The sequence below is a fragment of the Mesoplodon mirus genome (genome assembly GCF_964341445.2).
Source record: "Mesoplodon mirus genome assembly, chromosome: 5".
Lineage (NCBI taxonomy): Eukaryota > Metazoa > Chordata > Mammalia > Artiodactyla > Ziphiidae > Mesoplodon > Mesoplodon mirus.
Genome location: NC_138980.1, coordinates 57,724,849 through 57,855,043, shown reverse-complemented (window position 1 = coordinate 57,855,043; position 130,195 = coordinate 57,724,849). Strand labels below are relative to the sequence as shown.

At 44.8% G+C, this 130,195-nt stretch overlaps 3 protein-coding genes and 1 pseudogene across 11 annotated transcripts; 1 reads left to right on the top strand and 3 right to left on the bottom strand.

Moving 5' to 3' along the window:
- Positions 1-8,569: 8,569 nt before the first annotated feature.
- Positions 8,570-13,355, bottom strand: TIGD6 (tigger transposable element derived 6). Its single transcript, XM_082621604.1, has 2 exons — positions 13,276-13,355; positions 8,570-10,683 (listed from the first exon to the last, which is right to left on the bottom strand). The coding sequence occupies exon 2, from the start codon at positions 10,598-10,600 to the stop codon at positions 9,035-9,037; it is 1,566 nt and encodes a 521-aa protein (XP_082477730.1). The 5' UTR covers positions 10,601-10,683; positions 13,276-13,355; the 3' UTR covers positions 8,570-9,034.
- A 111-nt stretch (positions 13,356-13,466) lies between these two features.
- On the top strand, positions 13,467-75,422 carry HMGXB3 (HMG-box containing 3). 8 transcript variants are annotated; one of them, XM_082621589.1, is made up of 23 exons: positions 13,467-13,970; positions 16,653-16,791; positions 17,660-17,834; positions 21,415-21,912; positions 22,975-23,073; positions 29,247-29,378; positions 33,496-33,642; positions 33,739-33,914; positions 36,429-36,604; positions 36,740-36,837; positions 39,052-39,150; positions 40,700-40,849; positions 41,579-41,731; positions 45,069-45,370; positions 45,873-46,000; positions 61,282-61,413; positions 62,334-62,518; positions 66,120-66,339; positions 67,582-67,715; positions 68,508-68,624; positions 70,113-70,322; positions 71,299-71,762; positions 75,128-75,422. In XM_082621589.1, exons 2-23 carry the CDS (start codon positions 16,655-16,657, stop codon positions 75,324-75,326), a joined length of 4,131 nt encoding a protein of 1,376 aa, XP_082477715.1. In that variant the 5' UTR covers positions 13,467-13,970; positions 16,653-16,654; the 3' UTR covers positions 75,327-75,422. The 8 variants fall into 8 exon arrangements, with proteins under 8 accessions (XP_082477715.1, XP_082477713.1, XP_082477712.1 ...); XM_082621587.1 differs by having other exon boundaries at positions 33,496-33,914; positions 40,700-40,843; XM_082621586.1 differs by having other exon boundaries at positions 33,496-33,914.
- CSF1R (colony stimulating factor 1 receptor) lies at positions 72,694-101,997 on the bottom strand. The gene is made up of 21 exons (XM_082621599.1): positions 101,785-101,997; positions 97,581-97,838; positions 96,862-97,146; positions 95,049-95,185; positions 94,216-94,375; positions 89,795-89,981; positions 87,272-87,387; positions 87,000-87,120; positions 86,717-86,904; positions 84,920-85,026; positions 80,398-80,524; positions 80,178-80,282; positions 79,582-79,692; positions 78,732-78,894; positions 76,596-76,687; positions 76,409-76,506; positions 75,640-75,762; positions 75,449-75,560; positions 74,727-74,826; positions 73,749-73,857; positions 72,694-73,661 (listed from the first exon to the last, which is right to left on the bottom strand). The coding sequence occupies exons 1-21, from the start codon at positions 101,831-101,833 to the stop codon at positions 73,533-73,535; spliced, it is 2,877 nt and encodes a 958-aa protein (XP_082477725.1). The 5' UTR covers positions 101,834-101,997; the 3' UTR covers positions 72,694-73,532.
- An 8,659-nt stretch (positions 101,998-110,656) lies between these two features.
- On the bottom strand, positions 110,657-118,613 carry LOC309805354 (large ribosomal subunit protein uL11-like; annotated as a pseudogene). The gene is made up of 2 exons: positions 118,609-118,613; positions 110,657-111,242 (listed from the first exon to the last, which is right to left on the bottom strand). The product of its transcript is annotated as a large ribosomal subunit protein uL11-like (transcript).
- Between the last annotated feature and the right edge of the window lie 11,582 nt (positions 118,614-130,195).

Below are 130,195 nucleotides of genomic sequence, written 5' to 3'. Positions count from 1 at the left end.
AATCTTACCTTCTCTGCTTGGTTTGAAGTCTGCCTATACTTACATGTTCAGATTTTTTGATTGCTGGTATTTAAAGGAATCAAACCTGAAACCAAAATCTAATTCACCAATAAAACTAATATTTTTTGTTTGCTTTCTTACTCAAGGGTTTGGACTTTAATTCATTAGGTGATATTTTACACACTTTACTGATACGAAGATATCATGCTTACTCTAAACTTTAGAGTCTAAATGAAGCATATTTTCATTGCTTATTGATAAATGTACAAAATTCTGAATATCTTAAAATTGTCGTTTAATTGAAATATGTGTACACTCTTGATGGTTAAAACAACCAGAGGGGTGGAGTGGGCCAGTGCACCGAGAGACTAAGGGTTACATTCAAGAGAGAGATGAAGGGAATAGACCATTGTAAAGACTGTCTCTGACCAAACAAGGGATAAAAGAGAGGGACTCAGTTGAATAGGATCCAATCCCTAGTTAGCCACGCACAACAGTAGGAAGACCAGGATTAAGAGCCACACCTTAGTTTGAAAGCAAGCTCAGAACTGGATTCTGCTTCCAGAAGAGGAGGGCCAGATTCACCAAAGCTGAAAGAGCTGGTAGCCAAGGTTGGGGCCAAAGCCCGGGTTGACTTACTCCAGAGCACTAGACTGAGTGACTGTAGCCTCTGATGGTAGTAAAATTGACAGATGCCTAGTTGACTTATTTTTTTTTTTTTTTTAAGAAGGATCAAAGGAAAACACAATTTGGCTAGTCTGACTTAGCTTTTAAACGTTAGTAGACTGAAGCCAAAATTTGTTGGTAAATTTACAGCATGGTAAATGGTGATCTTTGAACTGTGTCAGGGTGTCAGATGAGTTCATTAGGCTATTCTAATGCTAATGACCACATTTTAACAAGAACAGTAATTCTCTGCATGGGTATTCTCAGTAATTTGTCATTTAAGATCACACAGTCTAGGTGTTAGCCTGGATCTTAATATAAAAGTAAGAAAAGTGTTACAGTGAATTTCTTGGGAACTTAAATTGAGCCTAGAAGTTATAATGATAAATTCAAGCTTTGTGATCCTTATTAATGTTCTTAATGAATTGTTTTCCTCTATATGTTGCTATAGATGAGCCATAACTTCAATGTAGACAATACCTCAAATACTTCCTGAGGACCTATGCAGGAGTCTAGGGCCCTGGGCCAGGTGCTGGGACTACAGTACTAAATCCAGTAGGTGGGCTATATGCTAACTCTTTTAGTAACACACGGCGACACTTGGAGGTGCTTTATGGAGGGACTAAGCTGAGCCTGGACTGAGGTCTGAGCAGGAGGCAGGCAGCTGAGGCAAACAAGGATGCCCCTGGTCTATTCAAGGAATGATTGCACAGTGACAAGGTAAGAATCCAATCAATAGGATTTAGACTTTGCTTAATTTTTCTGTTCTTTAATGCTTCTCTTCTTTTTCTTCTACGGTTTTATCTGTTCTAGTGATGCCTTATTTGAAACTGGGCTTTAAGAACTGCAAAAAGGAAGAAATTGGATCTAGAAGGCTTTTAGGCTCTGAACTAATTTGCCTTTTTTTTTTTTTTTTTTTTTTTGGTGGAAGGATTTTTGATAATCATGAGTGGAATCATTCATTTGAGTGCTAATAGCAAGAATGAAAATTATAATGCAATAGGCCAAAATAATATACCAGCTAGTTTGTTATCATAGCCTATTATTAAAGTAAAATACTATTGAAATACTGTAAGTATACAATTTTAGGTTTTTTTTTTTAATGTTAGTAACTTTAGAAATGGAGAATTTAGATGTAGGAGTGGGGGAAATTTATTTTTATAAGGTTATTTTTATCCTGACAAGGACTATTTTTTAAAAAAGGGTTTTGCACCTGAAATTTTAAAGTAAACATGTTAAATACAGTTATACCAAATAGTGGATTTTTTGGCATGTATTTTATTTTTCTCCTAGTGATATAAAATAGGAAGGAGATATTGAATTATGAAAACTGGAATAATGAAGGCCACTAAATGCCTTTATTGGAGCTACCATGTTTGTAAATCTACGCTGGAACATTGTATAACCTTTCTTGGATTTGAATTATGGATCCAAAATTGGCCAAATAATTATAATCTTATTAAAAATACCAATGACAGAATTTCTAACTGAAGGTTTTTACTTGGCAAACAGACAAGCAGCCTTAGCCAGAAAGGATTTTTAACTGCAGTTTTAAGAAACTTATTTTAGGGAGGTTCTTTTCCCACAGCCCATTCCCCATCCCTAAAATAATAAGTTACTTGGAATGAAACTGCTCTTGCCTTTTCAATTCAAATCAGTTGGGAAGTTACTGTTTGAGTTCTGATGCTGCCATGATTTCTCAAAAATTAGTGTGAACAAACTAGTCTATAAAACGCTACCATTTTTGGTCTCCTCTGCAATTTTGTATACAAATCAAGACAATATCAGGGTGAGAGGTGAATGAACTTAAAATCTCAGTCTTGTTTATTCACTAAAAAAGTATACTGCCTTTTTTTTTTCCAATTTATTCAAGGCTAATGACTTTTGGGAATATGTTTCATACCATGTATATCTTTTTAAATTAAAGCAAGTGCCTTGATGCTATTCCACATAAATCTTGCTTAACCCTCTATGGGATGAGGATGAGTTATTGATGGATTACAGCCTATTTATTGCAGGAGAGAGGGAATTGGTTAATAGATCCTTTTCATCTGGGATCTATTTGTGATGTTTATTATATAAGATCCTATATGTGTTTTGATCTAGAGGCGTCATTTCATTTGTCTGCTAATAAATTGTTATGCTAATAAAATACTACTGTGTATAAATTATTCAAGTGCAAGGGGGGAGGGTTTCTAACTAAGAAACACATTCAGGTCACCAGTGAGCTTTACAATACCATCTCTTTACATTTGGAGGGTGATTCAGTCATTGATTTTCCCCATCAGACAGAAGTATCTGTCCTTACAGAAAGTCTTAAAGCATAAAGAAACCCAGTTCTTTCCTTTTTGCTTTGGGGTCCTGAGTGAGTCAGTTAACCCTTTGGGGACTTAATTTTTCCATTGGTGAAAGCGGGAAGAGAACTAGATTGCTCGAAGACCCTTCAAGTTCTTATGTTGCATGACTCCTATTCCATACTGTGTTGAAATCAGAAAACCCAAATCTGGCTTAGGTTTTACTACTGTCCTAACACTGAATTTTGAGCCACAATTTTCCCCATCAGTACATTGAGGCTAACACCTTATACCAGCTAAGTGAGAGAAGTGGGCGTGCAGCTCCTAACTGGAGCACGCGGTTTTGTAAGGACTAATAAGCACCACCCCCGCCCGCCCCCCGGCACCCCCTCCCCACCCCACACCTGCCGAGAGCCTCTCTCGAATGTCCTTCCTCCCTCTTCTGCTTCTCAACTCTGTAGAAGTGGGAGTGTGAGTATAGGCTTAAGGATAGTTTTCAGTCTTCCTTTTGCAGTACTTCTGTAACCCTGATCATTCTGCCTCTAACCTCATCCTTACCCACAGAGTGAAGGAGGATGCACCCATTCTGTCTGCATGCAGCATCTGGGATCCAGAGCCCCTGAAGCGCCTCACACACTCATTCTCTAGCATCTCCTCCAACCAACTTGGAGGATTGTGCTATCCCATCTGTCCTTTCAATGCTTATGTCCTTGGCCTTGTCTCTAATATAGCACTACTGCTTAAGGTTTTAATTTTCAGATCCAGTTGCGACTGATGAAAGTATGGCTTTTCTTGGAGAAATATTCACATGTGCATGTATATACATACACGTGATTATTAAAAAGTCTGGTTCATGGACCCCATATCATAAACACCTTGCATTGTAAGCTCTCCCCAGATGACTACATCCACATTTATGGCTTCAACTACCTTATTGTATGCATACTAACGGCAGCCAAACATGATTTCCAGCCTGACCTTTCTAGAACACCAACCAGCATTGTCTGTCTATATATAAATCTCCACAGCTGTTACTGGACAGTTCAACCTGGATGCCCAGGGGCATTTCATAAGCAACATACCCCCAAACTCCTCCTGTTTTATCTATCTTGATTATGGCATGAGCTAGCTACTCAAGCCAGAATCCTGGGAAATTCTAGAATATTCCTCTTCAACTCACACACCAAATCCATCTACCTGGCAAGAGTCTTTCAAATCCAACATCTCTTTCGTGCCCTCAATGTGTATCATTTCTGTTCAGGATGATGCCATAGCCTAACTAGTTTACCTGTATCTCTACAGCTCAGCCTCCACACTAGTTATCAATTAATTTCTAAAAAATAATTTGACGTTTGCTACTTGTAAGTCGTTCTCCAATGTTTTCAGGGTAAGTTCAAAATGAATGCTTTAGCCAACAAGACCTTAAAAACTATGATCTTGTTTACATCTCCAGTCACTTGTCCTACCACACATCCTTTGCTTGACATGCCTACCTCTGACCTTAACTGTTCCCAAATGGGCCATTTTTTAATACCCCAGACCTTTATATATGCTGTTCCTTCTGCCAGGAATTGCTTCCCCACCCCATATACCTAACTCCCTACTCCTCCTTCCAGATACTTCATATTAAGTGTCCCTTGCTCTTGGCAACATTTCCTATTGAATTCCTCTTCTCTCATGCAGGGGCTCCTTTGGGCTCTATCTCTACTCCTGTAAATTCTCTGATGATTCTCTAAAATGGCATTTACCACTCTGTATTATTATTTTTTCCCTCTCATCTATCTCCTCTGCTTACTGGACTGCTTGCTTGAGGGTAGGGTCATGAACTTAATTCATCCTTAGAGCCTCTCTGGCCAGCAGTGGGTATTTTATAAGGTCCAATATTTCAGTGATTACTGAAGGCATGGATATGTTTGATGGGTGGCTATTTCTCTAACACTGGCTCATTTGTAGGGCACATCAATTATCTGCCCAGGGTCAATTACATGGCCTGTGGTTATCAGTAGGTGAAGGGATAGGTGTGTATAATGGGGTGAGTTGGGTAGTTTGAGGTACAGTTATTTCTAAGTCAGTTGTTTGAACAAGTCCCACATCCCATGTCTCTTCTCTCTTTCCTCGACTACTTTCTCAGTCTCTACTAAGAGAAATTACAAGTTGCTGCTCCTAGTTTCTTCAGTTGGCTGAATCGTCTCCCTTATGTAGCTCACCTCTGCCCTCTGGTGGCAGGAATATGCTCTACCACATCCCACTTCAAAGACAACTATGGCCCCAGTAGCAGAACAGTTAATAGGTCTGCAAATTTGGAGACCTATCTATCCTTTGGTATTATGATTTGCTGGAAAGATTAAATGATAAGTGAAATAGTGCTTGACATAAATAGGCAATCAATAAGGCTTAGCTTCCTTCCTTTTTAATGAAAGAGCCCTTAGGAACAGGCTGTGTGGTTCTGCAACAATGAACCCCAAGATATTCTAGTGGTAAGGCAGGTCCCTGCCTCTAGATGGTAAGGTTCCAAATAGGATGGATAGTAATGACAACAGACAGCATTTGTAGAACACTTAGTCTGTGCCAGGTATACCTTTTTATCCTCATGACAGCACAGTTGATGTAGGTCCTTAGTCCCAGAAGGTTGGCTTACAGAGTGGACTGGTCAAATGGGACAAAACTATATCCTCAAGTGGGGCTGGAGGGAATAGAGAGTCAGGGAGAAGCCACAGAGGGCCTGATAAAGACAGCAGACCAAGAAAGGATAATATCAACCTTTTTTAGTTTAAAAAACAAAGTGTCAAAAAACCCCTTATGTCCAAGAGAAGCAAACTTTCAGCTGATATAAACCAGACTGCAAAAGCTCTCTTTTGGATGTGATTTCCATCTACTTGGATATAATTCATAAGATATGTTAAATGAGTCAAGAACGTGAGATTTCTTTTTTTTAAAAAAAAAAAGTTTAAGTACATACTTACTGAATATTACTATATGCAAAGCACTTAGACAAAGCCTTTCACACTAAAGTCTTGTCTTGTAGAAATGGAGAATCCTGCAGTGACTTTCTGTGGAAGGAAACAGGTTTAACTCCATATATCAGAATTCTTCATTATCAAAGAATAGATTATAACCTGGACTGGAATAATATTTGAGCAATGATATTCATGGAAAAATTCTGCAAATCCTTTTAAATAGAGGACAGCCCTACCTTATCTCCAAGTCATTTTCTAGTAGAATTAATGCTTCATGCAACTTTAAAAATAAGGTGGCTTTGACATTACGTGTGTGTCAATTTATACACAAATGTTTATTGACGTGCCTATGATGTTCCCAGCACAGTGCTAGGCACCTTTAAGGTTACAAAGGCTGAGTGGTCCCTGCTCTCGTGGAGCTTACAGTCTAAAGAGCCACAGAACATTGGCAAAACATTTAAGTGCTTAACTGAATGGTTTAGAGACAAAAGTGCTGAGGAGTTGAGGGAGAAAAGGGTGGAGCAGGTGCTGGAGTCTTCAAGAAAGGCTGGAAGAAAGAGGACTCCAATTAGTTCTTGAAGAATGTGTAAGGCCCAGCTTGGTAGAGAACAGGGTGAGGCATTCAGGCAAAGGCACACTAGCAGACATGGGTATGGAGTGAAGACAATGGCCAATGGTGGGGCCACACACACACTAAATTGTACTGAGCAACCAAGCAGTCAACTCCAGAGGGTGCTAAAACTCTGATGAATAGTCTTTTATTTCTGTAGGCATTTGGGAGCCACCACAGACACTTGGGCAGGGGAAAGAGATCTAACATTATGCGCAAAATGGACTTCAGGAGAAAGATGAGGGAAGAAATTAGAAATATCGTCAGTAATCCTGACACAGATGATGAGAGCAGTTAAGGTGCTGATAATGAGACAGAACCACGGTACTTAGCCAGAAGACACTGTTTTCCTTTCCTATGTGTTAATAATTTAAAATACGTATAGTACTTTTAATTCAAGTTATACTAGTTCGTTAAAAGGAAAAATATCCCAAATAAGCTTTAAATACACATCTATTCAAACGTCTGTTTTTGTTTTTTGTTTTGTTCAACGTGGAAGCAGTACTTTCTATGATTAATCTGCTTTATACATGTTTCAATTAAGTAACTACAGAAAGAAGAAAAACTGAATTGCTATGGGTTTCTGAAATAGCCACAAAATTAACCTGGAGCAGGGAACTACACTACAACGCTAACAGGTTTTGTGTGTACATTCTAAAAATGAAACTGACACTTATCTGACTCATTAGAAAATAGATACTAGGGTTTTAAAGGATATTAAGAATGCCTTTTAAAAATAAATAATTAATTAATTATATTTATTTTTATTTTTGGCTGCGTTGGGTCTTCATTGCTGCCCATGGGGGCATTCTCTAGTTATGGTGAGCTGGGGCTACTCTTTTTTTTTTTTTTTTTTTTTGCGGTACGCGGGCCTCTCACTGCCGTGGCCTCTCCCGCTGCGGAGCACAGGCTCCGGACGCGCAGGCTCAGCGGCCATGACTCACGGACCCAGCCGCTCCGCGGCATGTGGGATCCTCCCGGACCAGGGCACGAACCCGTGTCCCCTGCATCGGTAGGCGGACTCTCAACCACTGCGTGGGGCTACTCTTTGTTGTGGTGCGCAGGCTTCTCATTACAGTGGCTTCTCTTGTTGCGGAGCACAGGCTCTAGGCGCACAGGCTTCAGTAGTTGTGGCACATGGGCTCAGTAGTTGTGGCTCATGGGCTTAGTTGCTCCATGGCATGTGGGATCTTCCTGGACCAGGGCTCGAACCTGTGTCCTCTGCATTGGCAGGCAGATTCTTAACCACTGCGCCACTAGGGAAGTCCAAGAATGCCTTTTTTATAGGAGAAAAACTTTAAGATAAATTTGATGATAAATTTATACAGCTTTAAATAACTTAAATCAACTCTGCTCTAGCAGACTTCTCTGAAGAACAAACACAAAGGAATAAGGGTGATTTATGAAGTGATTTTAGTGAAGGGAAACATAGTGTGCCCTAACATTAATGACATGAGGCTGGATTATCCACAGGTGTGGAGAGGACCACTGTGGATTATCCAAATAATCCAAACACTCTCACACATGTCATCTCTCTCACAAATGTTCCTCTCACCTTGTCTGGATTTGAGAGGTACACTGGGATGTACGTTCTGTCCCATGATTGTGATTAACAGCATTCTCTGATATTTTGCCACATCTTCCAGATTGTATCATGTCTCCTCTTTCAGGCACTTTATTTCCCTGTACCCCAGCATCATACTAATAATAATCCTGAAGTATTAAAAGATGCTTTGAGGGGCTTCCCTGGTGGCGCAGTGGTTGAGAATCTGCCTGCCAATGGGGGGACACGGGTTCGAGCCCTGGTCTGGGAAGATCCCACATGCCGCAGAGCAGCTAGGCCCGTGAGCCACAATTACTGAGCTTGCGCGTCTGGAGCCTGTGCTCCGCAACAAGAGAGGCCCGCGCACTGCGATGAAGAGTGGCCCCCACTTGCCACAACTAGAGAAAGCCCTCGCACAGAAATGAAGACCCACCATAGCCAAAAATAAATAAATAAATAAATAAATAAATTTTTTTAAAAAGATGCTTTGATAGGCTAGATGGCTTTTGTTAAGTCTTTTGGCTCAGACAGATGCACCTCTACTGAATACTTGGTGGGGCGTTCAAGAGAATAGCTAAGAAGGTTCTGGAGTTACCAAATCAGCAGGAAGGAGTTAACAGTTCTGGAGTAAGAACAGCTGATACTTTTTTTTTTTGACAGTTAGTGATTGGGAGTATTCAGATGGACAGCTAAAGAGAGAAGTGCTAGAATCCAGATGGACCAGTGGTTCTTAAGCATGGACCTTGGACCACATCAGCATTGGCATCACCTGGGAACTTGTTAGAAATGAAAAGTCTTGGGCCTCAAATTCCATTCAAGAAAGTTTCCTGATTATTTCAGAAAACTGGAATGTTGTCACAAAAATATTGCTTAAAATTTAAGTTCAATATCCTAGCTAAATAAATATTCTTGTAAACTACATCTTCTAAATTAAAAGAGGCAGTTAATTTCTACATTATTTTGTTTAGAGGAACTGTGTAATTTTGGAATCAACAAGAGTTTGTGTCACTCTTCTCATTAAATATTCATCTATGCCATTTAGCTGTCCAAAAATGGCATCAGGAACACCTACACAAGTGGAAAGGAACTGTCTAAGTTTCTGTGCACTTGAGATGGCCTCTGTGATGGTGACTTTTGGCTGCTGTGGTAGAGATGCCTCCCCCTCATCTTCATTTCCAGCTTCATCAGTACTTTCACCAGCCACCGTGTCCTGGATGACCTCTGTGTCCAGCAGCTCCTGAGAGATGATGAGGTCATCATCTGCAGTGACAAAGTCCTGGAAATTTATTTCATTTGGGACACAGGTGGCAATAGCCACTGAGTGCCACAACTTTTCAATGGCAATATCTGGTTCACTGGCTGCTGCTTCTACGTCAGAATCTATCAATTCCACAGGGATGATGCCTGCCTTCTGCCAGCATTTCACCACTGTGGACTCCTTGACTGACCACCATGCCACAGCAATCATGTCAATGGCCTGCTTGATGTCCACTTTTTCTTGATCTTCACTGCTGTTCAGCTTGAGGAGGATCTGTTTTAGCAGGTGGCTCCTGTACAGCACTTTTGTGGTATGAATTATGCCAAGATTCAGTGGCTGCAAGACGGCAGTACACTTTGAGGGCAGATACCCCACCTGAATCCTTTCCAAGCGTGGAAGCATGTTGTGAGCGGAGCAGTTGTCAATCAGCAGGAGGATCCGGCGTTCTGCCTGCTTCATTCTGGCGTCCACTTGCATCAGCCACTCACTAAACAGATCCTGTGTCATCCATGCCTGCTGGTTGGCTCGGTAGTCACAAGGGAGGGAATGGACATTCTTGAGGCAGCGTGGGTTGGCTGATCTACCAACAATCAATGGTCTCATTTTTTCAGTCCCTGAAGCATTGCAACAAAAGAGTGCTGTCAACCGCTGCCTTGCTTTCTTGCCCCCTCTACAATGGTCCCCTTTAGCAGCAAGTGTGTGCTGGGGAAGCAACTGGAAAAACACTCCTGTCTCATCAGCATTAAAGATATCATCTGGGCTGTAGTCAGCAATTAGTTTTATAATTTCCCCTGCATGCCACTCATTAACCTTATCTATTCCTAGACCATTCATTAATCTGTCACTATCCTCTCTACAGACTGCTTTCAAAGCAATTCCATGGCGATCCCGAAATCTGTTCAGCCAGCCCACACTTGCTTGAAAATTGTCATAGCCAAGCATGTTGGCCAAGTTTAGTGCTTTTTTCCGAATGACAGAACCAGTCACGAGAATGTTTTTGGCATGGATTTCTTGAAACCAAGCAAAAACAGCCTTATCAATGTCGTCATAAAGAGCATTCCTCATCCTTTTCCTCTGGGGTCCCACAGATGCCTCCCGCACCTTTTCTTCAAATTTGGCACGATCCTTTAAGAATGTAGACAAAGTAGAAGGAGTGATACCGAATTCTTTTGCCACATCGCCTTTCCTCTTGCCTGAGTCCACAGCTTCCACAACTTTCATTTTCTCCCCTAGGGAGAACTGCCGATGTTTCTTGTTCCCCTTGTTTGCCATATCTGTAGAATGAGGGCTGGACCACAACTACCAGGGCTGTGTCTGTTCCTCCTCTTGGCTTGTTTTGCCACAAGTAAGGAAAACTGAGAAGACAAAATGGAGTGCCTATCAGGAACCAAAGATAATGGATTCCCCTAAAAGATGGGTTCAGATTTTAAAAAATCGTATTAGAAAAATGATAATATAAGGCCAAAGTCAAGAGAAGATAGGATCATGCTACTGACTTTTTGTAGAGGTTATTTATACAGACTAAGAATGTTTGAAATAAAAGAGATATAGTCTAGATTTATTTAAACTTTCTGAGCCTTTGTAAAAATAATAACAATGTCTGGTCTGTCTATTGTGAGACTATATTGAACAGATGGTAAAAGAGCTTTGCAAATTAACAGATGGTAAAAGAGCTTTTCAAATAGCAATGCATTGTATAAATTCAAGGAATTATTATCTGGCTCATTTTAAAGATACAGAAACTGAGGCCCAGGGAAGGGGCCTACCCAGGTTCATACAGCTCAGATTTCTTGACTCAGATCAGTGCTTTTTCTGCAACTCCATAGTCCTGCTTGAAATTCCACCACAGTGAGATCTTCATAGCTCTATCGCTGCTTGGCTTGGAAGGATTTTTCACTGCCGGAAGATGTTTCTCATAGCCACACATTCATTTAATAAATATTTACAGGTGCCAAGTGGTAAGGACACAGTGAAGGACAACATAGTCAAGGTCCCTGCCCTTATGAAATAATACAATGTGATGTAGGGAGATAATAAGTGAACAGATAAATTAGTTAATTACAGAGTGTGATAATGTGCTAGGAAGGAAATAAACGTGATCCAACAGTAGCAGTTTTGGTAACTGCCTGCTTAAACCTTTTCTCATGAGAGTCCTCAAAGAACAAGAGAAGCTGCTGTGCTTCAGGCTGTGACTGCCCCTTTTTAAGGACTGACTTTTGTCACTACCCCCACCCACCTGTCTATCCATTCATGGCATCCTCTGTGTGCTAAGCACTGTGCTTGATGCCAGCCATACAGAGATGAATGCAGCATAGTGCCTACCATTGAGGAGCTTACCAGGGAAGACAAAACTAGAGTATGGAGTGCTATAACAGAGGTTACAGAGTACTGTGGACGAGAAGACAGAAGTGGGATGATCAACTGGGTGGGACACAGATGGGCAGTGTACTTCAAAGAGGAAAAAATATTGATGTTGGGACTTAAAGTATAAACAAATAGGAATTCATGAGATAGAAGGAAATATGTGTAAAGGCAATGAAGTACTATAGAAAATAAAAAGACATGATCAGGAAAAAAAAAGTCTTTGGAGAAGACAACAAGGATCTTGGGACAATAAGATGCCTTTGGAGTTTTGTTTTTTGTTTTTGGAACGACATGATCAGATTTGCCCTTTAGAAAGAGTCTTTTGGTTGCAAGGTGGAGAACCTCATAGGTAAAGTCCATTTTCCTAAGAGGTGGCCCTAAATCTAAAGGTAAATGCAGGCTAGCCTAGTAGGCCATATATAGTTGGGATACGTTAATTTGAGTGCAACAAGAAGCTCCTGAAGGATTTTAAGCAAGGAGAAAGATGATTGCTGTGTGAAGAATGGAATGGAAGGGTGTCAGAGAAAAAGAGAGACTAGTTAGGAGGCTGTTGCCGGAGTCCAGATGTGAGATAATGGTGGCTTGGATAGAGTAATAGTGAAGATGGTAAGAAGTACTCAGTTTGGGACTATGTTTTTGCGGATCTTGCTGATGGACTGGATGTGAGGTGCAAGAGGAGTCAAGGATAATTCCCAGATTTCTGGCTTGAGCACTGAGCAATTGAGTGGATGGTGATGCCATTTACTGAAATGAGAACCAATTATTGGTCCTTTGTAATCATAATTTGTTACTTTCCATGCTTAATATCGCTTACATGTGGTAGGACCGGGATTCAATCCCAAGGAGGCTCAGCACAAAGCTAGCATTCTACACACTACAGAGTGCTATATAGCTTGTTCTGGGAACAACCAGTACTGAGAAGAGATGTGGAAAGAGAATGAATCAAGAGCCAAACCAAAGTCTTGTAGGTCGAGATGAGTTTGAATTTTATTCTAAGTAAACAAGAGGACACTGGAGGGTCTTAAGCAGAGAGTGACCTAATCAGGCTTACAGTGCAAAAAGATCAATTTGCGTGTTGTGGAGAATAGATTGTAGAGGGAAAAGAGAGGAGATGGGAAGAAATTGCCCCAGTCCAGGCAGGAGATGACGGTGACTAGGAGAAGACTGGTGACGGTGGTACATGGAGAAAAGTAGGCAGATTGGAAATGCACTTGCAAGGTAGTGAGGGTGAGGGGACTTGTACGAATGTGGCACCATGTGTGACATCGGCGGGAAGGGACAATACAATCCTTATCTGATTCCAGAGCCTCTCCACATGGTCATTCAGCTCCGTTTGAATCACTAACTACCATTACTGTGTGTGGGACGGTGGGAGAGACGGATTGAGGGCAGATCACTGGGGTGAGCAGGACGGCTTCATGCGGCACTAAGAACCCTGTCCTGAACAAGCCGGGACAGAGTGATGAGGACTGGGGTCAGGCCTTGAACGCCGTGCTGGGAGGGTGGTGCTCGGGCTCCCCTGGCCAGACGTGGCTTTGACAGGCGAGGCGGGGCCTCGACCCCTCACGCCCCGCCCCATTTACCTGAACGCCCTACGGCAATGCCCTGGGGCTGAGGGCGTCCACCTTGGGCGGCCGCAGCTTCCTCCTCCTCCCGGAACCTCTAGCAGGAAGTAGTCCGTCCGCCTTAGCGGCCCCTTTCTAAGCCTCTAAGCAGTTTCTAGGGGCCCGCCCCTCCGCCCGGGCTGGACTGTTGCGCCTGCGCAGGGGGTCGCAAGCAGTCACGCGCCGCCGGCCGCTTCCGGCGCGCCGCGAGGGCAGCCGGGACGGGTTTTCCCAGCTATCCGAGGTGTGCTGCTGGTGCTGGTGCTGCTGAACCGGTGCCGCGGCGACGCCCGTGTCCCTGCTGTCTTCCTCGGGCTCCCCGGGGCTTGACCCCCGGGGCTCTCGGCAGGCGTCGGTGAAGAGCCTGCGGAGAGAACCTGTGCTCCCACACCCGCCTTCTACAACCCCGTAGCACGACTCCGAGGAAGGGGAGAGAGAGGGGCTGTCGCGACTCCGTGCCGTGTGTCGCCGGGCGGGGCCGCGGGGCCGGGGCTCCTCTAGCCCCCGGGATGCGCGCGCGAGCCCTCGTCTCCACTTCCTTGTTGCCACTGCCACGACTGGAGCCGCCTCTCTCCGACAGCGGGGAGCGCGAGTGCCCTGGCCAGCCCCCCCGTCGAGCCCCCTGGCCGGGCGCCTCTGGGAATGTGAGCCGCGCGGCTTGCACGCTTCTCCGGGTAAGTCCCGCCTTCGAGCGCCGCGCCGCACCGCACCGGCTGGGCGCCCACGAGCTGGGAGCTGCGGCTCTCTGAGCCCTCTTGCCTCTTCTACGAAGTAGGAGTAGTGAGCCTTAGTTTCCACCTCCCGCATTCGGTACCTTTGGGACATCTAAGGCCCGTAGGCCGACCATGGCCCACTGCTGAGCTGTCAGAAGCCATTTGATGAGGTTCCGAGGAGGATCTGATAGGACAGTGAAAGCGTGTCACAAATTTCAAGTACTGCCTTACTTCTCTTTTACAGATGAGAAAACTGAGGCTTAGAGTAAGTAGATTGCTCAAGGTCATAGAGCTCTGTGCGCGTGCTGTTAAAATGCGTAACTTAAATTTAGTACCCTGATCTTCTGCCCTCCAGAGCCCTTGGTTTTAACCTTTATATTATCGTGCTTTTTTTTTTTTTTTTTTTTTTTTTTTTTTGCATTGCTGTACTGAGGCCTAGGATCTGAAAATATTCTTGGACCCAGGCTTAAACCGGGTTACTCAAACAAGCCAAAACTCAGGGTAGTCTCTTCTTGCCCCTACCCCAATATGATTGTAATGACTGTGTTTTCTAACTTGTTTTGCTCTGGGTGCTAAAACCCTGTATGTCATTCTTTACAGAAGCTCTCCTGCAGTTATTGCTTTTCTCTGCAAGACTCAAGGGCTGAGAAGTCAATTATGAAAGGCAAAAAAAGCACATCCCCACATAGCCTTGATTTGAACCCTAGCATCCCTTACCCAATGAAGGCACTCGCCTATTTCTTACCAAGCCAAGTTGTGGGTTATGTTCTCCAGAGTTGCACTATAACAGAATGCAGTGGGGTTCTTTTGTTGTTGTTTTTGTTTTGTTTTTCAGTGGGAAGGGAAATCATTTAGAGATGGTACAGAACTAGAAAGAACCTTAGGAATAATGTGTTCTTAGCCTCAGGTGTATCTTTGAAATTATAGGTGAAACACCTGTCTGCATTTTCTGGGAGAGGGTTTTTCCCGCTTTACAACATTCTCAAGGGGATTCTTGCCTCTCAGAAAGTTAGGAGCCACTGATTTCAGCCTCTTCAGTCTCACTTGAGGAACAACTGAAATTTAGGGAGGGGAATAGACTTATCTGAGATCGCATGGTTAGAATTTAGACTTGGATCCTGGTCTCCTGACTCAACACACAGTGCTCTTTTTCTCATTATACCTTATCAGATAGCTCATCATTTGTGGAGTGAGTTCTAAATGAGATGTGAGTGGGCCTTGTAATACACTTATCAGTTCTGTATTTACTTACACAGCTCCTTCTTCCCAGAATCCTAAATTATCTTCTGACAGATTTCCCAGAGCAACTATATTACTTCTCTCTCATAAAATTCAAGTGGTTTTTGGGAGCCTTTCTCCATCCAAGGATTGAGTCTGTGGGTAAAACTCCAGCTTAGCGTGTGGCCACAAATAAACTAACTCTTCTTGAACCCAAGGATTGAGTCTGTGGGTAAAACTCCAACTTAGAATGTGGCTACAAATAAACTAACTCTTCTTGAACTAGTCTTTGAATTTTTTTAATGCCTTCCTTTCCCTAGGAAAAGCTATTAGTGGATTTTCTGTTTCTTAGGCCAGTGCTAGAGAGTTAATGTCGGTCTGTCAGATTACTGTTTAGACGTGAGCTGTTCAATACCATAGTTGCTAACCATGTGTGGTTATTTAAACTAATTACAATTAAATAAAATGAAATCAATTGAGTTCTTCAATCACACAAGCCATATTTCAGGTGCTCAATAGCCATAAGTAGCTACCATATTGGAGGAGCGCAGATGAAGAACATTTCTGTCATCACAAAAAGTTTTTTGAACAGTGCTGGTTTAGAGGGTTGTGGGTGGAGATGGGAGCAGTGTAGTATAATGGAAGAAGGCTCACAGTTGGATTTTTGAACTAAAAAATCTGCCTTTCAAGTCCCTGGGTGTGGTGGCCTTGGGCAGGTCGTTAAGCATCTCAGGCAGAGATGATTCATCTTTAATAATGAACCCTTTTTGTATAGCACTATTCTCAAATGGAGTTACGTCCTTAAGCCTTATCACTATAAGTCTGTGGTAAGGTGGGTGAGACATCTCTTTTTAATGTGTGAGAGAATTGAACCTAAAGCAGCTAAAGGACCTGCCCAAAGTCATACAAACTGGCAGAATGTAAAGAAAGTTGCTGCATATTGGCACTTAACACGTTTGAATGAATGAGTGAATCAGTGAAGCATTTTGCTTTAAGGTGATGCCATGAGGGAGTGTCCAGAACTGACTCCTGGCCAAGTATTACCCTGTTACCATATGGAATTCTTGTAATGTGGGGCTAATCTTTGAGTTGAAGGATTACTGAGTATCCCCTGAGTGAATATAAGTGAAAGGGCTCTCTAAGCTAGTGATCCCAGGTTTGCCTAGTTAGAGGACTCACCTGGCGCACGTGTTAAACACACGGATCGCCACACCCTTTAGTGATTCTGATTCAGAAGGGCTGAGGTGGAACCCTGGAATCTGAATGTTTAGTAGGTTCCCCAGGTGCTTCTTAGGATCCATCTGATGAGTTTGGCAAATGACTGAGTCTTAAGGCCCTGGCAGAGATAAGGATCATTGGATCAGGAGGCTGCTGTCCCCTTTAGGGTAGGTTCTTGAACCCTGTTTGTGTTTGACTTTCCTCTAGCCATGGATGCATCATATGATGGTACTGAGGTAACTGTCGTGATGGAGGAAATTGAGGAAGCCTACTGTTACACCTCCCCTGGGCCACCCAAGAAGAAGAAAAAGTATAAAATACATGGAGAAAAGGCCAAGAAACCCAGGTTAGCCAACACATTTTGATAGCTGGCATTTATAAACAGAAGCTGCTTGGAGAGCTGTGTTGAAGAAGACTTTAGCCTGTGTCCAGTTTCACTGAGAGTGCCATGTCATTTGATGGGCAGTGGGGTTGGGGGGAGAGGGTGATTGAGAGTGGGAAGTGGCCGATTGATGCCAGCAGTTGCCATTCCTGTCCAAATCTTGGTCGTGTTTCTAGGCTTTAGCAGGAAATATACATACAAATGGTGGAAGCTCGCTACAAGAGAACCACTGTATTTATTATTAATGCCATTGTTATTTAAATATTTAATTAAGACATCAATAAAAATTTGGAATTACGAATAGCGCCAGTGATATCTATAAAGAATATCCAAATTGCAGCTGTAATCTCCCTCTTAACTGTGAACACTCCAAACTTCTTGCTGAGGCTTCCAGCACTGGCTCACTTTGATAGTTCTACTTGCTTCCCTCTCTCAGCCTTGGCGAGGTGCTGTTGACCAGTGAGATGACCAAAGGCTGTGTAGAAGAGTAGGGTGTGAGTGGTAATTAGTCCTCTAATTAACCTTTTCCTGAAAGTGGAATGACGGGACACCTTTATCTATCTTTGCCCATGTTGGGATTTAAGCCCTGCAGAAAAAGTCGTCATGGAAAAGTAGACCAGACAAGCCTTTGCTTCCATGTTTCTGGAGGGAGAAACCTCCCCCTGTTCACCCTCTGGGGGTGTTATTTAAATGTTTCTTTGCTTCCGTCTCTATTTAGAGAAATGCTTTTGAAATGAAAAGCTGCGTTTTGTATTTAGCTTTTCACTACTCAAACATGGTAGTATTTACTGGTTGAGTGAGGGAAAACCTTAAGAAGTCCTTGCTTCCTCAGGTCTGCTTACCTTCTGTACTATTACGACATCTACCTGAAAGTGCAGCAGGAGCTCCCCCACCTCCCTCAATCTGAGATCAATAAGAAGATTAGTGAGAGTTGGAGGCTTCTCAGTGTGGCCGAGAGGAGTTACTACTTGGAGAAAGCCAAACTAGAGAAAGAAGGTTTGGATCCTGTAAGTAATTTTTTTTTTTTCTCTTCTTCAGCTAATACCTCCATTGCCTTAGTGGTGAGGCTTTGGGGAGGCCAATCCCCTGTTCTCCTGTTTCCTTCTCTCTTCTTAGGAAAACTTTGAGTTGAGTCATTTTCACCTTTCTTGAGTCTGATATTGGCTGCTGCTTTTTTTTTTTTTTTTTTTTTTTTTTTTGGGCTGCGCTGCGTGGGTTGGGGGATCTCAGTTCCCTGACCAGGTACCAGCTATTGAACCTGGGCCATGGCAGTGTGCCGAGTCATAAACACTGGACCACCAGGGAATTCCCTGTCTGTTTCCATTTCGGTCTCGCCCTGCACTCTCTTTACTCTTTGCTTGCAGCAGTACATGATCTCCAGTGAGCCTTAGGTTCCTTTTCTGAATTTTAGCAAAACTTGGAGCTACTTGTCCTTGTGGGTATTTAGTGTTATTTTTCTTTTATAGAGTAGCTTCTACAGGCATTTTTCCTACACCATGAATTTTCATGTTATCAACTGAATGTAAGTATAATTTGTGTTGTGCTGTCAGTTATAACGTAATCAGCAATTAGGCTTGCAAGTTTAGAGGTAGACACAGCTGCTTTATTTAAGGCCACATTCTTTTGTTACCACTGGTGACTGGTGGTATTGAACTGTGTTAGAAGGAAAAGTGGAAGGCTAAAGGTGAAGTTGATGGAGGACATTGAGCCTTTGAGTGCTTGGATTAAAGAATAAGCAAGGAAGCACTTAGGTTTGTGTCTGTCAGCCATTTTGTTATTTCTAGTTCACAGGAATAAAATGGACTGACAACTGTTAACACTGCTGTTTTTTTTTAAATTTCTTTATTTAATTTATTTATTTATGGCTGCATTGGGTCTTCGTTGCTGCGTGCAGGCTTTCTCTATTTGCGGCGAGCGGGGGCTACTCTTCCTTGCGGAGCACGGGCTCTAGTCACGTGGGCTTCGGTAGTTGTGGCACGTGGGCTCTAGAGCGCAGGCTCAGTAGTTGTGGCGCCCAGGCTTAGTTGCTCTGCGGCATGTGGGATCTTCCCGGACTAGGGCTCGAACCCGTGTCCCCTGCATTGGCAGGTGGATTCTTAACCACTGTACCACCAGTGAAGCCCTGCTGTTTTTTTTTTAAACTGAAATTCCTGCAGGGAAAAGTTACCTTGTTAAAGTTACCTTGTTATTGCAAGCTGAAACCTTTTAACCTTAACTCCTTTTTTTTTTTTTCAATTGAAACAATTGTCTCTAACTTCTTTTTTTATAACGTAGAGCAAAGGTTCTTCAGGAATGCATCAACTATGTTATAGCAGAACGGGTTGTATTTCCCTTAGTGGAGCCCATCTGCCACTGATTGTCATTTAGATTATTTTGTCCTTGTTGGCTTGGCATTTCCCTTCTTGGAAGAGCTTTGTGTTACCTACAGTCTTGGAGATGCCACTCTGTACTTCTCCTCTAGATGATTTGTTTGTAAACTGTGAGTCTGGGAAACAATCCCTGAGGAGAGGGGGAGGCGGAGTCTAGGAAAGGTACACATATTCTCTTTGGTTTCTCCATTATAAGGTCACAAACTTTTTGCCCATGATATAAGAAAATTTTACCTAATCCTGGAGTGATATGGTTTTTAAAACCAGACGCTAATATAGGTCCTTATTAAGGCTTTTTTAAAAAAAATTTTAAGCAGATCATCTACAATGATTTTTCCTTATCCATATGTAAATTTATATCTACCATCATCTCTACCACTACCCCCAAGATCATTAATAGACTAGCTCTAATATTAACTAGCTGTAACCTTGGAAGAATCACTTAACCTTTGAGTCCTGCTTTCCTCATTTGTAAAATGGGGATAATAGTATCTATTCACAGTGTTTTAAATGGACAACGTAAAACACCTAGCTGAGTTCTTGGAACATACTGACTTGGTGAGTAAATAACACTCTTGAGTAGATTAAATGTCCAGTGACCGTATAATAAGAAAAGGTGGCATTTAATGAGCATCTGGAATGTACCAAGACAGGCTTTATATGCTGTTTCACCTCTCCCTGATTACCTGGTGTACAGGTGGGACCCTCCTGCCTGCATACTTTGGGAGCCCATCAGAGACCTTGGGGCAGGCTGTCTCCTTGGCAGCCCTTCAGGTCCCCTGCCAAGTGGCTGGGCCCGTGGTTCCAGTGTCATTCCTTACAGTCTGTAAGATGACTGTCATTCATGCTGCCCTGGTTTCTTGTGCTTGGATTTGTTGATTAAGTCCAGACCAACCTATGTATTTGCCATCATGTCTTGTTCTCTTGACCTGTCTGCTTCAAAGCGTGACTTGAGAATATCATTTCTTCATTATCTCTCCAGTGAAGGCTCCATAAAGGATTTGGACAGTCTGCTTTCATGTTTCATCTCAGTGCTTCTTTTAACTTTCATCTCTGAGTGCTTTCTTTGTACCCTAAGTAGTCTCATTGACTTCTTGCTTTTGATTTATTTAAGGATCCTTTTGTAATTGACTTAGTTCCTTTTAAATGATGCTTCTGAAATTATTTTTTGGTCTGTTTAATTTCAGTTCTCACTTATCTGTTCATTTTGAACTTTTCTGTCTTCCTCATTGGGTAACTTTCAGTTTAAATTGAAAAAAATAAAAGCACCTTTTTCTTGGTGCCAGTTAGCCATGCAGGGCTGTGCTTCTAGTATCTGGTCTCCTTGCTCCTTAGAAGACCTGGCCTGGAGTCCCAGCTTTACTACTTACTAATTATGTGTTTTGGGAAAGTTTACCCTCCTTGAGCTTCAGTTCCCTCATTTGTGAAATGGGAATAATAATAGTACCTAACTTAGTAGTATTGCTTTAAAAGTCAGGAAATTATTTTCTGAACCTTAAGATCCTAGGTCATTGTTAATATTTTTATTCTTCTCCCTCCCCATCACCTCCCAATATATTCAGGTCCTTATCAGATAACCACTTCCCTATACACATTCTCTCATGAAGCCTTCTTATTGATCGATAGCTTTGTGATCTGTTCATTCTCTTCTTTGCAAGTCTGGGAGAAGCCAGTGATGTCAGAATCCTTGCTTGCTGCCCTGAGATCCAACATGGCCTGTTGGTTTGTATTTGATGCTTTTAAAGGTTTCACTGAGCATTATACATTCTGGTATCTAAATCTTCAGCTACTTTGGAATCCTAAAGTATCAGAGCTGGAAAGGAACTCATAGCTAGCCAGATTCAGCTCCCTTATTTTACAGATGGGGCAGCAAGGCCAAAAAAAAGGGAAAGGATTTGTTTAAGACTATGCCAGACCTGGGATTTCAGTTCACAGTTTAAGATGCCAAGATCAGTGCCCTTTCTGGAATCTAATCCACGTTATCTGTCTCCTATGTGATTGAGTGAATAAGTTACATTGGCTAAAGTGTGATTCAGATGAAGATGACATTGCTATTGGCAGAGGCTGACCCTGTCTAAGTCTTAGGTCAAGAGAATGGAGTCTTTCTGGTTCCTTTGCAGAAAAAAACGAAGAAAAAAAAGACTTATAAGTATATATCTATGTGGTCTTACTCCATTTATCTCTGCTTGTCTCCCCGACCTGGCTTCTTCATCCTCAGAACTCTAAACTCTCTGCATTGACCGCTGTGGTTCCGGACATCCCAGGTTTCCGCAAGATCCTCCCTCGCTCAGATTATATCATCATCCCCAAGAGCAGCCTGCAGGAGGAGCGGAGCTGCTCTCAGCTAGAGCTGTGTGTGGCCCAGAACCAAATGTCCCCTAGAGGACCATCCCTTGTGTCCAACACTGCCCTGGAGACAGTGCCCAGCCATGCAGGCATGGCAGAACAATGTCTGGCTGTGGAGGCCTTAGCTGAGGATGTGGGAGCCCTTGCCCAGCCAGGTGCTGTACAGGAGATCACCACCTCAGAGATCCTCGGCCCGGATGTGCTCCTAAATGAGGCTTCCCTGGAGGTAGGGGAGAGCCACCAACCTTACCAGACAAGCCTGGTAATTGAAGAGACCTTAGTGAACGGCTCACCAGACCTCCCCACTGGAAGCCTGGCTGTGCCCCACCCCCAGCTTGGGGAGAGCATGTCAGTGGTAACAGTCATGAGGGTAAGTGACTTTGGTTCTGATGATTTGCTTTACCTGGGATTGTTAAAAAGGCAGCTAGCACCATGCAGTGTGATTCTGAAATAGTGGTAAGTAAGAATACTGGTGTGGCACTTCTAGTTGGACTGCAGTCCTCTTGAACCTTTTTGTCCCCAGGCTTGTTCCAAGTCCCCAGGCTTCAGTTTCTTAGGCACTCTCACCAACTCCTCTTGCCCAGTATAGCCAACGTTTTCTTCACATGAGATAAGGTACGTTAACAGGAGGGATGGGGATGATATTTGGGCTGTCCGTGAGTCAGAGCCAGGATCTGTTTGGCTATTAGTATTAGTTAGAATTTTATGTTCCCTTAAGATTGTTTCAGCAAACACAATGGCACCTTGAACTGTTCAGGAGAATTTTTTTAAATAGTCTTGCTGGGCACAGAGTAAGTAGGAAGAAGGAAGTTCTCTTCAGGGCCAGGTTGATGGGACTAGTAGCTGAGAAAGAAGAGGGAGGTATCTCCTCAGTGGCTTTTCTGTCATTCCCAGTTGAGGAGAAAGAACAGTGATTTCAGTGATTCCACAGCCTGGTCCCCTGGAAGTGGAGACTGGGGGAGCTGCCAACATGCTATTACCCCGGGTGTGATGGCATCCTCAAAGAGGTAGTTGTTCTGTTTAGGCTAAGAGGACCAGCATGCGGCGGCCCCTGTGGCCTAGACGGATGAGAGCAGATAGCCCTGCAGAGGATTCTGTGCCAGGCGTAAATCCGTTTTATTACTTGTTGCCGCAGTGCTGTTTATGATGATGAAGCATGCCACTGGTTAAGGCAGATTAATAGGTCGCTAAGAACATTTGACAGGGTCAGAAGAATTGGGTTCTTTGTGGTACTGGTTTTCTCTGTCTCCGTTTGTTCTTAATTAAACTTTTATTTTGAGATAATTGTAGATTCATTCATTTTTTTGATGTGCCCATTGGATAAGCACATTATCTATGGTTATTGGACTTGATTGGTCTTCAGTGTTGTGGATGGTCCTGGGTGTTCTTCACTCCATCTCAATAAAACTTTCTTCTCTCCATGTACCTACAGGATGCCAGTGAGATTAGCTCCTCTGCGCCAGCTGCACAGTTCATCATGTTGCCTCTTCCCACCTACTCGGTTGTGGAGAACCCCACCTCCATCAAACTGGTCAGTGTGTGGGGGAGTTCAAGGAGATTAAGGCTCCATAAGAATTCTCTTCCCGGTAGTTTTCTAAAAGTCTTAACAAACTTAGGACATCGGGACTGGCAAAGATCTCAGAGGCTTTTCTGGTTCAGGTATTCTTAACTGGGGGTGAGGGAGTTGGGGAAGGTCTGTGAATGGACCTCTACAGGATCCATGAACTCCTCAAGTTACGTACAAACTTTTCTCCTTGAGAGAGTATTTTCCTGGGATAGGTTCCATGGCTTTTATCCAAATTTCTGAAGTAGGGCTTCCCTGGTGGCGCAGTGGTTGAGAGTCCGCCTGCCGATGCAGGGGACACGGGTTCGTGCCCTGGTCCGGGAAGATCCCACATGCCGTGGAGCGGCTGGGCCCGTGAGCCATGGCCGCTGAGCCTGCGCGTCTGGAGCCTGTGCTCTGCAACGGGAGAGGCCACAGCGGTGAGGGGCCCGCGTACCGCAAAAAGAAAAAAAAAATTTCTGAAGCATACGTGTTTTAGAAAAAATGAGGGATCACGGATCTAATTCAATCCTGTTATTGTGCAGGTTAGGAAAAAGGTCCAGAGAAGAGAAAGGACTTGTTCTCTCTATGATTCAAGGCCACTGGGCTGCAAAACAAGGCAGAACGAGGACCCTGCGTCTTTTGATTCTCAAATGTTTTTTCCATCACACACTGCAGCATGTGGGCTGAGATTTATTCCTAAATATCTCATGTTTCTTTATGATATTGTAAATGTTATTTTATTTTTTTAAAAATATTTATCTATTTGGCTGCATTGGGTCTTAGTTGCGGCATGCAGGATCTTTCATTGCAGCACGCGGGCTTCTCTCTAGTACGCGGGGTCTCTAGTTGTGGCCACTGGGCTCTAGAGCACCTGGGCTTAGTTGCCCCACAGCGTGTGGGATCTTAGTTCCCCGACCAGGGATCGAACCCACGTTCCCTGCGTTGTAAGGGGGATTCTTAACCACTGGACCACCAGGGACGTCCCTGTAAATGGTATTTTAAAACTATTTTCAATTTCTAGTAGTTCACTGCTAGTATATAGTAATACAATTGCTTATTAAACTTGTGTGCTGCAACTTTGCTAAACTCATGTATTCTGCTAGCCTTTTCGTAGATTCTATTGCATTTTTTACATAGATGGCAGTGTTGTCTGCTAATAGAGTTTCATTTCTTCTTTTCTGATATGGATTCCTTATTTCTTTTTCTTATGGTTTTGTCGAGGACCTCTCCAGTACAGTGTTGAATAGAAGTGGTGAGAGCTGATATCTGTGTTTTGTGCGTCGTCTTAGGGGGAAAGTATTCAGTCTTTCATCATTAGGTTTAATATTGGCTTTTTCAAAGATACCCTTATGTTTAGGAAGTTATTTTTGCTGGGAGCTTTTATCAGGAATGGATGTTGGATTTTTCAAAATTTTTTGTGTGTCTTTTGAGATGCTGGATTTTGTCAAAATTTTTCATCTGTTTTTTTTGTGTGTGTGTGTGGTACGCGGGCCTCTCACTGTTGTGGCCTCTCCCGTTGCGGAGCACAGGCTCTGGATGCGCAGGCTCAGCAGCCATGGCTCACGGGCCCAGCTGCTCCGCAGCATGTGGGATCTTCCCGGACCGGGGCACGAACCCGTGTCCCCTGCATCGGCAGGCAGACTCTCAACCACTGTGCCACCAGGGAAGCCCTATCCTTTTAATATATTATTGGATTTGATTTGATAACATTTTGTTCAGAATTTCTGTATCTATATTCACGAGGGATATTATTGGTCTCCAATTTTCTTGTACAGTGTTTGTCTTGTTTTAGTATCAAGGTAATGCTTACCTCATGGAATGAGTTGTGAAATATTTTCTGCTTTTCCAATTTTTTTTGGAAGAGTTTTGTGTAGTACTGGCATTATTTCTTCCTTAAATGTTTGGTTAGAATTACCAGTGAACTCATCGGGCCTGGAGATTTCTTTGTGGGATAGTTTATAATGGCAAGTCCGATTTTTAAAATATATATAGGACTATTCAGATTATCTATTTTTGAGTGAGCTTTGATAGTTTGTCTTTCAGGGAATTTGTCCATTTCATCTGAATTGTCAAATTTATTGACATAAAATTGTTCAAAAGATTCCCTTATTCTTTTTTTACAAAGCTGTGGTAAAATATACATAGCATGAAGTTTACCATTTTAATCAATTTTAAGTGTACAATTCAAGCACTGTTAGATATATTTACAATGTTGTGCAGTCATTACCATTATCCATTTTCAGAACTTTTTCATCTTCCCAAACAGAAACTCTGTATCTATTAAACAGTTACTCCCCATTCCCCACCCCACCTGTTTCCACCCCAAGCCCTGGTAATCGCTGTTTTACTTTCTGTCTTAGTATTTGTGTGTTCTAGGTACCTCAAATAAGTGGAATCATGCAAATATTTCCTTTTTGGTCTGACTTTTTCACTTAGCATAATGTTTTCAAGTTCATCTATCTTGTAGCATGTATCAGAATTTCATTCCTTTCTATGGCTGAATAATATTCCGTTGCGTGTGTATACTGTATATTTTTTAATCTATTCATAAACATTGATGGACATTTGGTTTGTTTCTACCTTTTGACTACTGTGAACAGCGCTACTGTGAGCTTTGGTGTACAAATGTCTGAGTCCCTGCTTTCAGTTCTTTTGGGTATATACCTCGAGTAGAATTGCTGGATCATGTGGTAATTCTATGTTTAAAGTTTTGTGGAATTTTTATCCTTTTAATAGCTATAGAATTTGTAGTGATTTTACTTCTCCATTACTGATACTGGTAATTTGGGTCTTCTTTCTTTTTTTCCTGATAAGCTTGGCTAGAGGTTACTGATTTTATTGCTCTCAGAGAACAAGGTTTTGGTTTCATTGATTTTCTCTTGTTTTTCGGCTCTCTGTTTCACTCATTTCTATCATTCTTCTGCTTACTTTGGGTTTAATTTGGTCTTTTCTAGTTTCTTAAGGTAGAAGCTGAAGTCATTGATTTGAGAGCTTCTCTTGTAATATAGCTGCTTAGTGCTTAATTTCCCTCTAAGCACTGCTTTAGTGGCATCCCACAAAATTTTTTTTTAATAGATTTATTTTATTTATTTATTTTTGGTTGTATTGGGTCTTCGCTGCTGCGTGGGGCTTTCTCTAGTTGCAGGGAGCAGGGGCTACTCTTTGCTGTGGTGTGCAGACTTCTCATTGCAGTGGCTTCCCTTGTTGTGGAGCACAGGCTCTAGGTGTGCGGATTTCAGTAGTTGTGGCACCCAGGCTCAGTAGTGGCGGCTCATGACTCTAGAGCACAGGCTGAGCAGTTGTGGCTCGTGGGATAAGTTGCTCGGCAGCATGTGGGATCTTCCCGGACCAGGGCTTGAACCCGTGTCCCCTGCGTTGGCAGGCGGATTCTTTTTTTGTTGTTGTTGTTGTTTTTTGCGGTATGTGGGCCTCTCACTGTTGTGGCCTCTCCCATTGCGGAGCACAGGCTCCGGACGCACAGGCCCAACGGCCACGGCTCACGGGCCCAGCCGCTCCACAGCACGTGGGATCCTCCTGGACCGGGGCACGAACCCGCGTCCCCTGCATCGGCAGGCGGACTCCCAACCACTGCACCACCAGGGAAGCCCAGGCGGGTTCTTAACCACTGTGCCACTAGGGAAGCCCATCCCAGAAATTTGGATATGGTGCATTTTCATTTTCATTCAGTTCAAAGTACTTTCTAACTTACTTCTTTGACCCATGAGTTACTTAATTATTTTCCAGATATTTGGGATTTTCCAGGTGTCTGTCTTTATCAATTTCTGATTTGATTCCATTGTGGTTAGAACTTCGTAGTTTATAAGGCCTGAATCCTTTTAAATTGATTGCAGTTTATTTTATGGCTCAGAATATGGATTGTCTTGATAAATGTTCTGTGTGCACTTGAAAAGAATATGTATTCCTGCTGTTGGGTAGAGTGTTCTATGCATTTCAGATTAGGTTGAGTTGATTGATAGTGTTCCTTATTGATTTTGTATCCTTACTGATTTTCTGTCTACTGTTTCTGTCAATTATTGAGAAAAAGCATCCATCTGTCATTGTAGATTTATCTGTTTCTTTTTGCAGTTCTATTAGTTTTTGTGTCATGTATTTTGACTGTTACTAAGTACACAAACGTTTAGGATTGTTACGTCTTCTGGATAAACTGAATGCTTCTTCATTATGAAATGACCTTTATCTCTGGCAGTATTCTTGCCTATGAAATCTACTTAGTTCTGATATCAGCCTTTCTTTTGATTATTGTTATTAACAAGGTATATCTTTTTTCCATCCTTTTACCTGTTTGTACATTTGTATTTCTATTGTACCTTTTTTGGTAGGCAGCATATAGTTTGGCTCTAAGAGCAAGACCTATCTGATGATCTCTGCCTTTTAATGATAGTATTTAGGCCGTAGGTATTTAATGTGATTATTAATATGGTTTGGTTTAAATCAGTCCTCTTACCATTTGTTGTTATTGTTGTTGTTTTGGTCCTATCTGTTTTGTTGTACTTTCTTTTGAAATAATTAAGTATATTTTATGAATCCATTCTATCTCCTTTGTTGGCCTATGAGCTATTAACTTTGTCTTGGTTATTGTATTGGTTTCTTTTAGGATTAATAGTACATACCTTTAACTTGTCACAATCTGTCTATCCTCTAAAACCCCTGCTGTGGATAAACAATACTTTCTTCAATAAGAAAGTTGTAGTAAACTAATTATTTTTCCTGAGCCTTTCCTGTTCCAGAAATTTATATTCTTTATGGTTTAATAAGTGTCAGCCAAGCTCTTCTAGAAGTACTTAAGAAGGCAGCATCAGCCTTGAACACTAGCATTATTTCCTAAAGTCATTTCTATAAGTTGCTGTTCAGGAGTATTTCCAATTTCATGGTAATTTATTTATAGCACTAACTTTGCTCTGAGGGTGTATTCAGAATGAATATTCCATGTGGGGCCACGGTCTGAGCAAAGATAAGATATAATGTTTTACCCATTAATAATAGTCTCACAAACTTTTTGCTTCTCAAGATATATCCATTAAGCAGAAAGGGCAGGTGATTTTACAGAAGAGGAAACCAAGGGCCCAAGAGCTAAGATGACTTACCCCCAGCTCATTCAGTATGTCAGTAACAAAATTGGAACCCAAACCCTGGTCTCTTTTCCTTGGTGCTACACAACTTCACACTCATCTTTGACCTGCTATCACTGTCATAATCACCTTTTCCTTAGGTGTTCTGGCCAGAGGCAGCCTAGAGGCAGCTTGCTGTTTCCCAAGGGAAGTTTTTGCTTTCTGGCCAGGCTAGGGAGGCTGGGATTAGTAGCTGAGTAAACCATAAGTGACAGAACAAATCTGACAGGGAAGTGTTTTCTTTCCAGCATTAATCAAGAAATGGAGTGTGGCTAATTTCTATTTGTAGCTGAAATGTAATACATTCTGTTCAAAGGGAAATCATCGGAGATGGTGCAAGCCAGTGGCTGAGTATATTTGTATGCAGATGATCAAATTCTGTGGAGTGTCAGAGGACCTGGTTTCAACTGAAGTTCCCTCTCATTTTTTTAGCGACTGGACTGTTTTTATATCTTTGAATCCTAGATCGTAGGTTCTCTGATTTTTAACTAACAAGAATGAAGAAGCAAATTCTTTGAAGTATTGAGAGCAAGAGGGTGCAGCAGGATGCATGGAAGGAATCTTGACCAGGAATCAATAAGATCTGTCTTCTAGGTCTAGCTCTGTCCTTGAGTCACTACATGATTTGAGGCAAAGCATTTAACTACTATGAACCTCAGTAGTAATAATACTTCATAGCATTGCTGAGAACATTAAATGAGATATTGGTAGAGTGTTTAGCACTGTGTGGTACTTTGCCTAATTAATGGCAACTCTTCTTACCTTTATACTTCCGGTACCTAACTCTGTAACCTTGGGCAGCTGTCTTTCTTCATTTGAATTCACCTTCTCCATTTCTAAAAACTGAAGTAGTTAGTTGTATCTTAGGACCTTTCCAACTCTGACCTTTTAAGATACCATGAATTGGCTAACCTTCTGCAAGCTGGTATCCTCCTGGCATTGTGGTTATAATGGTCATCAGGATCTGACAGAGATTAGACTGTGGTGTTGATTCTGACTTGCTCTTTTTTATTTTGTTTTTAAATACAGACTACTACGTACACCCGACGGGGCCATGGGACATGCACCAGCCCAGGCTGCTCTTTCACATATGTCACCAGGCACAAACCACCTAAGTGCCCTACCTGTGGTAACTTCCTAGGAGGGAAGTGGATCCCAAAGGTAAAGTTCATTGGCCATCACTGCTTTGGAAACCCCACAAAGTAGGCCTATTATTCCCTTTAAGAACAGATGACTTAAATTAATATTCATTTAATTTTCTGACGACACAAATAAGTCAGTTTCTTTCTTTTTAAAAAGAAAGAATAACGTTATCTGTAATCTCATACCATCCAAAGAAAAGCTATTGTTAAGATTTCAGTATATTTTCTTCCAGTCTTTTTCTATGGATATACAAGTTCTGTATCTTGCCTTTTTTCCTTTAACATATCATGCCATTAAATATTCTTCAAAAACAATATCTTTAATTGCTTCATAGTTTTCCATGAATGACTACACCATGTTAAATCATTCATTTCTTGTTAGGGTTACATTTTTAATAATCCGCCCTCCACGCTGACTGCTTAACTATTCACACGCACAGCACACATCTCATTCCCTAGCTCAGAGTCCTTTTAGTTTCATATAGCTCCTATTAAAAAGTGGAGGTCTTTAACCCGATACTCAGGTCTGCCATAGCTTAACGTTCCAGATGTATACCTCTGTCTCCAAATAAATGATGCTCAGTAAATAAATGAGCGTTAGAGCTGAGCCCTTGTGACTTTCAGTTCAGCACATGTTTGTTACCTGTTGTATGCTTGGCACTGACTACATGAATCATACATACTTGCCACGTTTTTGATATAAATTATTTAGGGACAAAAGGACCAGAATAGTCAGAGGTGGTTTTATAGAGGAGATGGTTTGGAAAGATCAGTAGAATTTGGGTAGATAGAAGAGGAAAGAAGGCGTTGTTCTTGTGAAAATAGCTTAGGTTAGGATTGTGTTCGTCATGTGTTTGACTCATGGTCCAAACTCATTTCTGTAGAGAAAACTTAAATAGCAGCATACTTAAGTTCCTTTGGGCAGTTTCCACAGAACAACTCTCAGAAAATTACTGGGATGGTGACTTTTGCCCTCTGGCTGAGTGTTGGAGTTAAGGATAGCACCAATTTCGGAGGCAGAATAGGTTAATAATTAAGAATACAATTCTGGAGTCAGCTTCCTCAGATCAAACCCCTCCTTCCCAAGTATTTAGCTTTGTATCCCTGGGCAAGTCATTTTATGTCTCTGTTCTTGATTTAGGCTTCCTTTCCTTTGTAAATGGAAGTAAACAATAGTGCCTACCTCATTAGGGTTATTGGAGGGGTCAGATGAAATGATCCATGCGAAGTGGATGGCACATTCCTAGTGTATTGAATATTCAATCCTCAGTAGGGCTTCACTGCTCCCATTGTTGGCAGCAATATAATTAATATTAACAGCAACAATAGAGACAATTAACATTTCAAGGGGCAGGAAGTACCTAGGGCCTTGTGGAGTTTTTAGTGTGCACTGTGAAGCCATTTCATTTATTCCCACCCTAATTATTCTCCCAAAATGTACTTTCCCAGCTGCAGTAGGAAGATTGAATTGGATAGTTGTTGGACTCCTCCTTGGTCCTTCTTCACTTTTGCACAGCAGGTCTGTCAAATGACCCTATTTCCTGTGCTTTTGTATGAAAGAGTGTAACCGATCCTGTGCCTAGTCTGCTTCAGATTCTGTTTTTACTTTGGTTTTCTTTCCTTTTTCATTTTGTCTTTTTTTCCACCTTTGATTGAATAACTTTTGAGCCATTCTCTTTTTGAGATCAAACTCATGACATGAAAACAATTTTTTTCTTAGCTACTTGTCCCGTCTTTACTTGCTAAGTCAGAATACTTTTCCCAAAGGTTTTTGCAAGAATTACCATGTAAAGAGCAGATACTGTGATTTCTAAATCTCATAGGAACAGAATACCTGAGTGTGAGAAGAAAAAGGGTAACAATGTAGCATCAGTGCACTTAAAATTTTAGAGATAAAGGAGACGTTGGTTATCAGCTAGCTCAACTCCCAAATTTCCAGCTAAGGAAAAAGAGATTCGGGAGAAGTGACTTGTTACATTCACATTGCTAATTATGCTGTCTCCTTTTCCAGTAAACCACACTTCTCAGGCATTGCTGTGCTGTTTACCTGCAGAATCTTAAGATTTCCTGAGTTCTGATTTTTGAAAGAGCAATTATAAATAGTTTCTAAAAGTTCCAAATGTATCCATGCCAGTCAGGAAATGACTCACCTTTTCTTATATTGTTCTGGAGTTCATACTGGCTAAAATTAGCCCAAGAAACATGTGGCACAGTTCCCAGTGAGTTGGATGGAACAAAAGATGGTATATAAGGCTCAAGGTATGGTATATCGCTCAAGGCCTCATTACTCTGGGCTCTCTGATAGCAGTAATTGAGGTCTCTGATCGAGGAACTGGTAGTATTTGCCTTCCATCTTGAAAGAAAGTGACATCTAAAAAGGGTAGGCTGAGTTAAGGAAATGTGAGATCACCAGCTAGAGTTTTTTGCTCTGATTGCTTAAATTATCCAGTCTTCCTGCAAAGAATTTTTGTCTATAGCCTATTTAGTGGGCAGTGTTCTGCTTAAAGATCTCATCTCAGGGGTTTAGTTTATCTTGTCTCCTGGTTTTCTGCTGACTCTTCCTTCTTTAGCAGTCGGTAAGCTCAGTACAGTTTACTTGGAATTTTTCTTGTCCTCATGGTTTGTAATTGTGTGTTAGAATCTGAGAATGCTTTACTGGAGATTTCTTAAGGTCGTCTATATTGATTCTTAACCAGAGGCACCGTGTTGCCCAGAGGGACTTTTGAATTGTAAGTGGTTTTTGGTAGTCAGTGACTGGGAGATAATACTGAAATTTAATGGCATTGGGCACAGATGCTAAATTTCCTGTAAAGTGCAGGGGGGTCCTGCCCCTCCACCATGAAGAGCTGGGCCACCCAAAAGGCTATCTTGCTGCTCTTGACAAACACAGAGCTCTCTTACTCCATAATGGGAAATGAGGAATCAGATGAAGCTTGCCTTAGGTGACATAAGCAATTAGGTTGAAGCAGAGCCTAGACAGAGTGCAGCTTTTGTGTTTTGTCTCCTAGTTTATAGCGCCTTTCACTATTCACGTGGAAGGAAAAAAACCTTTGAGACCTACCACAGAGATGACCACTGTTAAATTTTTGTTTTTTGGCCGTGTTGGGTCTTCGTTGCTGCGTGCGGTCTTTCTCTAGTTGCGGCGAGCGGGGGCTACTCTTCGTTGCAGTGCGCAGGCTTCTTACTGCGGTGGCCTCTTTTGTTGTGGAGTACGGGCTCTAGGCACGCGGGCTTCAGTAGTTGCAGCATGTGGGCTCAGTAGTTGTGGCATGGGGGCCCTAGAGCCCGTGGGCTCTAACGTGCAAGCTTAGTAGTTGTGGCCCTCGGGCTTAGTTGCTCCGTGGCATGTGGGATCTTCCCAGACCAGGGATTGAACCCGTGTCCCCTGCATTGGCAGGCAGATTCCTAACCACTGCACCACCAGGGAAGTCCACTGTTAATTTTTTTTAAGTGTTCGTGTGTACATATATGTATGTAAACCTCGGGTCTGTATGAGATAGCAGCAGCTGGTATTTTTAGTGAGTGAGCCTTTTCTAGCATGTAATTAATGTGTGTGATCTGATTTGACCCAGTGAGAAGTTTGTGGTGTATGTGTAAATCAGCCTTATGCTGACTTTTAGGACTCAACCTGAAAGAATCTGGGAAAAAGATAAGAGTTTTCCCCAGTGGAGTTGGAAGCATTCAGTCTGTGCGAGATTGTGACCACATTGTGATTAAGTGAGTCTCATAAAGGGACCAGCAAGATAAACAACTTAATACTTCTAGGCCCAATATGGCAGTATGTCAGCCTCTTTGTAGACATAAAGAAGGCCTTCAACAATCAAAGGTCGAGGTAAAAAAAATGTCAGCATTTGTTTGCTGAAACCTGAAGAAACGTCGTTAAGAAATTTATTAGAATAGGCTTATCCTAACTCGGACATTGAATACAGTGGTGAAAGGGAACTGGAATCAGAAGACTTAGATTCAGGCCAGTTTTATACTTGGGACCTGAAGTCAGCCTCTTCCTTTCTCAGCCTCAGCTTCTTATATGTTGCTCATACATTATTGTTACAAGGATCAAATGAGAGAATATTTGTAAATGTGTCGTCAACTGTAAAATGCTATATGCATGAAAGGTTTTCTTTTTTTTTTCCTAGGAAAAGCCAGCCAAAGTCAAAGTGGAATTGACTTCTGGAGTCTCCTCCAAAGGCTCTGTGGTTAAAAGAAATCAGCAGCCTCTCACCTCCGAGCAAAATTCTGCTAAGGAAAACTCTTCCAAACTGACTCTGGAGAACTCTGAAGCTGTAAGCCAGCTCCTAAGTATAGCTCCTCAAAGAGACGTGGGTGAGGAGAATGAGTGGGAGGAAGTGATCATCTCAGATGCCCATGTTTTGGTCAAGGAAACTCCTGGGAATCGTGGTACAGCAGTCATTAAGAAGCCAGTGGTCAAGAGTGGTGTGCAGCGTGAGGTCTCTCTGGGGACAACTGAGAATGACAGTCCTGGACTAGACGTGCCACCACCAGCTGAGGGGACCAGCACCTCCAATTCACTCCCTGCTCCTAAAAAGCCTACAGGGTAACCCAATGTGTTTATTTTTTCCCCTATTTAAAAAAAATATTTATTTATTTATTTATTTATTTATTTATTTTTGGCTGCGTCAGATCTTAGTTGCGGCACATTGGGATCTTTTGTTGCGGCGTGTGGGCTCTTCGTTGCTGTGCGCTGGCTTCTTTCTAGTTGTGGCGTGTGAGCTCCAGAGCGTGCAGGCTCAGTAGTTGCAGCATGCGAGCTCTCTAGTTGCGCTGCACAGGCTCCAGAGCACGTGGGCTCTCTAGTTGTGGTGCGTGAGCTTAGTTGCCCCGCGGCATGTGGGAATCTTAGTTCCCTGACCAGGGATCGAACTGGTGTCCCCTGCATCGCAAGACGGATTCTTAACCGCTGGACCACCAGGGAAGTTCCCCAATGTGTTTATATATTACAGCATTGTGTTTAGAACAGCAGCTTGCGAAGTGCCCCGTGTTTATTTTGTCCCATGTCCTTATAGCATTCCTGAGAGAGATAGCAGAGCCCAATTCATGGTTTATATTTTAGAGATACAGAAGCTGAGGCCTAGAGACATTGATCCGCCTTTCCTCCTACACTCTGCTGTCTATTTACTGCTGTCCCGTTCCTTATACATTTCTTCTTGTCAGTCTCCCTAAAGCAGTTATTACAGAGTCTTGTTGGTACAGGCTGTGGGCAATGTTACAAACCTAGTATCCAATTCTGGATACTGCATTTGAAAAGAGAAGCCTTATTAGGGCATCTTTATATAATAAAGATTCCTGTCCTGGTGGTCAGAGAACTAAATTCTGGTTGTGACTCTGTCCAGGGCTTCTGTTTGACCGTGGGCATAGTCACTTCGTACCCATTTTCCCCTCTGAAAAATCGTGAGTTGGGTGTTATCAAAAAGAATCGTATCCTCAATGGCTGACCATACAGCCTGAAAAAGATTGTGTGTAAAGCTTGCAGCCCAGTGCCTTGCAGATAGGAGAGGTCCATAAGTGTGGGCCGTTTTTCCTCCCTTCCTTAAAGGCTTTCTCACCTTAGAGGCTTGACTGAATTCTCCATGTATGTAGCTCCTTTGCAGAGGCAGCTGTGGTCTTAAAATGGAAGGCTCTTTTTTGTTTGTATCATTGGTTCTCAAAGGGGAGCAGTGCCCCAGGGGACACTGTGGCAATGTGTGGAGACATGTTTGGTTGATACCATTGGGGAGGGAGTGCTACTGTCATCAAGTGGGTAGAGGCCAAGGGTGCTGCTAAACATCCTACAAGGCACAGGACAGCCTCTTGCAACAGAGAATCATTTGGCCCAAAATGTTAGTAGTGCCAAGGTTTAGAAATTCTGGTTTATATTATTACGATTAAAAAACTTTTATTGTTGAGTAGAAAATATATTCACATAGTTCAGACTGAAAAGGTGTAAGGAATATATACTGAAAAAAATCTCCTTTCTGTCCCATCCTTGAGTGCTCCATTCCCATTTCCCAGAGACAATATTCCCAACTTTCTGTGTTTTTGGAGATAATTTTGAGTATATGCAAACAAATAGGAGTGTATGTGTGTTTATAATGAATATCGTTAAATTTTAAAAGTCAAGATGTCGAAGTATGTATGTCACGCTACCATTTGTGTAAAGAAAGGTAGGGAAAAAATACATGTGTGTACACACACACACACACACATATATATATACGTACATAGTTGACTCTTGAATAGACATGGACTTGAACTGCGTGGGTTCACTTACACGTGGATCGTTTTCAGTATGTATGTACTACAGTACTACGTGGCGTGCAGTTGGTTGAATCTGCCAGATATGGAACCCTGGATACGGAGGGCTGTGAAGTTATCAGTGGACTTTTGACTCCGTGGGGGTCAGTGCCCCTAATACGTGCTGTTCAGGGTCAGCTGTGTGTGTGTGTGTGTGTGTGTGTGTGTGTGTGTTAATATATATTCTTCCCCCCACCTTTCTTTACACAAATGGTAGCATAACATACATACTTTGACATCTTTTAAAATTTAACAATATACTGTGAGATGGTTCCGTGTCCTTAGAGAATGAAGCTGTGCGCTTTTGGGCAGGTGAAGCACTTTAGCAAACGTGTATTGAGGCCTTCAGTGGGCAGGCTTTATGCTCAACACTGGAGCTACAAAAATGAAGAAAACATGAACCTTGTTCTCCAGGGTCTCTAAGCTGCCCTCTTGTGGGAGACTGATACACTTTAAATACTTGGGCTGATTAGAGGCAGATTAGATGTTATAACTACAATAGCTATTGATATCCCTCACTGTAGGCACTGTTTTGCACTTTTTTATTTTCATAATGACCCCATGAAGTACATGTAATTGCATATTACAAACGAGGTAAACAGAAGAGTGAGATTTCTTGCCCAGGGTTACACAGCTATTTAATGGTTTAATTAATGTCTAAAGCCTGACAGTTTAACCAGGACACTATTCTAATAAAGTGCTATCTGAAGATTGCACTTTGGTTTTCTTCCCCCTGGTCTGGAATTTCTAGGAGAGCTCCCTTCTTGTTTTTTTTCAGAGTTGACCTGCTTATTCCTGTGTCCAGAGCCTCAGAGCTTAAAGGCAGAGCACGGGGCAAGCCCTCGTTACTGGCTGCAGCAAGACCCATGAGAGCAATTCTTCCAGCCCCAGCTAACGTGGGTCGAGGCAGCAGCATGGGACTGCCCAGGGCCAGGCAGGCCTTTGCCCTGAGCGGTAAGGTCTGGGGCAGACTTGGGAGGAGGGACTGTCTAAAGGGAAGGGGACAGGAGTGGGGGTTGAGCGTGGAGATGAGAGACTTAGGGAGACTGAATGCACTTAAGTCACCAGTCTGGCTCCTGGTTGTCTCAGATAAGACTCCCTCTGTGAGGACTTGTGGCCTGAAGCCAAGCACGCTGAAGCAGCTGGGCCAGCCCATCCAACAGCCATCTAGCACTGGTGAGGTGAAGGTAAGACCCTTTCCCCAGAGGGGGAGCCATCTGTGGGGGGCCGCTGGCTGCTCCGAGAACAGGGCTTCCATTGAGTGTCTCAAAGCCATAGGCAAAAAGCCTATTCTTAACACTGGTAGAACTGTGGGAGGAGGGTTAGCATGAATGAGTTATCTGGTTTTTAATTAGTTTCTTTTTCTGGTTATAAAAATGAATGCATGTTTTAAAATTTTTATTTAGAAATAATTTAAAACAAGAAAAGTTGCAAGAGTAAAAGTAGTACAAAGAGCACCCATGTAGTCTTTACCTAGTTACCTATTGTTCACATATTAGCCCATTTTGCATTATCATTTGTGCTCATTTGTCTTCCCCATTGTGTGTGTGTGTGTGCGTGTGTGTGTGTATGTATGTTTAAAATACACATAATTTAAAGGTAAGTAACATGGCCTTTTACTCTTTAATGCTTCAGTGTGTATTTCCTAAGACTAGAGATACTCTGTTACTGAAACATTGATAGTTTATCATTTGTATTCCAGTTTCGTTGGTTTTACCCAGTTGTGTCCTTTATAGCATTTTCTACGTTAGTACAGGGTACGATCTAGGATTAGATGCTGCATTTAGTTGTCATGTCTTTTTAGAAAAAATGAATGCATGGTTGTTATAGAAAATAAAGAAAATTCAGGTAAGGCAGAAAGAAAATAAGTCTCTTCTGATCCTGCCACCCAGAAATAACTGTTATTGGTCCGGTGTGCGCTCATTGAGCCAGGTTCTTTCCTGCATTTGTCTGTGTTTATCTTTTAAATGTAATTTTTTAAACCTAAAAGCATGGCTCTTTCTCCATGTACTGGTTTGTAACCAGTACAATTCATTCCATTTAATGATAGAGCTATTAAAGATTTCTCAGGTGTCAAAACTGCATGTGTTCAAGTATATTTATTATTAGATTTTTTTTTTAGTTGTTTTGCCGTATGTGACTTGAATGTGATCAAAGATCCCTAAATCAGCACTTTTGTGAGCATGACCGTCAGTAACAAACACATTTCTACATCACAGCCCAGTAAATATATACATATATATACACATTAAAAGTTTAATTAAGCTATGCCCTTATTTTATGCAGTCATTTTTCCATTTCTTTTTCCAAAATGCTGGTTTCAGCCCATTAAGTTAATTTCACAATCCCTCAGTTTGAAATTGAAAACCCTGACATGGACCAAATTGGAATAGGAATATCAGTCTGCCATCTCCCTTGCCGTGTGCTCTCTGTCAGGTAACTGCTTTGGTTTGATAGTTCTAAATTTGCCCCAACAAGGCTATCAGCCAGCTTCTACTTTGAAGGTTGATCTGTTTTCACCCAAATGTGGTGTCACCCCTGGGTGCATGTGTGATCTTGGGGAATAGAAGGATGGTAATCGAGTCTGCTTCAGCTGCTTCCTAGATTTCCAGCCCTTAGATTCCCTTCATGTGTGTAAATTCCCAGTCTTCTGTGTAGTTTCCTTTTAATTGGCAAATTGGGTATTTGTTAAAAAGCCATAAAGCCTTTTACTAGTCTTAAACCAGTTAAGTTACATGAAATCTTATGTTCTGAAAATTAACTTAAATTCATTATTACAGAATAATTATTTTTAATTTAGAATGCTTTTTTCATCTTTTCTTTTTACATTCCATATAGAACATTTGAAAATTTTTATAGATAGTGGTAAAATGGAAAACAACCATGATCTTCCCCTCAACCTGTGACATTTTAGTGAATAATCTTTCAAACTTCTTGTGTTTTTTTTTTTTTTTTTTTTGGCCGTGCCATGCAGGTTGTGGGATCTTAGTTCCCTGGCCAGGGATTGAACCCAGACCCCCAGCAGTGGAAGCATGGCGTCCTAACCACTGGACCACCAGGGAATTCCCCAGACTTCTTTATGTCAGCATAATTCAACCACATATTTGTGTATAGGGCTATTACATGCTTTTCTCACTTGATAGTAGTTGTAAATCTGACTCATAGTGTTTCTGATAAGCAGTGTTAGAAGCTGTGCAAAAGAGTGTGGGAACCCCTGGAGTTGAAAGTGACACTCAACCTTTGGTGGGCTGGTGACTGCTGACTAGCATTCCAGAGGGCTTGTTTGGAGCATAGCTCTACAAATGCCTGGGCAACTGTTTCCTCAAGCTGTTTCAGGACACAGGACCTCAGGAGTTTGACTGAGGTTCAGAGGCACTAAAATAATTTGTTTTGATCTACAGCTACCAAATGGCCCAGCCAACAGGACATCTCAGGTGAAAGTTGTAGAGGTCAAGCCTGATATGTTTCCTCCATATAAGTATAGCTGCACCGTCACACTGGTAAGTGCAGACAGGTGATGGGTTGACATAGAGGTGGTTTGATTGTGTGGTTGAGGGGGAGTAGGAGTCTGAGGTGGGTGGGGAGTGGTACTTGGGAGTGAGAGTAGGGTGAGGGCGAGATCATAGATTCTGAAGATCCTGTCAGTGGTACAGATGATAGCTACTGGGTGAATCATCTAGGTTTGCTGTTTTTCCCAGGTGAGATCCATGAAGTATAGGCCAGCTGAGACCAGGATATTTCTTTTGAGAGTAGCTGGAGATGAGAATCCAGTCTAACTTCAACATTCAGCAGTCTTTGGACCTTTTAGCCTCAAAAGTGTGGTCTACATATAAGTTTGAGAAATGTATTTTTTTCCTCCCTAAAACAGAGTCACATTCAGTACTAGTATCTGAAAGGGTTTGAGAAGTGCTTTAGTGAAGCAACTTTTGTCTAGCCTGGTGTTTCTCACCAAGGTTTTCCCTCCCCCACTTTTATTTTTAACATAACACATGTTAACATCCCAATAAATGAATGTGTGACTCTGGGGTCGTCCTTTTGCAGGGTAAGCAGCCTAGAGCAGTGGAATAAACACTGGGTGTCGGAAGACCTGGTCCAAAAGTGGTTCTGGCTCTGCTGCTAGCATGGCATCTAACCTTGAGCAAGGCTCTTTGCTTCTCTGGTCCTCAGTTTTCACTATCTGTAAAATACTCTGTTGGTTTAGAAAGCATGTTAGGGCTTCTCTTGCTCAACATTCTCTAATTTTGTTGATCCTTAAGGTACCAATCAGCCAGGTATCATTTGGCAGTTTCCCTGGATGAGTAAGATACACAGATCTTGAGAAAGCAGCTAGATTTTTAAAAATTCAGAAACTTTATTGAGCGCCTGTTCTGTGCCATGCCCTGTGCTAGGATTCAGTAGGAACAAGACAGCGCATGGTATGGTGGGTCAGGGCCTCATCTGGCCTGATCCTTGGGGAGAGTGTCTCTCTTATCCTAGACAGCTGCTCAGGCTTCTTTTTCTAAAGACCTAATTACTACCTTCTCCATGCCATCCATCCCTTCACTACCTCTTCCATTTGGCTATGAGAGGCCACTAGGGATACCATCTGGTGGGAACTGCCTGGGACCTTCTCTTCGGCTGATTAGACTGCAGCTTGTTGTAGGAGTCTAGATGCCAGAGGTTTGAGCTTAAATAGTCAAGAAGTCACAATTTATCTTTATTGGAGCTTGAAATCTTCGGTTCACCACAGTCTCTGGCACTCTGTTAGAACAGGCCTGTTTCACTCCGCTGATTGCCTGGACCCTGAAGGCATTTGAATTTATGACCTTTGAGATTCAACTCACTTGTTTCACAGATAAGGAAGGACTTGCCAAAATTATTTAGGCTGTATTAAGACTGAAAGGGGATAGCTGCCGAAAAAGTATCTTGCTTCAAGGCTCTTGGAGAGTTAGTCTAAATCTGGTTTTGTGATTGCCCTCTCTGTTTTACCCATAGCAGGTCATCCTGATTCTTGGCTCTGCCCAGGTGTAAGTTGACTTGTAGAATTGAACTTCAGTCTTACTTTTTTAGGATTTGGGCCTGGCTACATCAAGAGGTCGGGGAAAGTGCAAGAATCCCTCTTGTAGCTATGTCTACACCAATCGGCATAAACCGCGGATTTGTCCCAGCTGTGGTTTTAACCTTGCCAAAGACCGGACTGAGAAAACCACCAAGGTTCTCGTGAGTTCCTTCCCCAAACACACCCCGCAGCCTTGGATTGGGCTCTGTTAGCAGACCTGCTTTAGGAGAAATAAAAGGACTTCTTAGTACACAATAGTAGTTAGCACCTGAACTGGAACCAAGTTACAGGTTCTGAACCTGGGCAAGTGCCTTCTTTCTGGGCTTCCTTGTCCTCTTTGCCAAGCTGAGGGGGCTGACCAGATACCTTGATCTCTGAGAACCTTCTAGCTCAGCGGACCAAGAGTTCATTCACGGGGGTGCCGCGGGGAAGCCAACACAGGCCTTAAAGAGGATTCTGAAGAAGAGAGGGGTGGAAGGGTTACATCCTTTTAGCTCTGAGGCTGGTGAAGGGCCTGTAAATAGAATTTTGGTAACTACAGAGTGCCAACCCCAGGACTTTGTAGGTGAGATTCCTGCTTCTCAGGTTTCTTGCAGAGTATTTGGCCAACCACAAAGCTTTACTTCTAGCAGTGTTGGCAGGCCTCCTCCCTGAAGTTGGACCAAACTATTTGGATAGTAAAACACATTCCACTTGGCTTCTCAGGGCTTGTTTTTTTTTTGGTTGTTTGTTGGTTTATTAGAACCAGGGAAAATAGGCAGTTTCAGAGGGCCTCTGAATTTCCACATGTGAATTTTTTTTAAGTGAACAGAAAGATGTAGTACCTAAGGCAGGGAATAGAATGACTAGGGTGAGGGTAAGAAGAGAGATCTCATTCATCCGCTTTGCAGGGAAAGAAGATGGCACGCGGAACAACAGGTCAGGATCCAAGATGGAGCCCGGTTACTCCAGATCTAAGCTGCACCTCACAGGATGTGCAGGATGTGGGTGGAAGGGGAAGGCACGCCATATACTCAAGGACTAGTATGAGCAGAAGTGAAGAGGTAGGGAGTCTGGTGTTTGTTCCATTGGGTTAGAGGAGAGAGTGTGTGGGGAGGATTATGGAAAACAAGTCTTGAAAGGCATATTGGGGCCATATCATGGACGATCTTTAATGCTAAGACCTGGCAGTTTGTTTTTTAGGCAGTGGGGTCACACTGAATGTCCTTGAGTCAGGGAGAGACCCAGAAGGTTATGTCAGGAGGTCAGGGGGTTTGGGAGTGGACAGGACTAAGTGGGGGTGGGGACTGCCTCAAGCTAACTTTTCTATGCATACAGAGGGGAGGGGCTTTCTGGCAGAAGAATATCACCCCCCTGATCTTCAGGTCTGTGCTTGAGGTGGTGTTCTGAGGTTATTATCTTTGTGAGAAAGGGAAGTGGAACTAAAGGAAAAAAACACCGAGACTAGGAATTGAGATACCTGCCTGGGAGTGACCCTAAGCTGCTCGCTTTCCCTCTCCTGAATTTTTGTTTCCCCATCAGTAAAACAAGGCAGGCAAGGTGGATTAGATCTGGGCATTTTATTCTCAGGGCCATGAGCCCTAGAGAAGACTCAGAATTGAGCTTAAAGGAGTCTGTAAACCCTTGAAATTGCATGTAAAATGGTTCCATACCTTCCATCATATTCTGTTGTTCCACACGGTGCCCTCTGCTGGCAGTGAGCTTTCCTTTTGGTTTCTCCATGTGTTTAATGTGCACCGCTTCACGTTAAAAGCATCGACCACACCCTGTCTTTTTTTTTTCTTCAAGAAAGTGAATGTTATTTGATAAATAGAGATGATTGTAGTGCAATATAAAGAAAACTGATTTAGATCCACAACTTATACCCCAAATGAACTCCACGTCAATTATTTGGTTATAGAAATGCAAAAAGAAAAAAAAAGTAAAGCATTAGTTACAAAAAATAAAGTTATGCTACCATTCCCAGAATTTAAATAAAGTATGAAGAAACATTATAACATTGTATTACTCAGACATCTTTTGTTTGTTTGAACTATTTCCTTAAGTCAATTTCCCAGAGTAAAACTGTTGGTGCACACACACAACACACATTTTCATGGTTCTTGATAGGTGTTGAGAATCAAATTCAGAACACGTTTTTGACAAATATGAGAATACATATTTCTAGACAGAATTAAACAAAATATCTGAACTAAAGCCCATCTAGAACATCATACATTCTGTAATTACAAGAGATAAAATTAGAAATAACCTGTGTCTACCATTGAAATAAAATAAATTATAACATCTTTATAACTAAATATTAAGATGCTGCATAAAAAGATAAATATAAAGATTAGTCTGCAAAATGGAAATGGTTTATGATCTAATAAGTGAAAAAATTTAGATGGTATGGGTACTCTAATTAGAACTCTGTAGAAATGTGGATATAAAGATTCTAAGGAAGCATAGAGAAATAGAAAATATTGACCACACCCTGTCTTGACTCCCTGTTAGCTCCCTGTGAGACCATGATTACTTGTAGGACAGGTGTGTCTATTGCCCCCATACTACTTCTTTTTATTTCCCCCACTGGCCGCGTGGTTTGTGGGATCTTAGTTCCCAAACCAGGGATTGAACCCGAGCCCTCAGCTGTGAGAGTGAGGAGCTCTAACCACTGGACCGCCCAGGGAGTTCCCAGCCCCCATACTTCTAATGCTGGAGCTTGCATATGTAATGTGTCAGTCCATGATTATGGAATGGAATGGAATTCCATAGGTAGATGGCTCTGAACATTCCTTTTTCCTGTTTCATTGTAGCTATTGATGTGACTTGCAGTGTGAAAATGGATGTTGGTCTCTAGATCTGGAATGATGAGGTGACAACTTTCCAGGTTAGACAGGAGTTATCTAGGCACCTTTTGCCAATTGGTTTCAAATCCCACTCTTATTATATTCTTCTATCTTGGGCTAACGTAGCCGCTTACCACCATGACCCTCATCTTCAGACATTCCCTCACCTTCTAATTCTCTAAATTTTGGAGAAGCAAAATATAATTATTGTTTTCCACAAAATAAAACACTGGTCAGAAACCCAAGGTCCTTTGTGTACCTTCTCTTTGGAGTCCCCTGGTGACCGTACATTTCCTGTGCAGTTTGTTGCCAGTGGCTGTAATTAAGACCATAACATCTCTGGGCTGGAATGATCTTCATTGCTTTCCATCTTTCATCTGTGGCTCAGAGCCAAAGGATAGTATGCTTTCCAACCTATCTTCCAGCCCATGATTCAACATCGTCATGACTGGGAACACACAGCCTCCTGGGGCAACTCATTCTAGTGTCACTCAGCTCTTCTACAGCCATTCACTCATTCTTTCTTTCAGCAAGCATGTATTGAATGTCTATTATTGGTCAGGCTTTTGGGGCTACAAAGATGAATAAGACATGGCCACTTCCCTCTAGGAGCTTACAGTCTAGCTGGGGGGAAAGATAGGTAACCAGACTTACAGATAGTGAGACGAGTTGTCATAGTTATACTGAGTAATAAGTTGTTACTAAGCAGTTAACTTCTATAAAACAAAATAATGTGTCCAGCAAATACGAATTAGCATCTTTTGTGTGCCCTCATGGTGGTATTGGGAATCAGTAAATAAGCAGGGCAAGGGACTAGTTTACCAACTGTGAGAAAATGAAATCTGCAGTAAAGGAGTGGACTCTTGGAGCAAGAAGGAGGGCTTGGTTTCACACTGCATTTGCACAAGGGATCAGGGAGGGACCTCCATTGAAAAGGGACCTGCCTCAGAAGGACCTGTTTCAGTGAGTGTTTCAGAACCTTGTTTCCTGGAAGCCTCTGACTGGTGTTATAAAGTTCCCTTGTACCAAGAAGCCACACACTATTAAAGATAAATGCTTTAAGCTGGACAGGTACTTGTTTATAAATCAGAATTACCATTCATAGAACTTTTGTTGCAATACTCATTTACTGTACAACAACTCTAGGAGATTATTAGTATTTTGATCCTTCATTTCGTAGGTGAGGAAATTGAGGCTCAGAAAGATTAAGTAAGTTGCTGTGGGTCACCCATGTATACAGCTGTTCAGTGGCTTAACCAGAATTGAACCCCTGGACTGTTATCCTCCAAACCCAATACCCGGTGAATGGGAGCTGACTCTTAAAACCATTACCAAGAGGTGTGTATAATCCTCTCATTCTACTGGTAGAGAAACAGCGCTAGAGAGAGAAAACACCTGCCGTGAGTCACACAGTGAGTTATTAGCTGAGCTGGTTAGGAACCTAGGCTTCCCACCTCTCAGTCGTGGGCCCATCCCTCTGCCACTCATGGTTTTGGCCTCACGCTGGCTCTTTGTGCCCTGGGCGCATACTGATCAATCCACTCTTCAGGAGGCGAGCTCACCACTCTCGGATGTGCTGAGCGCCACAGATCCCCTGAGCGCAGCCCAGAGGGAGATCCAGCGCCAGTCAACGCTGCAGCTGCTGCGCAAAATCCTGCAGATTCCTGAGAATGAGTCAGAGCTGGCTGAGGTCTTCGCCTTGATTCATGAACTCAATAGCTCTCGACTCGTCCTGTCCAACGTGAGTGAGGAGACAGTCACCATCGAGCAAACTTCTTGGTCGAATTATTATGAGTCTCCATCCACGCAGTGCCTTCTCTGTAGCAGCCCATTGTTCAAAGGGGGACAAAAGTAAGCACCTCTTTCAGATTTACCCTTCCCTAGCTGCCCCATCTTACATGGCCTGTATTGCCTCTTTCTTCAAATACCTTTAAGGCTATAACCTTTGAAGATGTTCTTCTCAGCTTTTCTTAGGTTTCCTTTACTTTTCCAATTGTCAGAAATAAAATAATAATAGTGATTATCCATCATTTCTATTGAAATGTTACTATCACCAACTTAGGATTTAGTTTACTTCTGGACTGCCTGGCATAATGCTTGGATTTGGGAATTCATTGGGATTGGTTAAATTGGGTAATAAGTTCAGAATTATATTAACTTTAGGGGTGATTCTATAGGCCAGATTCCAGGGAAGTGGGAACACCCACCTAGAAAATCCTTGGAACGCAAGGTCCAACACCTTCATTTGCCTACTATGTTTAAAGTCTTGAGGATTTTTGCCATTGATCATTGAGCCCAGGAACTGCATTAAGTTGATTTCCCTACTGTTTTTTGTTGATGTTCTTGGTACTAGCTCCCTGGCCGGGCCCCAGGAGTGCTGGCTGCTGACAGCCAGCTGGCTGCAGGTGGTGACTGCCCAGGTGAAGATGTGTCTGAATCCCCATTGTTTGGCCCTGCACAGCTTCATGGACATCTATACAGGTGGGTGCCAGCCTTTTTTCCCTCAGAGGGCATGTTTGAGAACAGCCTCTGTGAGTCAGACCTCTAGTCCTTTGAGACTGGATCTTCTCTTAGATAGGGCTTCTGAGGAAGAGGGCATTTTTCCTCCTGGATATCTCAGCCCCAGAAGATTCCATTTATCTCAGAACTGTTAGGACTCTCTTATCAGTGCTCTTTAAACAAAGTTAATTTTAAAATAACAGATCTTCGTTGTGGAAAAAACAGAAAATGCTGACAAGGAAAAAGAAACTAAAAATCACTAGTAATCCTACTGCCATGAGATGAACACTTAATATTGTGCTCTGTAGTCTTTCAGATGTGTTATTCATCCCTGCAGAATAAAAGAAGATACAGGATTTATAGATCTATAGTTTTTCTTTGAACAAAAGTGGGGCTGTGCTGGATGTTGTTTTGGTGTGTTCTTTTTAAATACAGCGATGTATCATGGACATCTTCCTATGCCAGCAAGTGGAGAAATACATGACCATTTTTAAGGAGTGTGTGATGTTGCGTTTTATAGTCCTCTTAATAATTAAGTCTTTTGTACAGCCTTAATTATTTCCTTTGGGCAAATGCCCAAAAGTGGAATTGCTGCATATTCACCCTTTCCTTCCATTGATTCATCAGCATCATTCATTGAACACTGACCATGTACCAACCACTCTGAAAATTTGAATCTTGGGTTTTAGATGTAGAATGGAGTGCTGAAGATTAAAGAGTATTTATTATTCTCCTTGTTTTCAGAACCTTATGGTGCCTTATTTTGAATTCATGCTTTTAATGTCTTGTTTTGCCAGATTGAGTTTGTACTACTTTATGCTCTTGTCAGCAGTTAATGAGAATGCCATTTCCCTGCAGTCTGTCTCAGCCTGTAATACCTAGGGTTTATATATTTTTTAAAAACTTTAACTTTAAATTTACATGCAGTAAAATTTGCTTTGCTGTTGTGCAGTTCTGTGAGTTCTGACAAATGCACTGAGTTGTGTAACTGCCACCACAATCAGTATATAGAACAGTTCCATCACCTCAAAACATTCTTTTTCTGTCCCTTTGTAATCAAAACCACCCCTCACCGCTAACCTCTAGCAACCATTTGATATTTTCTTCATTCCGTATAGTTCTATCTTTCCAGAACATCATATAAATCCATAGTACCATTTTGAGTTTGGCTTCTTTCACTAAGTGTAATGCCTTTGAAATTCATCCATATTGTTTTTTGTATCAGTAGATTGTTCCTTTTTATTGTTGAGTAGCTTTCCATTGTGTGGAGCACCACACTTGATTTATCTGTTCACTCCTTGAAGGATGTTTGGGATTTTACCAGTTTTTGGCAGTTATGAATAGAGTTGGTGTAAACATTCACGTATAGGCTTTTTTTTTTTTTAATTGGAGTACAGTTGCTTTACAATGTTGTGTTAGTTTCTGCTATACAGCAAAGTGAATCAGCTATACGTATACATATATCCCCTGTTTTTTGGATTTCCTTCCCATTTAGGTCACCACGGAGCACTGAGTAGAGTTCCCTGTGCTATACAGTAGGTTCTCATTAGTTATCTCTTTTATACATAGTATCAATAGTGTATATATGGCAATACCAATCTCCCAATTCATTCCACACCCCGCCCCCCCTTTCCCCCTTGGTATCCATATGTTTGTTCTCTACATCTGTTCATGTATAGGCTTTTGTGTAAACAAAACTTTTCATTTCTTTTGGGTAAGTACCCTAGGAGTTAGATTGCTGTGCCATGTGGTAAGTGTGTATTTAATTTTATAAGAAATCGCCAAACCGTTTACCTAAATGTTGCTGCCATTTTGCATTCCCTCTAACAATGGGTGAGAGTTCTAGTTTGCTTCATTTGTCAGCACTTGGTAGTGTCTAGTTTTTTGTGTGTGTTTTAGCCATTCTAATAGGTGTGTGTAGTAGTAACTCATTGTGGTTTCAATTTCTGTTTCCTCAATGACTGATGATGTTGAGCATCTTTTCATGGGTTTATTTGCCATCTGTATTTCTTTGGTGAAGTACCTGTTCCATCTTTGGCCCATTGAACTGGGTTGTTTTCTTGCTGTTGAGTTTTAAATGTTCTTTATATAGTCTGGATACACGTCCTTTGTCAGATAAGTGATTTGCTGATACTTTATACTTTATTATGGTCTGTGGCTTGTATTCTCATTCTCTTAACACAGTCTTCCACAGAGCAAAAGTTCTTAATTAAAGACCAATTCATCAATTTTTTCTTTTAGAGATTGTTTTTGATGTTGTTGCAAAGATGTCTTTACCTAGGTGGAGATCCTAAGTATTTTTCCTATGTTTTCTGCTAAAAGTTTTATAATTTATGGTTTATACTTAAGTCTATAATCCATTTTTAATTGATTTTTATATAAAGTATGAGGCCCAGGGCTTCCCTGGTGGCGCAGTGGTTGAGAGTCCGCCTACAGATGCAGGGGACACGGGTTCGTGCCCTGGTCCGGGAAGATCCCACATGCCGCGGAGCGGCTGGGCCCGTGAGCCATGGCCGCTGAGCCTGCGCGTCCGGAGCCTGTGCTCCCCGACGGGAGAGGCTACAACAGTGAGAGGCCCGCATATTGCTAAATAAATAAATAAATAAATAAATAAAGTATGAGGCCCAGATTGAAGGGTTTTTTTTTCCATTTGGACATCCATTTCTTCCACCATTTGTTGAAAAGTAGTCCTTTCTCCTTTGAATTGCCTTTGCTCCTTTATTGGAAATCGATTGATCATGTATGTGTGGGTCTATTTCTGCATCCTGTTCTACTGGTTTATGCTATCTATCCTTTAGCAAATACTGCACGTTGTCTTGATTACTGCAGCTTTGTAGTAAGTCTTATAGTGAGGTAGTGTGAATCCTCCAACCTTGTTTTTCCTGAATTGTTTTAACTGTTTAGTTTCTTGCATTCCCCTATAAATTTTAGAATCAGCTTGTTAGTGTCTACAGAATCCTGCTAGAATTTTAATTGAGATTGTGTTAAATCTGTAGATCGGTTTGGGGAAGTTTGACGTGCTTAAAGATACTGCGTCTTCCAATCCACGAACATGGTCTATCTCTCCATTTTATTACGTTTTCTTTTGTTTTTCTCATCAGTGTTATGTTGTTTTCAGCATATAGTTCCTGTACATATTTTGTTAGATTATACTAAATGACATGGTTCAATTTCTAACTGTTCAGTGCTAGTATAGAAATACAATTGGGTTTTGTCTATTGATTTTATTCAGTGACCTTGCAAAACTCACTTATTAATTTAGGAACTTTTTGTAGATTAGTATTATAATTTTTAAAATTTTGTCAATTTGATAGGTAAAAACAAATATCATTTCTTTTTTTTAAATTTATTTTTTATTGAAGTATAGTTGATTTACAATGTTGTGTTAATTTTTTCTGTACAGCAGAGTGACTCAGTTATACACATATATACATCCTTTTTAAATATTCTTTTCCATTATGGTTTATCCCAGGATATTGAATATAGTTCCCTGTGCTATACAGTAGTACCTTGTTGCTAATCCAGTCTATATGTAATATGTACTAACCCCAAACTCCCAGTCCATCCCTCCCCCACCTCTCTTCCGCCTTGGCAACACAAATCTGTTCTCTATGTCTGAGTCTGTTTCTGTTTCATAGATAGGTTCATTTGTGCCCTATTTTAGATTCCACATATAAGTGATATCGTACAGTATTTGTCTTTCTCTTTTGGACTTACTTCACTTGGTATGGTAATCTTTAGTTGTATTCATGTTGCTGCATGTGCCATTATTTTTTTTTATGGCTGAGTAGTATTCCATTGTATATATGCACCACATCTTCTTTATCCATTCATCTGTCGACGGATATTTAGGTTGTTCCCATGTCTTGGCTATTGTGAGTAGTGCTACAGTGAACATGGGGGTACATGTATCCTTTTTTTTTTTCTTTTTTTGCGGTATGCGGGCCTCTCACTGTTGTGGCCTCTCCCGTTGCGGAGCACAGGCTCCGGACGCGCAGGCTCAGTGGCCATGGCTCACGGGCCTAGCCGCTCCGCAGAATGTGGGATCTTCCCGGACTGGGGCACAAACCTGTGTCCCCTGCATCGGCAGGTGGACTCTGAACCACTGCGCCACCAGGGAAGCCCACATGTATCCTTTCGAACTACGTCTTTTTCTGGATATATGCCCAGGAGTGGGATCACATGGTAATATCTTTTTAGTTTTCCATACTGTTTTCCATACTGTTTTCCATAGTGGCTGCACTAACTTGCATTCCCACCAACAGTGAAGGAGGGTTCCCTTTTCTCCACACCCTCTCCAGCATTTATTGTGTATAGACTTTTTAATGATGGCCATTCTGACTGGTGTGAGTTGGTGGTACCTCATTGTAGTTTTGATTTGCATTTCTCTAATAATTAGTGATGTTGAACATCGTTTCCTGTGCCTATTGACCATCTATATGTCTTCTTTGGATAAATGTCTTTTTAGGTCTTCTAGCCACTTTTTGATTTGGCTGTTTGGTTTTTTTGTTGTTGTTGTTGAGTTGTATGAACTGTTTGTATATTTTGGAAATTAAGCCCTTGTTGGTCACATTGTTCGCAAATATTTTTTACCATTCCATAAGTTGTCTTTTCATTTTGTTTATGGTTTCCTTTGCTGTGCAAAAGCTTGTAAGTTTGATTAGGTCCCATTTGTTTGTTTATTTATTTATTTATTTTTTGCGGTACGCGGGCCTCTCACTGTTGTGGCCTCTGGACGCGCAGGCTCAGTGGCCATGGCTCACGGGCCCAGCCGCTCCACGGCATGTGGGATCCTCCCGGACTGGGGCACGAACCCATGTCCCCTGCATCGGCAGGCGGACTCCCATTTGTTTGTTTTTGTTTTTATTTTGTTTATTTTCTGTTGCCTTGGGAGACCTAAGAAAACATTGGTACTTTTTTTTTTTTTTTTTGCTACAGTTTCTATCAGAATGTTTTGTCTACAATCTCTTCTAGGAATTTTATGGGGTCTTGTCTTATATTTAAGTCTTTAAGCCATTTTGAGTTTATTTTTGTGCATGGTGTGAGGGTGTGTTCTAACTTCATTGATTTACAGGCAGCTGTCCAACTTTCCCAGCACCACTTGATGAAGAGACTTTCTTTTTCCCATTGTAATTCTTGCTTCCTTTGTTGAAGATTAATTGGCCATAGGGTTGTGGGTTTATTTCTGGGCTCTCTATTCTGTTCTGTTGATCTGTTTGTTTTTGTGCCAGTACCACACTGTTTTGATTACTGTAGCTTTGAAGTGTTGTCTGAAGTCTGGAAGGGTTATGCCTCCTGATTTGTTCCTTTTCCTCAGGATTGTTTTAGCAATTCTGGGTCTTTTGTGATTCCATATAAATTTTAGGATTATTTGTTATAGTTCTGTGAAAAATGTCCTGGGTAATTTGATAGAGATTGCATTAAATCTGTAGATTGCTTTGGGTAGTTGCCATTTTAATAATATTAATTCTTCCAGTCCAAGAGCATGGGATATCTTTCCATTTCTTTGACATCTTCAGTTTCCTTTATTAATGTTTTTTTAATTCTCAGCATATAAGTCATTCACTTCCTTGGTCAGGTTTATTCCTAAGTTTTGTTTTTTGTTTTTTGGGTTTTTTGGGGGTGTGATTTTAAAAGGTATTGTTTTTTTCACATCCCCTTTCTGCTATTTCATTGTTGTAAAGAAATGCAGTCTCTTTCTGTACGTTAATCTTGTATCCTGCTGCCTTGCTAGATTCATTTATCAGTTCTATTAGTTTCTGTGTGGAGTCTTCAGCGTTTTCTATGTATAGCATCATGTTATGTGCATATAGTGACAGTTTTACCTCTTCCCTTCCAATTTGTTTACCTTTTATTTCTTTTTCTTGTCTGATTGCTGTAGCTAGGACTTCCAGTACTATGTTGCATAGAAGTGGTGAGAGTGGACATCCTTGTCTTATTCCAGATTTTAGGGGGAAGGCTTGTCATAAATAGCTTTTATTATGTTGAGATATGTTCCCTCTGTACCCATCTTGGTAAGAGTTTTTGTCATGAATGGATGTTGAATTTAGTCAAATGCTTTTTCTGTGTCTATTGAGATGATCATGTGGTTTTTGTCTTTTCTTTTGCTAACGTGGTATATAGCACATTGATTTTGTACATGTTGGTTCATACTTGTAACTTGGGATGAATTCCACTTGGTTGTGGTGTATGATCTTTTTTATGCGTTGTATTTGGTTTGCTAGTGTTTTGTTAAGAATTTTCGCATCTATGTTCATCAAAGATATTGGCCTGTAGTTTTCTTTTTTGGTGGTATCTTTGTCTGGTTTTGGTATCAGGGTGATGGTGGCTTCATAGAATATCTTTGGGAGTGTTCCCTCCTCTTCAGTCTTTTGGAAGAGTTTGATCAGTAAAAGTTTTTCTTTGTATGTATGGTAGAATTTGCCTGTGAAGCCATCTGGCCCTGGACTTTTGTTTGTAGATAGTTTTTTAAATTACATATTCTGTTTCAGTTCTAGTGATTGATCTGTTCAAATTATCTGTTCTTGATTCAATTTTGGTGGACTCTATGTTTCTAGAAAGTTGTCCATTTCTTCTTGGTTGTTGAATTTGTTGGCATATGATTGTTCATAGTATTCTTTTGTGGTTTTTTTGTATTTCTGCGGTATCAGTTGAGATTTCTCCTTTTCCGTTTCTTATTTTGTTTATTTGGGTTCTCTTTTCATCTTGGTGAGAATGGCCAGAGGTTTGTCCATTTTGTTTATTACCCTTTCAAAGAACCAGCTCTTGGTTTTATTTGTTTTTTTTAATCTCTATTTTATTTCTTCTCTCATCTCTATTATTTCCTTCCTTCTGCTGACTAGGTTTTGTTTGTTCTTATTTTTCTAAGTCTTTTAGGTGGTAGATTAGGTTGTTTGAGATTTTTCTTGTTTTTTAAGGAAGGCTTGTATAGCTGTGAGCTTCCCTCTAAGAACTGCTTTTGCTGCATCCCATAGATTTTGTATGGTTGTGTTTTCATTGTCATTTGCCTTAAGGCATTTTTAAAGTTCCTTTTTTTTTTGCGGTACGCGGGCCTCTCACTGTTGTGGCCTCTCCCGTTGCGGGGCACAGGCTCCGGACGTGCAGGCTCAGTGGCCATGGCTCACGGGCCCAGCCGCTCCGCAGCATGTGGGATCTTCCTGGATCAGGGTACGAACCCGTGTCCTCTGCATTGGCAGGCAGACTCTCAACCGCTGCGCCACCAGGGAAGCCCTAAAGTTCCTTTTTGATTTCCTCATTGACCCATTGGTTTTTTAGTAACATGTAGTTTAGTCTTCATTTAATCGTTTTTTTATCATTTCTTTTCCTGTGGCTAATTTCTACTTTCATGCCATTGTGGTCAGAGAAGATGCTTGCAATAATTTCTATACTCTTAAATTTGTTCATTAGTTTTGTGCCCTAGTATGTGGTCAATCCTAGAGAATGTTCCATGTACACTTGAAAAGAATGTGTATTCTGGGTTTTTTGGATGTAATGTCCTGAAATAATCGAGTCTAACTGTTCTGTTGTATCATTTTGAATCTGTTGCCTTATTGATTTTCTGTCTAGAAGATCTGTCCATTAATATGAGTGGGGTGTTAAAGGCTCCTACTATTATCGTAGTCCTATCAATTTCTCCCTTTATGTCTATTAATATTCTATGTATTTAGGTGCTCCTATATAGGGTGCATATATGTTAATGAGTGTAATATCCTCTTGTATTGATCCCTTTATCGTTATATAATGTCCTTCTTTATCTTCTGTATGGCCTTTGTTTTAAAGTCTATTTTGTGTGATAATGAGTATTGCAACCACTGCTTTCTTGTCATTTCCATTTGCATGAAATATCTTTTTCCATCTCCTCACTTTCAATCTATGTGTGTCCTTTGCCCTAAAGTGGGTCTCATAGGTAGCATATTGTAGGCTCTTGTTTTTCAGTCCAGTCTGCCACTCTGTCTTTTGATTGGAACAGTTAATTCATTGACATTTAAGGTAATTATTGATAAATATGTATTTATTGCCATTTTAAACCTTGTTTTCCTCCTGGCTCTATTTTTCTTTTTTGTTCCTTTTTGTTTTACTTTTTTGTCATTTGATGATTTCCTTTCAAAGGAAAGGAAATCCTTTTTTATGCTTGTGTTCTTTTTGTTTTTTATGCTTGTGTTCTTTTTGTTTTTTTTGTGAATCTATTGTATGTTTTTGATTCGTGGTTACCCTCTTTTTCAAGTACGTTAACCCCTTATATCCACTTGCTGTAGACATACAGGGTCAAACACATTCTTAAAAAAAAGAATCTAAATTTTTTTACTCTTGTCCCCCAGATTTTATGATTTTGATGTCCCTTTTACATCTTTATGCTTATCCTTTCACTGTTCCTTGTGTTTATCGTCACTTTCACAAATAGATATTATTTCTTTTTTATCTGTATATTGGCTTATTTAAGTGATTTACTTTCCAACTGTGATTTCCTTTTTCCTATATCTTCTTGCTTTTTTATTTAGAGAAGACCTTTCAATATTTCTTTTAGGGTAGGTTTAGTATCGCTGTATTCTTTTAGTTTTTGCTTGTCTGAGAAATTCTTTATTTCTCCTCCTATTCTAAATGATAATCTTGCTGGGTAGAGTATTCTAGGTTGCAAATTTTTCCCTTTCAAGACTGAATATATTTTGCCACTCCCTTCTGGCCTGCAATGTTTCTGTAGAGAAATCAGCTGATAGCCTTATGGGGGTTCCCTTGTGATTAACTCTCTGTTCGGAGTATTTTGTGTCTCCATACAAATTTAAAAATCTTTTGTTCTGGTTCTGTAAAAAATGCTGCTGGTAATTTGATAAGGATTGCATATTGAATCTGTAGATTGCCTTGGGTAATATAGTTATTTTGACAGTATTGATTCTTCCCATCCAAGAACATGGTATATCTTTCTCTTTTGTGTCACCTTCGATTTCTTTTGACAGTGTCTTATAGTTTTCAGAGTAAAGGTCCTTTGCCTCCTTAAGTAGGTTTATTCCTAGACATTTTTTTTTTTTTTTTTTTTTTTTTGCGGTACGCGGGCCTCTCACTGTTGTGGCCTCTCCCGTTGCGGAGCACAGGCTCCAGACGCGCAGGCTCAGTGGCCATGGCTCACGGGCCTAGCCGCTCTGCGGCATGTGGGATCTTCCCAGACCGGGGCACAAACCCGTGTCCCCTGCATCAGCAGGCGGATTCTCAACCACTGCGCCACCAGGGAAGCCCGACATTTTGTTCTTTTTGATGTGATGGTAAATGGGATTGTTTCTTTAATTTCTCTTTCTGATATTTTGTTGTTAGTATGTAGGAATACAAGAGATTTCTGTGTATTAATTTTGTATCCTGAAACTTGACTGAATTCATCGATGAGCTCTAGTAGTTTCCTGGTAGCATCTTTAGGATTTTCTATATATAATATCATGTCATCTCCAAACAATGACAGTTTTATTTCATTTCCAATTTGGATTGCTTTTATTTCTTTCTCTTCTCTGATTGCCATGGCTAGAACTTCCAAAAGTTTGTTGACTAAAAGTGACAAGAGTGGACCTCCTTGTTTTGTTCCTGATCTTAGAGGAAATGTTTTCAGTTTTTCACTGTTGAGTATGTTAGCTGTAGGTTTGTCATATAAGGCCTTTATTATGTTGAGGTATGTTCCCTCTAGGCCCACTTTCTGGAGAGTTTTTATCATAAATAGATGTTGAATTTTGTCAAAAGCTTTTTTTTTTTTTTGCATCTATTGAGATGATCATATGGTTTTTATTCTTTAGTTTGTTAATGTTGTGTATCACACTGATTGATTTGCGGATATTGAAAAATCCTTGCATCCCAGGGATAAATAAATCCCCCTTAATCATGGTGTATGATCCTTTTGTTGAAGTCAGTTTGCTAGTATTGGGTTGGCCAAAATGCTCATTTGTGTTTTTCTGTAAGATGGCTCTAGTAGCCCTTAGTTGTCTTTAACTTCATTCAAAACAATTTCGTTAGATTGTATCGCAACAGCTGTCTTATTAGCGTTCATTTAAACAAAAACTTATCAGGATTGTTGATTTTTGTGTAGACATTTTAATATTGAAGATGGAAGAAAAACAACATTTTTGGCGTATTATGCTTTATTATTTCAAGAAAGGTAAAAATGCAACTGAAACACAAAAAATTTGTGCAGCGTATGAAGAAGGTGCTGTGACTGATCAAATGTGTCAGAAGTGGTTTGCGAAGTTTTGTGCTAGAGATTTCTCGCTGGACGATGCTCCATGGTCGGGTAGACCAGTTGAAGTTGATAGAGATCAAATTGAGACATTGATTGCGAACAATCAACGTTATACCATGTGGGAGATAGCCAACATACTCAAAATATCCAAATCAAGCATTGAAAATCATTTGTACCAGCTTGGTTATGTTAATCACTTTGATGCTTGGGTTCCACATAAGCTAAGCAAAAAACACCTTCTTGACCGTATTTCCACATGCAGTTCTCTATTTAAACAGTAAAAACGTTCCAGTTTTTAAAACAAATTGTGACAGGCAATGAAAACTGGATACTGTACGATAATGTGGAATGAAAGAGATCATGGGGCAACCACCACCAATACCACCAAAAGCCAGTCTTCATCCAAAGAAGGTGACGTGTGTATGGTGGGATTGAAAGGGAGTCCTCTATTAGCTCCTTCCTGAAAACCAAACGATTAATTCAAACAAGTACTGCTCCAGTTAGACCAACTGAAAGCATCATCGACAAAAAGTGTCCGGAATTAGTCAACAGAAAACGCATAATCTTCCATCAGGATAATGCATGACCACATGTTTGATGACCAGGCAAAAAATGTTAGAGCTTGGCTGGGAAGTTCTCATTCATCCACTGTATTCACCAGACATTGCATCTTCGGATTTCCATTGGTTTAGGTCTTTACAAAATTCTCTTAATGGAAAAAATTTCAATTTCCTGGAAGACTGTAAAAGGTACCTGGAACAGTTCTTTGCTCAAAAAGGTAAAAAGTTTTGGAAGGATGGAATTATGAAAAATGGCAGAAGGTAGTGGAACGAAAGGCTGAATATATTGTTCAAGAAAGTTCTTGGTGAAAATGAAAACTGTGTCTTTTGTTTTTTCTTAAAAACTGAAGGAACTTTTAGGCCAACCCAGTATTTTGTTGAGGATTTATGCATCTGTGTTCATCAGTGATATTGGCCTGTGGTTTTTTTTGTTTGCTTTTTGTTTTTTTGTTCTGTGGTATCTTTGGTTTTGGTATCAGGGTGATGGTGGCCTCAGAATGAGTTTGGGAGTGTTCCTTCCTCTGCAATGTTTTGGAATAGTTTCAGAAGGATAGGTGTTAACTCATCTCTAAATGTTTGATAGAATTTGCCTGTGAAGCCATTTGGTCCTGGACTTTGTTGGGAGTTTTTAAATCATAGTTTCAATGTCAGTACTTGTGAGTGGTCTGTTCATATTTTCTATTTCTTCCTGGTTTAGTCTTGGGAGATTGTACCTTTCTAAGTATTTGTCCATTTCTTCTAAGTTATCCATTTTATTGGAATATAGTTGCTTGTAGTAGTCTCTTATGATCCTTTGTGTTTCTTGGTGTGAGTTGTAACTTCTCCTTTTTCATTTCTAATTTTATTGTCTTGAGCCCTCTCCCTTTTCTTCTTGATGCATCTGGCTAAAGGTTTATCAGTTTTGTTTATCTTCTCAAAGAGCAAGTTTTTAGTTTCATTGTTCTTTTCTGTTGTTTTCTTTGTCTCTATTTCATTTATTTCTGCTCTAATCTTTATGATTTCCTTCCTTCTACTAACTTTGGGTTTTGATTGTTATTCTTTCTCTAGTTGCTTTAGGTATGTAAGGTTAGCTTGTTTATTTGAGATTTTTCTTGTTTCCTGAGGTAAGATTGTATTGCTATAAACTTCCCTCTTAGAACTGTTTTTTCTGCGTCCCATAGGTTTTGGATCATCGTGCTTTCATTTGCGTTTGTCTCTAGGTATTTTTTGATTTCCTCTTTGATTACTTCAGTGATCCATTGGTTGTTTAGTAGCATATTGTTTAGCCTCCATATGTTTGTGTTTTTTTAGTTTTTTTTCTTGCGATCGATTTCTAATCATAGCATTGTGGTTGGAAAAGATGCTTGATATGATTTCAGTTTTCTTAAATTTACTGAGGCTTGCTTTGTCACCCAGCATGTGATCAATCCTGGAGAGTGTTCCATGTGTACTTGAAAAGAATGTGTATTTTGCTACTTTTGGATGGAGTGCTCTATGAATATCAATTAAGTCCATCTGGTCTAATGTGTCATTTAAGGCCTGTGTTTCCTTATTGATTTTCCATCTGGATGATCTGTCCATTGATGTAAGTGGGGTGTTAAGGTCCCCACTATTACATTGTGTTACATCGATTTCTTCTTTTACAGCTGTTAGCATTCGCCTTATATATTGAGGTGCTTCTATGTTGGGTGCATATATATTTACAATTCTTATATCTTCTTTTTGGATTGATCCCTTGATCATTATGTAGTGTCCATCTTTGTCTCTTGTAATAGTCTTTATTTTAAAGTCTATTTTGTCTGATATGAGTATTGGTACTCCAGCTTTCTTTTGATTTCCATTTGCATAGAATACCTTTTTCCATCCCCTCACTTTCAGTCTGTTATGTGTCCCTAGAACTGAAGTGTGTCTATTGTAGACAGCATATATATGGGTCTTGTTTTTGTATCCATTCAGTGAGCCTGTGTCTGTTGGTTGGAACATTTAATCCATTTACTTTTAAGGTAATTGTCAATATCTGTGTTCTTATTGCCATTTTGTTAATTGTCTTAGATTTGTTTTTGTAGGTCTTTTTTCTTCCCTTCCTCTTTTGTTCTCTTCTTGTGATTTGATGACTAACTTTAGTGTTATGTTTGGATTCCTTTTTCTTTTCTGTGTGTGTATCTGCTGTATACTTTTGGTTTGCTGATACCATGTGGTTTTGATATAGCAGTCTATATATAAACAAGATTGTTTTAACTTCCTGGTCTTTTAATTTCAAATGCATTTCCAATATCCTGCATTTGTACACTTCTCATGATTGCTTGTTTTGATATCATATTTGTGTGTGGATTATTTCCTACCTTTACTGTATGTTTACCCTTACCAGAGAGCTTTCCCATTTGTAATTTTCTTGTTTCTAGTTGTGGTCTTTTCTTTTCCACCTAGAGAAGGTTCTTTAATATTTGTTACAAAGCTGGTCTGTTAGTACTGAATTTTCTTAGCTTTTGCTTGTCTGTAAAGCTTTTGATTTCTCCCTCAAATCTGAATGAGAGCCTTGCTGGGTAGAGTATTCTTGGTTGTTTTTCCCCTTCCATTGCTTTAAATATATCGTGCCATTCCCTCATGGCCTGCAGAGTTTCTGCTGAAAAATCAGGTAATAATCTTATGACAATTCCCTTGTGTTTTATTTGTTGCTTTAAATATTTTCTCTTTTTTTGCCTTTAATTTTTGTCAGTTTGGTTACTATGTGTCTCGGCATGTTCCTCCTTGGGTTTATCCTGTATGGCACTCTCTGCTTCCTGGACTTGGGTGACTGTTTCCTTTCTCATGTTAGGGACGTTTTCAGCTATATCTCTTCAGATATTTTCTCAGGTTCTTTCTCTCTCTCTTCTCCTTCTGCGACCACTATAATGCAAATGTTGGTACATTTAATGTTGTCCCAGAGGTTTCTTAGACTGTCCTCATTTCTTTTTATTGTTTATTCTGTTCCGCAGCAGTGATTTCCACCATTCTGTCTTCCAGCTCACTTATCCATTCTTCTGCCTCGCTTATTCTCCTATAGATTCCTTCTAGTGTATTTTTTATTTCAGTTATTATATTGTTCATCTCTGTTTGTTTGTTCTTTAGTTCTCCTAGGTCTTTGTTAAACATTTCTTTTATCTTCTCCACCTGTGCCTCCATTCTTTTTCTGAGATCTTGGATCAACTTTACTATCATCACTCTGAATTCTTTTTTGGGTAGATTTCCTATCTCACTTCACTTAGTTGTTCTGGGGTTTTATCTTGTTCCTTCATCTGGGACACATTCCTCTGCTGTCTCATTTTGTCTAACTTTCTGTGAGTGTGGTTTCCATTCCACAGGCTGCAGGGTTGTAGTTCTTCTTGCTTTTGCTGTTGCCTCCTGGTGGATGAGGCCAGTTTTCAGGCTTCCTGGTCGGAGGGACTGGTTCCTGCACATTGGTTGGTTTAGCTGGGTCTTGTCCCTCTGGTGGGCAGGGCTGTGTCAAGGGGTGTGTTTAGCAGGCAGCTGTGTGCTCAGGAAGATTTTAGGCAGTCTGCCTGCTGATGGGTGGGGCCGTGTTCCTGATCTGTTGGTGGTTTGTCCTGAGGCATCCCAGCCCTGTATCCTGCAGGTTTTTGGGTGGGGCCAGGTTTTGGTGAGAAAATGGCAGCCTCCAGGAGGGTTCATGCCAATTAGTACTCCCCAGAATTACTGCCACCAGTGTCTGTCCCCGCAGTGAGCCACAGCCGACCTTGCCTCCACAGGAGACCCTCTAATACCAGCAGGTAGGTCTGGCTCAGGGTCTTATGAGGTCACCGCTTTTTCTCCTGGGTCCTGGTGCGCACAAGACCTTGTGTGCACCCTCTGAGATTAGAGTTTGTTTCCCTCTGTCCTGTTGAATTCCTGTAATCAGTCCCCTCTGGCCTTCAAAGCCAGGTGCTCTGGGAGCTCCTCTTCTCATTGCCAGACCCCCAGGCTGGGGAGCCTAACGTGAGGCTCAGAACTTTCACTCCTGTGGGAGAACCTCTATGATATAATTATTTTCCAGTTTGTGGGTCGCCCATTTGGCAGGTGTGGGATTTAATTTTATTGTGATTGCTCCCCTCCTACCATCTTGTTGTGGGTTCTACATTTTCTTTGGATGTAGGATATCTTTTTGGGGGTAGGTTCCAGTGGGTTTTTTTGTTGATGGTTGTTCCAGCAGTTAGTTGTGATTTTGGTGTTTTCGTAAGAAGAGATGAGCTCATGTCCTTCTCTTCTGCCATCTTCTAGGCAAGGTTTCTGAGCAGCCCCTGCATGCTGAAAAGGCTGCTCTGTGCTCTGGGTACAATGGGATCCAATTAAACAGTTTCCTTCACAGCTGCTTGTAGGTTACCAACTAGCAGGTGACCTCTAGTTTTGTATTTTATGAATGTACCACAATTTATTTTTTAATGTCCCCCCATTGGTGGGCATTTAGTTAGTCTCCTGTTTTTTGCTGTTGTGGATGTTGTTAACAGTGAATCTCTCTGTTGCCATTTTTTAACCTGCAGGTCTCTTTAATGTGGGAAACAAGCTGCTAGTGAGCCTGGACTTGCTTTTTGCAATCCGAAACCAGATCAAGCTGGGAGAGGACCCCAGAGTATCCATCAGCACTCTTCTGAAGTCAGTGCAGGATCAGACAGGTAAAGGTTGGCTTCCTCCGTTTCCCCAAGGTTAGTTCTAAGCTCCCTGGGGATTTTCAGTGATGGGCTTTCGTTAACATAATTACCTTGGAGGAGAGTCTGATATTTTGAAAAGAAGACATTCTTGACTTCCTAACACACTCCTCCTCTTGAATTTTACAAATGCCAAACTTTGGAAAGCATGAGTCTTTCCATGTATCCAGAGACCTTCAGCACAGTATTAAACAGACTTCATAGAAGCTCATCCTTTGGTCATAGGTAGACTTGGCGTTACTACATACTAAGCAGACTCATTCTGAATACACAGCTTCTGGAGGTCTGCTCCCATTTCCAAGGCTCATGCTGAGACATGAAGGTGGGCACCACCCTCCTTATTATTAGAAGTTATTTTCCCCTTTGCTTTCCTCATTTCTTTCTGTTTATGCTTTTCCCCTCCCTTCCTACAGAATCCAGGCCCCGTGCCCCTTCCCTGCTCTGAGGTCAGATGGAGTAGAGGAAAGGTTCTAGGGTCAGACAGGTTTGTGCCTGAGTCTGCACTCTACCACTTAGTGGCAGTTTGGTTTTGAGTACGTTATTCTCTGTGCCTCCGTTTTTCCAGTTATTCAGTGAGGATAACAATACTCTTGGCTCATAAAGATGTGAGAGTTAAATGAGAGAATGTATTCAAAGCTGTCAGCATAGCATCTAGGTCCTAGTGGGTGCTGAGTACAGGGCAGCTATAACTCATTGGAATTGCCCTTTGAGTTGCTACCAGAACACCTAATGGCTAGGGTTCTTGACCCTTTGGTGGTTAGTACTCTTGGGTGTTCTTAGGAGAGAAGCAGTCTTGCAGAATTGCTGTTCTTGCTGGCCATTGCTCATCCCCTGTGGCCTCCAGGTCTTCTTCTGTGAACTTCTCAGAGCTCTTGCTCTCCTTCTAGAGAAGACTCTTACCGCAGAGGAGTTGAGCCAGCTGCAGGAGCTGCTGTGCAATGGGTATTGGGCTTTTGAGTGCCTCACTGTCCGAGACTACAATGACATGATCTGTGGCATCTGTGGTGTGGCCCCCAAAGTGGAAGTTGCCCAGAGGAGTGAAGAAAACGTGCTGGCACTAAAGAGTGTGGAGGTAAGTGCCTCGTGGTCGCCACAGGTGACCTTTAGAAATGTCTGCCCACTTTGGCAGCCACCGTCCTACATGGTGTTTCCAGGAGCAGATGGCTGTAGTTCTTTCCTGGGTGAGGTGAGTAGCTTTTTCTTGCCACTTCCCAGGTTTTCATCTAAGGCAGACCAGATAGAAATGGAGGCACTTGTTACTTATTCAACAGATTTATTAAACATGAACTATAGGTGCACTTTTTAGGCATTTGGGAAATGGCAGTTATACCCACGGAGTTTTTGAGCTCATGGAGCTCACTTTCTGATTTGGGGAGGCAGGAGACAAACATTAATAATTGCGTATATTATATTAAAATACTATTAATATATATTATATGTAATACATTACTTTAAAGTAACATAGTGACAGTAAGGCAGGGTAAGGAAGAGACCAGTATTGTGGGAAGAAGGGGCTCCTGCTTTATAGAGGGTAGTCGGGGAAGTCCTGTCTGACACAAGGGCATTTGAGTAGAGCCTTCTGAAGCCCATGTAGTTTTCAGTGGGAGGAACATTCCAGGCAGAGGGAGCAGCAAGAATGGGATCTGAAGAGGGTTTGCTGGGCATGGTTGAGGAACAGAAAGGTGGCCGATGTGGCTGGCTCTCTGTGAGCAGGGTATAGAGTGGTCGGATGTGTGAGGTTCAAGAGGCTATGGGTGGCCCGGGCCATTGTAAGGACTTCCACTGAGTGAGATGGAGAGCTAGTGAAGGGTTTTGAGGAAGAGTGGACTGATCTGACTTAGGTTCTTAACTAAAAAATGTTCACACAAAGATAACACCAAACTCAGATGGCTTTATACATTAATTCTAACAACTATCCAAGAAATAAGATTCCAGTCGTAGAAGAATAGCAAAAGTGGATATAAGTCATTGTGTAAGGCCATATAACTGAAAGCAAAACCAAACATTTAATACAAGATGAAAATTTGGGCTGATAGTACTCATGAATATAGATGTCAGAGTTCTGAATAAGATAATTGCAGAACAAATCTAACAGTGAGTAAAATAAAATCATGACTAAGCTTATCCCAGGAAGGTAAGATTGTTTCAACATTAGAAAATATACTAATGTAATTCAGTACTTGACAGTTTAAAGGAGAAAACCCATATGATTATTTCACTGGATGTCTAAAAAAGACTTTCTTTTTTATTCAGTGCCCATTATGATAAAACTCTTCACAAACTAAGACTAATAGGGGAAATTATTTAACCTGGTACAGGGAATTTTTCAAAAATTCCATAGGTGAACTCTTTCCCATCATCATGCTGAGAGGTCTGGTCTGCCTGCATAGGTGTGGAGTGCCCCGTGAGCATGCTAGCAGTCACGGTGGGTGCAAGCTTTTCCATGTCTGAACTCTACCACAGTGACTCTTTAAGCACTGGACCTGCAGCTCACTTGTTTGCCACCGGGAGTGGTACAGGACCTCTGGAGAAAAGCTCTGGTGTATTTTGACACGGCCAGCTGAGCGTATTAGGGATTTAATGCATATTCCTCTTTCTCTTCCCAATTAAAAAAATAAGTACATACACTGATCAAATAGTTCTATTTTGAGGGTGGTGGTGTATAATGAGATATATGAAAACAAGCATAATGCTACTGGAGCCTTCTAAGTGTTCCCTGTAGGTAAAATGAACTGTAAAAAAAATTTGCTTTTGTGTGTTATCTCACAAAGAGGCTGTTTCTAGACTCATTCAAATCTGCTTGTCTAATGGAAATATTAATAGTAGTGCAGCTATGATTTATTGAGCATTTTATTACATATACCAAGTTCTTACTCTGTACTCAGTGCATTACTTTCTGGCTGACTTCTCAACCCTGTGATATTTTTGTAGATGAAGGGGGCTTGCCCAAGGTCATCCGGTCAGGAAGGGGTGGAGCTGGGATTTGACCTTGGTCTGGCTCCCTGACTCCAGAATCTGAACTCATAAGCACCACCATGCTCACCAGTACCTCCTGGGACCCTGAGCTCTGGTGGGTTTTTTTTTTTTTTTTTTTTCGCGGTACGTGGGCCTCTCACTGTTGTGGCCTCTCCCATCGCGGAGCACGGGCTCCGGACGCGCAGGCTCAGCGGCCATGGCTCACGGGCCCAGCTGCTCTGCAGCATGTGGGGTCTTCCTGGACTGGGGCACGAACCCGTGTCTCCTGCATCAGCAGGTGGACTGTCAACCACTGCGCCACCAGGGAAGCCCCTGGGCTCTGGTTTTTTAAACACATCTGGTCACAGGCTTTTTGGCTTTTTGCTCTCTAGAATAGACAGAAGCCCACCTCCCTGCAAAAACTCACATATCCTAGTCCTGCCTGGCACCCGCCTTGTTCCGATCAAGGCTCGCTCCTCACAGAATGGAGTAGCATTCCCTTCGCTTTCCGTATGCGTGTCTCTTCTCTTCTTTGTTTCTGGGTGTTTCTTTCTAGAGACCAGGACTTTGTTTTCTCCCTTTTGTGTGTGGAGTGCAGAGTTGGGTAGTGCGTTCGAGGAGAGCAGGCTGGGGGTGTTCTAAAGTCGGTGAAATAGAAAGGTATTGAACAAAACAAACGTCCACGAGGAGATTGTAGGGTTGGCCCCTCCCCTCGGGGACTGGTAGAGGAGGACCCTCTGGACTGATAAGAGACATCTCTATGTGGAGCAATAGTTCTTAGACTTTGTGGGCATAAAAATTACATTGGGCAATGATTTGCAAACTTTAGTGTGAGAGGCTTGCTGGGCCTCACCCCCAGGGTTTCTGATTCAGTGGGTCTGGAGTGGGCTGAGCATTTGCATTTCTAACAAGTTCCCAGGTGGTGCTCATGCCACTGGTCCACGCTTCGAGAACCACTCACCTAGGGAATCTTTTAAAAATGCAGCCTTAGGGGTTTAGTTCATACAGATTGAGGTGCAGCCCGGATATCAGCATTGCTGAGTAACGCAAATGATTCTGATGAGGTAATAGGATCAGGGTCTCACTTTGAGGGCTGCATAAGAGGGCTTACAAGAAGAAAAATTGAGTAGCACAGTGCTAGATGTCTACAGTAGGTAAGTACATGCTGCACGTAGAGGAGATAGCCGTGTGCTGGCATGGTCTGGGAGGACCTTCGGGAGGAGGTGAGGGATCAACAGGGCCTTGCAAGTGGGTGGAGTGCCACTAAGTTTTATTCTGATGATTCCTGCCAGCCAGGCATAGGGATTAAGGGCTTGGGCTTTGGAACTAGATCTTTGTTCACATTCTCGTTCAGACTTCCCCTCGCTCCAGTGCTCTCACCTCAGGCACCCTCAGGCTTGTATAGTAGTAGTTAATTAGTCAGTGTCTGGCACATGACAGGCAGTGGTAGCTGCCCTCTGCTGGCGAGGCAGGGAAGAGGACATGAATAAAGGCATAGACGCAGAAGGGACTTAGGTCTTGGGGAGTGCTATGGTGTGGGAGAAAGGAATGAGGCCAAGGAACAGTTTGGCACTAAGATGTTAGATTCGGGGGTGTCCCGGCAGTGTGTGGCTGTCTGACTCCTTCCCCCTGCTCAGCCTGTATGGAGAAGGTAGGCTGTTGTATTGCTGATGTTCTGTGGCTCCTACAGTTTGACCTTTTTTGTCCTGACCTTTTAGTTCACCTGGCCTGACTTCTTGGCCTCTAGTGAGGTAAATGTGGAGGACTTTTGGGCCACGATGGAGACAGAAGTGATTGAGCAGGTGGCCTTTCCCGCCAGCATCCCTATCACCAAGTTTGATGCCTCTGTTATTGCCCCCTTCTTCCCACCACTCATGAGAGGAGCTGTGGTCGTCAACACTGAGAAAGACAAAAACCTGGATGTGCAGCCAGTACCTGGTAAGGCCACCTGGCAGCTGGGGTCAGGGAAGGGTCCCATCGCGTCTGGAACATTGTCCGTGGCAAGACAGCATGTGTGGTTGAGAGGGTGCCAGACCCACCTGGAGGGCTCTTTCTGGAAAGATAATGACAACCTGTGACAAAATCCCCTGGAGATTAAAGTCATGTGCAGAGTTTTGAAGAGCTACCAGCCACATTGTATAGGACTGACCCACATAGCCCACTGTCAGCCTTCTGGGATGCACTACACTGAATAGTGGGAACCCTCTGAAAAATGCTGATGATAGGGCTCCAACCCCAAAGATTCTCACTGAGAGATATAGGGGGAGACAGGGAGTCTGCCTTCTAAACAGGTCTTTCAGATGGTTTTTAGATGCTCTGTGCTTACACGTTGAGAAGCCCTTGGGCTAGCTCTTTTGAGGGCATCGGTTTCTGACAACTTGGGTTTGATTCCCAGCTATGCCCCTCAGTGACCATGTGACCTCCACCAAATCCCTTCATTGCCCCGAGCCTCTGTTGCTTCATTTACAAAGAGGGCATGACATTGCTACCCACCACCTAGGTTGTTGTGAAGATTAAGTGAGCTAATACAGTTAGAGTGACGGCCTGCTTTTTTTTAACTGCAACTCAGAGTAAGCAATAGGTTCTACATCGTGACTCAGCGTGCTGGTCATATAAGTAACAAGTCTGTGTATATCTGTAACTAAAACAACTTTCATAAAACAGTACTTTCCCTTACCAAATGCAACATACTTGATTTTCTATTCTATTTCATTTTTAAAATCCTGGATATGACCTGCTAAATTGATTTTATAAGTAAGGCCCCTGCACAGTTCTGTTGATCAGGTTCAGGAACCTAGTGTATAAAGAGCATTTTTAAAATGAGAGCTATTACTGTTCCTCATGTTGCTGCAGTTGTGTTAAGAATCTGAGATCATGGTTCTGGAAAAACTTAAAAGGTTAAAAGCTGACCCATTTCAGGGTTCTTTGCATGGGCGCTCTGCAGGGTATCTCCCCTAGATGTTCGAAGGCAGAAAGCTGGCTCTCAGAGACTTCGGATATCTGTAGAAGCTTAAGACCTGCCTTGAGTCCACCTCTCCCAGCCCCCAGGGCAGTGCTCGGGGCACAGCCTGCTTGACTGTGGACCAGGCTCCCTTGTTCCCATCCTCGTGCATGAGGGACTCCGCAGGACCTCAGGTGGCTGGCAGTAGCGCCCTCCCATTAACACGACGTCTCTTGCAGGCAATGGCGGTGCCTTGGTACGGCTGCTCCAGGAGGGTGCCTGCAAGCTTGAGGAGATCGGCTCCTACAGCAAGGAGGAGCTGCACTGCCTGCTGAGGCAGTGTGGCATCCCCTTCGGGGCAGAAGACTCCAGGGTGAGTCTCGGGGCAGTGCTGGGGGTAGGGACTTTGGGAGCAGACTGGTGGGCCATTTTTCTGGGCAGGGATATGAATACCCATGACTGGGCACTTGCGTTGGACACAGGGTGCTGGTGGGCAGAGAGGCCTGGGAGATAGCCAGCAGCCAGATTGTTACATGCACGCAAGCCCTTCCCATCCAGGCAGTTCCTCTGTTGAGGTAGTGGGTCCAGACTCAGGTTCAGGAATCCAGGCTCTCCTGCTAACTGTGTGTGGCCTTGGATAAGCTGCCTTACACATCTGAGCCTCATTTGCAAAGTGGAAATAACCAAAATACCAACCTCATGAAGTTTGCAGTGTCTAGTTATCACCTATCCAGGCTCTTAGAAAACAAGCACCACGGCATCCATAGAGAAGGAGGTGGAGGGATGTGTGTATTTAATCCATACATTATGTACTTCCCTTCATACTAACGTGCTCTTGAAAATCTAATGCTTTAAGTTCAGACTCAAATGTTGGCTCCTCTTTGACACTTTCCCAGCCCTGTAAAAAAAAAATAGAACCCAGGCCTCAGAGTCTGGCAGCTTGATCATTCTGGCTGGCTCTGTCTGTGACCTGGTCCTTACAGGGCCTCAGCATCCCCATATGTACCTAAAGGACATTGGGCTGGTGAGGCTCCAAGGCCCAATCTGGCCTTAACAGTTTATTCATTTGCTTTGAGTGAGCATTTGAAGTGAGCATTTGGTGCTGTGTACCAAACCTGGTCGCTCAGCATTCACTGCTGTGTTTAATCTGGTCCTTGTGCTCTAGGACCAGCTCTGCTTCTCCTTGTTGGCCCTCTACGAATCTGTTCAGAATGGAGCCAGAGCTCGACAGCCCCCACCTCATCTCACAGGGGGTAAAATCTACAAGATGTGCCCCCATCAGGTAAGAGGATAACGAGGAGGAACTCAGGGTGAATTTGTTCATGTCAGTTTGCCCACACAGAGGATCTGATTGATCCAGCTCATCCTGGAGCTGGCACTTAGGTCACTGGGCAGCTGTGGAATAGCTCTTTATGGGTCATCACCAGTGAGTATTAGGCACCCTACTGTGTGCTGGCCCCTGCGTCAGCTGTTGAGGGTACAAAGGTGAGCAACGAAGATGTCATTCCTCCCTCGGTGACCTCATATTGAGAAATAAAGTCACCTTGGCTTGTGGCACCAGCTCTGCAGGAACTAGACAAGGACCAGAGATACAAAGTAGCGGAGAGGGACCTGCTGTCTGTGGGGCAGCCAGAGGAGGCTGAGAGCCCCATGTAAGCTTGGGAAGGGATGTGACCACTATGTCCTGAGCGGGGAGGGGTCCCCGGAAGCCAGTTCATGTAGAGCTTTGTAGGCAAGAGTAACAGTTTGGGTTTTCTTCTGAGAGTGATGAGAGGGGCCCGTTGGATGGTTTGAATGGTGAACGGTCTGATTTGGGTTCTAAGAAGATCACTCCTTAGGCCCATAGAGAGCATGCACAGGGTAGGCGCCAGGATAGCACTGGGAAGGTTGTGCCCTGTGTGACACAGTCGTCCCAATCCAAGAAGATGCCAGGGTAGAAAACCCCCTGAACAGTGCTAAATGGGGAAGACGGCTTTGCAGAGCCTCCCTTTTACTGAGTGGGCAGGGCGACTAGCTGTCGGAAGAGAGTCAGGTCATCAACTCCTTTAACAGCCCCTGGCAGGTCAGAGCCTGCTCAGAGCCTTGTGTTCATGTGACTGGGGTTCATCTCAAGAGAAGCACTTGACAGCACAGGGGTGTGAGAGCTATAGATCTCGGGGCTGTGGTGGGCCAGTGGTATTACCTGGAGGCGATAGCCAGGACTGGTAGGTGTGAAGGTAGGGAGGTAGAGGCAGAATTCTCCAGTGGACACACAGCTGCCCAGCAGTAGAGTGGTATTTGGGGGATCTGATGAAGGCTCTACCTTCATCTGGGGTTCTCATCTGGACAGCACCATCAGGGTCTGCTCAAAATACAGATGCTTAGACTCCACCTTCAGTGGCTAATTCTGTAGATTTGGAGTGGGACCCAGGAACTTCCTCTTAGCTGCTGGTGCCATGCAGCCTGGGAACCACTGGACTAGATGGTGTTTGGTGGGGTGATGTGGAGGGTGGGGTTTGGAGGTGATGCCTTGGTGGGTGGGGATGGGGGGATCTCAGCCTCATTTGAGGCTCGGATGCTCCCAGCTCTTCTCCCAGGCTGCAGTGAGCTGGTGACTTCATTTAGGGACAGAAGTAGGAGGGAAGCAGAATGTCATGGGCTCTGGCAGGATGGCGTGACCTCAGTCATAAAACCTGATTGTCCATCTTCCCGGGAGGAAGCGAGTGGACCTGACTCGGTCTGTCTGCAGATTGGCTTCTTCACCCTGTGCTGTACTCCATCTCCCCACCAGGTGGTGTGCGGCTCCAAGTATCTCGTGCGGGGCGAGAGTGCCCTCGACCACGTGGATCTGCTCGTCTCCTCCCGCCACTGGCCCCCTGTGTATGTGGTCGACATGGCCACACCAGTGGCCCTGTGTGCTGACCTCTGCTACCCAGAGCTGACCAGCCAGATGTGGGGGAGGAATCAGGGCTGTTTCTCTAGCCCCACGGAGCCGCCTGTGGTGAGTTCCCTTCTGAGGAACTGGGACACATCCCCCTGGTTCGTTGGGAAGACCTTCTGCGGACCATCCACCACCTTTTTTCTCCACCGGTGTTTTGTCTCAGTGCTCTGGAACCAGCATTTACTCCACAAATTTTTACTGACCAACCCCTACGTGTGTGTGTGAGGCCACAGCATGTCACTTAGGGTGCCAAGGGTGACCCCAGGTATCTTGGGGTCAAAGGGGTCACCTTGCAGTTAAGCCTAGAAAATTGCCACCTTTGAGGACACTGTGCATGCTGCCATACAAAAGGCCCAGACCAGCCCTGTTTTGGCTTTGACTGAATATGCTGCATGGCATTCCTTGTGTTGTGATCTAGAGGCACAGTGGCTTAGAAAATGCTAACTGTATCAACCCCTTTCCTCTAATTAAAAGGGGAAAGTAAGGCCCCGAGGTGAAAATGGACCTGTCGAGTGTCACACAGCAGATTAATGGCAGAGCCCTGGTTTCTTTGTCTTGGTGCACTGTATCAGGCTGTGGTTCTTAGCACGGGCACATGCCCTTGGCTAGAAGAGACATTAGGACTGGTAATAGGAAGGGGCCATCATTGTCATCACTTGCCTTTTCCTTAGTCTGTGGGGCTCACTGGGTTTGTAAGGTTGGTGTGAGGCATTGCAGAAGGGCATCTGAGCCTCCGTGGGAACCACTTCCTTCCTGTTCCCCTGCAGCCCCAGTCTGAATTGGTTAGGCAGATATAAATAATAGCTCAGGTAATCCAGCCTCTGCTCTGGGAGGTGGCCACTGTTACTGTCCCCATTCTCACATGAGGAAACGGAGGCACAGGGGAGGAGGAAAGGGGGACTTGCCCCAGTAAACGTGTTATGTGGTGACGGTAGGATTTAAACAGAGCTGGCTCACCCACAGCTTTCACTCTCACCCATCACACAGCTTGGACCTTAATCTTCCCTCACGTCACAGTGGCTTATCTCCCTTGTAGAGCGTGTCCTGCCCAGAACTCTTGGACCAGCATTATACGGTGGACATGATGGAGACTGAGCACTCTGTCCAGCACCCGGTCACCAAGACTGCCACACGGCGCATCGTCCATGCAGGCACACAGCCCAGTCCTGGCGACCCCAGTGCTGGGCACCACTCCTTGGCCCTGTGTCCTGAGTTGGCGCCCTACGCAGCCATCCTGTCCTCCTTTGCAGACAGCAAACCAAACAGCGTCCGCCAGCGGCCCATTGCCTTTGACAATGCCACCCACTATTACCTCTACAACCGCCTCATGGACTTCCTTACCAGTCGCGAGATTGTCAACCGGCAGATCCATGACATTGTGCAGAGCTGCCAGCCTGGCGAGGTGGTCATCCGAGACACCCTCTACCGCCTCGGGGTTGCTCAGATCAAGACGGAGACGGAGGAGGATGCTGAGGAAGAGGAGGTGGCCACAGCTGCAGAGTAAGCCGGGCTCTTGTGCAGGGACCGCACCATCTCTCTCAAGCCATAGTAAGGCCCTTGCCCGAGGCAGATCCATCCAGGGGACCAGCCTCTGATGCTGGGACTGACCAAAGAGCTTCCATTTCCTGAGCACGGTGGAGCCCAGGGTCCTTGGTTCTCAACCTTCTGGGGGTCGGGAGAGGCACCAGGACACTCTTTACTAGCCCCAAAAGAGCACTTGGGTGGCACCATATGTTCAATAAAGGGGCAGGGAGGCTGAGAGAAGGCAAGTAGCTGCTGGCTTCCCAGGGGCGCCTGTGGGTCGGGGTGGAGGTCCTGGGTGGGCCAAGGCTGCTGAGGTTTCCCTTCCCACCCAGGGACACCGTTTCCAGCCCCTGTGGCCTGTTGCCTTTGACTCGGGGCCTTGGGGGCTTCATGAGCTCCAGGGGTCCCTTTGGGCTCTTGATTCTCCCAGAGGAGGAATGCATTCCCCTCCTATTCTTCCTGCACCCACATCTGGGGGCAGCTGAGAAAGCGTGAGCCACAACTCTCTTCCAGGCCTAGCCTCCCTGCCCCAAGCTTTGAGGAAGAGGATCCCCTTCCTGGTCACTGCTGCTGCAGCCTGCCTCCTCTCTGGACCCTCATCACAGAGGGGATGTGGCCCGTGAGCATGACATAACCTGGGGGCAGTAGGAAAAACTCCCTTCTGTGAAGGGTAAGCAGACTGGGCGGTAAGGAAACAGCAGGACTGGCTCAAGTGCCCAGAGTTTGCTTAGGGCACGGGAATTGGCCGTGTTATTTAATTTATTGAGAGGAGTGGAATAGGTGGCTTTTTTCCCCTCCCTCTTCCCCAACCAGAATAAAGTTTATTAAATTATATGGTTTGGGTGCAACAGGAGTCAATTCCAGCCTCATTGTATGCAGCTCAGTGTGGTTGGGCCCCAGAGGTGCTGGGGTTGGTCACTCACTGCGGGAGGATGGAAGGAGGTCCCCGGGCGTCTGCATGGCACAAAGACCAGAGGCCAGCTGTGTTAATGCTGTTAGTTTAATGCTGACAGAGACACTTCCACAGCGTGACCGTTTGTTAGTTATGATGAGTCAACCTGGAGTGTGTGCTGCTTGCTTGGTGTGGCCAGCCACACGGGGCCCCTGCCTTCCAGCTCAGAATGGCGGGGTGGGGGGGGCCGGACAGAGCACCTCAACCTTTAGCTGCCACCTGGCTCATTGCAGCAATACCAGACCTAGGGTGGGTGGGGCCGTGGAGAGAAGGCAGAGAGGGACAATTAGGTTCTTCCAGAGGAGCCACCCTGCTCCAAGTGCAGCCCTGAGCACCGGCCTGCTCTCCTGGATCCACTCAGCAGGTGTTCTTCCATTCTGCCAAGGGCCAGGGAGCCTTGTTTTTTCCTCAAGGTTTGGGCAGCTCCTGGGGACTTGAGTCCCCAGACCAGTCCATTTCCATTGAAACAGGAGGGAAGGAGGGGAGGAAGTGGGAACAGGCTAAGAGTGAGCTGGGTATTCTCCCAGTCGGCATAGCACACGAGGCCACAGCATTGAGAACTGGCGGGGGCGGGGCGGAGCTCCAGCCCCTGACTGGCAGTGATGGCCCAGGCCCTGGGAGTGGGGTTCTCTCCAACCTCCTGTAGATCCCACATTCCCGAGTTTCAGAGCTGGGCCAGGCTGTTGAGGGAAATGACCAAGGGCACAGTCTGTGTTCTCCCCATGGTGCCCCATCCATGGAGGAGTTGAGAGCTTGGAGGAGGGGAGAGAGAGTACATCCCTGTGATCACCTCCTCAGCAGAACTGGTAGTTGTTGGGTTGCAGCAGGGGCTGGGCAATGTCCCCCTGCTCACAGCAGCCCAGGTGCTCGCTGGAGCTCTCCTCCTCCGGCTCGCTGCTGCTGCTTGGCAGGTTGCTGTAGTCCTGGGTGGGGGGATGTCGGGATGGTCAGAACTGATCAGTCAGGCCCAGCTTTAACCAGCCACCCACACTGAGCCTGGCACCACTCACCTGCTCTCTTCTATCCACTTGAACCTGCTCCTGAAGGAGGGAGCAGATTTGCTGGAAGGTGGGTCTGCGGGTCGGCTCCAGGGCCCAGCAGGCCTGCATGATGCTGTATCTGAGGCAGGACAGAAGCTACTTGTGGGCCTGGGACTTCTCATGTCTGTGCACTCATGCACACACACTACAGGGTTCTGCCCCGCAGAGGTCCCACAACCAAGTCAGAGGTGAGCTTTGCACAAGGCCAGTGCGAAGTCCTTGGTGTGTTATCTAATCTTTCCAGTAACCCCGGGGAAAAGGGCTTTTTGTCAAAACGGGCGTGGTAACTGAGGAGAAAAAAAGCTCAGAGATGCTATTTTGCCCAAGCTCCTAGGATGAAGAAGGGGCACTCTTGCTGCCTGCAGGTAGGTTTAAGAGGCCAGTCGATGGTAGGACTAAAGTGGCAGAGGAGCTAGCTGGCTGGGTGCATCCACCTTGGCGGTAAGCGCCTGGGTGGCATAGGGGGCAGCCGTGGAGAGACAGTGGCTGGAGAAAGACGCGGTGGGTGAGATGGGCCAGCGAGTGTGGGGGAAGGCTGTGGTGAGGGCAGGGAGCCAGTGAGGAGCCTGGGGTGGGCCGGCTGGCGTGAGGCGGCTAAGAGGCTGCAGCGGCTGGCTGGCTATGCTGAGTGAGAGGCTGGCCGCCGCCACAGAGCCCCAGGACAGGGAAGAAAAGAGAGAGCCTTCTTGAGGTCATAGCAACAGAGTCTGAGTTAAACATTCATCATCCGTCTTAGGGCTAGCCGCAGTTGAGAGCCCTCTTTGAGAATGTCCCCCGTGCTACCTGGGAAACCAGTGGAAACCCTGAACTTGATAAAAGGGGTCTTAGTCCACTGTGGGCAAGTAGAAGCCTGACCCTGGAACATTGTGGACAAGAAAGGCCACACACCCTCCCATCCACTTCCAACAAATCCTGGGGTATTTTTCCTCCCTGGGGTTCTTCACTTACATGTTCGTTGGGGCAAACGCAGGCTGGGCCATTTGGTATCCGTCCTTCACCAGTTTATAGAACTTGCTGTTCACCAGGATGCCAGGGTAGGGGTTCAGCCCTGCAAAGGACAAGATCATGGAAAAGACCATATTCAGTGCTCACCGTCACCTTCCCCCACACATCTTGGTAGGGCTGGGTGTGAAGGGTCCCAGCTGGACTGCAGTAATAGAACAGCAGCTCCCCTTAACAAGTGTTTACTATATGCCGGGCACTGCAAAAGGCTTAGGCTTCTAGGACGTTGAAAGTCTTCACCCAGGCCTCATCACATCCACAAAATTCCAGCACAGGCTTTGGAATAAGAGGTTGGTAGAGGAGTACATTAAAGGGCTTAGCCCAACTTCCTGTGCCTAGTGCTCCAGAAATGGGAGCTGTATCTTCAAGGACATGCATGCTTCAGAGAGTGAGGGCAAACAGCATTCTAGGAAACAGCAACTGCACAAGCAGACAGGTGAGGAAACAGCCTGGAGGGAGTGCCTGTCGAGGGAGAGGGTCTGCCCTAACCACTCCGGAGCTGCAACGCTTGGTTTTCAGATGCTTCGCCCATCCCTGCACTCTTAGCAGCCCTTGCTTTGCCCTGACCACCAAGGGTCCTGGACTAGCATGCTCCACGAGGCGTAGGACACTGGGCAACCAAGCACCAGTCAGCCCCACGCTGAGCCTGCATTGGGCCAGCGGCTTACCGAGTGAGAAGATCTCCCAGAGGAGGATGCCATAGGACCAGACGTCGCTCTGAACTGTGTAGACGCAGTCGAAGATGCTCTCTGGGGCCATCCACTTCACGGGCAGGCGGGCCTGGCACAGCAGACCCCAGTCACCTTGCACCCCGGGTCACCACCCCTCCCCAGCCTGGCCCAGCCCTCCCAGCACTCACATTGCCCTTGACGATGTAGTTGGAGTCATTCATGATGTCCCTAGCCAGACCAAAGTCCCCAATCTTGGCCACATGGCCACTGGTCAGCAGCACGTTTCTGGCTGCCACGTCCCGGTGGATGCACTGAGGGAGAGCACTGTAGGGTTAGTCCTGATCCCTCCCCTACCTGAGCCCAAGGTGCAGGAGGAACAGCCAGGGCCCAGAAGGCTTGGGGTCCTCCTCGAGGAAGTGGGCATCAGTTTTGGTCCTGTACCCTGGGTCCTGTCCCTACCTTCTACCAAGACCCAGGTCTGGGAAAATTTAATGTGGGCATACAGTCAGTGTTGAGAAACCACCATGACTCTGGCCCTCTGGCCCTGCGTGGCAGGAGCTGCCTCAGAGCTAGGTCTGCACGGGCCCAGGAGCAGTGAGCCCTGGGGCTCCTAACAGGAGCAGGAGCTGCCACCCTCAGGGCCCTGCCGTTCCAGGCCGTTCCCTAAACATCTGCACACATTGTAACCCAATTCTACCTTCATGCCATTCGATGATTGTGCCCGTTTCTATAGGTGTAGAAAGCTAGGCTCAGAGAGGTTCAGCAGTTGCTCAAAGCCACACAGCAAGTGGCAGAGCCAGCATTCAGGCTCTAGACTCCCAGGCCTGTGTTGTAAGGAGGACGGCCCCCTTCACACACTCCCTTTTCTCCCCCTTGTCCTCACCCATCCAGCCTCACGGGGGGTTGGCTGCCCCTGCCCCCGCCCCCCACATCATGGGGACCTGTTTTCTGACTCACGTTCTTGGAAGCGAGGAATGCCATGCCCTGGGCCACCTGGCTGGAAAAGTGGAGCAGGTCACGCAGCTCCAGCAGCCGCCCATCCTCCTTGTCCAGGTCTGGTGTGGGGAGAGGTGTCAGGGCGGCCCCCCCACCTCAACCCAAGCAGCCCCTCTCGTCTCCCTCAGCCCTGGTACCTCCTCCGCACCTTGCTCAGAGAATGAATCATTTGATGAAGAAGTGGAGACGGGCCTCATCTCCACGTAGGTGTCCACACCCTGGCTGGAGAAGCCGCTGTCCCTGCATAGGAGAGGGGGCCGGGGGCTGGTCAGTGCCTGTCACTGCACTGCCCAGCTCAGGCCTCACCCAGCCACTCAGTAGAGAAAGGAAGAGACCTCAGGGTCAACTTGAACTTCCCTTTCTGACACCTCCTTTGAGTGATCAGTGACCTCTGCTTGGCCATCCAGTGAGGGAGCTTACAACCTGTTCTCTCTTTGGGCAGCTCTGCCTGTTAGAAAGTTCTCTGCTGTTCCTAATGCTAATCTGCCCCCGGGCTATTCCTCCTCCTGGTCCTCGCTCTGCCCTCCAGAAGCATCTCACTCTTCTCTGGAACAGCCCAGCAGGGCTTCGAGCATATTCCAGGGCCCCTTCTTTGAGCCCTCTTGTCTACATCACAGCTCTCCCTTCTGGCTGCACATTAAAATCACCCAGGGAGTTCCAGATACTCAGACCATCAAACCCAAGACTTCAGAAACTCTAGGGGTAAAGCCCAGTCATTCCCACTTACACATTAATCCAGGCAATTCCCGTGTGCAGCCAGAGTTGAGGAGTGGTCTAGAGCAGTGCTTCTTAAACTTACCCATGTGCATATGAATCACCTGGGGAATCTTATTTAAATGCAGATTCTGAGTCAGCAGGTTTGGGTAGGCCTGAGATTGTACATTCCTAACAGCTCTCAGAAGCTTATGAGCCTGTGCTTCTGGTGGCTGTTCCGGTTGAGAAGCACAGCTCCACATTGAATAGCCACCACTGCTTCTGATATCTCAACCACATAGGAGTCTGGACCTCTCACCTCCTGCTCCCTCTGATACAGCTGTGCACCTTGACGATGTCCTTACTCTCGTGTTCCCAGAAAAACAACCTAGTGCTTTATTTATGGTTTGACCATTAAACTATCCACTCCCTTGGTCTAGAAAGTGTACTTCTATTAATGTAGCCTGGGATCCCATTAGTAGGACTGGTTCACATGCCATTTCCCCTTGAAATCACCCGACTCGGAATCCTTTCCCCATCTGTAGATTTGAAGATGGAAGCTAATACTTGACTTCAGTTCTCATTTTGAGTTGCTCTGGCCTGAGTTTCCAGCCTGCTGAGGCCCAGCGTGAGCCACCCTCTCAAAAGGGTGTCAGAAAATCAGAGAAAATCCCGCCAGCCCCCATACTCGAGGTCACTGGATGGAGTGAAATGGCCTCCTTCCCCTTTTGCCTCCCCCGGCTTGGTAGCTGACATTGGCAGGATAGGAGCCCAGTGTATATACCCTTGTTGTTCTGACCCAGCAGCCTGGCCCTGAAGCCTCACAAGCCCCGAGTCCAAGGCTCCCAGGACATCAGTGTAGCTCAGATGAGCACTGGACGAGGAGTCAACAGAGCTGAATCCAGCCAGGCTCCGCCTCTGCCCTTGACTCACGTGTGACACAAAGGCCACTTTCTCTCTCAGGTTCCCCAATGTGGCTCTGTCCATCTGCCTCGGGGTGGCTTCCAGGAATCACAGCATTACAGAACAAGAGCAGAGAGATGCTGAGGGGTTCAACCCCTGATGGCTTGCTGGGGAAACTGAGGCCCAAGTGGACCAGGGACCTGGCCACAGCTATGCTGTTTTGCCCCTGCTCATTCAACGCCTGAAAGACTCTATCCCACTTCTCCATGGCTACTCCAAAGTGGAATGGGTGCCCCCCAGCCCCCGACAGCACATGCTATGGGAGAAACAGGGCCATTATCCCCAAGATTTGCCCATCGCTAGCGAAGGCCCCAAATGGATCTTGGTTAATGTTTTACGTATGATAAAATAATGATTTCATTAATGCCTATCTCCACCAGACTGTGAGCCGCCCATCTTTGCCCTCAATACTCCCAGAACATAGTAGGGGCTCAAATATTTGTTGGATGATGGGAATAAGTAGGAGGAAAACTGAGCTGCCCATATAATATGGGTGGCTACTCCCCACAGCACAAACGGGAAGGTGAGGGCCACGCAAGCCACCCAACCCTGAGCTGACTTCGGGGACAGACATGGGGGCCCCACCTCCCAGTCCTGGCCTCCTTCCCGTCTTTCACCAGGATACTACCTGCGGATGTATTTCTTTTCCAAGTGGATGTTCTTGTAGCCAGTGCCTGCCTTGGGGTCCTGGCCTGGACTCAGGCTGGGTCCCAGCATGGCCTCAGCCTTCCTTCGCAGAAAGTTGAGCAGGTCGCCATAGCAGCAGTACTCAGTGATGACCAGGACAGGGCCTAGAGCAGCCAAGAGTGGGGTCAGTGCACCCCTAACACACCACCCCATGTGGACAGGAACATGGGGCAGGGGCAATAAGAACCTGTACTGGAACTCAGGAGCCCTGGGTTCTAATCCTGCCTGTCTATAAGCAGCCCTCTCTGCTTTCTGGGTGACCTCAGTGACCCAACTGTCTAAAGCAGAGGAACCTCCAAAAAACTGTAGCTGAATCATTTTTTCTTCGAAGGAAATCTATGACAGTTCCACATAAGTCAAAGCTGCTATAGGAGAAGAGATTGGAGCGGACTGAGAGTCCCAACAGGCCCTGGGGCACTTCTGTGGGCCCTGCGGTGAGTGTCCAAGCCTCTTTGAGTGGGGGCTTCGTAAAAGGTAGATTTGAAGGGCTTCACTCCAGACCCATATCATCAGACTCCCTGGAGCAGGGCCCAGGCATCTGCACTCTTTTCTCCTTTTCCAGGTGACTCTTGAGAGCCACTGATCAGATCTCATAGAACTGCCTGTCATCCATAAGCAGCTTCTGACCAGTCCAGGCATCTGGCCTAGGAATTCAAGGGTTGCTGAGACAGGGATCCCACCTTCACTTTGTGGAGACGGGAAGGGGAAGATGGAGTGAGGTAGCCCTGGGACCCTCAGACACCCAAGAGGCCCCACCACCATGGGCCCCCATGCCTGCCAGGGCCCCTTACCTCCATGGGTACAGGCTCCCAGAAGGTTGACTATGTTCTCGTGCTGGCCCAGGTGGCTCATGATCTTCAGTTCCGACATGAGGGCCTCCTTCTCGTCAGCGTGAGCCGTGGCTGGGAGATGGGGCCACAGGTCCCACAGACAGAGAAAGGGCAGGACATGGAGAGCCATGCACACAGACGCCCAGGGGAGCAAAGCAGAGGGGACCCAGAGCCCCAAAGCAATCAGAAGCCGAAAGAGGCAGGAGAAATGAGGACACACGATGGGAGTTATGGGGAGAGAGAGAGGAGAGATGGCCTGTTACTGAGCTGATCTGGGGTAGCAGGAGGCCAAGCTGTGGCCAGGCCATAGGCCAGGATGGCCTCTCTGCACCTCAGCCCCTTCGAGGCTCAGGCAGAAGCCCTTCCACACCCAGGAGTTTGAGGGAGCCGAGAGCTCACAAAGGAAGCCGAGAGTCCTCACCCCCGATCCCAGGCTCTGTTCCACAGGCCCTGACAGGCCGAAAATGTGGGTGATGCCCTTGTGACAACAGAACAGACCCTCCCCTGGCATACACCACCTCCTACCCGCTCCCCCCAAACCTGCCTCCTGCACTCACTCTTCAGCATCTTCACAGCCACCTTCAGAACAGCATCTTCCTTGCCCAGACCAAAGGCCGTGGCCTCTACCACCTTCCCAAAGGCGCCTGCTCCAAGGGTTTTACCTGCCACACACAAAGCCTGCTTAGGTCCCGGGGCACCTAAGCGCCCACAGGCTCCCTGCCACCCACGCTGGCCCTGTGACAGGAGGGCATGTTGGGTGCTGAGACCCTGGCTCACCAAACTGCAGGTTGTTCCGGGGGAACTCCCACTTCTCGTTGTAGGGCAGCTGGGTTGGGTCGATGAAGGTGTAGCTGTTGCCCCCGTAGCTCTCGATGATCTTCCAGCGCACCTGGTACTTGGGCTTCTGCAGAGGGAGAGGGAGGAGGCACGGGTCAGCTGGGCTTGGCAGGTGGATCTTGGACATCATCCCGACCCGGGAGGACAGGGGCTGGGCAGTCCCACCACACAGCGGGAGGAGGTCGGTGTGGCCTGCGACGTGGTGAGAGGGGCTGTGTCATCTCATGCCCATGGAACCGAGAGCCCCGTCCCTGCCTGGCTTGGCCTTACCATGGGACCGTCCATTCTCCAAGCCTCAGTTTCCCTACCTGTGTATTGAAAGATTTGGATACAACCACCTCTGAGGGTTTTGACAGCTCTGATAATTTGGTAATTCCTGAGCCAGGAGGGAGGGTAGAACTGTAGATCGATCCATCGATCCATCGATCCATCCATCCATCCATCCATCCATCCATCCTCCCATCCAATTATTACTTGTTTGTTTTATTTTCACTTGCGATAAGAACAAAATTAACCATCCCAACCATTTTTGAGTATACCGTTAAGTAGTGTTATATACAGTCACACTGTTGTGCAGCCAACCTCCAGAACTCTTTTTATCTTGAAAAGCTAGAAGTCTGTACTCTAACTAAACAGCAACTCCCTGTTCCCCCCTCCCCCGAGCCTCCAGCCACTTATCTCATGCATCTGACTGTTCCCGGTACCTTATTTAACTGGAATCATGCAGGATCTGTCCCTTTGTGACTGGCTTATCTCACTTAGCATGATGTCTTCAAGGTTCATCCATGTTGTTGCCTATGTCATCATTTCCTTCCTTTTTAAGGCTGAATATTATTCCCATCCAAATATTTCACCGAGTACCTATTTGTTTCAGGCATCGTTGATTCAGAGTTTGACAAGACAAGAGTCCCTGTCCCCTGGAGTTTGCATTCTAGTTGCTAAGACAGACAATCAACTCAGATACATATGTAGGAAATTTTAGAATAGTGCTATGGAGAAAAGAAAGTAATAGGACAGAGAGCGCTGGGGACAACTGAAGACAAGACAGGGAGGGCCCCTGAGGAGGTGAGAGGGAGCTGGCCATGCGAGCATCAGGGGAAGCACTTCGCGGGTGCAGGGAACAAAGGTGTGGAGGCCTGAGGGTGGGAAAGGTCTTGGTGAGTCTAAGGGACTGGAAGGTGCCGTGTGGCTGGAGGGGAGCGGGGGCGGTTCTGGAGGCAGGAAAGTCTCGAGGGCTGCAATCAGCAAGTGAGTTCTCTAAGTGCAAGGTGAACCCTTTGAGGCCCGATGCAGGCGAGTGATGCATCCGACTCTACATTGCTAAAGGACCAACAGAGAGAGAGACCCCACGTACAAGACAGCGAGCATCTGGAGGACCCGCATTCCTCTCAGGCTCTCCATGCTGTTCCAACCAGCCAGCTGGCGGCAGAGCCTAAGCTGAGGAGGAGTGGCTGCCTCTCTCTTTCCTGCCCCGGGTGGCAGCTGCATGGGGGCATCATGCCAGGGGTGCCCATGAGAAGTGCTGATGGCAGACAGAGTTTAGGTGGAAAGTGGAAGCTGGGCTGGGGCGGTGGAGGACACTGAGGCCTCGGATCAGCAGTCCAACTCTCCTTCCGGTCAGTCATGGGGACAGGGACCAGCTGGGCTGTGCTTAGCAGCTGGGCTCCTACATGGGGCACCCAACTCGGGCAGGGGGAGCTAAAGTGGGTGCTGGGGAGGAGGGTGACATGTCTCACTAGGTTAAGGGAAAAGACTCCAGATAGCCATAGGGAAGAACTTCCAGATGGTAGTTCGGGGGGAAAGACTGCAGTTAGACATAAGGAAGAATTTCCAGGTTCTGATTCAGGAGAGACTAGTGGTGAACTTAAGGACATTCATATTACAGTTTCAGCAGATAGTCTGAAACGGGACAGGAAGAGGACTTCCTGAGTGTCAGAGGATTCAAACCCTGTGTGTGGGTGCCTTCCCAACACAAAGGATGGACACAGATCCAGGAGGGATTCCTTGACCTTGCCTGGCCACTTCCATCTCCAGGGGCCACTGTGGTGAAGGCTGTTTCTTCCCCCCTGCCACTTCTCCTTCCTCTGGCCCCCGCAGCTGGGCCTGAGTCAGCCCCTCGCCAGCCCACCGCGAGCTGGGCATGGGATATTGGGGAAGGGGAGGGCAGGGCTGTCTGGCTGGAACCTCAGCTCTCTCTCTGAACCCCAGACCTGATACCTAGAGGATAACGCAGCTCTCCCACACCTGCCTCAGGCATCCCCACCCCTCTTCCTGGAAAGCAGACACTAGCTCTGCTCAGCCTCTGCTATCCCTAGACAGGGCTCCTGTGTAACTCCCAGGGGCTTCTACCCAGAGGGGCCTCTCCTCTGAAGGAGAACCCTAATGGGGAGGCCAGGATGGGCAGCCTCAGAATATAATGCTATCAGTGAGCGCCTCCTGAGCACTTCCTGTGAGTGGGCGCTGGGCTCCACACTCAACGTGCGTCATCTCACTTAATCCTCACAACAGGCCCAGGCCACTTCCCCTTGGTGACCGAGGTAGGCATGGAATCATCAAAGTCCCCACAACTCCCCCATCCAGGCCTGCTGTTTTGGGTGGGCGGATGTTTTCTATCTCAGGAAGGGGGAGATCTGGACAGTTTCCACTGGAAATCTTGGGGACCCTCCTGTGCATCCCCCATATACCTCCCCATCCCCAGAGCTCAGTTCCAACCCCCAGAATTCCAGCCTCTCCAGTGGCTTCCCCGTCTCCTTCGGTCCTCCCCATCACCAACATCCTTTCTTCCGCATGTCCTTCCTCCTTCCAGCCTGCTGACTCCTGCCCTTTTCTCTTCCCCCTTGGCCCGTCTTGTGGTCTTTCTGGGGGCCAGAAAGGCGATGACTCAGCCCTGAGACAGAAGCAACCCTTCCCCCAAGCGGGGCCACCCCTCCCCTCAGGCCCGAGTAGTGAGGACAAGCCAGGCTGAGTCCCCAGTGAAGGGGCAAGACTCAGAACCCCGTGGAGCAAAGCAGAGGACACTTGGACAACAAGCCCTGCGGCAGGGCTTGGCCATCTTGACCCCTGGGATGCCCTCCTTCTCTTGGCCTTGGGTCGGCTCAGGGGCCAGGTCAGTTTCTTAAATGGGATAAGAGGTGACTGGAGTACATGTTCCACAAATGGTTCCGTGAAGAGAGCGTAAAGGTGTCCCCAAACCACGGCTGGCCAAGGGGGCTGGGCGGCCCAAAGCAGAAAGGGCTGGAAGGGAACTGGGCCCTTCTCTAGAATCTCTGCAGGGCTGCGGAGGCGGCTCTGTGGGGACGGAGAGGCTGTTTTCAGCTCCATATAAGGAAGAACTTTGCAACAGAGCTGCTCAGAGAGGGAACGGGAGGCCACAACAGTGGGTGAAGTCCTGTCCCTGGAGGTGGGCGGAGTTGGATGGATCTGAATCCCGCCTTGCCAGGCTCTAGGACTCTAGGAAAATTGGTGTCTCGAAGCCTCTGTCTCTCCATCTGTGAAATGGTGTTGCTAAGGGCAGCCCCCGCACCAGGCTGTGCTGAAGATTCACCGAGGTGACGACGTGTAGAGGACTTAGCAGGGTGGTGGGTACAGCCAGTGCTCCGAATGGACGCTGCACACCCTGGGCCCAGGGGGAAGTTGGCTGGGGAACCCAAGATAGCTCACGTGTCTTGGGATTGGAGGGCTGCCTGAGGCGGGGCCCAACCCAACCATGGGTTTACAAAATGGCTTTTAAAAAACCAGCCTCTGCCATTGACCGGCTGTAGACTAGGGCAACTGTCTCAACCTCTCAGAACCTCAGCTTCCAACTCTGTAAAATGGGGTAGTGATACTACCCACATGCCATGGTTGTTGAGGCCAGTAAATGAGGGGATGTAGGTAACATGCTTCATGACAATGCCCCTAACATCGCCACCACTGACTGAGCACTCAGAGTGACAGGCAGTGCACTAAACGTCAACGTGCAATTACCGGCAGACTTGATTCATAATCATATTAAATAATGACGAGGACGATGATGGTCAGGCCTTCCCCTCCACTAACTTACCTGCCACCTGACAGAGACACAGGCCTGGCCCCATGATACCCTCTCTGTGTCCCTGGAAGCCCCCAGCTGGGACAAGTTCCCATGTTCATGCTCTCCCCAGTGGCCACGGCTCTCCCCGTAGCATCTCTCGCTCTGTGATCCACACCCTCACTTCTGTGGCTGTTTGATTAGCAACCGTCTACCTCACTAGACAGAGACTTCTACGAGGGCAAAACCTCAGAGGCTCCGAGACTTGGCTCCTCCAGCCACTGACACCGGCATACAGCAGGCGCCCACTAAAGAGCTGTTGGTTCAATGACTGGCTGACAGATGAATTCGTATTCACAGGGGCTGAAGGGTGGGTCAGCACAGCCTGGTGGCACTGCCCCAGGGTCTGGCTCACTTGGGTGCCTGGCCGCCCCCCGCCCTGCCCAGGCTCACCTGCTTGTACTTGTACAAAAGCAGCAGCAGCAGCAAGGCCATGATGGACATGCAGGCCACCAGCACCGGCGTGAAGAGGGGCTCGTCAAGGGGCTGCGCGTAGGCTCCTGGAAAGGGTAGGGCAGAGGAGTCAGCAGCAGAAGGGGCCTCTGAGCCCCCCTGCTCCCCACTGGAACAGGCCAGTTGCCTGGAACTCAGTAGGTGCCCAATAAATTCTTACTGACTGAACAAGGAGTCCTCTCAGCGGGAAGCCTGTAGACCCTCCCCCAGCCAGGGGCAGGGAGGACCACCTCTCTAGCTCTGCTCATGACCAGCTCCAAACCCCGCCCAGACTCGCAGCCTCTGTGGCCAGCGGAGCCCCTCAGGTCACACAGCCCACCCACTGCCCGTGCAAGGAGCCTCTGCAGCAGCCTGGCCTGGGGCTCAGCCATGACTTGCACACTCCCTCAGTGTGGAGGCTTACCACCTACACCTCTGGCCAGCTCGGATGGAAAGACCTTCTAGAGGTTAGACTGAAATCTGCCTCCCCAGCATTTCCCTGCAGCTTCCCCGAGTGCCCTTTAGGACCACACAGCCCTTCTGGGAGTCTGAAAGCCAGGTTCATGGACCCGGGGTCTCCTCTTCCCAGATCAACAGCCCTAGTTCCCTTGATGTGTTTGGAAGGACATAATTTCACCCCCTGGCCCAGATCAGCAACATGAGTGTGAGGCCCAGCCTCACCTCTGCCACTTAGGAGGTGACAGTGACCCTGTGACTTCTCCTTAAGCCTCAGGTTCATCATGCCCCAAGGGGGAAGGAAGACTGTACTAACCTCCTAGGGGTGGGCGAGTTCATTGAAATAATGCCTGTAAAGGGCTTAGCATGATGCCTGGCACAGTGTAAGCCTTCAATAAAACGTTGGCTTTATTATTTGTAATATACGACCACCAGCTGCAAGACAGAGCAGCCAAGGCAGCGGCATGTGGAATCGGGCCCCAGCCCCACTTGCTCCAAGGCCAGCAGCTGGGGCACAGCGGGCGCCCTGTGAGCCAGGCAGAGGCTCCCACTCTGTCCTCTCTGGGCCCAGAGAGCCTCAGCAGGGCCTGGCACACAGTGGGTGCTGAACCTGCTTTTTAGAGGCCTGAGGGTTCTGTGGGCCTGTGCAGCCTTGGGCCTCTCAGAATCAGAGGACTAACCCACATGCAGCCTTTGGGCCACGCAGAGAAAGACGCCTCTTCCTCTAGACGGATGATGCAGCTGCGTAAGTGACCCCCGCCCTGGACAGTGGCCCTGAATGGATAGGACTGCGTCTCTGGCAGGAAGGGAATCTGGGAAGGATGGAGAAGGCCGTCAAGGCTGGCCCTGGGATTGGGGGAGTGGGGGAGGGGACTGTTCGTTTGTCGCCTGCTTACATCACCAGACTAAGCTCTGGGGAGGCACTGCTCCCTGCACGAAGTGAGTCCCAAATACACACTTATGAACTAATGAGTCAGTTCAAGTGCAGGAATATGAGGAGAGGGGCCACATAAGGCTGTGGCTGCTTCAGGCTGCTTTCTCTCTGGATCTCACGTCTGCATCCCCTCTGCACTTCTCCCCACCACTTCCAGCCCCACGGGTTCTAGACTCCCCCATCTCGCCACTTCAGGAGAGCTTTGGTCAGGAGGGGCCCTGGAGTCACACGCAGAGAGCTAGAACTCGGTATGGCTGGGATCTGCTTGGCACTGGAACTCTGGCCCTTGGTTCAGGGGTGGGGCTGTGGGGCAGTTTCCTGGGCCCCCTTCCCATCTTGGTCTGGGAGCAGGCGGGTCAAAGGCTCACCTACAGAGACAGGCCCGAAGGCCTGGGAGCTGTTCCCCACGCTGTTGTAGGCCCTGCACTCGTACGTCCTGTTGTGTTCCAAGGTCCCAGTGGCCAGCAGGCTCTGGACGGTCACCTTGTGGAAGGGCTTTTGGCTCAGGACCTCAGGGTTTGGGTCGTCCAGGACCAGCACTTGGGTCGTATCACATCTGGGAAGAACAGAATGTGGCTCAGAGTTTCAGGGTGCCCGGCCCCTGCCCCAGCCCCTGCGCCCAGGTGAGGAAGGCAACCAGAGCCCGCTTACCTGTTCGTGTGGCCCCTGCACTGCACCCACGTCACATTGGGCTGGGGGTACCCTGAGGCTTCACAGAGCAGGGTTTTAGAGCCATTGATGAGGGTCCACGTGACCTCTACCTCTGGAGGGTCTGAGGTAGAGGGAGGGGCAGAGGAGGGAGGAGTCAGCCCCAGAGGCCCGTCTCCTGGCTTGACCACCTGACACTGAGCCTTCTCTCCCCCAGCCCAGCCAACCCGGCAGCCTCAGGAACCCCATGTCCCCAGCCCCACTCCATCACTCACATAGAAGGGTGAGTTCAAAGGTCAGGGCCTCCTCGCCTCTGGCATTTCTGGCCTGGAAGGAGTAGTGGCCGGCCTCGAAGGGCTTCAGGCGAAGCAGGGTGAGGGTGGAGGTGTACCTGCATGAGAGGAGCAGGCCATCTGGGGTGAGGACAGTGGGCTCAGACAACCACCTTATAAGGGATTTATTTTTGGTAAAGTGTCCGGGGCACAAAGGCCTTGGCTGAGCCAAGTACCCAGGCTGGGTGCCCCTGAGACATGCAAAAACCCCCAACCTGATTCCCTTAATTGCTTCTTTCATCCATAAAGTGCTTTTGTTCTGAGGTTTAGTAGACGTGATGTCTGTAAAGTGCCAACACTGGGAGGCATATCACAGGCCCCAGTGAATGTACCTACTTTCACAACCATCACTGGGCTAAACAATGCTTGCTGAAGACGCCAGCACCCAGGTCAGCTTGCATCCCTAAAGCGCCAACCCTGCCAAGAGGGGCTTTGAGAGGGGAGAGAGGCAGGATGTAGCCATGGGCTCCAGAGAACAGGGCTCAAGTCCTAATGTTGCCATTTCCTAGCTGTGTGACCTTAGACAAGTACTTAACCTCTCTGATCCTTTGCTTCCTTTTCTGTAAGGGTGACACTTACAGTAATTAATCCACACACTCAACTTAAGGACTAAAGGGATATGTATTCAGAGTGCCTGATAGAGTGCCTGACTCATTGTAGGCACTTGTCTCTTTATTGGAAAATATCTGCAGCCATTACTAAACCCCATGGTATATTCAAAGAGCAATCTCACTCAGCCAGGACTTGGGTGTACAGAACCCCTCTATGTGTGTCAGTTCTTGAGATAACTAACATCTCCTTCTTAAACTGAAAGAATTTAACTTTTTGCATGAGTCAGAATCACCATTATGAACACACCTATCACGTGGGCTGCTTGGTGCCCACGCTTATCTGCCCTGTGCTGAATGGCCCCAGATTACTATGTTCGAGGGCATCTCCCTGGTTCCTTTCCACAGTGTCCCTGTTGCTTACAGACCCGTGAAACCTATCCATGGACCAGCCTCCTTCCAAGGGTCTGCAGACTCCAGATTCAGAACTTCTGCTTTAGACGAGGGGAAGCTAGAAATCCTGGCCAGAAAGGACAAGAAGGGAACTGGGAAGAGGAAGATAAGGACAAGGGAACATCCTTGTTGATTCTGATGATCGACAACACAAGAATCCAGGAATCAAAGGGTTTGGGCTTCTGGAGCTAGAAAGAGAACTCCAGAGAATTTGGGAGTTGGAAGATGTCTAGGGATTATCTAGCCCAGGGATGGCAAACAGGTCTCCTCTCATGAGCCAGTTACAATGGAAATATAGCCTAGAGACTGTGTTGAGAAGGATTCTGAGGCTGCGTCTGGCAGGATGGGTTCAAAAATGAATTAGGAAAGGGTTCAAAAATGAATTAGGGGGCTTCCCTGGAGGTGCAGTGGTTGAGCGTCCACCTGCCAATGCAGAGGACACGAGTTCATGCCCCGGTCCGGGAGGATCCCACATGCCGTGGAGCGGCTGGGCCCGTGAGCCATGGCTGCTGAGCCTGCGCTCCGCAACGGGAGAGGCCTCAGCAATGAGAGGCCCACGTACCTCAAAAAAAAAAAAAAAAAAAAAAAAAGAATTAGGGGTCTCTGTCACGAGTGTGGGAGGAGAAGTTATCACACGCACACCACATATTTGCTGTCCTTGATGGAGCTGTACTCTCTCATTCAAATAGAACAGGGTAAAGAAATTATTATTTTCACACTTGGTATCAGTGTTCCTCCTTGGGGAAGAAACTCTCTTGTTTAGAAAACTACCTGGTTAGGTCACTTTGGATGAGGAAGTAAGACCCTGAGGACAGAGTCCACAGGAGACAAGAAAAAGAGATTTCTAAAATGTTGTGCATGTGGGATAAGCAGGATTCTGGGAGTGGAGAGGCGTGAGAATGCAGAGTCACGCGGCACTCTATAAGAAGAGCTCTGAGCCTGTGGAGAAGGGCACAGCTGGTGAGAAATTCTCAGGGGTGGGTGACCACAGGCTTTTAAAGAACTTCTGATGTATCTGTGACTGAGAGATGTTAATTCCCTCTATTCCTCAAACCTGTGTATGTGGCAGATACCTCGTGCGATCGCTATTAGGAGTGTGACTATGAGTGGACATCATGGGGGGTTGTCTTCTGCATTTGGATTAGTCACAAAAGAGGAGGCATAAGATCGAGAGACCTTGGGTGACCATCAGAATGCACGCCCCCAAGAAATGGTAGAATTCTTAAAGAGGACATTGGATTTTCCAAGGATATAGGACAGAGGGATACACTAATTTGCTCTACATCTCAGACACTGATGACTGATATCGAGGTTCTACATAGTCAAGAAAAGTGAGACCTAGAAACGGGAAAGGACTCGCTCCAGGTCACACAGCAAGGTTGAGATAGGACCCAAGTGTCCTGACTCCCCGCTGAAGTGCTCCATCTGGCTGTGGGCTATGCACATGCGAGCTAATAGGTGATACCTGTATGTGCCCTTGTTGGTTACAAAATTGAGCTTGGGCTGGTGGCCAAGGAAGGGTCCCCGATAGGTCCAGTTAAAACTTTGCAGGCTTGGGTAGGCCTCCACCTTGACTTTGAGTTCGATCTTCTCACCCACGGTTACCTCCTGGAGGAGGTTCTGCTCAGAGGTCAAGTTTAAGTAGGCACTGTCTGGAAAGCAGAATGCACAGAGATCTGGCATTAGTGGGAAGATACCCCAGTCTGTGTGTTCATTTAGTAATCCACCCATTGAGCCAGTCTTTCAGCTGGACCCTCCCTGAGCACCTACTATGTGCCAGGCACACTGACCCCGCCCATAACCCAGACTTGCCCTCTCTCATCTCTTTTCCCACCACCCCCAGGGCTCCAAACTCTTCTCTGCTTCACTGAGTTCCTGGGACAACTTGGGCAAATTCCTATCCTCCTTGGCACCTCTACATCTTTATTTATATAATGAAGAGATTGAATATATCTATGTTGCTATAACTTCATGGAAATTTTTCTAGCAGTTAAAAAAAGTCTGCTTTTTTTTTTTTCCACACGCTCTCACCCATTTCCCCTTTTTTCAGTAGTAGTATAGTCAATGCAGCTTCCATATCCAGCTCTAAAGTGGGCACGTGATCCAGGCCAGCCAATCAGGGTAATCTGTCCCCTTGGGACCAGTGACTGGTTTTTGGGCTAGGCATGTGAGTCCATGACTCTAATTTCCATGATTTTTGTTGGAACTCGAGGGAAAGAGAAGCTCTCATTCCACTGGGGTTTCCAAACTTGGTGCTGCCCCGTAAGAAAAATAAAGAGCCAAGAGTTGGGAAGCAACAGATTCTTGTCCACACCTGAACACCTAAATCTAACTAAACCAGAAGCTCATATCCATGGGGTTTTTAGCTATAAGTCCTCTTTTCATTAGGCCAGTTTGAGTTGATTTCTAGTACCTATAACTGAAAGAGTCTTGGCTGGTTTCTTCTAAGTAAATGTTGCATGAATTAAAATCAAGCTGCTCTGATTGAATTGTAGGCAAAGGAGAGGTGCAAAAACTCCCATCCATTCAGCCTCTCTTTGCCTCTCATGGAAGCTACTCTAATACCCTCTTAAAATCCCAAGGCTTTGCAAAAAGACAAGATGATCTCTCAGGGCTCCTCTTCTTACTCAATTCTATGAAATCTAAAATTCACTCTTCTACCCTGTGTTTTTCCTGCTCAAAAAGCTCCCTGTGATTCCCCATCACCTCCACTATTCAGCTTGTCCTTCAAGGCTCTTCTCATTCAAGTCTCCCTATGCCCATCTAGCCATGTCCCCACTTCTCTCTCTCTAGCTCGCTCTCTCTCTCTCTCTCTTTCTCTCTCTCTCTCTCTCTCTCTCTCACACACACACACAATTCTCCACTCATCTCGATGTTCTCATGTCCCCTGAACACACCACAGTCATTCCAACCTTGGATGTTGTGCTCAAGTCATTTCCTGCACCAGGAACCCCATATTCTTCCTCTCTTCTACTTAGATCCTTCTCATTCTCCAAGACTTGTACCCATTAGGGAGACTCCACCCATCACTCCAGGCTAAAGGAAGCTCTCCTTCCTCTGGATTCCTGTTGCTTTTTTTTTTTAATTGAGGTATAGTTGATGTACAATATTTGATAGGTTTCAGGTCTACAACAGAGTACTTCACAATTTTTAAAAGTTTTACTCCATTTATAGTTATTATAAATTATTAGCCATATTCCTTGTGTTGTACAACATATCCTTGTAGCTTATTTATTTTATACATAGTAGTTTGTGCCTCTTAATCCTCTACCCCTATGTTGCCTCTCCCATCTTCTCTCTCCCCACTGGTAACCACTAGTTTGTTCTCTATATCTGTGAGACTGCTTCTTTTTTGTTATATTCATTAGTTTGTGGTATTTTTTTAGATTCCACATATAAGTGATACCATACAATATTTGTCTTTCTCTGACTTATTTTACTTAGCATGGTACCCTCTGCTGCCCTTTGAGATGACACATTCATTAGGCCCCACATCCACACTACTTCATGTATCTGGTTCCTCCTTTAGATAGCTGTCTTCTCTCTCTGAGTTTGTGAGCTTTTAGGGCAAGGCTGTTTTCTTCTCTCTTCTCCCCTTAGCCATCCAGCCATCCAGCCATCCAAACTCCAGCCACTTCCCACCACCTCCACCATTACCACCCTAATCAAGCCACCATCACCTCTAGCTCAGACTAGCAGTAGCCTCCTAACTGTCTCCCTGCTTCTACCCTCATCTCCCTATAGACAGTCCTCAACAGAGCACCAGAAAGCCATGTTACATCTTGTTACCTCCAAGTCAGATGATGTCACTCCTTTGTTCAGAGCCTCCAATGGCACCCCATCTCTCTCAAGAGGAAAAGCCCAAGTCCTCACCTTGGCCTATCTTCCCCTTCACCTCTGACCTCATCTTGTACTGCTCTTCCTCTCGAGCTCCAGCCCAGCCACACAGGCTGACTTGCTCCTTGCATGTGGTGAGCATGGACAACAACATTGCTTGCCCTCTGCCTGAAGCTCTCTTCTCCAAGATTCTACATGGCTTGGTCCTTCACCCACTTCAAGTCTTTGCTCAAATGTCAGCTTCCCAGTAAGATCTTCCTTGATGATCACCCTATTTTAAACTGAAAACCCTATCAAACTGATTTGCTTTTTTATAATTTATTTTGCTTATTGCTGTCTTCTCCCAACAAGAGTACAAACGCCAAGTGGGCAGGGGTTTTTCTATCTCTTTCATTTGTAGCTGTATCCTCAGCATTGAGAAGTATCCGGCCAGATGTGTGAAGGAAAACAAACATCTATTGAGTGACTACTGTATGTCTGCACTAGAAAACAGATAGGATTAGAATCCAAAACTGGGAGACAGTTCAATGTTCTCCTCTCCTGCCTTAGGCCTCAAAGCTCCCGCCGTAGGATGGGCCCACAGCAGAGCTTAGGTGCTTCTGTAAGCCTAATGCGTTGTTTGTGCTGTGAGGGTAGCGATTCTCATGCTCCCCCCTCCCCGCCTCCCCTCAGGCTCCCATAACTTTTAACACACGAGGTGTGGCCAGACTGAAATGACTCAGAGCCTGTCCCCACCTTGAAGAAACTCCGCTTGGCTCTGGATTCTCAGCCCAGTGGCTATTGCTGCCTCTCACCCAATCACTCTGTGCAAAGACCCGGGAGTCATCTTGGCTCCTTTGTCTTTCACCCCTTCATCCCAGCAGTCACCAAGTCTGGTCCATTATCTCTCTGAAATCGTTCTGGATGACAGACTCTCCTGGGCCCCTGCCGTGGTCCAGCACCCTTCGCAACCTCTAGCCTGGACCACTGCATTAACTGCCCTCATGGGTCTCCAGCCTCTAGTCTCCCATCCAATCCACAAGGCATAGGGCTGAGCCTTCTCACATAACATCTCCTCATGCACACTTAGCATTTACTGTGTGCCAGGTCCTATTCTAGGTACTTCAAATATATATATATTCATATATTCATTTAATTCTCACAGCAATCCTATGAGACAGTTACTGTTAACAGCCCCATTTTGCAGATGGGGAAACAGAGATTAAGTAACCTGCCTAAGTCATTGGTGGAGCCAGGTTGGAATGTGCCCCAGGAGTGCAGGTTCCTGACCACCACACAGTGGACCCTCTGTGCAATCTGATCTCATACCTCTCCTCTTAAAACATTTAACGACCTCCACCGGATACGATGCAAACTCCCCACCCAATTTGCCATCAGATACTACCTTCGGCACTGCTTTCCTGTGACCACCCCTGCCTCCCCTTCATGTCCCTGCTGTTGGCAGCTTCTTTGGGTGTCTCAGATGCTCTTGCTCTCTTTGCCTTTGAGCCTTGCATATGCTGTTCCCTCTGCCAGCAGTGCTGTTCCCCTTCCTTTTCCACCCCTCTCCCTGGCTAACCCACCTCCATTCTTCTGGTCCCAGCTTAGAAGCCACTTTGTCCAAGCCTTGCTTGGAGGTCTCCCTTGGTGTTCCCAGGATACCCCACGCTTCCCCCGTGACCGCACTGGGTGATCATTGTCTGTTCACGTGTTCCTGTGACGTGAGTTTCCCAGGCATGAAGGAAGGAAGGAATGAGTGAACAGTGAAGCCCAGGAGGGAGCTACTGGACACCAATCCCCAAATAGAACTAATGATGCTGGAATGAGATGCAGCCATGCACTGTGGGACCTCTAAGGTGGGAGGGAGGGATTCTGGGGCAGGGGGCGGGGGACCTGGGAGGGCTGTCAGTGTCGTGGCTCCTTAACCAGACCCAGAAAAAGGGGATTCTAGCAAGCTGTTCTAACAATGTCTCCTCCTTCCCTGCCATCAGCTCCCTCTCTCTCAATCCCCTTATGCACCCCCTCACCCCAGGATGCCTGCTGACACTTCCCCACCACCCTGATGCTTACCTACCACCCAGAAGACCATGGAGGTGGAGTGGATGCCCCGGGCATTGGTGGCTATGCAGGTATAGTTGCCAGCATCTTGGAAGCCTACGTGATCGAGGTCGAGGGTCAGGACTTTTTGATAACGGTTGTCATGGAAGTCGGATTGTTGAGAGATGGTGAGCTGCAGCCAGAAGGAATGGAAATGGTATACTGAGGTTGTTTAGGAATTAGAAAGATCTGGTTTCTAATTCTCAGCCTTTAAGGATTACTATCTGCCTCTCCTTGGGCAGGGACTGAACTCTGAGCCTCAGTTTCTTCATCTGCAAAATGGGACTGGCACTGGCCCCATGCTCTTAGGGTTGTAGAGTGAGTGAGACCGAGCAGTCAAATGGCACGGGGCTGGCCTGGCACATGGCGGGCACAAGGAGGAAGGATGTTCTTAGAAGCAGCCGAATGCCATTTCCTCCTGAGAAACGCCCCTCTTCCGTCCCCTCTCCAGAGTTTTTCTGAAAGGACCCTTACATTCCTGGGCTTCAGAGGTGGCCTAGGAACCCCTTGCTAAGTCAGAAGTGAGCTGACATGTGGCTCTTGTCTACAGGCTGGGGCAAAGGTCATGGGTCAAGGGGGTGGAGTACTGCCTCCTCCCACCAACCCCCACAAGATTTAGCGGCACGAGCCCGAGTCCTGCTTCTGGATCAGCTACTGACTGGCTGTGAGATCTTGGGTGAGTCCACTCCCCTCTCTGGGCCTGGGCCATGCCCTCAGCCCAGAGAGCCAGCTTGAGGTGGGGCGGGGGGCTGCATCCTGCAGGGCCTGGCATGTCAGAAGGATGGACAGACTCCCGAGGGACTGACCTTGGTGTCTCCGTGTTGGAGGAAGACATCAAAGTTGACATCAACGTCGCTGGCTGAGCATATGATCTGGGCAGCCTCTCCTTGAATCCGTACCAGCTCTGTAGGCTTCAGTGTCAAGGTCGGGGGTCCTGGGATGACTGAGGTCAGGGCAAGGGACCCATGAACATCCAGGCCAGAGCTGTCACTCTGCTTCCTGCCATGGGCCAGGCTGCCATCCCAAATCCTGGGAGGCAGCCCTGACGCCTGTTTTCCCCACGACAAGTCCTGTCTCCTAAATAGACCTTGAAAAGTCCCCTTTGCTCCATCACCAGTGCCTCTCCCCAGTCTCACCCTCATTCTCTGCTCTGGACCCCTTCAGGCACCTGGGAGGCCTCCCTCCTTCCTCGCAGCAGCCAAAGGGAGCTCTTTGCAATGAAAATTGGATCATGCCTCTCTCTCGTGACAGTATTCAGTGGCTTCTCATCATCACTCTCAGAATAAAAGCCGAAGTCCCTCCCACCTCCCCAGGCCCTGGTCCCGACCTGTGGACACCTGCCACCCTCCACTCCCCCAGCTGCCTTTCCCACCACACAGCCTTTCCCACCCAGAGACTCTACACTTGTTCTTCCTTCCAGGAATGCCTTCTCCCATGCTTTGACTGGTTGCCTCTTCTCATCCTTCAGATCTTTAGCTCAGACATTCTTTGGAGAGGCCTCCTGTCACAATTTCGCTGAATTAGCCTCATCCCCCCACCCACCCCATATTTCTTCAGCTTGATTTCTTGATCATCACAATTGGTATTTACTGACATTCTCTCCTGCCTGTCTCCCCAGTAAATGTCAGATCCATGAAGGCGCTATCCCTCACAGCTAGCCCAGTGCCTAAAACATAGTGGGAATTGAATGAATATTTCTAGCTGTTGCTGTTGTTGAAAGATAATCTAATTCAGTTCCTCAAAGTCCAGACACTAAGGGACATACCCGTGGTCACTGAGAGGGTCATGGCCGAACTAGAGCCCAGGGCTTTCTCTGCAAAGTGCAGGGGAAGGGCCTTCATGGTTCCCTCTGTCCACAGGGTGGGGTCCTTTGACTTCCTGGACAGTTTCGTGGCCTCAGAGCACAGGGCCTTGGGTCAGCCATGCCGCTCTGACCCTGGCCTCATTACAGGCACCTGATTCCTGTCTCAAGCCCAGGTTCTGAGCCTGGGGTCCTGCTGACACATACCAATCCTTCCAGAAACCAGAATCCTGTCCACCAGCCCAGAAGAGACAAGGGGGAATAGGAGTGAGACTTCACCAGCATTTTTACCCCCCAGAGAGAGGTGTCCCATGCACCCGCCACCACAATGCCCCATTGCCTGGCTCATTACCCCACTTCCTGTGCCCAGCACCCAGCACCAGACCAGCACTGAGTGGGAAATCCATGTCTGAGAGTGTGGGAGAGCTTTGGGCCCTCCTTCCGTTCCTGGAATATTTGAAGCCTGTTCCCAGCTCATGACTGTGTACCTGCTGTTTCCACCTTCTCATAATTCACATTTCAGCTCAAATAAAATGTCACTCTCTCCATGAGCCACCCCCCCACTCCCACACACACTATTCCATCTCCCTGTTCAATGATTTTCATAGCCTGTCCCACAATCTGAGACCACCTTGCCCACTGAGTTATTAGCTTATGTGTGCTCTGTCTTTCTGTGCCCGACACCTTACTGTCTTGCCCCAGTAGATGCCCCATAGATCACTCTGTCGCGATTGGAAGGAAGAAATGAAACAAAGCCCCCCCACCGTTACCTCCCCTCAGGCCAGGCGCCAGCTCTCTGTCCCTCCCGGCCCACACACCTTTCTGAACTTTAAGCCGGATGCTGAGGGACTTCACCATCCTGCCGTCCACCCGAGCACTGCACTCGTAGTCCTGACTCTCAATGAACTTGGCCTTGTGGATGATGAAGCCGTGTGAGGGCAAGAAGGAGTAGTTGGTTTGGCGCAAGACAGGTCGGCCACGCACCCGGACCAGCGAGACGCCTGCCCCCAGCGCTGGGTCCGTGAGCAGGCAGGGCAGCAGCGCGTCCTGACCCTCCATCACCGTCACTTCCTCGACCAGGACCCTCCAGGGCCGAACAGGGTCTGGGGAACGTGGGGATACGGGGTTACAACTGCCTTCCCTCCACCAGGCCAAGAGGTCCCTGGACATTGGTGACAGGAAAGCTCAGAGATGCTGATCATTTGCCTGAGGTCACACTATACCAGGGAAGCTCAGCTGATGCTTGGGGCTCTGAAGCCAGGTCCAGCCCCTCTATTTAATGCTGTGTGACCTTGGGCAAATGACTCAACCCCTCTGAGCCTTTGGAAAGTGGGCAGAATCACAGAACCACCTCACAGGGTTGTTGTGAGGACAACATTAAATTAGAAGCACTGCCACAGGTCTTTGTTCGTGGCAGGTACTCAGCAAATGTAGAGCTGGCTTATTGTGATTGTTAATATTAAGGCCCAGCCCTCCTGCCCATTCATGGTCGGACCTGCTTGGCTAGTCCTCTTGGGAGTGGGCTCACAGTCCTCACCTTTGACATAGAGGTGGATGGTGGCGCTGCCCCCCAGGGGGTCTTCACGCTCAGTGCAGCGGTAGGTTCCCGTGTTTAGGAAGGTGGCGTTGTCCGTGGTGAGGATGCTGCTGGGGGCGTCAGCGTCCAGAGTCCAGTAGGTGGAAATGGGGCCATCCCATTCCACGCTGCCGTTGCTCACACATCTCAAGGTCACGGTTGTGCCTGGCTCCACGACCAGCTCAGGGCCACTGGGCTCTATCACCGGGACCCCCTGACCTGGTGATGGGGGGTTGGCAAACAGAATTGAGGCCTGAGGTGACACCCCCTTGGCCATACCCTGCCTCTGAGATGGGTGCTGCCCTGGCAGGGGTGATGCTGGTTCTGGGGTTCAGCTGTGACTTGCAGGATCACCTTGAACAAGTTCCTGCCCCTCTCTGGTCACTTGCTCAGGCCCCCAGCCCAAACCTGCTGTGATGGACTGATGTCTCTGAGAGAAGGGTAGTGGGAGATTTCTCAGCCTCCAACCCAGCCGCTGTCCCATGGGGGCTCCCCCAGCTTCTGGCCTCAGTCTCACTGGCAATGACTGCATCATTCTCCCCAGGAGTGGACTCCTTCAGCCTCATGTACAAAGTGGGCTGCATCCCGGCTGCTAAGCCCAGCACCTAGCTCAAAGAAGGGGCTTCAAACAAGCAAAGGAGGAAACAAATGAATGGAATGTTCATGGCAAAGTTCTCTGAGTTAATTTACATGGGGAAGAAGAAAAGTGGTGTAGGATCTTAGCCCAGGAGAGTTAGAAAGGTTCAGAAGTCTTCTGTTGTGCCCACTCCCATCACTGGACGTCTGGTCTATAGCACAGTGAGATGGTTCAGAGGCTCTGTGTCTCAGTTTCCTCACTTATAAAATGGGGACCATAATTGTACCCATTTATTGGGATAGATATCAGGAGATTTAAACACATGGAAAACCTTTAGAACGTCACCTGTCACCAAATATAAATACTCAGTAAGGTTAGCCCTTATGTTTGTTATCTAGTCCACCCCCGGCAGCCCACCCTGGCATCCCAGCACCGCTGCATTTACTAGGGAGACAATCTCTTTTAAGGAAAATTTTCCTGAAGGAGAAAAGAGAACTTGAAACTCATCTCAGGCCCTCCGGGAAGAAGGCCCATCGCCTCTACAGTGTCAGCATTTTTCCAGGGCCTAAAATAAGGGCAGCGGAGGGAAGTGAGAGCTGATTCAAGGCCTTGGAGGGGCTGCCAGGCGCCCTCCAGCCTGTGTAGGCGGAAACACATTGCTGGCACCCGGCCCAGCCCCAGTTTCCGCTCAGCCTGCAGCCCTTCTCCCAGAGATGCTCTCACTTCTGCTTCCTGGCCACGGGGAGAGACCCCCTCACTCCCAGGACAGGGGGTACCACCTGCTGGGCATTGGCATGTCTCAGGCTGTGGGACCTGGCTCTTCCACTGACCCACTAGGTACCCCTAGTGAGGCTAAACCTTCCGTCCCAGCGATGGGGCCATGGACACGCTAGCCCTGAGGGCACCAGGTAAATTCAGGGACTCTCCGTCGTCCTGCACAAAAGCTTCTTAAATAGGTCTTTCCATCCCACTGCCCCGCCCCCCTGCCCTCACCATAGACCCCAGAATTGGAAAGATCCTCTCTGTCAAATGATATCAGGATGGCTTATGTATTCATTTTGTACCCATCAGAGGTGCGCAGCCTCTCTGCCTGAGCTTCTGATCAGCATAAAGGATTGAGTGAATACTGCCAAAGCCAACACCTGGGGGTTGTAGCCAGCACTCCTGTGCTGCGGACCACCAGGGATGGGGACAAGCATCATTTCTGGCAGGATGTTGGCAAGTCCCAACAGACTGGGTGCTGGTTTATTACTGCTGCAGCCATGCAGGGCCCCAGGCAGGGTTGTATCATAGGAAAGAGCTTGGATCGTGGGGGTCACACCAACCTGGGTCTAAAACTTGGTTTTCCCCTGCTAACTGGGTAGGTTGCTTAACCTCTGACCCTCAGGCTACTCTTCCATCCAATGAGAAGAATCCCAATTCCCACCGCTGAGAGGTCTTAGGAGGATTCAGTGAGGTGATACGCAGCCTCTGGCTCAGTCAGCTCTCCTGCCCTGGGTTACTGGCTTCAACTGCTACACTTCTAACCTTCCCTCTGGTCCTGACACTCTGACAGCTGAAGTTTTTAACTTTTCAAGGTCACAGCCTATGCCTGTAACATCCCCTGGTCTCAGACTTCTGTGATTCTGTGTTCTGCGTCTGCCCCCCGCCTGGTCTCACAGGTGCCTTCTCCCTTCCCCTCCCCTGCTCTGTCCTCTAGCTCTGGCCTCGGCCTCCCGGAAATGTAGTCAGAGAGGCATCTCTCTTGTTTCGTCCTGTCATCTCAAATATTCACGCAGGCCAGGGCTGACACCCTCCATTTCCGCCCCAGCTCCCCACCGCTGGGTTGGCTGACAGGAGGAAAAACCTGCTCAGGGCCGTCCTCCCTGGGCTGGGGCCGGACCCCTTCTGCCCCTTCACCCCACCGTCTCATCTCCCCAAACCTCCCCACCCCCTCCCACTTGCCTGGGAGACCCCTCTCCATCATCAGCTCCCAGGATATGCCCCAACTTCCTCTCCTCTCCCCCGAAACACACACACACAGCACACACCAAGGTCTGGGGCAGAGCTCCCTCCTCAGCCCAGGGTCTTGGCGAGCCTCTCCCGGTCGCTAGCGTGCTCTGATCCTGTCCCCCAGCTTTCTCACAGCAGCCCCCTGCCCCCCCGCCACTCACCACTGGTCTACTGGTTTGAAAGCTTAGGTTTCCACCCTGCTGTCCCCATCTCTTCTTTCCTTTGAGGCTAGATGCTGGATAGCCCCTCCACCTTCCAACAGTCCCCCACAGGCAGATTCTGGGCAGGAGGACAGGACAAAGCAGTGAAATAAAACCCATGGAGCTTTTTAGGGTGAGGGGAATAGTCTCTATCTTAACTGAGTTGGTGGGGACACAAGTGTGTACCCTTGTCACATCTCATCGAATGTATATTTAAGAATCTGTGCTTTCTACCGTGTGTAAATTACATCTCAACAAAAGAGAACAGACTTGCAAGCCCAGCGGGATGGACTGGGCCAGAAAAAGACCTTCAGTGGGCCATCTCCTCATCAGGGACCAGACGCACCTAATCCCCAGAGTCCTGCAGCCCCAGGACGGTGGGGAGGCCAGAGCTGAGCCTGCCTTCCCACCCCACCCACAGTCCCCATCCTTCCCTGAGCTCCTTCCAAATAAGCAATAAAATTTAATGTGTTTGTTGGGCCAGCTGTAGATACAAGCCAAGCACCCAGCCACTCACCTCCAGTGAGGCACCCTCCTAGATGGAGATCCTGCATCACTGCTGCTGCCAGAGGGATGGAGTTAGGTTGGGGTCTGCCCCACAGCTCTCCATCCTGAGCCCCAGCAGCCTGTGTTTGGGAAAGCTCTAGCCCAGGAGACCCTCGCTGTCCTCCCCCCAGACAAGCTTCTTGCCCTGTACTCTCTCCTCCCAAATTTACCTCTTCTGAGCCCTGGGCCAGAGAGGCTAGCCTCTTATGTCTCCTTCTGACCCCTTGCCCAAGCCACCCAAGGAAGGACCATTGCCTCTCAGGCCTCTCCCAGTCAGATCCTGCCTAGTGATTCACAGGATGGCAGAACCAGCAGAGCCATCAGGGGTTCTCTGGGGCCTCCCTACTCAGTGTAGGTCTGGACCAGGGGCATTGGCATCTCCTAGGAACTTGTTAGTGATGCAGAATCTCAAGTCACATCTGAGACCTACTGAGTCAGAATCTGCACCGTAACAAGATCCCTGGGGAATTTGGATGCACGGTGAGGTTTGAAAAGCATCTAGTCTAGTCCATCACCGCCCCCAACAACCTGCTATTGACTATTTAGTGGACACTGAAGAGCCCTGAGAGCATCAGGGACATGTTCAGGACACACGGACAGTCAACATCTGAGCTGGGACGGATCCACAGCCTTGGTCAGGTTGGTTCCACACCATTCGTACCCTCTTTACCCCCCACTGCCTCTCCAAAGCAGACACCCACATATCTGCAGCCCAGGGCTGGGGAGATGGAAGCATGAAGTGGGGACACCCAGTGAGGGGCAGGGGTTTAGAGAGTCCCTCCACAGGAGCCCTCTCTGTCACATCCCCTTCACCCCCCACCATCCCCCAAGGCTCCAGGTGTGCTCTTACCGTGCCAAGCTGTGGCCACCAACAGGATCAGCAGAGTCCCTGGGCCCATGGCCTCTGGGGGAAGGCGGCAGACCAATGCAGGGCTTGGGGGTGGGCAGGGAGCTAGATTCCTGGACACTTGCTCTGCAGGGATCAGGACAACTGGACATGAGTTCCTCTCCACTGCACTGGCTGTTTGTCTTGTTTTCCTCTTCCTCCTTCTTCTTGGGCTGATCCCCCTCTTCCCCTTTTAGCTAGGCAAGGCAACCACAGAGTTTGGAAATCTTTGTTTAAAAGAAAAAAAAAAAAACAGAGCCATGACCCCCAGGGGGAGGGGTTAGAGTCTGGGACAAGACTGGCTAAGTTTGAGGCCCTTCTGAAGCCACCTCCAAGGGGCCCTGGGAGAAGAAACATGCCCAGTGTCAGACAGGCAGTCAACTGCACAAATGGGGGTCTCCAGAGTGTCCAGGTGGCTCTTGCTAAGCTGAAAGAGAAGTTAGGTTGGTCTGGACAAGTCTGATAATAAATAGCATCAAGAAGCTTCCATTTACAGGACACTCACTAGCCAAGCCCTTTACATTCCACTGTCTCCTTTGGTTCCCACAAAAATTTTATAGAGTAGGTACTGTTATCATTCCCAGATGGGAAACTGAGGTTCACGGAGATCAAACACTGTAAACTTGCTCAAGGTCACATAGCTACCAAATGGTAGAGGTGGAATTTGAATCCAGGCAGCCTGGCTGAAGAACTTTCTTTCTGTGGATTAATTAAGTTTATTTTTACAAAGAGCCTAATTGTGCTGCTGTATTTCTTAAGAAGATTAGATTCTCTGCCCCCTCCTTTCCTGGAGGCAACTGTGTTTACCCCTTTTAGTTGATTCTCTTAGTATTTTACTTCTTATTTCAATTCACATGGTTATAAAGTTACTTCTTGAAACTAAAAAACAAAACAAAACAAACAAGCAAACAAATCCATATAACACTGATCCAGGAAGATGATCATTCTTTCCATCTACTTAGATATATAAATATTGTAAATACATTTGTGTTTTAGCAAAGTGTTTTGAACCTTTAGTAATCATGAATACCAACCAAAACTGACTCAGGATGAAATTGAAACTCTGACCAGACCTTTAACTTGCAAAGAGATGGAATCAATCATCAGAAACCTCTCAAGAAAGAAAAGCCCAGGACCAGATAGTTTCTCTGGTGAGTTGTACGAAACATTTAAGGAATTAACCCCAATCCTGCTCAAACTCATTCAGAAAATAGAAGATGAGGGAACACCTCTCAATTCATTCTATGAGGCCAGCATTACCTTGATACCAACAACAGACAAGGACATCACAAGCAAACTAGAGACCAATATCCCTTAAGAACATAGATGCAAACGTACTCAGCAAAATACTAGCAAACCAAACCTTATAGCATAGATTATTAACATGATCATATTATGTTAGATCATGCATAGATTATTAACCAAATCATATCAACATGATTAGACACCATAACCAAGTGGGATTTATCCCAGAAATGCAAAGATGGTTCAACACATGGAAATCAATCTAATATACATCAACTGATGCAGAAAAAAGCCTTTGACAAAACCTAACATGCTTTCATGATAAAACACCCAAAAGAATTAAAACAAGCATCCTCAACATGATTAAGGGCACATATTAAAAATTCACAGCTAACTCAATGATAAAAGACTGAAAGCTCCTCTCCCCCACTCCCCACCCTCACCACCTTAGACCAAGAACAAGGCAAGGACACCGGCTCTCACCACTTCTATTCAACACTGTACTGGAGGTTCTAGTCAGAGCAATCACGAAATAAAAGGCATCCAAATTAAAAGGAAGAAGTAAAACTATCTGTATTCACAGATGACATAATCCTATATACAGAAAAATCCTAAAGATCTACAAACACCCCAAAATCTATTAGAGCTAAGAAATGTATTCAGTAAAGTTACAGGATACAAGATCAACACACAAAACTCACGTGTATTTCTATATGCCAGCAGTGAACAACCTAAAAAGGAAATTTTAAAAATAATTTTATTTGCAATAGCATCAAAAGGGATAAAATACTTGAGAACCAATTTAATCAAAGAGATGCAAGACATAAACACTGAAAACCACAACACACTGCTGAAAGAAATTAAGAAGACTAAATAAATGGAAAGACATTTGGATTCATAGATTGGAAGATTTAATGTTGTTAAGATGACAATACTTGGGCTTCCCTGGTGGCACAGTGGTTGAGAGTCCGCCTGCCGACGCAGGGGACACTGGTTCGTGTCCCAGTCCAGGAAGATCCCACATGCCGCGGAGCGGCTGGGCCCGTGAGCCATGGCCGCTGAGCCTGCGCGTCCAGAGCCTGTGCTCCACAACAGGAGGGGCCACAACAGTGCGAGGCCCGCGTACCACAAAAAAAAAAAAAAAAGACAATACTCCCCAAAGTGAACTACAGATTCAGTCCCTATCAAAATCCCAATGGCCTTTATTACAGAAATGGAAAAGCTTTAAGAGATGCCAAACAGCCAAATCAATCTTAGAAAAAAAAAAAAAGAAGCTGGAGTCCCCACCTCCCAATTCACAACTTACTACAAAGCTAAAGAAATGAAAGCAGTGTGGTATTGGACTAAGAATAGATAGAGATCAATAGAATAAACTTGAGTGTTCAGAAATAAACCTTCACATCTATGGTCAATTGTTTTTCAACAAGAATGCCAAGACCATTCAATGGGGAAAAACATTCTTTTCAACAAAAGGTGTTAAGAGAACTGCGTATCCACATATAAAAGAATGAAGTTGGACCCTTACTTCACACCATATACAAAAATTAACTCAAAATGGATCAAAGACCTAAATACAAAGGCTAAAAGTACAAAACTCTTACAAGAAAGCACGGGGGTAAATATTCATAACCTGGGCTTGAAAATGGTTTCATAACTTTGTCACCAAAACCACAAGCAACCAAAGAAAAAAAAGATAAATTGAACTTCATCAAAATTAAACATTTTGGTGGCTGGGAGCTTAGGCTTTATCCTATAAGCCCAGAGTTCTTCATGGGAGCCTGTAGAGGTGGGTACCTCCAAGTACAGTCCAGGAACCCCAACCTCAGAATCACAGGGGTACCTGTTGAAATGCAGAATCCAGGGCCATCCCAGGCCTGGAGTGGGAACCTGCACAGGAAACTGGCTCTCTAGGGGATTCTGTTGCTTACTTATGGCTGAGACCACTGCCCTCAAAAGCACATGCATGGCCTTGAGGAAAGCTGAGAATCTCTAAGATGTAGGTGAAGTTTGTGTCTGGTCTCAGGATAGGGTGCTTAGCTTCCATGCAGTTCTCACAAAGTCCCTGATCCGGGCTGGCAGGACCCCTCCCTCGTGGTGGGTGTTGAGGTGGAGAAGGGATGTGGTTACCCAGGGGGGTGGAGGTCACAGTGACCCTGAGGGGTGGCCTAGGCCACCTCAGCAAAACCTGTCTCCGTCCCTGAGATCAGAGGAAGCTGTTTGCCCTGTTATTTCTGGACATTATTTCCATCTACTTAGATATATAAATTTTATAAATACATTTGTGTTTTAGCAAAGTGTTTTGAACCTTTAGTAATCATGAATACCAACCAAAACTGATTCAGGATGAAATTGAAACTCTGACCAGACCTCTAACTTGCAAAGAGATGGAATCAATCATCAGAAACCTCCCAAGAAAGAAAAGCCCAGGACCAGATAGTTTCTCTGGTGAGTTGTACCAAACATTTAAGGAATTAACCCCAATCCTGCTCAAACTCATTCAGAAATAGAAGATGAGGGAACACCTCTCAATTCATTCTATGAGGCCAGCATTACCTTGATACCAACAACAGACAAGGACATCACAAGCAAACTAGAGACCAATATCCCTTAAGAACATAGATGCAAACATACTCAGCAAAATACTAGCAAACCAAACCTTACAGCATATTAACATGATCATACACCATGACCAAGTGGTATTTATCCCAGAAATGCAAAGAAGTTCAACACATGAAAATCAATCTAATACACCACATCAACAGAACAAGAACAGAATCTCACGTGATTAACTCAATTGATGCAGAAAAAGCCTTTGACAAAATCTAACATGCTTTCATGATAAAACACCCCAAAGAGTAGGAATTAAAACAAACATCCTCAACATGATTAACGGCATATATAAAAAATTCACAGCTAACTCAATGATAAAAGACTGAAAGTTCCCTGCCCACCCTGCCCTCCTCCCCGACCTTAGATCAGGAACAAGGCAAGGACAGTGGCTCTCATCACTTCTATTCAACATTGTACTGGAGGTTCTAGTCAGAGCAATCATGAAGAAAAAGAAATAAAAGGCATCCAAGTTAAAAGCAAGAAGTAAAACTATCTATTCACAGATGACAGAATCCTATATTCAGAAAAATCCTAAAGAATCTACAAAACCCCTCAAAAAATCTATTAGAGCTAAAAAATGTATTCAGCAAAGTTACAGGATACAAGATCAACACACAGAACTCATGTGTATTTCTATATGCCAGCAGTGAACAACCCAAAAAAGAAATTTAAAAACTGATTTTATTTGAAATAAATAGCATCAAAATGAGTAAAATACTTGGGAACCAGTGTAACCAAAGAGATGCAAGACATAAATACTGAAAACCACAACACACTGCTGAAAGAAATTAAGATGACTAAATGAATGGAAAGATTTTTATTCATAGATTGGAAGATTTAATGTTGTTAAGATGACAACACTCCCCAAAGTTATCAATAGATTCAATACGGTCCCTTTCAAAACCCCAGTGGACTTAATTGCAGAAATGGAAAAGCTGATTCTCAAATTCACATGGAATTTCAAAAGATTCCAAGTAGCCAAATCAATCTTGGAAAAAAACAAAGCTGGAGTCCCACTTCTGAATTTCACAACTTACTACAAAGCTAAAGAAATAAAAACAGTGTGTTATTGGACTAAGAATAGATACAGAGATTTATTCTTAGAATAAACTTGAGAGTTCAGAAATAAACCTTCACATCAACAGTCAATTGATTTTCAACAAGGGTGCCAAGACCTTTCAACAGCAAGGAGTCTTTTCAGCAAATGGTGTTAAGAGAACTGGATATCCACATACAAAAGAATGAAGTCGAACCCTTACTTCATACCATATACAAAAATTAACTCAAGGGCTTCCCTGGTGGTGCAGTGGTTGAGAGTCTGCCTGCCGATGCAGGGGACACGGGTTCGTGCCCCAGTCTGGGAAGATCCCACATGCCGCAGAGCGGCTGGGCCCGTGAGCCATGGCCGCTGAGCCTGTACGTCCGGAGCCTGAGCTCCACAATGGGAGAGGCCACAGCAGTGAGAGGCCTGCGTACAGCAACAACAACAACAACAACAACAACAACAACAAAAATTAACTCAAAATGGATCAAAGACCTAAATACAAAGGCTAAAAGTATTAAACTCTTAGAAGAATGCATAGGGGTAGATATTCATGACCTGGACTTGAAAATGGTTTCATAGCTATGTCACCAAAAGCACAAGCAACCAAAGAAAAAAATAAATTGTACTTCATCAAAATTAAACATTTTGGTGCAAAGAATACCAACAAGAGAATAAAAAGACAACATGTCAAAAAATATTTGCAAACCATATAGACAAGTGTTAAGTATCTGGAATATACCCATATATTCTAGAGTTATCTCCTATAATTCAACAAAGGCAACTCAATTTAAAAGTGAGCAAAAAAGTTGAATAGATATTTCTCTAAAGAAGATATACAAATGACCAACAAGAGCATGAAAAGATGCTCAATATCATTAGTCATTAGGGAAATGCAAATCAAAACTACAGTGTGAACTACCTCACACCTACAAGGTTGGCCATAATTTTTTTTAAAAGTCAGAAAATAACAAGTGTTGGAAAGGATGTGGAAAAACTGCAACCCTTGTACAACTCGTGAGAGTTTAAAGTGGAGCAGCTGCTGTGGTAATCAGTTTGATAGTTCTTCAAAAAGTTACACAGAATTACCATGTGACCCAGCAATTCCACTCCTAGGTGTAACCGAGCAAGGGCTCAGTGCCAGACATGAATAGAAGCCAATACTATGACACTGGCTTCTGAGAAACAAAGCGTTTTATTGCATGGTCAACTGGTAAGGAGACAGGAGGCAAGGCTCTCAAACCTGTCTCCTTTCCAGGATTGGGGAAAATTTAAGGGGTTGGGGAAATTTCAAGCTTGGAAGGTGATTGGCTAGTCTTGAATCAGTCCATACAAGCTACATGTGCTGCTGGAAGCCAGATTTTCTGAAGGACTTAGCACTTTGTAAAGGACTCTGGTGGCAACCTTTATATTCTTTGAGTTCCACAGACTAATTATTATTGGTTTCAGGGTTACCCTGTAGGTGTGGGTTCCCATCTCTGCCTGCAAAATAGCTCCTTAAATAGGTTTGATCAACAACCTATTTAAGGACACAAACCAGTTTAATTTGGTGCTGTTTCAATTCCCCCCCTTTTTTCTGGTACATTCCTCAGCCTTGAGGGAAATAGGGGGAGGGCTGATCTAGCTATTCTCTGCTGATTAGGAGTGTGGATTTTTATAAGAGGAATAAAATTGAAATATTTGCAAGTCCCACCTTAAACTCTTAAGTCTTGGGCAATCATCATGCGAGTGTGGGAGGCCTTTTTAAAAATACAAGATAAGAATGTATAACCAGAAGAACTTCGCAGGCTCCATTGCACTTAGATTGCAGTTGTCCTCAGGGTGTTGATTTTTCCAAGTCTTGAGGAGGACCCAATCTCCCGGCTTACGCAGAGCAGGGCAATGTCTGTGGGAAACATTCATCACCTAGAAGTGTTTTATGTATAGCAGATACAGTAACACGTAGAGACTGTACACATTTTATAGTATCTAATTATTTTACAATATGATCATTTTCAAGACTAATAACACTTAGTCTTAAGGAAGGGTCTCCCATATAACATTTCATAGGGCTCAGCTGGACTGGGCTTCTAGGGCTACTCTTAGCCCTAGCAGGGCAACTGATGAGACCTTTTCCCAAGTTAAGTTGGTTTCTTGACATTTTGGCGATTGTCTTTTTCTAGGTATGATTCATCTTTTCAGTCTTTCCCACAGACTGAGGTCTCCATGAAGCATGTAACTTCCATTCTGTTCTGAGGAGCCCAGACACTCTTGAGTTACCCTGGCTATGAAAGCTCCTCTGTGGTCACTTTGAATTGAAAGAGACAACCAAAATGAGGGAAAAATGCTTTTAGTAATGTCACTGTTTTCTTGGAAGCCTTCTCTGTCCAGCCTGGAAAAGCTTTGACCCATCCTGTGAAAGTGTCCACAAACACCAGCAAGTATATATTATGTCCCATGGCTCTTGGCATAACAGTATTTAACAGTCATCTCCTGGTTTTGTCCCTTGGGTTTGCATCCCATTTATTGCTGGGTGTGGCCCAGCTTATGGATTGTTTCTGGCACAGATCAGGCAATTTTATATTACCTTTTAGATAGTCCTTTGCATTTGTGGATCAACAGGCTTTTGTAACCAGTGATAGGCTGAGTCCCTCCCATAATGGGTTCCTTTCCATTAAATGCTCAGGTATAAGCACTAGTCTCTGTTCACTATCAATCCAGCCTTCTTTGGTTGTTTGGTACTGATCACCATCTAAGTCTCAAGGGTCGGCATGAAATCCCCATTCGTCTGCACTCTCTAGATCCATTTCCAAATACCAAGGCTTAAAAGGGATAGGTCCACACTCAGAAAGAATGCTAGGGCCTTGGGATCTGGGCTTTTGGTTCGGGCCACCTGTTTTGTGACCTGATCAGCCAAATTACTTTTTTTAAAAAAATAAATTTATTTATTTTTGGCTGCCTTAGGTTTTCATTGGTGCACACGGGCTTTCTCTAGCTGCGGCGAGCGGGGTTTACTCTTTGTTGTGGTGTGCGGGTTTCTCATTGCGGTGGCTTCTCTTATTACAGAGCATGGGCTCTAGGTGCCTGGGCTTCAGTAGTTGTGGCTGGTGGGCTCTAGAGTGCAGATACAAGCCGTGGCGCACGGGCTTAGTTGCTGTGCGGCATGTGGGATCTTCCCAGACCAGGGCTCGAACCTGTGTCCCCTACCTTGGCAGGCGGATTCTTAACCACTGTGCCACCAGGAAAGCCCCCAATTCCTTTCCTTAGCTATGTAACTATCAGTCTTTCAGTGGCCTGGGCAATATACTTTGGCTACTTCTTCTGGCATTATAACAGAATCTCATAAGGCCAGTATCTCCTCTGCATGTTTAATTTCTTTCCTTCCTGAAATAGTACACCTCTCTCTTTCCATATGGCCCCCATGTGCTTGTATAACAGAGAAAGCATAGAAATGGTATAAATGGCTACCTTTTTCTTTGCTCCAAGGTGCAGGGCTCTAGTGAGGGCTTTGAGCTCTGCCTTGTGGGCAGGCATTCCTGGAGGAGGGCTTCTGCTTCTAGGACTTCCTGATGAGTTAGTATTGCATGCCCAGCCTTTCGGAGTCCCTGGTCCCTGAAGCTGCTGCTGTCCATGAACATTTCCATACCCCAATTTTCTAAAGGCTGATCAGTCAAATCTGCTAGAATATACTTTGTTGATTATTTGTATGGGATGGAACTCCATATGGCATTCCACAGTCCAGCTTAATGGCTGTCATTTCCTTTGAGAACTTAACATAGGAATTGGCCATGAGACCAAAGTTAGGAATCCCAACAGGACAAAACCTAGCCATTCCTAAGAATCCTTGCCATTGCCTTCTGATGGTGGGTACAGTCACCCTAACTAATGGTCCAGTAGTAAATTTCTTTTTTTTTAAATTGTTACCAAATATCCCTTTATTAAATTATTTTTCTTTGCAGTTCTTAACTAGCTGCGCATTCCACCACATCACTGCTGATGTCATCTATGATGTCGTGATGGTGGCAGCCATCAACATTGCAGCCCACAGACTGGGCAGTCCCCAGGATCTCTTTAATGGTTCCAGAGAGTTCTCTAGCTAAAGATTGATGATGCATCTATCAGGCAATGTTGACAATCAAAAGTGATGCTTCCACTGTGCTTAACGTTTTTCTGCTTTTTTCTGTCCCTTGGTGGTTCCTTTAGGACTTTGATGATCAGGGCAGAGGCAGAAGGTACCACCTCAATCTGGGTCTGTCTGTTCTGAGTGGTCAGTTTCACTGTACTCCTCAGACCCTTCCAATCACCAGTTGCCTTGGCGATGTCCTCACCAACCTTTTTTTGCAGATAGACCCAGGGGCAGATCTTGGGGGCCAGGGCAGACGTGGCAAAAACTTCCCTACTGATACACCTCGGGTATACAACTTTGGTATCATTGGGGTCCCACTTAGGCGGCAGGGTAGGAGCAGCTGGGGTCAGATGAACCTGGATTCGAGAGGACTGAATAAGTTGCACCTTGGTCCCCTCCAAGCCGAAAGTCTTCGTCTTTCTGGTAACTCAAATTCTAGGTATTTTACAGTTGGTTGAGAGATTTGCACTTTTCCCTTGGAGGCTTTATATCCCCCGTCTGCCAGCAACTTTAAAGTGAGGATTGTATTTTGGTCTGAGGCTCCCTTATTTTTATTAGTAATTAGTATATCACCGTAAGACTCCCTCATTTAATGGGACATCACTTAAGTCCATGGATAAGACTTCTCTGAAGATGGTGGAGGCATTCTTAAATCCTGTGGGAGTACCATCCAACAATACAGTTGTTATATATTATCTCTGGATTGTCCCATTCAAAGGCAAACAGTTCCTGGGACTTAGGACTTCAGAGTATAGTAAAAGGCATCTTTTAAGTCCAGAACTGTAAACCAGCATAAGTCTCCAAATAAAGTTGTAAGCAAAGTGTAAAGATTTGATAGTACCAGATGTACATATCTACAACTTGGTTAGTGACTCTCAAATCCCGTACAACACAATAATTTCCAGTACCAGTTTTTTTGTATCTGACAAGGTCAGATTAATTGGCACTTAAGAAAGGTGGTTATCAGATACTTTGTATCTTCCTTCACATGCCTCTTTAAAGGGTATTGCTTTACATTTGGAGCCTTGGCATCTAGGCAGAATTTTACCACTATTGGGTCAGCCCTCTTGGCACTTCCTGCCTCCTATCAGCCCAAACATCCACTCTTACCTTTTGTAGAATTTGTTCAGGACCTTCTGGTTGAGGCTTGTCTCCTGCACAGTTTGCAGGGCGTACGCTTGATCTGGGAGTTCTCTAAGGCCTACTTTTTCTGGTGAGAAAGTCACTTAATTCTGTTTGTAGATCTCCTCCCAACAAGGGAATAGGGCATTCAGGTATATACAGAGAGCTGTGTTTTGTTTTGTTTTTTAATTTTTTAATTTTATTGTTTATACAGCAGGTTCTTATTAGTTATCTATTTTACACATATTAGTGTATACATGTCAATCCCAATCTCCCAATTCACCTCCCCCTTCACCTCTTGGTGTCCATACGTTTGTTCTCTACATCTGTGTCTCTATTTCTGCCCTGCAAACCAGTTCACCTGTACATTTTTTCTAGGTTCCACATATATGCGTTAATATGTGATATTTGTTTTTCTCTTTCTGACTTACTTCACTCTGTATGACAGTCTCTAGATCCATCGACGTCTCTGCAAATGACCCAATTTCGTTCCTTTTTGTGGCTGAGTAATATTCCATTGTATATATGTACCACATCTTCTTTATCCATTCAACTGTTGATGGGCATTTAGGTTGCTTCCATGACCTGGCTATTGTAAATCGTGCTGCAATGAACATTGTGGTGTATGTGTCTTTTGAATTATAGTTTTCTCTGGGTATATGCCCAGTAGTGGGATTGCTGGATCATATGGTAGTTCTATTTTTAGTTTTTTAAGGAACCTCCATACTGTTCTCCATAGTGGCTGTATCAATTTACATTCCCACCAACAATGCAGGAGGGTTCCCTTTTCTCCACACCCTCTCCAGCATTTGTTTGTAGATTTTCTGATGACGCCCATTCTAACTGGTGTGAGGTGGTACCTCATTGTAGTTTTGATTTGCATTTCTCTAATAACCTGTGATGTCGAGCAGCTTTTCATGTGCTTCTTGGCCATCTGTATGTCTTCTTTGGAGAAATGTCTCTTTAGGTCTTCTGCCCATTTTTTTGATTGGGTTGTTTTTTTAATATTGACCTGCATGAGCTGTTTGTATATTTTGGAGATTAATCCTTTGTCCGTTGATTCATTTGCAAATATTTTCTCCCATTCTGAGGCCTGTCTTTTTGTCTTGTTTGCAGTTTCCTTTGCTTTGCAAAAGCTTTTAAGTTTCATTAGGTCCCATTTGTGTATTTTTGTTTTTATTTCCATTACTCTAAGAGGTGGATCAAAAAAGATCTTGCTCTGATTTATGTCAAAGAGTGTTCTTTCTATGTTTTCCTCTAAGAGTTTTATGGTGTCCAGTCTTACACTTAGGTCTTTAATCCATTTTGAGTTTATTTTGTGTATGATGTTAGGGAGTGTTCTAATTTCCTTCTTTTACTTGTAGCTCTCTAGTTTTCCCAGCACCACTTATTGAAGAGACTGTCCTTTCTCCATTGTATTTCCTTGCCTCCTTTGTCATAGATTAGTAGTTGACCATAGGTGCGTGGGTTTATCTCTGGGCTTTCTATCCTGTTCCATTGATCTATATTTCTGTTTTTGTGCCAGTACAATATTTTCTTGATTACTGTAGCTTTGTAGTATAGTCTGAAGTCAGGAAGTCTGATTCCTCCAGCTCCCCATTTTTCCCTAAAGACTGCGTTGGCTATGTGGGGTCTTTTGTGTCTGCATACAAATTTTAAGATTTTTTGTTCTAGTTCTGTAGAAAATGCCTCTGGTAATTTCATAGGGATTTCATTGAATCTGTAGATTGCTTTGGGTAGTATAGTCATTTTCACAATATTGATTCTTCCAATCCAAGAACATGGTATATCTCTCCATCTGTTTGTGTCTTCTTTGATTTCTTTCATCAGTGTCTTATAGCTTTCTGAGTACAGCTCTTTTACCTCCTTAGGTAGGTTTATTTCTAGGTATTTTATTCTTTTTGTGGCAATAGTGAATGGGATTGTTTCCTTAATTTCTCTTTCTGATCTTTTGTTGTTAGTGTATAGGAATGAAAGAGATTTCTGTGCATTAATTTTGTATCCTGCAACTTTACCAAATTCACTGATTACCTCTAGTAGTTTTCTCTTGGCATCGTTAGGATTCTCTATGTATAGTATCATGTCATCTGCAAACAGTGACAGTTTTACTTCTTCTTTTCCAGTTTGGATTCCTTTTATTTCTTTTCCTTCTCTGATTGCCGTGGCTAGGATTTCCAAAACTATGCTGAATAATAGTGGTGAGACTGGACATCCTTGTCTTGTTCCTGATCTTAGAGGAAATACTTTGTTCTTCACCATTGAGAATGATGTTTGCTGTGGGTTTGTCATATATGGCCTTTATTATGTAGAGGTAGGTTCCCTCTATGCCCACTTTCTGAAGAGTTTTTATCATAAATGGGTGTTGAATTTGTCAAAAGCTTTTTCTGCATCTATTGAGATGATCATATGGTTTTTATTCTTCAGTTTGTTAATATGGTGTATCACATTGATTGATTTGCTTATATTGAAGAATCCTTGAATCTCTGGGATAAACCCCACTTGATTATGGTGTATGATCCTTTTAATGTGTTGTTGGATTCTGTTTGCTAGTATTTTGCTGAGGATATTTGCATCTATATTCATCAGTAATATTGGTCTGTAATTTTCTTTTTTGTAGTATCTTTGTCTGGTTTTGGTATCAGGGTGATGGTGGCCTCATAGAATGAGTTTGGGAGTGTTGCTCCCTCTGCAATTTTTTGGAAGTTTGAGAAGGATGAGTGTTAGCTCTTCTCTAAATGTTTGATAGAATTCACCTGTGAAGCCATCTGGTCCTGGACTTTTGTTTTCTGGAAGATTTTAAATCACAGTTTCCATTTCATTTCTTGTGATTGGTCTGCTCATATTTTCTGTTTCTTCCAGGTTCAGTCTTGGAAGGTTATACCTTTGTAAGAATTTGTCCATATGTTCCAGGTTGTCGATTTTATTGGCATAGAGTTGCTTGTAGTAGTCTCTTAGGATGCTTGGTATTTCTGCAGTGTCCATTTTAACTTCTCCTTTTTCATTTCTAATTTTACTGATTTGAGCCCTCTCCCTGTTTTTCTTCATGAGTCTGGCTAAAGGCCTATCAATTTTGTTTATCTTCTCAAAGAACCAGCTTTTAGTTTTATTGATCTTTGTTATTGTTTTCTTTGTTTCTATTTCATTTGTTTCTGCTCTGATCTTTATGATTTCTTTCCTCCTACTAACTTTGGGTTTTGTTTGTACTTTCTGTAGTTCCTTTAGGTGTAAGGTTAGATTGTTAATTTGAGATTTTTGTTTCTTGAGGTAGGATTGTATTGCTATAAACTTCCCTCTTAGAACAGCTTTTGTTTCATCCCATAGGTTTTGGATCATCATGTTTTCACTGCAATTTGTCTCTAGGTATTTTTTGATTTCCTCTTTGATTTCTCCAGTGATCTCTTGGTTATTTAGTAACGTCTTGTTTAGTTTCCAAGTGTCGGTGTTTCTTACGTTTTTTTCCCTGTAATTGATTTCTAATCTCATAGCATTGTGGTCAGAAAAGATACTTGATATGATTTCAATTTTCTTAAATTTACCAAGGCTTGATTTGTGACCCAAGATGCCATCTATCCTGGAGAATGTTCCATGTGCACTTGAGAAGAAAGTGTAATCTGCTGTTTTTGGATGGAATGACCTATAAATATCAATCAAATCTATCTGGTCTATTGTGTCATTTAAACTTGTGTTTCCTTATTAATTTTCTATCTGGATGATCTGTCCATTGGTGTAAGTGAGGTGTTAAAGTCCCCCACTATTATTGTGTTACTGTCGATTTCCTCTTTTAAAGCTATTAGCAGTTGCCTTATGTACTTAGGTGCTCCTAAGTTGGGTGAATATATATCTATAATTGTTATATCTTCTTCTTGGATTGATCCCTTGATCATTATGTAGTATCCTTCCTGTCTCTTGTAATATTCTTTATTTTAAGGTCTATTTTATCTGATATGAGTATTGCTATTCCAGCTTTCTTTTGATTTCCATTTGCATGGAATATCTTTTTCCATCCCTTCACTTTCAGTCTGAATATGTCCCTAGGTCTGAAGTGAGTCTCTTGTAGACAGCATATATATTGGTCTTGTTTTTGTATCCATTCAGTGAGCCTGTGTCTTTTGGTTGGAGCATTTAATCCATTCACATTTAAGGTAATTATTAATATGTATGTTCCTATTACCATTTTCTTAATTGTTATGGGTTTGTTTTTGTAGGTCCTTTTCTTCTCTTGTGTTTCCCACTTAGAGAAATTCCTTTAGCATTTGTTGTAGAGCTGGTTTGGTGGTGCTGAATTCTCTTAGCTTTTGCTTGTCTGTAAAGCTTTTGATTTCTCCACCAAATCTGAATGAGATCCTTGTTGGGTAGAGCAATCTTGGCTGTAGGTTCTTCCCTTTCATCACTTGAAATATATCATGCCACTCCCTTCTGGCTTGCAGAGTTTCTGCTGAGAAATCAGCTGTTAACCTTATGGGAGTTCCCTTGTATGTTATTTGTCGTTTTTCCCTTGTTGCTTTCAATAATTTTTCTTTGTCTTTAATTTTCATCAGTTTGATTACTATGTGTCTCAGCATGTTTCTCCTTGGGTTTATCCTGCCTGGGACTCTCTGTGCTTCCTGGACTTGGGTGGCCATCTTCTTTCCCATATTAGGGAAGTTTTGGACTATAATCTCTTCAAATATTTTCTCGGGTCCTTTCTCTCTCTTCTCTTTCTGGGACCCCTATAATGTGAATGTTGTTGCGTTTAATGTTTTCCCAGAGGTCTCTCAGACTGTCTTCAACTCTTTTCATTCTTTTCTCTTTAATCTGTTCCGTAGCTCTGAATTTCACCATTCTATCTTCCAGGTCACTTATCTGTTCTTCTGCCTCAGTTATTCTGCTATTGATTCCTTCCAGTGTACTTTTCATTTCAGTTATTGTATTGTTCATCTCTGCTTGTTCTTTAATTCTTCTAGGTGTTTGTTCATTAATTCTTCTAGGTCTTTGTAAACATTGCTTGCTTCTTCCCTATCGTTGCCTCCATTCTTTTTCTGAGGTCCTGGATCATCTTCACTATCATTACTCTGAATTCTTTTTCTGGAAGGTTGCCTATCTCCACTTCATTTAGTTGTTTTTCTGGCATTTTATCTTGTTCCTTCATCTGGTACATAGTCCTCTGAATTTTCATTTTGTCTGTCTTCCTGTAAATGTGGTTTTCGTTCCACAGGCTGCAGAACTGTAATTCTTCTTGCTTCTGCTGTCTGCCCTCTGGTGCGAGCTGCACATTAAGTGTTTTTTCCCCCAATTATATAACTCAGAGGTAGAAATGGAGTAGGGCACACATGTAAATCCCCTTGGTTGATCCTGGTCCTCTACACCTCTGGGAACTTAACTAAATGGATATTGCCTTCCCTGAGGGAGAGCAGCCCCTGGGCTGAATTGAGTACAGGGAAGAGCGGGGTGGAGGGGGTACCCAAGGAGGGGACAGATATAACAAATAAAAATCATTTGGCTCTGACACAGGCAAAGAGGTTTTACTGAGGATCCTCCATTGAACCATAATTTTACATCTCCTCCACAAATTCTTACTTTGCAAAATAACTTAAAAAAACAGTGGAGGTCAGACGTACCTGCCTACTCTTGACCTCAGGAAAGTTGATAACCACAGTGCAAGGCAGAGAGCTGACGGTAGCACAGCCAGGAGTCCTTCCTCGAAGGAAAACAAGCACTTAGTGAAGCTGGGCTCTGCAGTTGGCTGACTGGGGTTCCTCCACTGTAGTCTGCAAGATACTTTACTGCTTGGCCAGCAAAACCCCAGAAGGGGCTGGAGCAACTACCTTCACCAAACGCCTGCCGCTTCTTCCCAGCCTTTATGGTTGGGGCCGCACACCAAGCAGCAGTCTTATCAGAGACTCGAGGTCTGCGTGCTGCTGCAATGCTGGCTGCACCCGGGAAACCTGGGTGTTCACAGGAGATGAAGGAAAGCACCAGGACTTGTCAATCTGTGGCTCCGAGCACCCTTTGCTCCTTTGTAGGCAGCACCCGGGCACACGGGCCGCTTGCCGTGCCAAGTACTCTCCAACTTAGTGCCTGTTCTGAGGGGTTATCTTGCCCCCCTGAGAATGGATGTTTGGGGAGAGAGAGCACGAAAACAAGCAACCCCTTAGTCAATTTCCCAGGTTTCAAACCCAAGAGCTGAGAACAGTCTACGGACTGCAAATCTCTGGAAAATGTCCTTCCCTCAGTCGCCCATAAAAGCCCGCACACCACAAGGAAGAGTAGCCCCGCTCGCTGCAACTAGAGAAGAGCCCACCTGCAGCAACCAAGACCAACCGCAGCCAAAAACAAAACAAAACAAAACAAAAAAACCATTCATTTACAAAGAAAAAAAAAAGAATTCCCTGTAGAAGCCACAAAGGAGAATGGAGAGTCTCAAAAATGACCAGCTTGGATTTGAAGGTTCCCTTAGGGACCACTGAAAAGGTTTCCATTAAATATGCTTGCCAAGCACTGTAGCCTAAACATCATGCATGCTGCCTGTCTGCCAAGAAATCTGTCCTGGCAGTTGCGAGACTGTAGCCATGGTGGTCAGAGGCTCCTAAGAGTTTTCCCCCGAGTGCTGAGGGCAGGCGTGCCTATTGCAGAGGGGCCTGGGAGAGCCCAGGCTCTGTCTCACGCACCACCTGGATAAACTTACCTCATGGGGAGGCAGGTGGGGGAAATGACAGGATCCCCTTGAAGAAACCAAAGTGAGGAGGCTGTCTGAGATTCAGAGCTGAATTTGAGAGAGGAATTCAGGAGTATACAGGTTGAAATACCCAAGCCCTGACTTCCTTTGTGGGCATGGTGGGGTTTCATCTTCCAGCTACACGATCGAAACATTTTACCTCCCCAGCAGGAATCAAAGACAAGCTCAGCTCAGCACCTGGGAAATTTCCAGGTAGAATACATTCCGCCCAAGACCTCCATAGAGCATGTGGCCTTTAGCATCACCACCAATGCTTGTTATTCCGGCAAACTTTCATACACATACATACATACACACACACACACCCATACTGAAAGGCATTTCAATGCTAACTCCCTGCTAGTTTGGCTCATGCAAAAGAGGGTTAAAACTCTCACTAAGGAAAACCCAAAATGTCCAATTGTATGAAATTCCTTTAACCCAGACACGGGTTATGTTCTTCTGGGGTCGAGATTTTCCTGCTTCATGCTCCTTCATTTCTCCTTTACCCTCTCGCCCCAACAAAGTAATCTGGGCTGGTTTAAGAATACACACCTTTATCAATACTGCCAGGTAAATATATTAGGCACAGGTGAAAACTCCCGACAGCTCTGTAAGGCAAGCTCTCTAGTCAGGGAGCAATGGCTTTACCCACTGGGGCAGAGGACCCCCCCCCATTAATCCAGGTTCAAGAAAGTGTTGCTATAGTCATCTAGGAACCAACCCCTATTAGCCAATGCTAACAAAGGGAACAGTCAGACATAGGCAAACAAAAAGGCTTGGGGCTCTAACCCAGGGACTGGGATTCTAACCTGATCGATACTTTGGTACCTCAGTGGCTGCAAGCTTTTATATTGTGATTCTTAAGGTGGGACTCTAATCCACAATCCTGATGAGATTATTCAACAATATAGGCACAGGTGCATTTTAAGAAGGTTACTCACCCCCAAACACATCTGATTTAGGAGCTCTTTCTTCTCTCAAAAGTGAAAGGAGCACTGAGGGGCCTGGAGGGCCACCGTAGAGAAGCAGGAACCCGAGAGCTGACCCTCTAGATGAATTTGGTATAGGTGGCCACTCGGGGTCTGTGGTGAGGGCCCACACTCCACCAGGGTCTACAGTGCCTCGGGCAGGCTGTCACAAGACTGAGTCCTTTCATGGAGTCCAAAATTGTTACTGAGCAAGGGCTCGCTACCCAACGTGCATAAAAGCCAGGACTATGAGACTGGCCTTTGAGAAGAGGAAGAGCTTTATTATGAAGTTGACTGCCAAGGAGACAGACTTGAGGGCCCTGCCTTGGTTGACCCCACGGATGAGGAGGAACCTTGGATACAGAGGGATGACGATAAGCAATAGGTGGATGAACACCCACAGTGTTCAAGGGTCAGCTCTGCACCAGTTAAAGGAGATTGTCATACTGGATACAAAAGCAAAACCGAATATTTGCTTTCTACAAGAAACTCACTTTAGAATGTAAACTGGTGCAGCCACTGTGGAGAACAGTATGGAGGTTCCCTGAAAAACTAAAAATAGAGCTACCATATAATCCACAATCCAACTCCAGGGCATATAACTGGAAAGGACGAAAACTCTAATTTCGTCTTTATTTCTAATAATCAAAAAGATACATGTTCCCCAATGGTCACAGCAGCACTATTCACAACAACCAAGTCATGGAAGCTATCTAAGTGTCCATCAACAGAGGAATGGATAAAGAAGATGTGGCATAGACTCCTCTTGTTTCCCAGAAGCTGTCAGGATTCCCACTTTCCAACAATCCTGCATTCTGGCAGAGCTTGGAGCGAAGAGCAGAGAGTATTATTGGAACAAGCTTGATCTCTCTTGGATGCCAATGAACAATCTCACAGGCTTCTCCATCAGGCTCTGACCTAAGACTCTCCCAGCTGTTTGCAAGAGGTTAAGGGCCTCTCAACATCCAATATGTCCCTGACCCATCTGAAATGTGCAGCACCTGGAGAACTTAATTTTCTAAAAACACACTAGCCTGGAAGGAAGAGCTCAGCCTCTTCTTTCGGGGAGGGACGTTTAGGTGACTATTCTTGAGAGAGCAGAACAGCAAGCTTTGTCCTCAGCATCTTAGCCCTGTGGGGCCCTGGGTTGCTTTAGTTCCTGCCTTTGCTGCTAGGACATGGGTCAGCTTGATCATACCAATATGGTAATTGAGAAGATGAGAACAGAAGTAAAGAAGCTGCTGCAGTTCTGCTGGTTGGTATTAGAGCTGATTGAACCCCAGGCCCCCTGTGTCCCACTTCTGCAGATCCCACTGTTAGCAGGAGATGATCAGAATATACAAGTCTCACCACTTAGACCCTCTGTGACCCAGACCCTTTCCTCTCTTCAGCCCCATCTCTCCCTGTGACCCCATGGTCCATACTCTAGTGATAATTATCTTGTTTTCATTAAAGTATAATTGATTTACAGTATTGTGTTAGTTTCAGGTACACAGCAAAGTGGTTTGTTTAAACACATATATTCTCTATTTTCAGTTCTTTTCTTATGATTATTTCATTGTAAGATGTTGAATATAGCTCCCTGTGCTGTAACAGTAAACCCTTGTTGTATATTTATTTATTTTCTTTTATTTTTTTATTATTAGTTTCTGCTTTATAACAAAGTGAATCAGTCATACATATACATCTGTTCCCACATCCCTTCCCTCTTGCGTCTCCCTCCCTCCCACCCTCCCTATCCCACCCCTCCAGGAGGTCACAAAGCACCGAGCTAATCTCCCTGTGCTATGCGGCTGCTTCCCACTATCTATCTACCTTACGTTTGGTAGTGTATATATGTCCATGCCTCTCTCTCGCTTTGTCACACCCTTGTTGTTTATTTTATATATGGTAGTGTGCATCTGTTAATCTCATACTCCTAATTTATCCCTTCCCCCGCTTTGGTGACCATAAATTTGTTCTCTATATCTGTGAGACTAATTCTGTTTTGTAAATCAGTTCATTTGTGCTCTTTTTTGGATTCCACATGTAAATGATATCATGTAAAAAAAAGATGTGATATATATATATACATATATAAACACATATAATGGAATATCACTCAGCCATAAAAAAGAATGAACTTATGCCATTTGCAGCAACATACCTACAGATTATCATACTAAGTGAAGTAAGTCACACAGAGAAATATCATATATCACTTGTATGTGAAATCTAAAATAAAATTATACCACTGAACTTATTTACAAAAGCGGAACAGATTCACAGACATAAGAAACAAACTTATGCTTACCAAAGAGGAAGGGGGGGAATAAATTAGGAGTGTGGGATTAACAGCTACACACTACTATACATAAAATATATAAACAACAAGGACCTACTTTATAGCACAGGGAACTACATTCAATATCTTGTAATAACTTATAATGGAAAGGAATCTAAATTATATATATATATATATGAATCACTTTGCTTTATACCTGAAACTAACACAACATTGTAAATCAACTATACTTCAATAATAATGAAAAAACATTAAATATAAAGACATAGGTAGGATAAAAGTAAAAGGGTGGAAAAAGATATTCCATGGAAACTGTCATCAGAAAAAGCAAAAAGAAAGCTAGAGTGTTGTATTAATATCAGACAAAGCAGACATCAGAACAAGGAATATTTCTAGGGATAGTGAAGAATATTACATAATGAAAAAGAAGTCAATTATCCAATAATACAACTATCCTAAATGTATAAACACCTTAGAAGAGAGCTTCTAAATATGTGAAACAAAACTGAGAACTGAAAGAACAGATAGACAAATCTCTGGAGACACATCTCTCTCTGGAACAGATGGTACGAGTACAGAGAAAGTAAGAATATAAAGGACCTGAACAAAAGTACAAACCAACTTGACCTAATTGATATTTAGGGAATACTCTACTTAACAACCAGAGAATACACATTCTTTCCAAGGACACATGGAACATTCACCAAGATGTCATATACTTATCTATGTGAAGAATCATTAAAAATATTAAAAGAATAAAAAGATTAAATATCTAAATCATACAAAGTATTTCTTCTACCATAACAGAATTAAACTTGAAATCATTAACAAGACAATAACTGGGAAATCCAAACATATGGAAACTGAACAACACTCTTATAAACAACCCACGAGTCAAAGAAGAAATCTCAAGGGAAATTAGAAAATGTTTTAATTGAATGAAAAAATAATCAATGATCTGAATTCTACCTTAAGAAACCATAAAAGAACAAATTAAACCCATAGCAACTCTAAGGGAGGAAAGAGGATAACAGCAGAAATGAATGAAATCCAGAAAAGGTCAGAGAATAATCAGTAAAGCCAAAAGCCATTTCATTGAAAAAAAATAATAAAATATTCAAGAAAAACAAAGCAAAACAAGAAAGACACAAGTTACAAATGTCAGGAATCAAAGAGTGGACATCATCCCCAACATCACCGTTTTAGTGTACAGACACTAAAAGGATAATAAAGGAATACTAGAAAATGCTCTAGGTACATCACTTCAACAAGTTAGGTAGAATGGACAAATTTCTGGAGAGACACAAGAAGATGCTTCTAGCATCACTGAGCTGGCCTGTTGGTCCTAAGGCGAGGATGACAAACATGTGAGGCCGAGCTGCACCAGCTAAGGAACCTCTACTAAGCCCAGCCTGGAGCAGAATCCCCAGTCGCCCTGTAGATGCATGAGTGAACCCTACTGAGTCCAAAAAGAACAGCTGCCCAAGGTGTAGATGAGAGAGAAATAAATGTCTTTTATTATTATTGTAGATTTGTGGGGTTTTATTGGTTTGAATGCTATAGAAGGAAAGCTAACTGGTAACGTACTGATCTGGGATAAATGCCAAGCCTGGGGAGGGTTGGGTTTTGCCAGGCAGAGGCAGGGAAGAAAAAAGAAAGGGCAATTAGGAAGAAGTGAACAGCAAAGGCCATTAGCAGAGCAGCTAGCTGGCCACTGGCAGGTACAGAACCCAGGCACAGAGCAGTAGTGCCAGGAATCCCTTCCCAGCAGCACGCTATAGTCCTGTTTGCCCCACAGTGCTTCCTGCAAGATAGTCATACATACAGAGGGATCTATTCTCCCCCCGGATGGAAGGCCCCCCCACAAATCCTGCTCCCAATCACAGCCCCTTTCCCAGCAACAGCCACTGGTATGAATCATGTATATGCTCTACCCTTCCTGACCTTTGTCCACACAGCTATACGCTCATCCATGGATCCATTCATCCACTCCCTCAGCCAAACTGTGTGGTTTTATAAAACAGTAGTAAATGCTATTTATTGCACTGTGGGGCTTCGGGTTTATCACTTAATCACACATCTTAGAAGTCTTTCCATGTCAATACATAGAGATCTACCACAGGTTTTAAATGGCTACACTGTATTCAGGAGATGAATGTACCATAATTTTTTTCACCATTCCTCTACTGAATGGACATTTTACTTGATTTTTCTCCACTGTAAACAATGTTGCAGTGTACATCCGAGCACCTAAATGATTGTGCATGTGTGCCATCATCTGAGAGGGATCCATTCCAGATTGCTGGGTTCAAGGGTGGGTCCAGTAAAATGTGAGGCACTGTTTAACTGCCCTCCTAAAACGATGTGTAGGGCTTCCCTGGTGGTGCCATGATTAAGAATCCGCCTTAAAATCCACCAGGGAGAACAGGTTTTACAGAGGGTCCTCCCTTGAACCATAATTTTACATCTCTTCCACAAATTCTTATTTTGCAAAATAACTTAGAAAAACCAGTGGAGGTCAGACGTACCTGCCTACTCTTGACCTCAGGAGAGTTGATAACCACAGTGCAAGGCAGAGAGCTGACGGTAGCACAGCCAGGAGTCCTTCCTTGAAGACAAACAAGCACTTAGTGAAGCTGGGCTCTGCAGTTGGCTGACTGGGGTTCCTCCGCTGTAGTGCTCAAGATACTTGACTTCTTAGCCAGCAAAACCCCAGAAGAGGCTGGAACAACTACCTTCACCAAACGCCTGCTGCTTCTTCCCAGCCTTTGTGGTTGGGGCCGCACACCAAGCAGCAGTCTTATCAGAGACTCGAGGTCTGCATGCTGCTGCAATGCTGGCTGCACCTGGGAAACCTGGGCGTTCACGGGAGATGAAGGAAAGCACCAGGACTTGCCAATCTGTGGCTCCGAGCACCCTTTATTCCTTTGTAGGCAGCACCTGGGCACACGGGCCGCTTTCCCCGCCAACTACTCTCCCCCTTAGTGCCTGTTCTCAGGAGTTAGCTGGCCACCCCGAGAATGGTTGTTTGGGGAGAGAGCACGAAAACAAGGAACCCCTAAGTCAAAGTCTTAGTCAATATACCAGGTTTCAAACCCAAGAGCTAAGTCAAAGTCTTAGTCAATATACCAGGTTTCAATCCCAAGAGCTGAGAACGGTCTATGGACTGCAAATCTCTACAAAATGGCCTTCCTTCCCTTGCCCATAAAAAGCCTGCACACGGTGGCATCACCAGGTATGTGGGGTCTTAGCTCCCCGACTAGGGATTGAACTGGCACTCCCTGTATTGGAAGGCAAATTCTTTGCCACTGGACCACCAGGTAAGTCCCAATTTGGCCAACTTTGTTAGCCCTCTGTTTCATCATGAGTTGTCTGTGGATATTTTATAGTATTTCATCCTACATTAGAAAATATATTTTTGACACAAAAAGAAAAAAACCCCACGCACCACAAGGAAGAGTAGCCCCGCTCGCCGCAGCTAGAGAAGAGCCCGCGTGCAGCAATAAAGACACAATGCAGCCAAGAGAAAAAAACAAAAACCATTCACTTAAAAAGAAAAAAAGGAATTCCCTGGAGAAGCCACAAAGAAGAATGGAGAGTCTCAAAGATGACTGGCTTGGAGTTGAAGGTTCACACAAGGAATAGTGAAAAGGTTTCCATTAAAAATGTTTGCCAAGCACTGAAGCCTAAACCTCCGACGTGCTGCCTGTCTGCCAAGAAATCTGTCCTGGCAGTTCCGAGACTGTAGCCACAGTGGTCAGAGGCTCCTAAGCCTTTTCCCCCCGAGTGCTGAGGGCAGGAGTGCCTATTGCAGAGGGGCCTGGGAGAGCCCAGGCTCTGTCTCACGCACCACCTGGATAAACTTACCTCATGGGGAGGCAGGCGGGGGAAATGACAGGATCCCCTTGTAGAAACCAAAGTGAGGAGGCTGTCTGAGACTCAGAGTTGAATTCAAGAGAGGAATTCAGGAGTATACAGGTTGAAATACCCAAGCCCTGACTTCCTTTGTGGGTATGTTGGGGTTTCATCTTCCAGGTACATGATCGAAACATTTTACCTCCCCAGCAGAAATCAAAGACAAGCTCAGCTCAATGCCTGTGAAATTTCTGGTTATAGACCTCCATATAGCATGTGGCCTTTAGCATCACCACCAATGCTTGTTCCTCTGGCAAACTTTCATAAACACACACACACACACACACACACACACACACACTGAAAGGCATTTCAATGCTAACTCCCTGCTAGTTTGGCTCATGCAAAAGAGGGTTAAAACTCTCAGTGAGGAAAACCCAAAATGTCCAATTGTATGAAATTCCTTTAACCAGACACGGGTTACGTTCTTCTAGGATGGAGACTTACCTGCTTCATGCTCCCTCATTTCTCCTTTACCCTCTCGCCCAAACAAGGTAATCTGGACTGGTTTCATTAAGAATACACTGCTTTATCAATAGCGCCAGGTACTTATATTAGGCACAGGTGAAAACTCCCGACAGCTCTGTAAGGCAAGCTCTCTATTCAGGGAGCAATGGCTTTTACCGCCTGGGTCAGAGGACTGCGCCCCCCCCCATTATTCCAGGTTCCAGAAAATTTTTCTATAGTCATTCAAGAACCAACCCCTACTAGCCAATCCTAAACAAGGAAAGAGTCAGTCATAGGCAAACAAAAAGACACGGGGCTTCTAGGCACAGGTGCATTTTAACAAGGTTACTCACCTCCAAAGACATCTGATTTACGAGCTGTTTCTTCTCTCAAAAGTGAAAGGAGCACTGAGGGGCCTGGAGGGCCACAGCGGGGAAGCAGGAACTCGACAGTTGACCCTCTAGATGAACTTGGTCTAGGTGGCCACTCAGGGTCTGTGGTGAGGGCCCACACTCCGCCAGGGGCTACAGTGCCTCGGGCAGGCTGTCACAAGACTGAGTCCCTTCATGGAGTCCAGAATTGTTACTGAGCAAGGGCTCGCTACCCAACGTGCATAAAAGCCAAGACTGTGGGACTGGCCTTGGAGAGAAGGAAGAGCTTTATTATGAGGTTGACTGCCAAGGAGACAGACTTGAGGGCCTTGCCTTGGTTGACCCCAGGGATGAGGAGGAACCTTGGATACAGAGGGATGACGATAAGCAATAGGTGGATGAACACCCACAGTGTTCAAGGGTCAGCTCTACACCAGTTAAAGGACACTGTCATACTGCATACAAAAGCAAAACCGAATATTTGCTTTCTACAAGAAACCCACTTTAGAATGTAAATTGGTGCAGCCACTGTGGAGAACAGTATGGAGGTTCCCTAAAAAACTAAAAATAGAGCTACCATATAATCCAGCAATTCCACTCCAGAGCATGTAACTGGAAAAGACGAAAACTCTAATTCAAAAAGATACATGTACTCCAATGTTCATAGCAGCACTTTTCACAAGAGCCAAGTCATGGAAGCTATCTAAGTGTCCATCGACACAGGAATGGATAAAGAAAATGTGGCATATATATATGTGTATATATATATATACACACACACATACATATATATAATGGAATATCACTCAGCCATAATAAAGAATGAACTAATACCATTTGCAGCAACATGACAGATTATCATACTAAGTGAAGTAAGTCACACAGAGAAAGACAATATCGTATATCACTTGTATGTGAAATCTAAAATAAAATTATACCAATGAACTTATTTACAAAAGCGGAACAGATTCAGAGATATAACAAACTTATGGTTACCAAAGAGGAAGGGGTGATAAATTAGGAGTTTGGGATTAACAGCTACACACTACTATATATAAAATATATAAACAACAAGGACCTACTTTATAGCACAGGGAACTACATTCAATATCTTGTAATAACTTATAATGGAAAGGAATCTAAATTATATATATAAATATATATATCTGAATCTCTTTGCTTTATACCTGAAACTAACACAACACTGTAAATCAACTATATTTCAATAATAATGAAAAAAAGACAACCACTTTAAATATAAAGACATAGGTAGGATAAAAGTAAAAGGATGGAAAAAGATATTCCATGGAAACAGTAATCAAAAAACACAGAAAACCAACTAGAGTGTTGTATTAATATCAGACGAAGCAGACATCAGAACAAGGAACATTTCTACAGATAGTGAAGAATATAACATAATGAAAAAGAAGTCAATTATCCAAGAATACAACTATCCTAAATGTATATGCAATTTAGAAGTGAGTTTCTAAATACATGAAACAAAACTGAGAACTAAAAGAAGAGATAGACAAGCTTCTAAATACATGAAACAAAACTGAGAACTAAAAGAAGAGATAGACAAATCTCTGGTGACCCATCTCTCTCTGGAACAGATGGTACAAGTAGAGAGAAAGTAAAAATATAAAAGACCTGAACAAAAGTACAAACCAACTTGACCTAACTGATATTTAGAGAATACTCTACTTAACAATAAGAGAATACACATTCTTCCCAAGGACACATGGAACATTCACCAAGATGTACCATATACTTATGTGTATGAAAAACCATTAAAAATTTAAAAAGCATAAAAACTTTAAACATCTAAATCTTACAAAGTAATTCTTGTACCATAAAAGAATTAAACTTGAAATCATTAACAGGATAAGAACTGGGAAATCCAAATATTTGGAAATTGAACAATACTCTTATAACCCACGAGCAAAAGAAGAAATCCCAAGGGAAATTAGAAAATGTTTTTAACTGAATGAAAAAATAATCAGTGATCTGAGTTCTACCTTATGAAACCAGAATAGAACAAATTAAACCCATAGCAACTATAAGGAAGGAAAGAGGATAACAGCAGAAATGAATGAAATCCAGAATATGTCAGAGAAAAATCAGTAAAGCCAAAAGCCGTTTCATTGGGGGAAAAAATCAATAAAATATTCAAGAAAAACAAAACAAGAAAGACACAAGTTACAAATGTCAGGAATCAAAGAGGGGACATCATCACCAACATCAACCTTTTAGTGTACAGCCACTAAAAGGATAATAAGGGAATACTATAAAATGCTGTAGGTACATCACTTCAACAAGTTAGGTAAAATGGACAAATCTCTGGAGAGACACAAGAAGATGCTTCTAGCATCACTGAGCTGGCCTGTTGGTCCCAAGGCGAGGGTGAGAAACATGTGAGGTGGAGCTGCACCAGCTAAGGTACCTCTGCTAAGCCCAGCCTGGAGCAGAATCCCCAGTCGCCCTGTAGATGCATGAGTGAACCCTACTGAGTCCAACAAGATCAGCTGCCCAAGGTGTAGATGAGAGAGAAATAAATGTCTTTTATTATTATTGTTGATTTGTGGGGTTTAATTGGTCTGAATGTTATAGAAGGGAAGCTAACTGGTAATGTATTGATCTGGGATAAATGCCAAGCCTGGGGAGGGTTGGGTTTTGCCAGGCAGAGGCAGGGGAGAAAAAAGAAAGGGCATTTATAAAGAAATGAACAGCAAACGCCATTAGCGGATCTGCTAGCTGGTCACTGGCAGGTACAGAACCCAGGCAGAGGGCAGTAGTGCCAGGAATCCCTTACCAGCAGCACGCTATAGTCCTGTTTGCCCCACAGTGTTTACTGCAAGAGAGTCATACATACAGAGGATCTATTCTCCCTTTGGATGGGAGGCCCCCCCACAAACCCTGCTACCAACCACAGCCCCTTTCCCAGCAACAGACACTAGTACGAATCATGTATATGCTCTACCCTTCCTGATCTTTGTCCACACAGCTATACGCTCACCCATGGATCCATTCATCCATCCACTCAGCCATACTGTGTGGTTTTAAAAAGCAGTAGTAAATGTTACTTATTGCACTGTGGGGCTTCGGGTTTATCACTTAATCACACATCTTACAAGTCTTTCCATGTTGATACATAAAGATGTACCTCAATTTTTAAATTGCTACATTGTATTCATGAGATAAATGTACCATAATTTTTTTCACCATTCCTCTACTGAATGGACACTTTAGTTACTTGATTCTTCTCCACTGTAAACAATTCTGCGGTGCACATCTGATCACCTAAATGATTGTGCATGTGTGCCATCATCTGAGCGGGATCCATTCCGGATTGCTGGGTCCAAGGGTGGGTCCAGTAAAATGTGAGGCACTGTTAAACTGCCCTCCTAAAAAGGCTGTGTAGGCATTCCCTGGTGGTGCCATGGTTAAGAATCCACCTTAAATCCGCCAGGGAGAACAGTTTTATTGAGGGTCCTCCCTTGAACCATAACTTTACATCTCTTCCACAAATTCTTAGTTTGCAAAATAACTTAGAAAAGCCAGTGGAGGTC

What these genes read in the sequence shown, in the direction of transcription:
- HMGXB3 (XM_082621586.1), top strand. Translation starts at nt 16,655, where the DNA reads ATGGATGCATCATATGATGGTACTGAGGTAACTGTCGTGATGGAGGAA. An exon ending in CAGTGGTAACAGTCATGAGG is followed by an intron (nt 21,913 to 22,974) that starts GTAAGTGACTTT and finishes ATGTACCTACAG; the next exon opens with GATGCCAGTGAGATTAGCTC. An exon ending in CTTCATGGACATCTATACAG is followed by an intron (nt 46,001 to 61,281) that starts GTGGGTGCCAGC and finishes TTTAACCTGCAG; the next exon opens with GTCTCTTTAATGTGGGAAAC.
- CSF1R (XM_082621599.1), bottom strand. Translation starts at nt 101,833, where the DNA reads ATGGGCCCAGGGACTCTGCTGATCCTGTTGGTGGCCACAGCTTGGCAC. An exon ending in GAAAAGAAATACATCCGCAG is followed by an intron (nt 76,688 to 78,731) that starts GTAGTATCCTGG and finishes TCTCCTATGCAG; the next exon opens with GGACAGCGGCTTCTCCAGCC. An exon ending in ACTACATCGTCAAGGGCAAT is followed by an intron (nt 75,561 to 75,639) that starts GTGAGTGCTGGG and finishes CTGCTGTGCCAG; the next exon opens with GCCCGCCTGCCCGTGAAGTG.
- TIGD6 (XM_082621604.1), bottom strand. Translation starts at nt 10,600, where the DNA reads ATGGCAAACAAGGGGAACAAGAAACATCGGCAGTTCTCCCTAGGGGAG.